This window comes from Ceratotherium simum, chromosome 2 (genome assembly GCF_057802395.1).
Source record: "Ceratotherium simum simum isolate JZ-2026a chromosome 2, ASM5780239v1, whole genome shotgun sequence".
In the NCBI taxonomy this organism is placed as follows: Eukaryota; Metazoa; Chordata; class Mammalia; order Perissodactyla; family Rhinocerotidae; genus Ceratotherium; species Ceratotherium simum.
Genome location: NC_141901.1, coordinates 68,167,100 through 68,311,278, shown reverse-complemented (window position 1 = coordinate 68,311,278; position 144,179 = coordinate 68,167,100). Strand labels below are relative to the sequence as shown.

The 144,179-nt window shown below is 35.0% G+C and overlaps 1 protein-coding gene across 5 annotated transcripts; it reads left to right on the top strand.

The window, feature by feature from the left end:
• The first annotated feature begins 62,659 nt into the window (after nucleotides 1-62,659).
• Nucleotides 62,660-134,044, top strand: PTBP2 (polypyrimidine tract binding protein 2). Of its 5 annotated transcripts, none has more exons than XM_004420803.3 (14): nucleotides 62,660-62,794; nucleotides 64,464-64,494; nucleotides 90,792-90,867; nucleotides 95,040-95,212; nucleotides 96,185-96,328; nucleotides 101,567-101,731; nucleotides 101,823-101,933; nucleotides 106,110-106,305; nucleotides 123,198-123,337; nucleotides 124,787-124,820; nucleotides 125,237-125,329; nucleotides 131,967-132,183; nucleotides 132,284-132,361; nucleotides 132,554-134,044. In XM_004420803.3, the coding sequence occupies exons 1-14, from the start codon at nucleotides 62,787-62,789 to the stop codon at nucleotides 132,681-132,683; spliced, it is 1,596 nt and encodes a 531-aa protein (XP_004420860.1). In that variant the 5' UTR covers nucleotides 62,660-62,786; the 3' UTR covers nucleotides 132,684-134,044. The 5 variants fall into 5 exon arrangements, with proteins under 5 accessions (XP_004420860.1, XP_014635613.1, XP_014635612.1 ...); XM_014780127.2 differs by having other exon boundaries at nucleotides 132,551-134,044; XM_014780126.2 differs by having other exon boundaries at nucleotides 123,183-123,337.
• The last annotated feature ends 10,135 nt before the right edge of the window (nucleotides 134,045-144,179 follow it).

The following is a 144,179-nucleotide window of genomic DNA, read 5'->3' as shown; positions in this document are numbered from 1 at the left end:
TCACCTCCTGGGGTGTATAGGCTAGACAGAAGAAGTACAGCTCTGGACTGGTTAACTCGTATATCAAAGGCATGTACCTGGCTGAGCCCTCTGCCATCTCGAAGAATTGGCTAGCCCCAGGAGACTCAGTCTCTCCCTAGCCAGCAAGATTTGTTTTTTTAAGATGTCAAAACATCATAATATACAGAAATTATGTATATATAATTATATATATATACACAATACAATAGGTATCTTTTTAGTTACATATTTATACATCAAACTATTTTTTCGTATACAATCTGAGAAAGATATTTTGAAACATAGTTATCTATAAACGAGACTGATTTAACTAACTACCCATACAGTAGTCTGAAATTGAATGATTTGGGTATATTTCTCTGACAAAAAGTTATGAGAACTCTTCTATTACTAGTCCTTTTATATATGCCTTGTCCTATAAATGTCTGTATTTCTTTTATTCTTGGTATTGCTACTGTATGAATATTGGGGAGGAGTGGGCAAGACTTTCGCTTTGTAAAGGCTCAGGGAAATGAGAGCATCGTTTCTCCCTGTGGGATGGGAGTGGGATGGGATGGGGGCGATCCAGGGCCCCGAGCCTCGGGATCGAGCTGCCGATCATATCTGGCTGACTGCTCCACCCATTCCTTATGGAGACAGATTCCGTTAAAGCTGCCGCCGTTCAAGGATGACAGAACGTGACCTCCACGGAACGCAGGAGAATTCAAGACAAATTGAAATTGCAGGTAATTTATTTCAAGTTAGAAACGTAACAAAAGCTTTGTGCTGATAAAGAGGCTCTCACACAGGATCAGAGCCGTTAATCTCTAAGACGCAACTGAACGAAAAGTATTATTCACCAAAAGTGCAATAACACATTAGTGATGGAGAAACCCTTTACATTTGTGAAAATGGTAGATACGGAAATTATCTGAAGCTCAGTTAGTGAAGATATACCCATTTATTGAACAACTACTAGATCTAATGCCCTGGACTAAATATGGTAAAGGATAGAATGATGCTTAAATTATCATCTTTGCCCTCAAAATACTTACAATCTAAAGCGGGAAAGAACAAGTATACAGGGTAGAATTATTTGTATTTTCCTTTGTCTGGAAAGACCTCTAGACCCCCCAACTCCACCACCATTTATCCCCACTTCTCTGACACACAAGCTCCAACCTATTTTCCAAAATTCTCTTCTTTGAAATCCTCCCCAGATCTCCCAACCATCGAGTTACTGTCTGCTTGATGCTTCTCTAGCAATTTGTACTCACTACTCCCAGAGCATTTATGTTTTAGCAGTGTCTGTCTCCCCTTCTACTCTCCCCTAATTAGAACATGAGCTCTTCAAGTCATATTCATCCTTTGAATAATGCTCCCCCCCAAACCCCGCCTGCAACCCCATAGAAACCTTACAGCACACGGCCTGGTATAGGCTCATAATAACCATTGAAGAGATGAATGTAGAGATGAATGGATGAATTGGAGCCACACAGAACTATATGTGTACAGATTATTCTGCTCAGTGGGATGGATCTCAGTCTCAGTTGTATTCTGTTTATATCTCAGTGGCATTTTGCTTGCACCTCAGTTTTCTCAATTTCTGAGCATAACAAATTGCCCCTGGCTGGATTGCCTTAGCTGGCCAAGTGAAGAAAAGATATGCCAGCTGCCCTCCAAAATTTTATCCAAGAACAGAGTTGAAGCAAAACCAACTTCCCAGAACTGGAAGGGGTTTGTACTAGAGGGGACAATTTTTTGATACTTAAGCATTTAAATCATTCACATTGGCTAGAATAGCCAAAAAAATGGAGGACTCCACCAAGGTACTTGTGCTGAAGGCTTGGATTTCAAGCCAAGAGAATTAAAGTGGTCCGATTTCAACCTTGGTTGGCTTGACATCCCGTCTTCCTAAATGTTTTGGCTATTCATTGAACAGCTTGCATAGCCCGTATGGTTACCATGGAGCCCATGTTAGACTGAATGCCACTTAAATCTTCTAAATCCCTCCGTTAAAGGATTTCATCCCATTCTTTCTGCTTCCTCCAACAAAATAAAATTTGAACGGTGGCAGTCAGTAGGTAACTCAGAACAAGCTATTGATTTTTCAATTTCTCGATTTGTAAAACAGAAATGTGATTTCTTTTTACATAAGATTTTGCTAAGAATATTAACAGTAACTAGGTTTTGATGTCTATAAAATATACTGAATTCCTTAGAATTAAATCTATCTGGCATTTCTCTCTAATTTGAAAAAAGTTTAATTAATTAAAAATATCAATAATGAAACACAACAATAATTCCTGGTAACTTTGCTAAATATGTACATTTTTAAACCTTTTTAATTTAACAAGAAAATAAATTAGCAAATGAAACCTTGATGTCTTTCCCTCTGGATTAGAAAGGACAGTTTTCTGTTGTTATTGCAATTCTTTCTTTTGCCTTAATCATTGATTCATCTTTAATTTATCAGGTGGCATTTTCCCAAGGGATCTAAGCAACTGCTATTTTTGGTGTGAGAGATTTGTAATTTTTCCTCTATATTTTTAAAAATATGCAATTATTCACACATAAGCTAGTAAGAAATGTCGTATTGGTACACATCTCAGCATTACTGGCTGGAGAATTCTGTCCTAAAAACAGTATAAACAAATGGTTTGTAGGAGGGCATGTTTGCCCTTCATTATGTTAACAGCAGAATGCCAAGATATTTTCCTTGAAGACTCATCAGAAATCTATCATCCATGTATGCATCTAAGTCTTTTTAAATACATTCTTATTTAAACCTATTCTGAATCTTGAAGTAATACATTTCCATAATTTCAATATCCATTATGTAAAGTTCTAGTACCACTTACTTGTTTTACATTTTTCTTCTTTTAAATCCCAAAGGATGCCCCCATTCTGGTTCTACAAGAGTCAGTGAACAAGTCCATGTGAGTTACCCTTTTTAGGTCTTTCATATTATAAATTTTGATTAAAACCCCTCTCACCTTTGGACTGAAATGTTCTACTTATTTAATATATTTCATAGTCACTACCACTGATGACTTGATAAATATCAAGACATTAGCCCTTTTCAGTTATCATTCTTTTTATTTCTCTGCCACATATGACCTTGTTGATCGTATTCTTTTCTTTATATTCTTTCCTACCTTGGCTCCTCTGTCACACCATGTTACCTTAATGTTTGTACTGCTATTCATTCTTCATTCTGTAAATATTCTCTTTTTCTTTTCTTGGCTCCAGCTCTTCCTCTGTGTGATCTAAATTTAGAACTTGACCACCATTCTTCTCAGCCACCTTTATTCCCTCTAATATATTTTTTAAAAATTCATTTCAGGAGTCAATCTAGAATGACTTTTTTTCTAGAATTCAGAAAAATCCTGAAACAGAAATGAAGGATTTGAGATTAAAACTAATGTAAGTATATTATTTTATAATATCCTTTCTCTGTTTGTACTGCAAAATGAAACACTTTATAGCCCAAATAGCCTCAATAAGTCTTTCCAAAGTTTATGTGCAAGTTTATCTTTCCATATTTAGTTAAGCTGAGTGCTCACTGCAGAATGTTACCCTCTTTTTCTGGGTCATTTACAAATGTGTTAAATAAAATAAATTCCAGCCCCAGTCTTTAGGAAGCTTCACAGCTGGTACGTCTCCACATTACAGTTGCTTTCTAAAAAGCAGAGATGCACAACTCAGCAAGCTTCATTTGTTATTTAATAGATTTCCTTGATCATGTGAAGACTAAAATGCAGATCTCTCCTAAGATGGTCCATTTTCTCTCTAGGGATGCCAACTTTCCTGCAATGTTCTAATTTTACTTTATCATTACACTATAGGTGATTTACATGGAAATTTTTCTAAAAAGTACAACCTCTTGTTTACTTCTTCTGTGTATACTTGAAGCCTATTACAAAAAGAAATACAATGACAATATGAATAAGAATGACAAAACTTCTAAGGAATTTAGTGGCTACCACAATATCATTATGCATAACAATAAATAAAATTCATTTTATTTATATTCATTTTAATTATATTAAAGTGGAAATGACCGATCTACATTAACTGATCAAACCACCCCTTTTTTTTTTTTTTTTGTGAGGAAGACCATCCCTGAGGTAACATCCGATGCCAATCCTCCTCTTTTTTACGGAGGAAGGTTGGCCCTGGGCTAACATCCGTGCCCATCTTCCTCTACTTTATATGGGATGCCACCACAGCATGGCTTGACAAACAGTGCATCGGTGCATGCTCAGGATCTGAACCTGCGAACCCCAGGCAATCCCTGCTAACCCCAGGCTGCTGAACTTGGCCTGCAGAAGTGGAGTACGCACACCTAACTGCTGCGCCACTGGGCCGGCCGCTCAAACCACCCTTATTGAGGTAAATGACCAAATGTATAAGGAATGGGGTGTGCGGGGAGGTTTGAACAATCATGAATTTTAAAGAATATCAAACCTCTCTCCAAAACTACTTACATAATTTTGCATTCCCACTAGAAAGGAAAGACTAACTGTTAACATTTGATGCAATGATCCTTAACATATCTGGAAAAATAGTTTTATATTTGTGCCATCTCTCTTTCTCCTGTGTTCCAAATCCTAATTACAACTTAAATTGCTTGGGAGTATACCAAGAAATAAAATATTGTTACTTAGTTTTTCTATTATGACCATTAAGAAACAATTGTGCACTCTCAATATAAACTCCAGTAGTTGTGTGCATGTATTGACAAACTGATCCTAAAACTTAACTTGAAATGCAAATGGTCAATAGCAATAATAATTATGAAAAAGAACAAAGTTAATTGACTTACACTACTAGATATGAAGATTTATTATAACTTTACAGTAATTAAAACTGTGTGGAATTGGTGCAAAAATATAAAGATGAAATAGAATGAAGAATTCAGAAAAAGACCCACCTGTAAATAGCCACCTTATTTATCTATGACAAAGGTGCCACTACAATACTCTGAGGAAAGGATGATCATTTCAATAAATGATGGTGGGTTAATTTATATTCATATGGGTAAAAATGAACCTTGACCTCGATCTCACCATATATAAAAGTCAATTTCAGCGGGTCATAGACTTAAATTTGAAGAGTAAGACAAAGCTTATAGAAGAAAATATAAAAGAATATCTTCATGCCTTCAGAGTAGGCAATGATTTTTGAGAAATCACAAAAAGTAAAAAAATCACAAAATATGAAAAGCACTAATTATAAAAACGAGATTGGCAAAAAGGACTGTACTATCATTAAGAACTGATGTTTACTGAGACGCCATTAAGAGATGAGAAACGCAGATACGTGGTATAAGATATTTGCAACACATATATCCGACAAAGAATTCATATTCAGAATATATAAAGAATTCTCAAAAATGAATTAATAAAATATGAAAAACCCAATTTTAAAACATGGTCAACACACTAGAACAAGCACTTTACCAAACAGTGTATACAAATGGCCGATAAGTATGTGCGTATGTCACTAGTTATCAGGGAAATGCCAATTGGAAGCACAATAGATACCATTTCACACCCACTAAAACAGCTAAAATTAAGAAGACTCGTGACACCAAGTGTTGGTGTGACTCTAGAGCAATCGGACCTCTCAGACTGTGCTGACGGAAATGTAAATCAGTACCACTGCTTTGTAAAACTCTTTGGCAATATCTACTAAAGCTAAACGTATACGTACCATATAACCTAGAAATTCTATTCCCAGGTATATACCCAGTAGAAGGGAGTACATACATCCACCAAAAGACATGTCAAGAATATTCGTATCAGTTTCATTCATAGTGGCCAATATGGGAAAAATCTAAATGTCCCTTGATAGTAGACTGGGTAAGTAACTTGTGGTAAATTCACGTAACAAAACACTATGAAGCAATAAAAAAGAATACACTATAGCTACATGCCACAACATGGATTAATTTTGTAGACATAATGATGAACCAAAAAGCCAGACATAAAAAATTTTCTATGAAATTCAAGATCAGATAAAACTACCCTGCAGAGATTGGACTTAAAATAGTGATTGTTCTTTGGCAGGAGGATATTGATTGGGAGAGAATACAAGGGAACTTTCTGGGGTACTAGAAATGGTCTACATTTTGATCTGGGTGATGGTTACCTGAGTGTACACATATTTAAAAATTCATTGAGTTACAACACACTTAACATTTGAGTACTTTATTGCATGTGTATTGGACTCAAAAATAGGAGGGGGAGAAAAAGGAGGAGTTAGAGGGAGAGAGAGGAGAGGGAGAGGAGGAAGAGAAGCAGGAGCGGAAATAATCTTGAGAACTCATGAATTCAATCTGCTCCAAAATAGTTATATTTATGAGAATATAGATATTTGCTTCATAGAACTATCTCCGATGGCCATATTTAGATTGGATTTAATAACATAAAAGAAAATTTAATATGGAAAAAAATCCTTTTCATTCTTTGATTTAAAAAAAGATAGTTACAGAGTATACCCAAACTTTCCATAATAATTTAATTTGCTATTATCTGTAGTTATATTGAAAGGATTTTATGATTTTTCTTATTATTATACCATCACCCCATATATCAAGCTGTTTAAATTTTTTCCTGTAATTACCAAACTTAGAAAAACCTCATAGCTCTGAAGATCGTAGGGTATATTTACCCATATAGAAAGCACATTATTAGAGAAAACAACACGTAAATTTTAAATGGCTAATCTTTTTATTTATTAAATTACACTATTTTCTAGAAGTGAATGTTTATCAGTATTTTTATTCAGATTTATTTGTATTACCACAGACATATTAAATCACAGATAAAATAAACTAATTAATACCTTTCTGGAATATTAGTTATAATATTAAAACAGTGCACCCTTAATGTAGCATGCTATCAGTGAGTGTGCATTAGAGAATATATAAATCAACTGAATGGCATTGTTTAATATGATACCTAATTTGACATATACTTTTAATGCACTCTAAATGCATTCATTTTTCCAGATGTTTAAGATTATTTACTTTTAGAATCAAATCTATGTAGCCACATCTGCCTGAGTATTTCATGTAATAATTTGCTGGCTGTTACATTAAATATTTGCACTGGGATATTTGAAAATAAACAGTAGCAATTTCTTCATAAGGGGTGAATATCATATACTAGTTTTTAAATAAGTAGTGTGAACCTAAAGTGGTGAGAGTAGTCAATTAAATCTAGTCCCTATCTTTTAAATTTTTTAAAAATTTCTTAGGAAGAACAACATGGCCAATGAGTATAATAGTATAAACATTGAATGTCTTTGTTCTGGACTATCTTTTTAGGTCTGTTTGTATGGTAAACAGCCTTAGAAAAGATAGCGTCTCCCTACAAGGCAGAGGGCAGGTTTGTTTACTGTCCAGTGTAATAAAGATAATGTCTCCCTCCAGGGTGAAGGTCTGTCAGGCTTGCTTTCATTTTATTATGAATGATTCGGGTCCCTTGAGCTCAAGGTTCTTCATCTGTGACACAATCCCACTGCATGCACAGCATCTACCTGGGTCTCTCATATCACAGGGGGAACCAAGGCGAACATAAATCTCATGTTAATTTCTGTGCTGTGAGTAACAAAGTCCTTTGTCTCTGACCCAGGAGTTTCATGTCTCTATCTATGAATCTGTAGCAGGCTTACTTGCAAGTAGGGTCTTGACAATCTATAGCTTGTTGCTTGAACAGGCATGACACAGTCAAGGATAAGCTCTTGCTTTACTAAACTTTTCACTATTCCTTGGATGTCATCAATGTTCTATCTACTAGGAGCTTCTGCACATGCTTTTCTTTCCCCTAGAATGCCCTGCTCCATGCAGTTGGTTGGAAATATATATTGAGAGACTGCCAGGTGACAGTTGGTGTGCTACATGTGGAAAAGACACTTTCTACCCTGACAGAGAATACAGTCTAGAGGATCCTCTGGTTTAGCAAACTCTGCTTTGCCCTTTAAGATCTAACTCAAATTTTATGTCTTCGGAGAATTCTTTTCATTCTTTTCTAGGTGTACTTGGTTGTTCTTTCTTCCATGCTTCCACATGGTATTTGACCCATACCATGGCTTGACTCTCTGTCTCAAGGCAGGAACCACGTCTCACTTATTTTTCATCCTCATTACCTACCACAGTGCATGGCACATTGGTACTTAACAAATGTTTAAGATAAAAAAGAGGAAGGGACGATCAGAAAAAAAAAGCATATAGACACTGTACACCATTTAGTCTGCTCACACACTAAGGAAAAGATTAGGATGAGGCTTTGACTCATATTTTGTTTCATTCGTTTGTATCCTTTATCCTAAATGGACCAGAGGCAAGGTTCCATCTCAGTACAAGTCTTTACTTTTTACCCAGAGAGTTACAGATAACCTTCGATTCGGAGACACAGCCTTGTATAATGGAAAGGACATGTGCTTTAACAGAAGCTGATTAAAGGCTGGGCCAGCTGTACAGGTGCCCTGGGACTCCAGAGTAAGGGACACTAAGACATCAATAAAAATGTAAAGAGAAGGAGAAAATTGTTTTTCCCAGGATTTCTCTCTGGAAAAATACTATAACAGGTTGGGAAGAAGTCTTTAATACGTCGAGGGGATGAGGGAGTAGCAAAGTAGCTGATAACAATTGCCAGCTTTCTCAGAAAATGGAACATATAAACTGCAGGGTTCTGATTTCCACAAGGCGTATGTAGATTTGAAGCCAAAAGAGGAAAAGCTGGACACTGCTATTAGGGGTCTTTCTTTTTCATCTCCCTTCCCCCAAATCTCTCAGCATCTCCGCCAAATAAACATTGAAGAAACAGTTAAAATTTTTCAGTTTGGTGGTGTAGGTGAAGAGGCACAGAGTAGCCTTGTGCTTTGGAGTGACACACACCTGGGTTCAAATCTTAATTTCGGAAGAGGCTTAACTTCTCCAGGCAGGACCAGCTACATAATATGCGGGGTCCAGTGCAAGATAAAAATATGGAGCCCCTTGTTCAAAAATTATTAAGAATTTCAAGATGGTGAGAGTAAAGGATTAAACCAAGCACAGGATGCTTCTAAGTGTGTCTCTCTGCCCGCTGCAGAGTTCTCATGCTCTGTCTCTAGGTTTCAGATTCCTTATGTAAAGATTGCTGATAAAAATTATTCCCACTCAGAGTTCTTGTAAGGGTTACATGTGTTACCAGGTGAAAAGTGCCTAGCCTATTGTAAACATTCAGTAATTATTGGTCCTCGTCTTTCCCCTCCCTTCCCCTCTCCTCCTCTCTCTTTTCCCCACACCCTTCGTTATAGTAGGGCTAATATGTTAAATATACCTAAGCTATTGGTTAAATTAACTGTCGAAGAAACAAATATAATGCACATGTAGATAATGTTAGAGATAATTTTCTATAATAACAAAGATAGTACAGGAAGATTGAAATCCATGAATTATCTCAAATTACCTCCTAAGCCATAACGTAAAATTTCTCTCCATCAATTACTTTTTAATGAGAATTAATAGTAATCAATTTTTCTAGTGCCATATTTCACAATTACACAATATAGTGCTGGAATTAGAATAAAGATCTTTCCTTAGTTCAATTCTGTATACATTAGAGCACTCTGCTTTAGTTATCTTAAAATTCACTGCACATTCACAAAAGAATTATATCTCATGTGTATATTTTTAACAAAGTATAAATCAGAAGAATTGGTTTTATTTTGTTTATTTTTTTTATAGTCAGTCTGGACAAGAGCAGAGATACATTGCATGCCAAGTGTTCTGAATATGAAACTCAAGTATTTTAGATGAAATTCCCTCTTGAAAATATTGAGAAAATGCCAAAGCGTCTGTTATGTAAATTAAATATCAGCCTTGGGCAGCTATGAGTTATGGGTCATTCACATTATACAGTAAAATGTTTTCCTTTCTCTTAACTAGCACAAATTCCCTCTAGACCCAAAGTAAAAGTCACTCACAATCACATATTTAAACGTAGAAAATGCAAATGACAGTGTTTCTGAAACCCAGTCGTGACACCAAAGAATACATATTTTACAATCGTTGAAAATTATATTTTCACATAAATTTTCTAACATTTTTGTTTTAATTGTCAAAAGAATTGATGCTTTTCTTTTAAAATGCTTATGCCTAGAAAAGATGTGTAAAACTGAATTAAATTTTAACAGAATAAGAAAATATCTAATGTATCTTATAAGCAATCTTATAAGCATGTCCACCATTTCAGTTTATAACATGGTTCATATACCAAAAGATTCACTCTCTTATCCTCATAAAACTTAACAAAAGCATTATATATACACACACATACACACACACACTCACACACGTATATATTCAAATAATGTGTGTGTATCTAGGAAGAAGAAAAGATCCTGATCTTTTTCTATTTATTGTTTATTGAAATTTAAATAGCCCCAAAACACAGGTAATCTTTTGTTTTCCTCTGGTGTAATTATATAATGAGCCTTCTTTGCTTCCTTCATCACAAGCAGGAGTTGAGAGGTGTAAGAGTTTCCCTAAACCCTACAAATATAAATGCAATTGCATCAGTCTGTGTAATTTAAAGTGAGAATAATAATTTCTATTCTGCCTATCTCTGAGGGTTGTGATGAGGATCAATGGAGATAAAATGTAAGAAAGCTTTCTTCAAGCTCTAAAGCTTTTTATAAGTGCATGAGAATACAGTAAAAGGGTGACATTGTCATTTCTAAGTATTGTCAAACACCACCTATTAAATGCATGATTGCTTGTAACACTGTGTTAGGTGTAAAGCGCTAAACTAAACCAGTGACACCCACATTGTGTTTGCAAGTTATGATGATACATTTTACTTCAGAAAGTGTGAATTTCCCATGGAATGTAATGGTCCCTTCCCCTCATACCCAGAGGAAAGTTTGTTACTAATATTAATGGCTGAAAAAAATTATTTATTTTTTTTGGTAAGGAAGATTGGCCCTGAGCTAACATCTGTGCCAATCTTCCTCTGTTTTGTCGGTGGGTTGCCACCACAGCGTGGCTTGACGAGTGGTGTAGGTCTGCACCTGAGATCCAAACCCGCAAACCCAGGCCACGGAAGTGGAGCACACTAGACTTAGCCACTATGCCACAGGGCTGGCCTCTTTTTTGTTTTCCTTAGAGTATGGAGCTAGTACTGTAGCTTTTGTCACGGACTAGTTAATTTAATATTTTTTTATTTGAAAAAATTCACTGCTGTGCAACAAATATCATAGTGATTTTTCCCAAATGATTCTAAATGCCTGTTGTTCTTTTACAAAAATAATTTACAGATATATTCTCATAAGCTTTGTATTTGGTTTTAAACTCTTGAACTAGAAATATTAGAAATTTAAGAATTCTTAGCTATGTCCTAGGCCTGCACCAAAGTTTTAAGTCATATATGTTCAATGTTAAATACTGTAATGAAAGTGCTTTAGGAAATATATTTATAGTTACTATCTTGCTACTTAAATGTGTTTCCCATCTAATTTGTTTTATTACTTAAAACAGTAAAAACATTGCATTTTAGAATATTTTCAGTTTTCTTCTCTACCAGACTGAGTGTCTTTGCTACTTCTGACTTTCATATTTTGCTTAGCATTTTTCATATAAATTTATATAGATCAGGAAACATATTTTCAAAAATTTCACCCTTAAATAGGGATATAACTCCAATGACTAATTAGAAGGTATAGATGTTTTATAGTGAAATTCACTGTGGTATAATCTTATATACATAGATAATTATCTCTGAGTTTGGTAACAAATAAATAGGGATATTCAGGAGAATAAAACTACATTCTGAAGTTAAGGTATTTGAAACAGCAAAAAAAAGACACTGAGAACTTCTCCTCCTGAGTCTTCCTCTCTACTTCTCAAGAGTGAGAGGATTTCTGAAGGATATTCCAGTCTTGACATTCCCTAGTGGGATGACTCTGCTCAGGCTTTGCCAGTGGATTTTGACAACTCAAATAGAAAATTCTGCTTCAGAAGATCACATCTAGAGTTTCTGCTTTAAAGCCTCAAGTCTCTGAATTGGTCATCTGCTGACCACAATACTAATCACCATGAAACATTTTAATTTTTGAATGACAAGCAAATGATATAGGGGAAGGAGAAATAGAAGAAGGCTTAGTGTGTATGAAGTGTCAGCTATATATTAAGTATCATATTAAGTGACTTATATTGAGTATTTTATTTAATGAGAATGAGCCCCCAAAATATCTGAGAGACACACACTACCAAGGACTTACTTCAAAACTAAGTATGAATAGATATATGTGACAGTACTACCTAGTGAGTTCTTACCTAAGACATTACAAATAACAAAGAATTACGTCTATAGTAATCAAGACAATGTGGTATTGGAGGTAGAATAAACACATACATCAATGGAACAGAATAGAGAAACTGGAAATAGATCCATATAAGTGTGTTCAACTGATTTTTGATAAAAGTGCAAAAGCAATTCGATGGAGAAAGGAATATCTTTTCAGTAAATGTTGTTGGAATAATTGGACATAAATAGGAAGAAAAGAAAAAGAACTTTAACCTAAACTTCACCTTTTATAAAATTAGTAACTCAAAATGGATCATAGATCTAAATGTAAAATGAAAAATTATGAAACTTCTAGAAGAACATAGGAGGACACATTTACAACCTAGGATTAGACCAAGAGTTCTGACCCATGACACCAAAAGCAAGGAAAAAAATCAGTAAACTAGACTTCATAAAAATTTAAAACTTTTTCTCTGGGAAAGACCCTGTTGAGAAGATGCAAAAACAAACCAGTGACTGAGCAAAAATGTTTGCAAATTACATATCTGATGAAGGGCTTGTAAACTGAATACATAAAGAACTCTCTCAACTCACAGTAAAAAAAACAAACAATCCAATTATGAAATGGGCAAAAGACTTGAACAGACAATTCACCAAAGAGGATATGCAGACGGAAAATAAACACATGAAAAGATATTCAGTATAACCAGCCATGAGGGAAACATGAATTAAAGCCACAATGAGCTACCATTACACACCTGTCAGAATGACCCAGATGAAAAACACTGACAATATCAAGTGCTAGCAAAGATGCAGAGTGACTAGATTTCTCACAGATTGCTGGAGGGAAGGTAAAGTGGTACAACTCCTCTGGAAAACAGTTGGGCAGCTTCTTATAAAGTTAAGCATTCACATACAACCCAGCAATTGCACTTTAAGTATTTATCATAGAGAAATAAAAACTTATGTCCACACAAGAACTTGTATGCAAATATTCATAGCAGCTTTACTTGTAATAGCCAAACTGGAAACAACCCAAATATCCTTCTGTGGGTAAAGAGATAAACTCTCCATTCAATGGAATAAAAAGAAACAAACTGCTGATATATGCAACAACATAGATGGATCTCAAGGGCATTATGCTGAGTGAAAGAAGCCCGTCTCAAAAGGTTACATACTGTAGGATTCCATTTATGTAACACTCAATGACAAAATGATAATGATGAAGAACAGATGAGTGTTGGTCACGGGTTAAGACTGGGAAGAGGATGCGATGGTAAAGGGTTAGCATGAAGGACTTTGTGGTGACAGAACAGTTCTGTATCCTTATTGTGGAGGTGGTTATATAAATCTATACATGTGATAAAATTTCATAGAGCTATACACACACACACAAACATAAAGAAGAGAATGTATGTAAAAGCTGGTGAAATCTGAGCACGTTCTGTAATTTAGTTTCCAGTATTATAGCACTGACGATTTCCTTATTTGATAGTTTAGTATGGTTACTAAGATGTTACCAGAGAAAGCTGCGTAAAGGATGCACAGGAAATCATTGAACTATTTTTGCAACTTCCTGTGAGTCTTAAATTATTTCAAAATAAAAAGTTTTTTGAAAAGTAATGTATGATGCAACTAGAATGCAAATTTACTTCCACCAGCAACTTCAAGTCTGTATGAAGATCTAATACAGGTTAAAAAAAAAAAAAAGAGGGGCCGGCCGGGTGGCGCAAGAAGTTAAGTGTGCCAGCTCCGCTGCGGCGGCCCGGGGTTTGCCGGTTCGGATCCCGGGCGTGCACCAACGCACCGCTTGTCAAGCCATGCTGTGGTGGCGTCCCATATAAAATGGAGGAAGATGGGCAGGGATGTTAGCCCAGGGCCAGTCTTCCTCAAGCAAAAGGAGGAAGATTGGCAGATGTTAGCTGAGGGCTGATCTTCCTCACAAAACAAAAAAAAAAGAAAGAAAGAAAAAGAAAAACCTTGACACATCTAAAATATTCAAATTCATACTACAACAGATATGCAAAGAACCTCGATTTCTGAGTGATTTCTCTAGTAATAGAGTCTTCTAGAAATAATGTTTACAAAAATGGGGAAAAAATCATGATTTATGTGCCTGGTAAGGGCTTTGGAAGTGAAAGAAGGAGGGAGTGGGGAGATTTGAAGCTAATTCCAGAGGCTACCACTGGAGATAAATCCAGGGGAAATAGAGACAAGAAAATTAGAGTTACCAGGAAAAATTCAGAGATAAGCTGGATTAAACACTGAGTTTCACTTAGTGAGGTTAAAGCCAAAGATCACAGTTTTGACTTCAAATTACTGTTTCTGTTATTTGCTGTCTTTTTAAGTTAATAATTGAACTCTTTTAGAATTTAAAGTTCTGGTCTTTTTGGAAATAAAAAAAGCATGGAGATTCTTCTCTATTTCATAGGGTGACAAAGTTTATAAGTTATCCTATCATTCTTCTCTAAAAATTTCTCTTAAAATTTCAAGAGTCTTGGCAACTGGAAGTATTCTGTGATGATTGCAGTCTTCATTCATGTGAAGCTGCTTACAAATTGTCTTAGCATCTTGGAAATATAACTGGCCTCGGCTCATGATTTCAAATGATTCTCCTACCTAAAGAGAGTTAACTTCTCTGAAGTTACAATAGGGAAGAAGGTTACGTCTCTAGGTAACTTTTTTCTGAAGAGGATTTGCTAACATTTTATATGCTTCCTCTAAATTAAAGATTATAAGGCAATGACATCAGAAAATTGGGTATAGGGGATACGGAAGACAAGGATCAGTTCTTGGCTGAATATTCAATGCACCAGATTATAGACACTGATGCAGCCACCATTGCAGCAAATGGACTGCAACTACATATTTTGAATTATTGAAGCAGTGGCTTGAAACTATTCAGTAGATCAGATGTATTGCCTTCCTTCATAAGATTGATGAGAATTCAGCTCTGCTCGCCACACTCCAGTGCAGAGGACTGGAGGGCATTTAGCATGCTGAGAAAGGTCAAAGTAAGACTGTATCAGTTTCTTTTTTTTTTTTTTTTTTTTTTAAAGATTTTATTTATTTATTTTTCCCCAAAGCCCCAGTAGATAGTTGTGTGTCATAGCTGCACATCCTTCTAGTTGCTGTATGTGGGACGCGGCCTCAGCATGGCCGGAGAAGCAGTGCGTCGGTGCGAGCCCGGGATCCGAACCCGGGTCGCCAGCAGTGGAGCGCGCTCACTTAACCACCAAGCCACGGGGCCGGCCCTGTATCAGTTTCTGAACCTAAAAATTCCAAGCTCCTTGCTACCCATTAAAATGAATGAAGAAAAGCTATGTTTTGATGTGTAGCATCCCAAAGACCTGCTTGAGGCATAAAGGAAAAAAACTACTGTGGCTTAGACCAGGAAATGCTCATTTGCCACCTTCCAGAGCATATAAAGGAGCATAGTGCTGTACGCTGTCTCGTTCCCGAAACATTATCGTCTCAAAAGTTATATGCAGCTTAAATAATAGAGATTCCAACATAGAAAATACATCACTATATTTGGCCCTTCTTTTTGACAGATATTCCAGAAACAGAACAGCAAAGTAATTTTGCTATTCAAATTGATTGAGAAATGGATTTTTCATACAAAAAGCTGGAGTCAGATTTTACTGTAGGCAAAAGTCTAAAAGTTCAGGAAAAGCACTAAATTATGCAGAATATTAAGTTTCTGAGAAAACATTTGCACAAGTGACCAAATATACTTACCTCTTAAGTTGAGCTTAACTCTCTGGTTAAACCACAACAGCTCCAAATTTTATGACATGGTTTAGTATGTGAGGAATACACTTAGTCAAGTATGTTAAATGATTGTTCTTCAAGCTGACATAGTGGGAATTTGACAAGATGGAGGTTTTTTCCTTGCGTATGTGCTTCTTATTAGGATGTCAGATTGATCAGGACTAGAATTTTACCACTCTCTTTCTCACAATTTTTTTTTGCCTTCTCTGACTTGCTCTAGCATCAGAGATCACCAAGAGCTTGACACATTTATTGAATAATTTGGCTTCTGGAAGAAGGAAATAGGATACGTAACGTGCTTGCACATACGTGCGCACACATGCACAATTTCTTCCCTTTGAGTTTATATCTGAAATTTTTTCTACTATCCTCACCAAATCAAATAATAAGGATCAAAATAAAATCTTCCTTTGAGACCCCATGATTGGCAATCTCCTGGAAAAAGGAAAAGCAATATTTATTATCAGTAATTTAGAATATCCATGGTAACAAAAAGGGCTAAGTTAGTTAATTAGGTTTCTGTTCCATCCTTTTTATTCATTAATGTTTGATACATATGTAAGAATATATGTAACATGAATTATTTATGAGACACAGTGAATTGAACAGTTACTAACCTGCCCCCAACTTAAGAACATTGCCAATAATGTCGCATCTACCTGTGTGTCTCTTCCCTCTACCCCTTCTTTGCCTCCTTATGCCCCAAGAGAACCACTATTCTGAAACTTGTGTTCATCCTTCCCTTGCTTCTCCCTCCCACATAGCTTTATCACAAATGTATTTAGGTCTAAACAATATACTGTTTGATTTCTTGGCTTGGAGATTGTAAAAATGGTAACCTACAGTACACATTCTTCTATGATTTCCTTTGTTTAAGTAACATTTTGTTTCAAGGATCCACGCATGTTGTTACATATAATTGTAGATCATTCACTTTCATGGCTGCATGAAATCAGATTACATAAATATTCTGTAATTTAATGATCCATGATCCTGTCAACAGACATTTGGGATATTCTAACTGCCACCCAGTTATCCAACCCTTTATCATTGCCCATTTAAGGTGGGTAATCCTGACTACCAATAGGCTAAAAAGTTTCTTCAGTTAGAATAAGATTAGCATCATGATAAATAATAGCCCTTTGTAAGGAATAACCCAAGAAGGCTCTTTAGGTCCTCATGATCACGGGGTGCTCAACCCCTTAGAAAACCCTATTACTGGTTCTAATATTTATTCCTTCCCTTTTTTGTGCACAGGTTTTGTAACACTATATTCTGACTCATGTATAATTTGAATGAACATGGTCTGAGTTTTGAAATCTTGAACGGAGAAATCGTTTCCATAATGGAAAGAGTTTGCGCTTTGATTTCAGTCACATCTCTATTTAAATCCTGATTCTGCCACTTTCTAGCTATGAGATCTTGGATAATTTATTTAACTTCCCCAAGTCTCAGTTTCTTCTTCAATAAAATGGAAACAATAATACGTATTCATAAGATCAATATCGTTATTAAATAAGATATAATATATATTAATGCCTAGCATAATGTCTAGCACATAGAAGCCATTTAATAAACATTTAGGGAATAAAGGATTGAAGAATGAATAGGCAAAGGGGTGAGCAAGGAGGCCACATAAATACCTATAGAGCAAAGAAGGTGACATAAATGTGTGAATCAGGTATAAGAAAATACTCAGTGGTGGGTCCTGTTGGAATGAGGGCACACACACCCCTGATTTGCAGGGCTGCCCCGTTACACACAAGTGGTGTTCTCTGCAGCTGTGCAACATGGCAACCTTGTTTTAACACATTTGTATTCTTTTTTAAAAAATATAATATGCTGGTCAAACAAAACATATCTGCAAGTGATTGGCCTGGATAACTATTTTTCAATCGCTGGTTTGTAGAATTCTCATCTAAGGATGTAGGAATTATCTAATATGTGACAATAACAAAGCTAATATCTTTGTGTGCCTACTACACGGCATATGCCCTTCTGGGATGAGAAAAGAGGAAAGTGCTGTTGAAAAACCTCACGCCTTTTCCTAAGGACCTAAAATTCGTACCTTCTCTCTTGTGACATAGTTTCCTGACATTGTCAACTTGCTTGAGGAGTTCCTCCTTGGCTCAGAGATGCTTTGTGGAGTCAGCCCAGGCCAAAGGGCTTTGAACACCTAAGATACTCTTCAAAACTACAAAGCACATACACTTATAAAACAAAATAAGTTTGCTGGCTTCTCTGTAGCAGGCATATACTTGAGGTTCATTTCTACTTCGTTCATTCTTCCTATCTTCCAGCCCTTTCCTAGTAGTTCCTATTTCTTTCATTTTTTTTGTTTGTTTGTTTCAAAGCCCTACTCCCTAAAACAAAGATGTTCTGGGCAGCCCATCTCTAATCCTCTTTCTTCGTGTCTTCCTGGGAACAACTATAAGGAAACAATCATTTTGCTTGACTAATTGATATAGTTCAAGTTCTTGGTTTGTCTTAGACATATTATCTGTAGCATTAGTACAACGAAACCTTTCTCTCCCATCCCAGTATTAATTCAAGTAAGTAATGGTCTACCATATAGAATTTATAACATAGTTGAGCTCATTTCAAAGGCCAAAATTTACTGAAAAAATATTGGCTACGTTCTAGCAAATTCTGACTTGTACAGTACATATTGAACTTGAAAAGTAGTGGCCATTCTGGTTTCTTTTCAGCCTTTTTAAAAACTTGATCTTATATGCATTGTCCACTATTGCTGCTAGGTGGTTATCCTAAGCTTGTATTCAGTCTGACTTGGTTCTATTGCATGCCTTAATGATTTCATTTTATTTTGCCTTAATAATCTCCATGCGGGAAACCCTACCATCTATTGCCTGGGAATTTCACATAAAATTCCTGGCAATTTTCTCTTCTCTTCAGTATACTATGGCTATCTGAAACACAGAACAGGCACAGTCTGACCTGCCCATTTTGTAGCATTCTTATGAGCAGATTAATAAGAAAAAAATAATTAATACATAAATATTATATGATAGATGACATATAAAAGTTGCAAAATTCCAACCTTTGGGACATGCTGTGCTCCAGTCATAATAGCTGAAGAAATGAAGAGTTCTAATCCAGTTTTTCTGCTTACCTCTGTTTCATGCCTTCTGATGAAGTATGCCCGATTCTTCACTCTCTGGCTCCTTGTATGTGAGCATCACTTTCAGTCTTTCCAGAACCATAAGCTACCTTTCTGGTCTGTCTCTCTCTCTCTCTCTCTCTCTCTTTTTTTTTTTTTTTTGCTGAGGAAGATTTGCCCTGAGCTAACATCTGTTGCCAATCTTCCTCCACTTGCTTGAGGAAGATTCACCCTGAGCTAACATCTGTGCCAATCTTCCTCTATTTTACACATGGGTCATCACCAGAGCATGGCCACCAACAAGTGGTATAGGTCCACACCTGGGAACCAAACCCAGGCCGCTGAAGCAGAGCGCACTGAACTTAACCACTAGGCCACAGGGCCAGCCCCTCTGGTCTATCATTTATTCTCAGGTCTGTGCTTCTTTCTCTGGACTGTTATGCTATCCACAAGGACTAATTCCTCTAAGGAGGGGCTGAAGTAAAACTCATTTCCTTTCTAAGAACAGTGTGTTAGTGTCATTTCTCTGTGTTGCTAGTATTTTGGCTGCTGACTAGAGCAGCATACTTCAACAGGAAGAGCTCAGCTTCTAGTCTTTATGTCCTTGGGAGACCCTCTCCTCCATCTGAGAGCAGCAGAGCAAAAGCCTCCACTGGCTGTTTAATTCTGGACCAAAATGCATTCAGCTAACATTAAAAGGAAATATTACCGATAGTGGCTTAAGCAAACAGGAATTTATTTTTCTTACATATTCATAAATTTAGAGGCAGAAAGTCTGATGCAACTATTCTACAATGCCATAAAAAATCTAAGGCTTGTCTAAGCTATCTTTCTGTTCTGTGTACTAAGCATGTAGTTTTTTGTCCTCATATTTACAAAATGGGTACTGTACCTCCATACATCACATCTGTGTTCCAGGCAGGAAGAAAGCAGAGAATTCATATACAGTCTTCTCACAGGGTTTCTCCTCTGGGCTTCCCTTCCCAAAAAGTCTCTGTTTGCATTATCACTGACCAAAACTGTGTCTTATGGCCAATCCAGCCTACAACCATGGCTGGGAAATCAAGTGTTTTGACTTTCCAGCCCCTAGAGTAGAAGACACGAATTTTACAAACTTATCACCCTTTCCATTGAAGGTTAAAACAGAGAATTTTTCTTCAAGTTTAAGGAAATTATATTCCTAAAGTGTATATATTGCAATGTATATCTGTTACATTTTATTATGGTTTTGACTAGGGTGCTTAAGGCACTGCATAAGTAACTCTCAAATGATAAACATTTTGCAAAATAATTTCCTACAGACTATACTCCAGGGCCAAAGTAGGGGAAATAAATAGGGGAAGATGACAGGAAGGGGACAATACAAAAAGAAGCACATTAAGAAATGGAAGATAGAGGAGAGAAAATTGAATTAAATGTGACGACAGTAGGTTAGCAACCATCCTAGGTGCTTGTTTCTCAAAATGAAAGTCAACTTGCACTCAATCTTGTCTTCCCAGGGTGTTGATGAGGGTGCTGTAGGAGAGAAAATATTCAAATGCTTCAGTGCCTCCACGAAAACATTTATGTAATAATTTTCAAATAAAAAAAATTATTGATTTTGTTATGCTACATAAGAATATTAGACCACAGGCTAAAAAAAAATGTTTTCTCTGAGAAATTCAAAACAGCTAATAGACTTTAAAATGTGTTCAGAAGAAATTTGCAAATAATATACTATATATAGAAATTAGAGCAAATCAAAGATTCTTTGTTCCTTCTCTCTTTTTTCATCTCTATCCCTTTTTTTATATTTTCTCTCTTTCCCTTGCACTCCTTTTCCCTACACACATACATAAACACACACGCACAAATTAATCCAAACAATATTGTATTTCTCTATAGTGTTTTAATAAAAACATATACATTTTAACAACAAATACGTGTATTTGTAAATAAAAGTTATTAGAATATTAGAGCATATGGTTTAAGGGAACAAATGTTTACAAATTACTCTCTTTAGTTCTTACATTTGGTTTTAATGAGACAAGATAGGATGGCAATAACATGTTCCATTGTCTAGTCTTCTCCTTTATCTTAGCTTATACCCTTATGCATAAAAATGGAGACACAATTTGGCACTCTCATTATACAGCTTTCACATAGTTGCAAAGATGTTATTTCCATTTAAGATTTGTGTCTCCAACATCTCAGTACTATAACAGTAGTTTTCATTTTCAATAACACTTCAAAATCCACTTCTAATGTTTGTACATATACCGTGATTCTACAATTGTGAATCTGTTTGTAACAATACATTGTAATTAATACATTTAATAGAAATCTCATGAATAGTATCTAATGTTTTATCACAGTAGGGTAAATAGTCACATTTTAAATTCCTTAATTCATTTGATGTAATTTTTTGAGCACCTGCTATGTGCAGATATTATGATTGTCTCTTCTCTTCTCTGTAGCCCATGGTGTAAAAACTGGAGACCAAGCATGGGGTCTTTCTTCTTCTCTGTTTAATTGCTGGAGTCTAACTTAGTGTCTGGTACATAGTAAGTGCTGAGTAAACATCTGTTGAATGTATGGATTGACGTTCATCTTAAAAGCCTGTTTCTGTTTTCTGGTCCATTTCCTAGTCGTTGTGAATCTAAATCTTTCTTTCCAAAAGAGTGATCCTTTTCCTTGTAGCAGAATCTCAGGCTGGAATGGCGGCTCCATTTGTTTCCCAGCCATCCACACATGTGCCAAACTGCTCGAGGCGGCACCTGAGCGAATTCTTAAGGCATCTCGCTTGCTCTCCCCTTTCACCGTTACTTGAATTCAGATCCCTAGCCAGAAAGTTCTTGTGTATCTTCTCAGAGGCATTCTGTTGTGAAAATCAAGCACTTTTAAATACAGGCATCACTGAATCACCCCAAAGATTGCTCAACCAAAATTACCCTCCCCACAGAGGGCAATTCTTCCTTTTTAGGCTCATTTTCTTAAAAAGTATAAATACCACTGCTGAGTGTAACATTAAATTTTAATAATTTTAAAATAAATAAATCGATCAGATTGCTTTCCTCTCTGAGAGAAAATATCCAGGACACATGTGACTCCTGGGAGTTTCCACGTATTTCTCAGGTGTTCTAGATCCATCTTGCCCATTTAACAGTAAGCCACAATATTTTATGTAAACTGTTTTGTAGGCTAGCGATTGTTTTCTTTCTATGAAAAAAATTTGTGTGTGTGAAAACACATTTACTGGATTATTAAGGTTACAATTATGACGTATCAAGACGTGAGTTTCTGCTGCATATTATACATATTTTATTAATGACTTTGTGAATCATTTCAGAGACGTATCACAGAGCAAAAAATTTAAAATATATTAGAAATGTCTAATTCTATATTTAGAACCAACTGCCAATCCACCATGACCTAGAGCCTAATTTTATGCCTAATTATGAAGCAGCTAGAGTATGCATTATCTCTCATAAAAAACATTCCAGGTCAATGAACTTCTAAATAGTTCCCGGAGCTTCCTGCTTCCTCATGCAATTTGTGGGAACCCATATTTTTAAATACCTATAAATTTTCTCAGAAGCCTGAATTCTAATCCTGTTCTATCACTAAATTGCTTTGTGATTCTATGGTGCTTTTCTTCCCCAAGTTTTCCTCCTGCTATGAAAATGAATATTAACATAATATTTTTCTCATGAGGAAATTGTGAGATTTAATTAATTAATGTATGTAGAACATTCTAGGAAACTCAGAGGAGAGATATTGTATAAGTATAGAGTATTATACTAAAGTTTCTAAACTGACAATTAAACAACAATGTACATTTTCAATATGGATATTTTGGCACTATATTCTCTATGCCAATATTATAATCTAAAATAATTATAGTGGCTTTACTTTTCAAAAAAAGACGTCTTTTTCTTTAGAATACCAAATGCCACTGGTCTTTTAGCTATAGTTAAAACGATAGCCTTAGTAATTTTCTATTAGGAACCAAAAGTCGTATATAACAAATTCAATGAGAGCTAGGACACCGACTGCCACAGTTGGTCTGGGCTGTGGGTGTTTATAATGACATGCTGACACTATTAGTGATGTATTAGTTCTAAGGGTGGGTTTACCAGGGTTCTACATAGAGGGCCAAATTTGAATTTAAAGCAAAACTTGATGAAATAGAGTCTTTGTAGCAAAAGGCAACAATTTTAAGGGGTGGGAAAAACTCTGAACGTCACAATGACAACCCTAAATTTTCTTTTGTTTGTTCTACTGAATTGAAAGCAATAACAACCCATCATCCGCCTATTATGCGTTAAGTCCCATAACTTGTCAGCTGCGAAAATAATTGTCCAACCACTTAAATATTTCCAATATATGCCAGCAAGCGATGACAGTGTCAAATTCCCCCAAAGTAGAGAATTTATGACTTAGAATCCACTTCATTTTCCTACTGAATCCTTTGTGCATATATATTTAAAACCCTACTTCTAATAACAGAATTACTTAAACTCATAGTGCCTGTCATCTGTTCTTCTCAAAGCACTTTACTAATAATAAATAATCTGGGAAATTTGTCTCTGCTCTAGGTATTACTACTTCTGTTTCAGCAGCATGTCCCTGACGTTGGTCCCCTCTGTTACTGCCAAGATGTCTGATTAGAGGAATTAGGGGAGGAACTGGAGACCAGAGCCAGATTGCAAGGTGGGTGGCTGGTGGTTCTGCTGCTTTTTTGTGCTGTGCAGATCAAAAAATTTCCAGCTGTGCTTCCACACAGGGATCAATTTCAAAGTCTGACGCCCTAGCAAAACAGCATTGTAATGAAGCCCAGGACAGCAGTGGCAGGTCCAGGACAAGAATCCTACCCTAATCCACGCCTGTTCATCGCTCCTCAGATGTGCTCTTGATTCACTGCTCCTTGTTCCAGTGTTTTCTACTCACCCAAGAAGCCAACAGAAGACCAGAATGACCACTCAATTTTTCTGACATGGTCAAGTGGAAATCATAATGATCTTTGAGCCTTGGCATTAGGAACAGTGTGTCTTCCTTGTCTGTTTTCTACTTTTTTGTGATAGGAACATTATGTAAAAATAAAGCTTAAAGGATAATAAATGTATAAGGAGAAGCATAGGATGGTCAAATGATGCCCATAAAACAACTTAATAAAGAGTTTGAAAAATGTTATATAATACACTTCCTCTTGAGTTTTTTGTTCTTGTTAAACCTCTGATCCTGAGCACCTAAAAATTATGAGTTCATTGTTACCATCTATTCATTAGTATTTGTGCATAATGTCTGAGTAACTCTATCAGCATTAAATTTGTTTTAATTAATTTCTGAGCTGCTTGGCCGTTTCTTGCAAACTTTCATTAACCATTTATGCAGATAAACTTGAATCTTGTATGGAGATGGAAATTCTTGGATTTGTGAAGATATCAAGTGTCATAAGCATATTCAGAGGCTCCAGAATTAATGTTAGTCCTGGAGTTCAGTCTTTCTTTCTTTAATCAAAATGTGAAAGATCCTGGAGTAATTGATGTGGTTCAAATTATCAAATAAATCTTCTGAGCTCACACTTTTATATCTTTTCTTTCCCAAATTCCACATAGTAAACATTTAAAGTAAAAAGATTCACATCAGCACTAAAAGTGGTTAAGAATGCTGTTTGCAGACTGAGCATTTTGATAAATTTCAGAAAGACAAAACACGGGTGAGATCAAATTCAGGATTCCTGACCACATAGCACCTTTGTGAAAATTCAGATAGAACGTCTTCTGAGGAGATAAAGCCCTGAAAGCACATTCATATCTCTCTAAACATTGAAGAGCCCCAAGATTCAGTTCTTGATCTCTCCTCTATCTACCCCTCCTCTTTAGAAAGTTTTCACACTGACAGCCAAATTTACATTTCCAGCTCCATCTGCCTGCCTTAGCTCTTGATTCATGTATCTATTGTCCGCTCAGCATATCTACCTCTATATCTAATTGGCCTATCAAAATTTACATGGCCAAAAAATAACTCTTGATTCCCCTACTCTCACCCAAACCTGATCTTTCCTGTCTTTCCCCTTTCAATTAATGGCACTACCCTTGATGCATATATTTAGCCCCAGATCCTAGAAATCATCCTCAATTCTTTTTCCATCTCCTACTGCAACCCTAAAGCATGTTCTGTCGGCTCTACATTTACAATAAATCTTGATTCAAACCATTCTCACAACCTCTGTTGTGACTAGCTTGTACAAGCCACCATCACCTCTCATCATGACTCTTACCATAGCCTCCTAACACTTCTCTTGGCCTCTACTCTTGCTCCCTATACAGTTCATTCTTCACAGGGCAGAGTGATCTTATTACGTTATAAATCAGACCATGGCGTTGTACAGTCCAGACAGCCCCAACAATTCCCCATCACAGTTGAAATAAAATCCAAACTTACTATCACGGTAAACAAGGCCCTACATACCTGGTCACTCTCCAGTTCTCAGACCTCATCTAGAACACTCGACCTCTCGTTCTCTGCCCTCCTAACATTGGTCTTTTGGTTCTTTCTCAAAAATACCAGGCTTGTTTCTGTCTTAGGGTCATTATACTGCTCTGGTCATCCATGCACTCATGCTACACATGTTTATTGAGCACCTATTATATGATTGTTGTTGTTTTATGCAAAGAGGAAACAGCAGTGACTATAGAAACTTCTCTCAAGGAGTTTACATTCTAGTGCCTAAAAGAACGTCCTGTCATCTCTCATCGGGACTCCTGAAATAGCCTCCTAACCTTTCGCTCTGTTTCTATTCTTGCTCCCTTTAAATTCCATTTTTCGCACAGCAGTCAGAGTGTGGCATGCTCCATAGAGAGGCTTTTTCTGAAAATTCTATATAAAACAGTGCTCTTGTCTCCACCCCTGGTACCTATCACTTCGTATTCTTCTTTATTTTCTTCATGGCCCTTACAGCTATCTAAAATGGTATTATGGACTTGCTTGCTTACTTTTTTATTACCTGTCTCCCTCAATAGATATAAACTTCATAATGGCGGGGATTTTGTTTTTCATCCCTGTATGCCCAACTTAAAGAGCACCTGACACATGGTATAGATTCAATAAATACTTGTAGAGTGACTACATTAAGAAGGATGTCACAATATACAACGTGCTCAAGAAAGAGCTTAAACTGTGTGGTGGTCATTCCTCCTGGAAGTGTCTATGAAAGGTTCCAAACTTGGAGTTATCAAGTATGTGGAGTGGAAGGAGCCATGGGAGGAAGCAAGGTTATTTACTAAAGGACTGTCTACACCTGGGACAGCGGACCCTCACCCTTTAAATGCCTCATACAGAATGATTTGTATAACGTTTGTCCAAAAACTAAAATCAGAGTTATCTTTTAAAGAAAGTAGAGGATATTTCTCTTAGAAGTGTGCGGAACTGTTGATGTAGCTGTTAATACTGTAGACAGATGACAGCAGAGACTAGAGTAAATGCAGACCTTAAGGACAAAGAGGGAAAAGAGACAGGGAAGGCAACTCTGCCTGAGGAAAATACCCTAAGTGAACCCTGTCTGTTCATTCTTGCACACACGTCTCCAGCCTGCCTGCTTCTCCACCCTCGTTCCCCTAAATTGAAGTTTGTTCACCTGCAGGCCATGATTGCTTACAAAGGACCAGAAATCAGTGATCCCAGTTGAGGGAAGAAAATGTTTACACATTGTAATTAGAGTTAACATGCGCGTAGCACTTGCCGCGTGCCAGGCACTGTTATATGTGCTTTAAATGTGTTAATTTATTTAGTTCGTACAACTATTCCATGCTGTAGGTATAATTATTAGTCTTCCCGTTTTACTTATGATGTACAGAAATGGTGAGTGACCAGCTGAAAGCCTCACAGCTTTTAAGTGGCTTAATAGAAACTCTAAACAAGAAAGTCTTGCTCCATCGTCAACGTGCTTAACCTCTACTGTCTTTGTGGAAGAAACCTATGTCATTGCCCTATGTTAATCAACTCTGTTCTCCATTCACTAATAGAAATGCAAACTAAGGAAAACAAGACACCTGAGCTAAGTATACAACACCAAAAAGAAGAACCAAAAGAGCAAGCAGAAGAATTAACGCTATGGGAAACAAAATTAATTCAGGATGCTAGTAAAAGTCTAATAGTATCCTTAAAATGATTCAAGGAGCTCTTCTATCCATAAAATACGCTAAGAATGTTTTGAAAGAAGAGCAATCAGAAAAAAAGCTCTTGGAAATGTAAAATAACATTGCTGAAATTTTTTTAAAAAATAATGGATCTAAAGAACAAAATGAACATCATATGAGACCAACCAACAATATAGAAGATAAAGGTAAGGAAATTTCAAGAAACGTAGTACAAAAAGATAAGTAGGTTAAAAATATGATAAAAATAGTTAATAAACATGAAAAATTGATCCAGGAGGTGCAACGTCCAACTATTACAAACTCACGAAAATAAGAGAGCAAGAGTGAGAGTGCGAGTGAGAGCGAGAGAGAGAAGGAGAGAGGAAGGAAGGGAGGGAGGGAAAAATGGAAATGGAAGAAAGAATGAAGGAAAATGGAAGAAAAGATATGTGTGTGTGTGTGTGTGTGTGTGTGTGTGTGCACGTGTGTGGTAAGGAAGATTCGCCCTGAGCTAACATCTGTGCCAGTCTTCCTCTGTTTTGTATGTGGGTCACAGCCACAGCATAGCCGACAAGTGGTCTAAGTCCACGCCTGGGATCGCGACCTGTGAACCCAGGCCGCTGAAGCGGAACGCACCAAACTTAACCGCTACGCCATGGGGCGGGTCCCAAGATATATTTTTAATGGAAGAAATGGCATAATTAAGTAATAATAGAATAAATAGAGACATGAGTCTATATTGAAAGGGCTTGAGTTTTAGTCAGAGAAAATTTTTTAAAAGACATGTTGAGGAAAACTCATGAAATATAAAAACTCCTAAAATTAAGAGAAAATTCTAAAATCTTAAAGACAGAAAAAGTAGGTGCCCTGCAAAGAAGTGGGAATCAGAATTGCATCAGTAACTCTGGGTATTAGAAGACAATAGAGGAAAGCCTGACAAAGTCTAATAGGAACTAGAATTCTAAATCTAACCAAGGACTGGATGCATGCAAGAACTCAAAGGTTTACATCTCCCATGTGTTTTTGTAAAACTACTGAAAAATATATTCCACAAAACAAAACAAAAAATCTTATAAAGAGTTAGAAATGTGTCTTGAGGAAGTACGGAATTAATACAGAATATAAAGGTAAGAAAATTACAGGGGCCGGCCTGGTGGCGCAAGCTGTTAGGTGTGCGGGCTCCGCTGCGGCGGCCCGGCGGGGTTCGCCGGTTCGGATCCTGGGCGCGCAGCAACGCACTGCTTGGTGGGCTATGCTGTGGCTGCGTCCCATATAAAGTGGAGGAAGATGGGCACGGATGTTAGCCCAGGGCCAGTCTTCCTCAGCAAAAAAAGAGGAGGATTGGCAGATGTTAGCACAGGGCTGATCTCTTCACAAAAAAAAAAAAAGAAAAGAAAATTACAGGATGACATCTATGCAGTAAGACTAGAAACTACTGATCCAAATTAATACAGAAGTCAAGAGAGCTTTGTGAAGCATCACTTCAAGAAGCTAGTAGCTTCCTTTCAACAAAAATATGACTACAAAATATGAATATCTTCCGTCAATAAGTAAAAAGAAAAGAAATGAGAAACGCAGGAAAAGAAAAAAAGCTGTGCAAGAAAGCCATGGTTCTGGAATGAGCATAAAAAATGTGACATGATTTTCAGTAATTTATGTTCTATAAGAAAAAAACCCATTTGACTTAATCTTAAAATGTTCAGTTTTGAGCAGCACAATTTTAATCACCTATGATTATATTTTCCTCTCTACAGGTAAATCACACAATTTGGATATCAGTGAATGATGTTTTATCATTATTATAGATAAGGTTTTTAGTTTATAATTTTTAGATTCAACTTATTGTCAGAGATTACAAAAGCTTTGATTATAGTCATAGAATGATTTAAGTTAAATAACTCCTTAGAAGGCAAAAGAAAATATCAAAGTGAAAGAAATAAGAAGATAGCATGAGGAGAGGTGGAGGGACACGTAAAGGAGCTAACTTCTCATAATATATAAAGGGAACTCAATAGATTCTGCCTAAAGTTGATAAAGTAAGATATAGAAATTAAAATATTTAAAGTTATAATAATAACCACTAGAGTAATTGAAATCATAAATGGAATGTGGAGGAAAAGATAGGAGGAATTAGAGGACAGTGTGACCATGGTCGCTTTCTACTTGCAACACTGATTCAGTCAATACTGTCTAAATCAAAAAACACTGGTACATATCACTTAGAGATATAATGGAAACCTCTAGAAAAACCAATTTTTATCATTTTTTATAATAAGTAAATAAGCAAATGAAAATCATGAAATTCTTGGTATCAAGGTGACCCTGGTTAAAATATTGCCCAGAGAAGCATATTAGTTTTCACATCACCTCGTTGAAAAATAATAAAGTGTTATTACAAAATAAAGGTATATATTTTTAAAAGAATGAAGTATGTGAGCTGTGTAAATTAATTTTTAATGTGAATTATGACCATTCTTTAGTTCAACTAAAGGACAAGGAATTTAAGGTAAACAAAGATAAATAAATAAAATGTAAAATATATTTAAACAAACACATTAGTTTCTGCTGTTTAACAAACAACCAAAATATCTCAGTGGCATTCAACAATAAGCTTATATTGTTATTATTATTACTATCATTATTATTATTATTTTGCTTACAGGTCTGCAGGTTACCTAGGATACCTCCTTCAGCTTTTAGGTTGCTGCAGTGGCTCAGCTCCATAGTTCTATTCAGGGGCCCAGGCTGATTGGGGCAGCAGCTATCTGAAAAATGCTTTTCTTGTGGTAAAGGCTGGAAGTTTCTGCAGGGATGAGTGAAAACACATACTGCCTGTTAAGGCCGCGGTTCAAATTTTACACATTCACTTCTGCCTTCATTCCATTGGGCAAAGCATATCACATGCCCAATCTCAACATCAATGGGGCAGAGAATATACTTCCCATGGAGGTAGGGAAGAGGAATAAATATTTGCTGAACAATAAGCTACCACTTACACATAGACAAAGGAATTTCTTTCTGTTGAGCACTGCTGATTTCATTCAGAAATACCATTTAGGAAATTATTATTCCAACCACAGACTTTACCTACATTTGTTTCTCAAATATAAAAAGTCCAGTAAAAGGCTTATATGTCAAGCTGCCAATAACGTTAAGTTAATAGAGTCATATATAACCAAGCCATTATTTATCATCTCACTATAAGCAGACATTAAAGCAAACTGCATGGTAACTTATTCTCAAAAAGGAAACGAATCATTTGCTTATTGTCTCAGCCTATGCATTTATGTGTATATTATATTCATTCTCGAAACATAACATTCATCATTTGTGTGAATGAGAATATGTATAGCATTTGATGGGAAATGCTCACTTGGTTCTGCTAAATAGCAGTATCATTTGGAATATTAAAAATAAATTAGCACATTGGACGCAATACAGTCTGGTGAAGGTTGACTAAGAGTTACAACAGTTCTCAACACAAATTTCTTAGTATATATTGAAAGCTCTTTAAACATAGGAAATGTTACTTTTGACCAAAAGAAAAAAATTACCGTACAACAACCTATTTTCTTTGATCTCTACTAAAAGGAGAAAAGTTAGTCTTTTAAGATAAAAATTGATTTGAATTTCACAAATCAAGCGTGGCTAATCACTAAGATTTTTTTATATTATTTAGACATTGCTAAAAAGAACATTAATTTCGGGATTTAGAGACATATGGCAATATCTCTTGGATTTGGTTGATGGACCATCACGTCTAACAATCTGAATTCACTTTAGAAGCACTTCAAATGAATTAGCAAGTAAAACTCCAAGCAGAGACAACAGGCTAAAGGAGAGTAGGCCGTCTTTCTCTGAGTGTTTCTGTTTCTCTTTTTCATCTCTTTTCTCCATTTCCAGCCCAGGAAATAGAATCCTCATGCAAAACTGGTTGAATAGCTATTGCAGTTTTGCTTTGCTTTCCTGGCCCTTCCAGCCTCCCAGAATTTCCAAAGTGTTAAGTTGAGATCTGTACATATATTAATGACGAATACTAGTATACATATCTATACCAGATAGAATAAGAGTCCTACAAAGGCTTGCATGATCCTCAACCTTTAGAGAATCTGTTAAAGAAAAAGTCAAAAAAATTTCAACTGAATTGAATAATTCAGCAAAGCCCTTTCCATGGGGGATATATATATATGCATATATATATAAAATATTGTATGACATATATATGATATATATAAATATAAACTATAAATATATATTTATATTTTAATATATATTTAATATATATACACACACATATATACATATGTATATCCCAATAAACTTATGCAGTGTATTAATTTCAAGATGTTCCTGTGTAAAAACATCTCACTAAACCTACCTTAAATATATTCCTGACTTATATGTTAATAATAAATCAATAATTTAGAGCAATAATGTTGATGGGACAAAAAGAATTGTCCATGAGATATATCCAAGAGTGATTAGCTTTATAAATTTGTATTTAATTTTTTGAATGTGGGATTAAATACAGACATCTACTTTCTCTTTCGCTAAGTGATTTTTCCAGTGTTTCTGAGTTAAACTTTTGTCTGTAATGTTCTTTCAGGTCTCTACCAATCAAATCTCTCATTCTTATAATTGTAATCTTTTAAATAAGTAATTTGAACTCTTCACTAATTCAAATTGGCCCATGTCTTCCACAACCAGGCCAAATTGGTGATATTTCCTGGTATGTAAATAGGGAAAGTGGAATGCTTAGAAACGACGATGACACGTAGTAGGTACTCACTAAACCCTTGTTGAATGATTCAATGAATGAATTCTATGAACTAGGAAATACAAGTGTGGTTCATTTTTTTTTATTTCACAAGATTTCAAATCAAAAACATTGAAAAACTCAGTGAAAGAGAAAGTGGTATCTGTATTTAATTCCTTCTGCCTGAATGCTCAAAAGATTTAAATAGATTTATAAGATGAATTTGTCCTGGATGTATTTCTTGAACAACTTTTTTTTTCTGCTGTCATTGCTGCTTTAAATTACTGATTTGTCATTAAAGTATAAGTCCGGAGTACATTTAATGTAGGCTTAGTGAAAGACGTTTGTGCGGGAACACCATGAAACAGTGTTCTCTCTAAGGTTATGGGTGTGTAAATGAATACATTTATTTTTTAAATAGTCTGTGAAGGAGTTTGGCTGATGTGGTCATGGAAATGTGCTGCTCAGGTCTCCTGCTAGGGAGAGCAAAAATCACTGTGAAGGCTCTGATTGCTGATGCCCCTCTAAATCGACCCCAATGCTGGGCTGATCACACTAAAGCCATGCTTCCAGAGAAAGACTGAAGATGTGAAGGGGACAAGCTTAGTCTTGTAAGACATGGCACTCCTTTCATGAGTGGCTTTGGCTTAAGGACTCTCTATCGGCCAGACCAAAACTTCCTTCGAACTGAGCTTGAGGCTGAGACCCTTCCAGCTGATTCTTCCTTCCCTCCTCCTCTCTTTTGCAGGTGCCAGACCTACATTGCAATCTGATGCCCCATCCCCTTTATCTTTTACAGATATTTCCCCCAATAAATCTCTTGTACTTCCAATCCCACTGTAGCAACTGTTTCTCAGTCCACTGTAACAAACATAGCGGAAAAATTCAATTTAGTTGAAATCTTACTGATTTTTTTCCTCTTTAAAATCTTCTCTGGGGTTTGAGAATCCTGCAGGCCTTTGTAGAACCCTTCCTCTATCCAGTACCAGTACCTATATTAGAATTAACCATTAAAATATGTATAGGTCTCAGGAATTTGGAGCTTTTATTTACAACGGGAAGGGCAGCAGGGCAAGGCAAGCCCAAAATAGCTATTCAACTAAGTTTGCAGGAGTATCTGAGACCCCTGGATTGGAAATGCAGAAAGGAGATGAAAAAGAGAAACATGGCCTGCTTCTCATGTGGCCTGTTGTCCCTGCTTAGAGTTTCACTTGCTACTTTCTTTGAAATGCTTCCAAAGCAAATTCAGGTAGTTGAACACAATAGCCAATCAACCAAATCCAAGAGATGTTGCCATTATGTCTCTGAGCCCACCCATTATTATTTTTTTAGCAGAGTTTAAATGTAGTTTAAGAAAATCTGAGCAGTTAGCCACGCTTGATTCGTGAAATTCAAAGCAAAGTTTATCTCAAAGGATCTTACAAAACGACTCTATTTTAGTAGAGGTCAAAGAAAATTAGACTAGTCCAGGTATGACTATTTTTAGTCAAAGAAGTAGTATTTCTTATGTCTAAGGAGCTCTCAAATATATGCTAATATGTTAATTAATTTTAAGAACTGCAGTTTGCTTCAATATAACCTTCACTAGGTTGCCAGCGACACTTTGAACATGCTTTGTCTATTCAATGTAACAATTCATTTCTTTTTCATAATTTTACATCAAACATGTTTCATTAAATTGTTTTATTGTTATTTTCTTATTACAAACATGAAAACAATTTCGAAAGAATGCCTGGAAGAGGAGAGTAATAAGTTGTATAACCCGTAAAAACATTAAAACATAACATAAAAACTACAATATATGAATACTTGAATTGGTTGACAAAACAGAGAAAACATTATTTGAAGTCGATACAATTGTATACCTGCAAAAAAGCAGGACCATCAAAGAAAAATTGTCTAGTATGAACTGTCAAGGGACACTACTGAGACATCTGCATTATATTTAAAAAAAGAATAAGAAGGTATTAAGAATTTTGAAAGAAGATGTGAACAAATGGAGAGGGCACCTAGTGTTGATTGGAGTGGATAAGGGGTTTGCCGACCTGTAGAGGAAGCCACTACAAAAACCCTCCAAGTTACAAATTCCTAGGTCCCAGCCACATCACAATTTCTGCTTCATAAGTACAAGGCTGGGTTCCCTTGTCCCAAAAAGAGTGTCCTTTGGGCATGTGTAATCATGACTATATCATATTGTGCCTACTCAGTGCCTCTGCTTGGTCATGCATGAGTGGAGACGAGACATAATGGAACCATAGCAGGTGAGGGAGAATTATCCCACAGACCAGCCACACCCCGCTCCAAAGCATACTGGCAAAGACAAACCCTGGGTTTGAATCAGAAGGTCCATCATTTACTAGTATATTTTCCTGATTCTAAATTGGCTGTCTCCCACAAAACCACTGCTGGAGAATTTAAACTCCTCAAGGAAGATGTCTTTGCAGATTTTGTTCACTTGTTGTATCCCAAGCACCAAGAATAGTGCCTGGCACAGAGTAGCCACTCAGAAATAATGTGGGGAGCCAGCCCCGTGGCTTAACGGTTGAGCGGCGCGCTCCGCTACTGGCAGCCCGGGTTCGGATCCCGGGCACGCACCCACACACCACTTCTCTGGCCATGCTGAGGCGGCCTCCCACATACAGCAACTAGAAAGATGTGCAACCATGACATACAACTATCTACTGGGGCTTTGGGGAGAAAAAGGGAAAAAAAAAAGGAGGAGGATTGGCAATAGATGTTAGCTCAGGGCCGGTCTTCCTCAGCAAAAAGAGGAGGATTGGCATGGATGTTAGCTCAGGGCTGATCTTCCTCACAAAAAAAGAAAAGAAAAGAAATAACTGTGTATTGAATGAATAGGTCTCCCTACCCAGGAGACTGTAAGACCCTTGGAAGCAAGAACCGTGTTTAACTGGACTTTGTACATCCAGCATCGTATTCACTGACTGCGACCTCTTTGACATCAGTGAATACTTGTTGAATTAATTAATTGATTATTCGGAAGAAGAACGAATAGAAAAAAATATTTTCCTTCCAATCCAGAGATAGTACATTGGAAGCTCTCTTTGGGCCACATGTATATGTGGCTTTTCTTTATCAGGTGTCCTGCAAACTCTTCTAGTCAGTTGTGAGGTTTAAGGACAAGAATGAGAATGCAACTCATTTTCTATGGAATCCGCACAGAAGCTGATGCATTTTCAGGACAGAGCATGACCTAGAGGGGCATTTCCCAGACCTCAAGCATTCATATGTCACTGTTAGAATTGCTGCTTCCCCTGCACTTCAGCTGCGCTGTATATTTTTCAACTATTTATTATGAAAGAATTTTAGATTTACAGAAGAATTGTAAAGCTAGTGCACAGTTCCCATGTACCCTTCACCCAGTTTCCCCTAATGTTGACCTCTTACATAAGCATCCCACATTTGTCAACACCACAAAATTAACAAGGGCACAACACGATTAACTGAGCTACACACTGTGTTTGTATTTCACTGGTTTTTCCACTAATGTCCTTTTTCTGTTCCAGGATCCAATCCAGAATACCATGTGGCATTTAATCAAAACGTCTGCTTAATCTCCTCTAACCTGTGACAGTTTCTCAATCTTTCCTTGTTTTTCATGATCTCGACTGACAGACACTTTTGAAAATTTGTGGTCAGGTATTCTATAGAACATCCCTTAATTTAGGTATGTCTATTGTGTCACGATTAGACTAAGGTTATAGACTTTGGAGAAGAACATCACAGAGGTGAAGTGTATTTGTCCATTAATTTTTAATATTCCAAATGGTATTGCTATTTTACAAAGCAGTGTGAGCATTTTGTATCACATGCAACACATGTCAAAATGGATGCCAGTTTTTGATTGTTCTAAGCCTAGAAATCCTGGTAGATAGTTCTTTTGTTTACCAAAACAATTTAATACATATTCTACATATACAAAGGTGGACTGGAAGCCTGTTCTGAAGTGTGGGTCAAGGCCTAAATTAAATGGTTTGGAAAACCTCCTGTTTTGGTCTTTCTAGTTACTAATCCCAGTGCTGAGAATAGGAAATATGAAAGAGACTACCTGGTGAGCTTTGATGTCATGGGGGATGAGACATGGGGTAATACTAAGCACATAGTAACTGTAATAAATATTTGTTGAATAAATAAATAAATGACTAAATGGCCAGGCCACAAAAGCACGTCTGATACCAATGACAGAATATTGGCCTTTGAGGACAATGGATCTGACCCAATATGTCTGGTAATTTTTCTCTTCAGATGTCATAGTAACCTGCAAAATTACTCTATAACAGAAACTGCTGGTGAGATCTCATCAAAGCTTACATTAAGTATAAGAGCTAGAAATTAAGTGGAGTCACATATAATAAGTTTCTTCTTGCTTTCTTTTTGAACCAAAGGAAAGATTCTAGAAAATAATATATTTCTTTTATTTTAATTAGACCTATGTCTCTAACAACCGTAAGTCAAGCATTTACGTTTTTTACAATATTAAAATGAAGTGTATTGTGGACTGTGCTGACAAGAATTTTCTTTCTCTTGCCAAATTTAACTTTAACATATATTATTGCCAGTATTTTATTTTCATTATTTTTAAGAGTTTTACTTGGGGGAATCTGAAAATGCACATATCACTGAAAAGGCAATTTTTCTATTTCTGAAATAATTCTTCCTTAAAGAATGTCCCTGGCTTAAAGGAAATTTGGAAAAGGTTTTTTTTTTGAAAAAACTCATACGATTGAAGAGATTTCACCTTCAAACAGCTTTTCTCCAGAGGGAGCCCCCTTTGAGAATTTTAAGCATTGCATGGGAAATGTATTCTTTGAAGATTTTCATGTTAAAAAACAGTTGCATGACTTGGGTATCCTCTTTGAAGTTTTTTTAAAAACAATATTTAAAGGATTTCCCCCTTTGAATGTATTCATGTTACTGAGTACTGCTTTTCTGAAAAATGTTACTCTCTATTCAAGTGGTTTGCTTTTCTTTTCATTTTTCCCCATTACTACCATACCTTTAATTATTTTGTTCTAATAAGAGGAATTAAAGATGCTACTATACCAGGGCTCCTCCTACATACTGTAAAACTGGGATTGGACTTCCCAATTCTTGCTGTTGCCCATCTACAGCCCAGTAGCTTTCCATTCCCCGCAAGAAGCATAAGGGGGGGTCAGATGACACCACCACCTGCAATAGCATCATTCAACAAACTCCTTCCTTTCTTCTGTCCCTGAGTGCTGTGCCTCCAGCAATCACAGTTGCCCAATTTCTGGGCTCTGGAGCTTATCAACCCAGTCCTTCCAGAGCCAGCCACCTGTGTCTTCTAGCTTGGCTGAATTTCCTGAACTCCTGACACATTGTCTGACCATAGATCCCTACCAAAGCCGTCTTCCCAACTGCTGCATGTGCTGGAATGAGAGCTCCTGACAATATGCTCGGTAAGCAATTACAGTAAATATTTCCTAGCACGAGGTGAATTCCTTTTTATTATTTTGAAAAATTCACCATCGCTGACACATCACTGACCATTTTGAAAGGATGTTTGGTGACTTATACATTTAATTGCATTGTAAAACTTTTAAAATTCTTTTAAAATATGTTTACATAATAATATTTTGATATAGCTGAGATTTGTTTAATTCTAAGCTCTATTAAAGCAATTTTGTACCATTCTCCATATACATGAGATGGTTGCTAAGGAACCATTCAATGTAAATATCAAGCAATTCAGGTTTGGGCTTCAAAGGGCAAAGAGCTAAATTTGAGAGATCAGAGAAGATAATAGCGGTTTTCTTTCTTTACTTTTTTTTTTTTTTTTCCCACTTGAAAATGCAGAGAGATATCCTAAAGTCTCCTTTTATTCCTGTGCAAGATGAATCGACCATGGCACCCCTTGCCTTGTCTATCAGGACACTCACTGCATCTTGTGGTGATTAACAGCAGTCCTCTGGCCTAGGCTATGTGCTCCATGAGGACTGCCTTGGGTTCCCTCTCGTTCCCCCTCAATTCCCTGGGCCTAACACAAATTCAGGCCTATTGTAGGCTCTCAATAAATACTCGTTGTTGAAGTAAATGAAGGGATAAACTGGCTATACAAATGTAGTAGCTTCTTTGCTTTTCCTCAACTTTGCGTATATTTCTCTTTCTTCTAGAAGCAACAACCAGGTGTGCAGGCAATCTAGTGACCAATGGTTGTGACCCATCCTCCTGATCCTCCCCCTGACAGTGATTAGCTCAGGAGTGAGAATGTGATCCAAATCATAATCAATTTTGGATTTTTGTTGGAACTTCCAGAAAAAGAGAAGCCCTCTTTCCTCTGGGGTTGTTAAGCTAAGAGACTGTAACCCTAGGGCTTCAAGGGGCCTCCCTATGAATAAAGATGATAAAGAGGAGTGCAGACCTGACAAAGAGAAAGTCTGAGGGCCCCTGACAAATTTTGAATCCGGAATCCCATTCCGCCTGGGCTTTTCCGCCTCCATACTTTTCAGTTTCATGAGCCAATGCCATCCCTCTCACCACGAGTTTGAGATTTCTGTCACTTGCAAGCAAGAGTCTTACCTGAAGTAGCAACTTTTAAAGTAGATGTCCCATTTGAAAAACCATGATAATTATGAGCAGGATTTCTCATTGTTGAGGTAATTTTAACTAACTCTCATATTTGCCTGTTTCTTTTTGTTAAGCGTATAGTAGACATTGTTGATCTCCTCTCCAGCAAATATTCCACAGCTTCACACTGTGACTTAGCCATGCATTTTGAGTAGAATCCATCTCACTTCCTGCTCCTATTAATCCAAGCACGTGGAATCCCCTGGCTCACAGTGATTAGTTAAGGATAGGCCTCAGTTGATCCGATCAGAGTGAAAACCAGAACTTTCATTCAATGGTAGTGGAAAGAAAATCTCTCTCCTTTCTGAATGATGTGGTGTGCAAATATATGACCTGGAAAAATTGTTACAGCCATTTTGCTACCATGAGGAAAACCAGTCTGAGGACAGAGTCAACACATAGGGGAAGATGAAGCTGTGAAAATCAGGATGGAATCTGATCTCTAATCAATTTTACTCCACCTTTGGGCTTTTTAGTTCATGAATCAGTATGGTCTCTTTATTGTTGTAGCCAATTGAGTTAGGTTTTCTGCTACTTGGGTTTGAAGTATTCTGTTACAATGTCTTAATTAATCAGTCAACTGATAAGATAAGAAAACTTACTGCAAAATGCCTTATTTTGCTAAAATACTTCTTAGGAGGAGCCAAAAGCACCATGTGTGAAAGCACTTCGTACACATCATGGCATAGTAGGAGTACAAGAAATGTCGATTGAATTGATGAGTATTATTTTTAACAATAGCTGTCATTTTAATAAGTTATGCCAGGCTATGCTAAGGATTTGACATGTACTTTTTCATTTAAGTCTCACAATTACAGTCTATTATTAATCCTCATTTTACAGAGGAGAAAACTAAGGATTCAAGAAGTAATTAGCACAAGAGATTCTCATTCCCAAGCACTTGTGTTTAATTTTTAAGCTATGACATGCCATTTATCAAAGGTTTTCATGTTCTGTGCCTTGGCTAAGTAATACTAACTCATAGTTTAACTATAAGAACTTTGAAGTCAGAGAGAGCACATTAGTTGACCAAGGTCATACAGCATGTTTGACAAAGGGCCCAGATATTTTCATAAGTAGGAGTTACTTCCATTTCCCCAAAGTCTTGAGATTACTGAGGAGAAGGAAGTAAAGGGAAGGAGTGAACTGTCAAGAAGTCACGGAGTAGGGTGGTAGGGAAATATGATTTAAGTCCCTGTTGCTTTCTTTTTGCTTCTCCCCACTGAAAATCCTGGCAAATCACAGAGAAGTGGCTGTGGGTGATTGAGTGAGAGGAAAAAAGAGCTGAAAAGTGGAATGAAGAGATGTATGGGCCAGTGTTAATAAAACAATAAATAATTAAGAGGCCTCTATCCTAACGTACACTTGGGAACACCTTCAGTTAGCTCTTGTGGTTATAGTGTGCTTTCTGTCCACTTGAGCATGGTGGACATTGGGTTTTGCTCCCATTCTAATTTCATCTAGCATTAATTATTGATTTTCTTTTATGATTTTACCAACCTTCCTAACACTCATTCAATTGGGTAGGAAAGTGATAGTCAATGCATTAAACATCACTAGAGCACAGAAATAGATGTCCAAACTGTGGTAGACAAAATAATGTCCCCCACCCAAAGATGTCCACATCCTAATCCCTGGAACCTGTGAATATGTTACTTTATACAACTAAAAGGAATTTACACATTTGATTATGTTAAGGATCTTGAGATAAGAAGATTACCCTAGATTAAGAAGGTGGGCCCGGTGTAATCACCAAGGTCCATATAAGAGGAAAACAGGAAAGTCAGAGAGATAAAGAGATGTGTACGGAAGTAGAGGTTGAAGTGATGTGCGTTGAAGATGGAAGAAGAGGTCACAAGCCATGGAAAGTAGGCAGCCTAGAGAAGCTGGAAATAGCAAGGAAGTGGATTCTCCCCTGAAGGCTACAGAAGGAACACAGCCCTGCCAAAATCTTGATTTTAGCTCCACAAGACTCATTTCGGACTTCTGGCCTCCAGAACTGTAAGATAATAAATTTCTGTTGTTTTAAGCCACTCAGTTTGTGGTAATTTGTGTAGCAGCAATAGAAAACTAATACACCAACTAATCATAACAGACATTGGCTATAAACAACTGGCACAGAAGTAATAATATATACCAGCTGAATAAAGTATTGTCTAGGGGGTAACCATCCCTGCTCCAGTAATATGATTTAGGCCTGAGCCAATGAATACATCAAATTCCAGTAACCATAATGATTGGTTCAGGGATGGACACATGACCCAAACCATGCAATCAGAGTGAATCTCAAAACATCTGTATCAACTACTGAAAAAGAGACTTACTTTTTTTCCATTGGACATGAAGTTGGAAGAATATAGGCCAGAATCATCTTCACATACTTAATAAAATTCCTGTCTGAGAATGGGACCAACACAGAAGAATCAGAGCTAAGAGTTAAAGAAAGAAAAAGCAGATCTTAATGTAATCATTTAAAGTTCCCGTGCTCAAAGTTGTCAACTATGTTATGTCCACTATCAGTTGCTGTGTAAAAACAACCCCAAAACTCAGTGGCTTAAAACAATAAGCATTTATTATTGCTCATGAGTCTATGGATCAGCTGCTTAGTTCTGCTGCTCTGATCAGGCCAGCTCATTTTGACTAGGCTTCCTTATATGTATGTGATCATCTGGTGACTAACTGGTCTAGGATGACTTCATTTACATACCTGGTGGTTAGTTGGCTATAGGCTAGGACAAAAAGAACTATAACTGGTCTTTCATTATCCAGCAGGCTAGCCCACACTTGTTCAAGTGGCAATGACAGTGTTTCAAGAGAGGGAGCAGAAGTACACAAAGACCCTTTGCTTTTGTATAAGGACCATCACTTCTGCCAAATTTTATTAGCCAAAGTAAGTCACAAGGGAAGCCCAGATTCAAGTGGGAGGGAATAAATTCTGTGTCTTGATGGAAAGATCTGCCAAGTCATATTGGAAAGGGTGTAGAAAGAGGGAAGGAGGAAGACTTGGGGACAGTCTTTAAATCAACCTAACACATGGGCCTAAACTGAGTTACTCTTAGATGTCTCAGTTATATGAACTAATAAATTCACTTTCTTAATCAAGCTTATCTGAGTCTAGTTTCCTGTCTCTCATATCTACCAGAGTTCTAACTGATGCAATAGTTACCTGACCTTTGCAGCCAGATTTTGTGCTCCAAAAGGGTGAGGGTCACATACATATTTATGTCCCTCAAAGTTTCTCTTGTTAGGTGCTTGAAAATTTTGCTGTTTTAGCCCACTGTAATTGAGGAAGTTGACATGCCAGGACTGTCCAATAGTAGCCATTAATTATATGTGACTATCGACCACTGAACTGTGGCTAATATGTACAACAAATTGACTTTTAATAGCATTTAATTTTAATTAATTTATATTTAAATAGCCACATGTGGCTAATGGGTAGCCTAAGAGATAGCATAGCTCTAGACTTATAATCTCGCCTATGCCCCAGGCTAGTTGAATGACTATGGGCAAGTCATATGAGCCTTCTAGTCTCAGGGTCTTTATATCTTTGGTGAAGTGATTAGACAAAATGTTTTCTAAAACTCCTCTTAACTTTAATATTCTATGATTCTAAGTAATTTTTGTTGGAAGTATGAAAAGTTCTTTAGGAAGTTTGATGTTTTGTGAGGATGTACAAATGATACGAAAGATTTTTTTTTCTTTTTTAAAGTAGCAGTTATAACACTTTTTCCTGCGTTAAAAGTAGTATGTGAGCACTAAGGGAAAATTGACAATACAGGAAAGAGGAAAGTAAAAGCTATCTATAACTAGGATGACCATATAATTTATTGCTCAAACTGCAACACTTTTGAGAGTGAGAAGGGCACTAATGATAATTACAGTGGGACAACTGGAATCCAGAACCGTCCCAGACAAACGAGGGTATATGGTCGCTCTGTATATGATCCACAATGTGTCTTAATATAAGCTGACAGCATAACATGAGGCAAACATGGTAAGGTCCAGGCGTATATGCTTTCTGATGTCTGTCATACTACAGGGACAGATTTTATAGTGCATAAAGAAACAGAATGATGACGTAGCTTTCAGTTGGTTCTTCAAAAATAGTTGTTTCCTCTGGCCAGATCTTTGAAAGGTACTGAACAACAGTGATTTAAAGATCAAGATATTGGGAGAGCACCTCTACTGAATATGACAGATTAAAAACAGATCCATGTGTTTTAACAGCCAGTCAAAGAGAGGATAGGATTTGCATCTTCTATTACTAGAATTAGCAGTCTCTTATGAAAATATTTATTATCACTGTAGTTCTAGATAAATAGAAAAAAGTAATCTCTCATTTATGTGAATGATAACTTGCTTACAAAATGAAAAAGTAGTTTAACTGTGACTTAATAATGGTGCTTTATACATTTTGTTACAACAGTGGAAAACAATTTTACTTTGAAAATAGAATAGACCTTAAAAAGATCAAGTATCACCATTTTTATGTAGCACTTCAACCAATACTAACTACTTTCTTTTCTTTTCCTTCTGAACCTATCTGTGTCTTTATATGTGAAGAGTGTTTCTGGTGGACAGTATACAGTTGGTTCTGCTTTTTATCCAGACTGATAATATATGCCTTTTAATTGGACTGTTTAGACCATTAATATTTAATGTAACTATTGATACAATTGGGTTTAAATCTACCACCTTACTTTTTGTTTCCTGTTTATCCCATGCCCTTCTTCATTTCCTTTTTCTTTTCTTGCCTTCTTCTGGATTAATTGAATATTTTTATGATACCATTATATATTCTCTACTTTTTGGCTGTAACTCTTTGTTATATCTTTATAGTGGTGGCTGTAGCTTTTACAATATGTATCTTTGACTGATCACGATCTTCCTTAAAATAATATTATGCCACTTCACATATAATATAAAAACCTTACATCATCCTTCTGTTTATCCCCTTCCATCCCACATGTTATTATTGTCATACATTTTCTTCTACATGTGCTATTTATATTTTTTTCATTACATTGGAAAACAATTTTACTGTGAAAATAAAAGAGACATGAGAAGATCAGGTTTTATCATTTTTATACAGCATTTCAACCAATATTAACTACTTGCTTTTCTTTTAACCCACAATAAATTGTTATGAATATTTGCTTTAAGGTCAATTATCTTTTGAAGAAATTAAAAAATGAAAGAAGATATTTAAATATACATACATATTTAGCTTTCCCAGAACTCTTCATTCCTTTATTAAGATTCAATTTCCCACATAGTATAATTTTCCTTTTATCTGAAGAACATATTTCTTGTAGTATAGATCTGCTGATAAATTTTCTCGACCTTTGTTTCTCTGAAAAAAGAATTTCTTTTTCCTTAATTTTTGAAAGATATTTTCTCTGGATATAGAATTCTACTTTGACAGGAATGATTTTTAACACTTAAAAGATGTTATTTCATGTCTTCTGGATTGCAATTTTTTCTGGCAAGAAGTCTGTGATTATTCTTCATTTCTACTGGCTGCTTTTAAGATTTTCTCTATCATCAATTTTCAGCAACTTGACTATGATGTGGCTTCATGTGGTTTTCTTATGTGTTTATCATGCTTGATGTTTGTTGAATTCTTGGATCTGTGAGTTTATAGCTTTTATCAAATTTGGAAAACATTTCACTTGTTTTTTTCAAATATTTCCAGCCCTCTCCTCCAACTCCAGAATTTCAATTACATATGTTTTAGACCATTTAATATTGTACCATGGGTCCTTGAGGCTCTGTTCATTTTTCTCAGGCTTTTTTTTTCTTCTTATGTATCAGTTGGGATAATCTAATGATTTCTGTGTCTTCAAGTTCTTTGATCTGTTATTCTGCAGTGTCTACAAGTTCTATTAAGTCCATCCACCAAATTTTTCATTTCAAATATTCTTTTTCAGCTCTAAAAGTTCCATCTGATTTTTAAATTTCTTGGTTATATATATTATATAATAATAATTTTATATATAATAGTATTTTTATATCATTTATTTCTGTCTTCATTATACTTGCTTTTCTTGAAATCTTCAAGCATATTTATAATAGCTGTTTTACAGTATCTGCTAAAACCCATCCTCTCTATAACTTCTGAGTATATTTCTATTGATTGATATCTTTCTTGAATATGAGTCTAATTTTTCTGCTTGTTTGCATGTGCTGTAATTCTGTATTGAGTTCTGAACGTTGCAAATTTTATGTCTTTGTGTGTCTGTATTTTGTTATCTTTTAAAAAGTATTGAATTCTGTTTGGTAGGCATTTAAGTTACTTTTGGATCAGTTTGACTCTTTCATGATTTGTTCTGTAGCTTGGTTGGGGATAGTCAAGAACAATCTTAACATTAAGGCTAGTTTATCCCTACCATTAAGGCGTGACCTTTCTGGGATCTCTGTTGAGTGTCTAGGGAGTTCAAGGAGAACTCTCTACTATGGCTCTGTAAAGCCCTGTATGAGCGATGGGCATTGTTCAGCTTATAGCTCCTCAATCATTCTTTGGCCAGCCTTATGGAGTTTCACCCTATGCATGTGCAGCTCAGTATTCACCAACAGACTCTAGGGTAACTCTTGCAGATTTCTGAAGCTCTTTCTCTGCCCTCTTTCTTCTCCAGTTCTCAGCACTTCAAATTTCAGGTGATTTAGCCTCTCCGAAATCTGATATATGTCAGCTCAACTTAGTGAGACTGTCATATTCTGCTTTGCTTAACTCTCCCCTCGCCGTATTCCAGAAAGTGGGTCAGGCACAAAGCTAGAGAGATCAGGGCTCACTCACCTCATTTTTTCTGTTTTCTCAGTCCTGCACTGCTTGTTGTCCAATGTATGAAAACATTTGTTTCTTCATATTTTTTCAAGTTTTCTGGTATTTTTTATTTTCACGGAGGGCAAGTCAGGCAAGTTACCCTTTAATGGCTAAGGACTCTAATAAGCCTAGCTCAGATTCTTATCTGTGGTTGACTTATCTTGACTATTTACTAGGAAGGTTTCTATTTTCCTTTCCATGCACTGCTGCTGTATTAGCTGAGAGCCCTGATTTCACCATATAGAAGTATGTTCGGTTTTATTTACTCCTGAGAGCTGGAGATAGAACATAGCAATCTTAGAAGAAAAAAAAAAAAGAGAGAGCAGCCTACTCCCTGTGGCCATTATTTCTGCTGTAGGTCAAGGAACTGGTCCTCACTACAACTGGGCCAGGGGCCCAGACTGGTGAAACTTATTGCTACCAAGGACTCACTTAGGATCTTACTTCATTAACTATTATTTCTTAACCCAGGTGATATTTATTTCCTTAATATTCTTTAAACTGTTTATGAACATTTGTGTATTGTCTGTATGAAATATTTCACAATAGAAATTGAGTTTTATTTACATTAAGGTTAAAACTTTGGAATTATGAAGTTCACATTTTGTATTTTAGCCGTGCTGAAGTAAACATATTCCTGTGGGCCCATTGTTACCATAGCAAACGAGCAAGTACACAAACAAAACAAGAAATAAAATCCCATTTGCCAATGAACCACCAGCTCTAAAGTCAAGGTAGGAAGGCCCCCACTATAGCTTTTCAAGGACGAGATTCAAATTGATCCCTCTATATCTCCTGACTGCCTAGCATATGCCTTACACATAGGAAGTATTCAATACACAAACTCTATTCTGAGTCATCCCTCTCAAGGATGCATGTTACCTAGTTAAGATGTCCATGCTTCCTAAAGCAATCTGTAGATTCAATGCAATCCCTATTAAAGTTCCAACAACATTTTTCACAGAAATAGAATGAAGAATCCTAAAATTTATATGGAACAACAAAAGACTCTGAAAGCCAAAAGAATCCTGAGAAAAAAGAACAAAGCTGGGGGTATCACAATCCCTGATTTCAAAATATGCTACAAAGCTATAGTAACCAAAACAGCATAGTACTGGCACAGAAACAGACACACAGATCAATGGAATCGAATCGAGAGCCCAGAAATAAACCCACACATCTATAGACAGCTAATCTTTGACAAAGGAGCCAAGAACATACAATGGAGAAAAGAAAGTCTCTTCAACAAATGGTGTTGGGAAAACTGGATAGCCATATGCAAAAAAATGAAAGTAGACCCTTACCTTACACCATACACAAAAATTTACACAAAATGGATTAAAGACTTGAATGTAAGACCTGAAACCATGAAAATTCTAGAAGAAAACACAGGCAGTACACTCTTCAACATCGATCTTAGCAACAGACTTTCAAGCACCATGTCTGACCGGGCAAGAGAAACAATAGAAAAAATGAACAAATGGGACTACATCGAACTAAAAAGTTTCTGCACAGCAAAGGAAACCATCAACAAAATGAAAAGACAACCTAACAATTGGGAGAAGATATTTGCAAACCATGTATCTGATAAGGGTTAATCTCCGAAATATATAAAGAACTCGTACATCTCAACAACAAACAAACTAACAACCCAATTAAAAAATGGGCAAAAGACCTGAACAGACATTTCTCCAAAGAAGATATACAGATGGCCAACAGACACATGAAAAGATGTTCAACATCATTAACTATCAGCGAAATACAAATCAAAACTACAATGAGATATCACCTCACGCCCGTCAGAATGGCTATAATTAACAAGACAGGAAACAACAAGTGTTGGAGAGGATGTGGAGAGAAGGGAACTCTCATACACTGCTGGTGGGAGTGCAAACTGGTGCAGCCACTATGGAAAACAGTATGGAGATTCCTCAAAAAATTAAGGATAGAACTACCATACAATCCAGCTATTCCACTGCTGGATATTAATCCAAAGAATGTGAAAACACCAATGCTTAAAAATACATGCACCCCTGTGTTCATTGCAGCATTATTCACAATAGCCAAGACTTGGAAGCAACCTAAGTGCCCATCAAGGGACATATGGATGAAGAAGATGTGGTATATATACACAATGGAATACTACTCAGCCATAAAAAATGATGAAATGCAGCCATTTGTGACAACATGGATGGACATTGAGGGTATTATGCAAAGTGAGATAAGTCAGAGGGAGAAGGTCAAATACCATATGATCTCACTCATAAGTAGCAGATAAAAACAACAACAAACAAACACATAGAGACAGAGATTGTATTGGTGGTTACCAGAGGGGAAGGGGGGAAGGAGGAGGGCGAAAGGGATAATTTGGCACATGTGTGTGGTGATGGATTGTAATTAGTATTTGGGTGGTGAACGTGATGTAATCTATGCAGAAATAGAAGTGTAATGATGTACACTTGAAATTTATACAATGTTATAAACCAATGTTACTGCAATAAAAATAAAATAAAAAATATGCAAAAGCACCTTCTAATAGAATTAAAAAAAACAAAAGATGCATGTTACCTTTTATAAGAGGAGCAGGAGAAAAAAGAGTGACTGGATCTCTGACCTTTCACTGTCTTCAAATAAACAACTCAAAGCACAGCTCAGCACTGTCGTTTTCATATAACAAGGGCATGACATTTTCAAACATCAGAGTACTATGATAGCACATGTAAATTTTCTAGGAGAGACTGGATAACCAGAAACACATGCACATTCAGCATCTATTGTAAATTTCTGTGGCTGGGCTACAAGTAAAGCCACATTATACCAACCCTGTACCAAAAGCCATAAGCATCTGTTCCTAGAGGTAAGTGCTGACTCTCAGTTCTCCTCTGGCTGGTTCAGGACATTGTCTAGAAAAAGCTTGTCAGATTGGTCACTATAGTGGCTAATGCTGGATTAACGAATAATCAGGCTAATTTTGTGCTCAGGATGTCATCAAAGCTGGGGCAACATTTTTTTTTTCAATGAAAAGCTTCCAAATGGTTACTATAAAAAATATGTTGGGCAAGATTTAGTATTTTTTGATTTTGGATTATATTGGGAGCTGGAGAGATTGGGTAGGGAAGGAAAAAAGTTTTCCTCGACCTTCTTAGGGTCCCTGGCTGGGTCTGAAAATTAAACTGACAAAGACAGATTAACAGGAGAAAAGCGTTAACAAATGTTATTGAGTTTTTACATGCACATGGGAGCCTTCACAAGACAATGAAGACCTGAAGTCACCAGAACAGGAAGCTGTTAAATTTGTCTAAATTTTTTGAAAAATTGACAAAGAGGGGTTTGGGTTAGGGGTAGTAAGTGATGAAGAAGTAACTAGTAATATAAGGGTAAGTTTAACAAGTTTTGTTTGTATAGATTTCTTAACCCCAAATTTTCTGTCTCTGGTGATAAGATTGTCATCCTTCCTCCTGGTACAGGGAGAGTATCTTTCACATGAGTTTTATGATCTGTTTCAGGGACGAAGGGTGAGTAGGATGGAGGGAAGTCAGAGTGAACTTCTTGCTTCTGCCTTTTCTTAAACTCCTTCAGTTTAAGATATTCAATACACCAAGGTCCCATGTTTTGTGGTAGTGTGTCCTGAAACCCATAAGATGAAAACCATACTTTTGTTGGTAATTATGTCTTCAAAAATTACTATATGGCCTATGTAGGTAGATATTTTCAACACACACAATGGTGTTGGATCCTAAAAAAAGAGGTACCAAACAAATTGGGATAGTCTTTGAGGAAAGGGGAAATGTCCAACTTTATTTGAAAAAGATAAAGGGCAGAAAATATTTCACAATTTCGCCTTACTCATTCGACCATCAAGTCTTAAGCAACTCAAACTCTTACAGCTAACAATATGCTGACTAATAAAAATCCTTAGGGGACTGATTTAATGAATAGATAAGAATTATTCATAAATTAATCATAACTAGCATATCAATTGTATGTAAATTAACTACTTCTGAAGTACTTGAGGGTGTTGAAGGTGCTTAGAAACAGTTTATAGTCTGTTACTCTAAACATTCTGCTTACACTTAATTAAATTGTACTGTTTGTAAGCAAGAAAGTCTTTTGCCAAAGATGAACTTTATTAATGTCTGGCTCAGAAGTTCTAAATTACACAAAATCTGAATATTGCGGAGTTTTTAAAAAGGTTTCATTGTGGCTTTTTTCTCTCTCTTCTCTCTCTTTTTTCTTTTTTTTCCTTTTTTAGCAATATTGAAAAGGAGATCTAGAGATGTGCCTACACTTGACATGAGTAAAAAAGATCCAAAGATATATTTTATAAATCATTAAAACCTTATCTTAAAATACACCCTAATTAGTCACTTGCATTCCAGAGTACATATAACATCACAGTGGACAGGCTGGTATCTTCTATTTAACTATATCCACGTGTCCAGTTGGATGTAGGGGAGGAAAAATCTCTTCCTCTGCCTATCTTAGGTTCTTCAACAGGGGCCCTGTAAATTAGACTGACAAAAGACAGATGATAAATAAATGGCAAGGAATAGGATATATTGGCGTATGTGAGGAAGCCATTTGGTGCAAAACTAATTCGGCCTGAGCTTGTTTTTCCAAAAGGGCCTATGGCCTTTGAACATGAATTGTACATCTGCTTTAAGCAATTAACATGTCCCAAAGACAAGAACAAATGCCCTTAAGATAAGGATGCAACTTCCCCCACACTGGCATTTCCTTATGGATAAGCATTTCTCTCTAGGCTAGAATTTCATGGCTGTGCTCATCCTGTGACCACCCAACTTGAGACAACAGACCTGCTACTTGCTGTGTCCATCAATTGCTGTGCCGACAGGGCAATCTTGTGACTATTGTAAAAGGGACATTGCAATCATATGTGATACATGCTCTTTGATGGTATATAACTGCTCTGTACACCCCACTTCTTTGGTGCTCTTCCTTCCTTGGGGAAGAAAGGCTCCGGACTATATGGTTCTCAAATTTGGCTCATAATAAACTCACCCCAATTTTGATTTATAGATTGATTATGGATTATTTGGGTCACCAAGGATGATGTTCAAACTCATTAGCATGGCATATATAGACATTTCAGAATCAGTTTTCCTCTCCACTCTCCATTCCTTACACCAAAATCCTCAACACCATTGTTATCTCTCTGTGTGTAGGTTCTAAGCACTTCATTCTCTCTCTTGACTCCCTGTTTTGCATATGCTGTTCCTCTATCTGTAATGCCCTTCCCTGACTCATCTACTGGCAACCTAACAGTTGAAGCTTCAATCGCTCAGAAAACCTAATCATGTATCCCCAACTCATATTCCAAAAAAAGTCCCTCTTCAACTCATATTCAAAAAAAAATTGTGTGGAGGACCTCCTTTGTGTTTCTCATGGTTATACTGGTGCTACACTGAATTATAATCATTGATTTTCTCATCTTTTCTCTCTACCAGATGTTGAATTATTTGAGGTTGAAGACAGTTGGGGTTTTTTGTTTTTGTTTTGTTTTCGTGTTTATGACTCCATTGCTTCACACAGAGATTGAGACATGGCAGATTTTCAACAAATATGTGTTAAATAACTTAATTCTCAAAAATTTTGAACAGCCACAGTCCATATAGTTCTATATCTTTACCATCCTGATTATTACATCTGTAGCCTCGTACTGTTTTCTTTATCTTCTCTTAAATCACAAGCTCACACACATATATTTTTTTTTTCCTGTCTTGTTTCTGGAATATAAGTTCCCTGACAGCACAGTCTTTATTTTGTTCTCTACTGTATTCCTCTGTATTCCTCTTCCCTAAAATAGTGTCTGAAACACAGCAAGTGTAAAATTCGTTCACTTAACAAAGATTTATTGAGTGCCAGGTACTGTTTTAAGTGCTTGGGATACATTGGTGAACAAAGTAAGCTCTTTCCCTTGTGAGTGGCTGAGGTGAGGGAGTGGTGAGGGAGGAAGAAAGACAACAAAAAGTAAATATAATAAATAAGGAAATTATTTACTACATTGGAAGATGTTAGGAAAAAATGAAAGTAAGGTGAAGAAGATCAGATGTGGTAAGGGGAACAGCTTACCCTGTTACTAGTGTGGAGGATCAGAATTTGCCATCCCAAAATGTGTCTCTTTGGCTTGATTTCTCTCTTTGTTGTTTTTTTTTTTTTGCTGAGGAAGATTTGCCCTGAGCTAACATCTGTTGCCAATCTTCCTCTTTTTGCTTGAGGAAGATTCACCCTGAGCTAACATCTGTGCCAATCTTCTTCTATTTTGTATGTGGGTTGCCGCCATAGCGTGGCCTCTGACAAGTGGTGTAGGTCTGTGCCCGGGAACCAAACCCAGGCCGCTGAAGTGGAGCATGCTGAACTTAACCACTAGGCCACAGGGAAAGCCCCTGGCTTGATTTCTTTTTAGGAACAAAAGACTCAGGAACAAACTTTGACATTCCCCCTAACTGCCTAAAAGAATTTAAGATAGAAGGCCTGTTCCAGGAAGGAGCTAATACAGTAAGATAACTATAGTGTAATACAAACTAGGTGGGGTAGACAGGGAGGAATCTAGCAAGGGCCATTTAATCAAAGTCTTCTCCATGTCTCATCGTCTTTGCAAGGCATTGTCAACATTTGTTTACCAAACATTCGCTTTTCCATCTCCATGTGAATTGCCTTCCTCTCCTTTGAAGTCCCAAACCACTACCCCCAACGTCCTCCTTTGCCTTTAGCTAAAGATGGCATTTAAGGTGGTGGCTTCTGCTATTTTGAAGAGTTACTCAGTTTTCTTGGGTTTCTCCCGTGCATATGTTATCGAATTTCTTTGATTTTCTCCTATTATTCTGTCTCATGTCAATTTAACTCTTAGACCAGCCAGAAGAGCCTAGAGGCTAGTGGAATAGTTCTTCTTCCCCTATAATAGGGTGGTCAAATAAATATTTATGAATAAATAAATGTTTGTTGAATAAACAAATATGTATTATCTGAATACATATTTGTTTCATGAAGAAATGAATATCTCCTATTCCATATGATCAGCTAATTTATATATATTTAAACTTGGATTAGTTAAATAACTTCAGCTCATTAACAACAATATGAATGGAAACTTTTCAAATGGAAACTTACTTTTATTTCAACTGGATATTTCATCTAAGGTATAAATGATCTGTAAGTCTATATTCTTAAATAAGATAACCTGATCCTAGAATCTTTGAGTTGGAAGTAAATCTATACATCTCCTAGTCAGGTCATTTTTTGGTGAAAAGAAGCCTAGTGACACATCCCACTCCGTTTATGCATCTGGAGGAAGAACAACTCTCCTGGACTACCAGTCCAGTGCTCTTTCCATTCTATCAGACTAGTTTAAATCTAAACTTTCATTTCTGAGTTGACCGACTAGCCTTATATAAATGCAACATTTTATGTCTGTAGGTAAAATGTTTTGTTGTTCAGTATTTTCAGTCGTCCAAGCTATGAAACGGGATAAGGAAGAAAAGATTTGCCATCTGCTATACAGGCATTTCACTGGAAATAATAGTGTTTCTAACTGAACTTTCTTCTAACTTCCCAGTTTAGCTCATTTGTCTTAGATATCTAATTACTTATTCATATATTCAAACATTTTTATTGAGTGCCAATTCTGGTCCAGGCACTGTGCTAAGCACTTAGAATATAGAGATGATTACCACTTGATTTAATGAAGTCTATCCATTAATTAATTCCATAATTATTTATTGACTATTTATTTTGTTCCAGGCATCATTTTAGGTGTTGGGAGAGCAGCAAAGAACAAAAATGCAAATTCATTGCTCCCCTGTAGCTTGCATTTTGGAACATGAGAAAAATAATAATCAACTAAGCATATAGATATGTATAATGTTAGGCCATTAATTCCCAAGAAGAAAAATTAAGTGAGGAAGAGAACAGAGTTATTATTTTAAATAGAACTGTCCAAGAAGGCCTTTCTGAGGGGATCACTTCTGAGCAAAACTTGAATGAAGTAGGAGAGAAAACCACACAAAGATGTGGAAGGGCATTCAAGGCAGAAAGCCCAGACCTGAGGTGGCTGGTTCTAGAAATAGCAAGGTGGCCTATCTCAGTGGTGTGCTGGAGCCGGCTTGTACTCACCCTCAAGAGTCAACTGTGCTCACCTCTTCCCAAGTCCATGTTTAGTCATGTTTGTAGCTTGAAATCGGCCATGGCAGGAGTATTTATGTCATGCAAATCAGCAAACACAACAAAGCAGAGCTTTTCTCTGAAAGAGCCAGTTGTTACCAGCACATCACTGCCTCTGTTCCCATGCACTGAGAGAGGGGAGAGCTGTAGAGGGGAAATCACCTCCTCAGGGGCCAGATCTGACTTCTAGGAGACCCGTTCTCATGGTGGAGACCTGGCCAAAAGGTTATGCTTATTTCCTTATATATCCTTCCCCCAACCCCAACACTTGAAGTGGGGCTAGTAACCTTAGTAGTTACAACTCCTTGTAATTAGCAAAGGGCGTCAATGAAAAGGCCCTTCTTCCCCCACTTTGTACTTATGTGCCATGCCTGCTTTTTAAAAATGTTTACTCTGTAACACCTGTGTTAACATGTTCACAATACCACCAACAACTAAACCTGAAAGAACAAAAAAGTTAAGAAGAGGACAGGAACAGAAAATACTAATACCCGCCAAAGTGAGTAGGACATAATAAAAGGCTTTTAATGTACCCAAATAAAAAAATATAGTACATTTGTAAAGTCCCAAAATACTCAACATTTTAGAACTGTTATCACAGTTTTTTTTAGAACGTTATGTCAAGTATTAATATGATGGTGATGATGGTAAAGCAACTAATGCATTACAAGAAATGTCATATGACTCATTTTTTCAATTAATTGACAGTGTATGCCATCCCAATTAATGTGTAGAAAGAATCCTATTTTTACCGTTTTTATATAAATGATAGAAGATTTTATCTATTAATCCAGATCCTATAAATACAGTGGTTAAAAGCAAAATAAAGTGTTTATTGGTTGTGACTTTTCCATTGCAAGTTACAGAAATAACTTGACCAGCTTAAAGTAAAGAGAGAAAGCAAGAGAGAGACGCTCGAGGGTAAGAATACCAATGGGCCTTAGGTAGGACGGGAACTAGGAGCTAGTTCTTTCTCACTTAGTTTTGCTCCCTCTTCGCATCAGCTTCATTCTTTTATCCCTTCTGAAGACCAGTTATCTCCTCTCCTTAGCTCACACAGAGAATATGGTTGTCCCTTACTCGCGAGTTAAGATGTTACCTTTCTAATCACATGAGAAGACCAACTGAGAATCTTTTCTCCTGTCTCTAAATTTCTAGGTGCTAAGCTGCCCATTCTGTCTAATAAACTATGGCCAAGGGGACTGAGCTGTCACAATACAAATATGGCTGCTGAAAGCCCATCCATGCAAAGAGAGTCAAGGAATGAGGAAAGCAATAGTTCACAGAGAGAGGATTTGTTTATAGGCCAAGCAAATATCCTCTAACTGCCCAAATCAAAATACTTTATACTGGATTCTAGAATAGAAAGGGACTCAAAAAATCACCAAATTCAATCCCCTGCCCAGTGCAGTGATCTTGTCTATCCTCTCTCTAATGGATGCATTCAGCCTTTGCTTGAACACTCGTAATAATAGAGCTGACTAAAGCACGAGGCAGCTCATTCCAATGTGACGCAGTTTTATTGTTAGGTTCATTCTTATGCTGAGCTGAAATTTGCCTCTCTATAACTCTAATCCGTTCTACTTTGTGGAACAATATATAATATGCCTAATTCCTCTTTTTATATGACAGCCCTTTATTTATCTGAAGATGACTAACATGTTCTTCACTGGTTTTCCCCACGGTAAACATCTTCAAATCTTTCAGAGATTCTTTCTCTGATATAGATCGCTCATCCTTCACTATTTTAATGATTAGTTTGCTTTCAATAGTCTAAAAAAGATATTTTTACTCCAAATGTATAAAGCAGTAAGGGAATCACCTTGGTTTACATCATTGGCAAGTCTAGAATCAGTCTTCAGAAAGTGGGTGATTCAGCAACTCAGTTACTCATTCATCCTTCAACAAATGCTTGGGAAACATCTATGATGTGCCAGGCATTTGTACTAGGCACTTGAGATATACAGGACAAAGCAACTGCCATTCAGGAGCTTATATTTCAATGGATGGTAAACAATTATAAAAAAATAAACAAATTATATGGTATGTTAGAAATGTGGTAAGTGCTTTTAATAAAAAGAGTAGAACAAGAAAGGGATTGAGATTGATGGGGAGGGGGAGCAGACGGCTATATTTAATAGTGTGATCAGGGTACCTCTCATTGAGAAGGAGAGATTTCAATAAAGACTTAAAGATGAGGGAGTTATCTGGTAGAGTGGGGAGAGCAGGATGGGGCTTTGAGGGGACATGAGAGAAGGGCAGGGGATACTTGAGGGAAGAGCAGAAAAACAGCTTAGGTGAAGGCCCTAAGGTGAGACAGTGCCTGGAATGTTCTAGAAACAGCAAAGAAGGCCAATACATTGGCAAAGAATGAGTGAAGGGATGCGGGCAGAGAGATGACAGAGGACCAGATCATGTAGGACTTCTAAGCCTTTGTAAGGACCTGGGCTTTTACTCAGAATGAAATCAGGTTCCATTTCAGGGTTCTGGGCAGAGGAGTGACATGATCTTACTTACACTTTAAAAGAATCTCCCTAGCTCCTATTAAAAATACATTGTTGGAAGGCAAGTGTTTCTTTACATCTTTCTGTAGGCTTTATGTTTTGGTAGGCTCCTTTTGTGATTTTAGTGTGGCCTCCAGCATTGATAAGAGCTACGTGCTTCCACATTTGTGTCCATCAAGAGGGAGATGATGATTACTACCATCAAATTTCACGCTGATTGACCCACCCCAAACCAACCCCTGGGTTTAAGAGAATGCCATGCTCTGCCTGGCCTTAGGTCTGGATTACCCAAAACTATCACTATGGAAGGGAGATGATTACTTTGACTGGCTTACCGCTGGAGCTCAGTAGGAGGGTCTAACTCCTCCAAATTGCATGGCTACTCACAGGGGAGAATAGAATGAACCGTTGAGCTGCGAACTGTTGAGCTGCCAACTGTAATGCCCTCCACAATTATCCTGGTATAACTATTGTTTTCTTTAACATTTATTTTACTCAAGTTAATCTGTGGGCAAAAGTTGAGCAGAACACAATGGGACTATTACATCCTTAATTGACTATTTTCATTTAATTAACACATTCTAAGATTGTAATTGCTTTGGGTCAATGCTTCATGATTTCTTTATAGGATCTATCATCAAACTATGTATCCCCCAATATGTAGAGTATTTATGCAGCTGATTTTTTTTAAACCTAATGACTGTACATTCATATTCCTATTGCATTTCTTTCAATATCAATTTGAATGCTGATTTTATCTTCTTAATATAACTTATCTGTCATTTATAAATTTGGTAAACATACTATATTGTAAATATGAAATGAGAAAAAAATCATATTCCCTTTCCCTTTCTTAAAATGATACTTTATTTCTATAATAGAAAATGGTTGTAAGGGTGAAGTGATCATAGACTGAGGTGACAATGGTCCACAGAAACATCTAGTGCAAAATAATTAAGAAACAACAAAATCTGAGCTATTTTCAGCTCTCATTTCTCAGTTTCTCATTGCCAGTGTTAAGAAGCAAATGCATTCAAACTACTTTGACAACTTTAGAAATATTGAAAGATTTTTAAAAGACTGATGGTTTCCATTTTTTATTTGGTTCCTTTGTGAAGTTATCAAAGAATAATTTAGTTTAGAAGAGTTACTCATTCCAGGAATGAGCTTAAAACCTGTATTTTTATTTGCAAATCAGTTGTCATCAGTTATCATTTATGTAGCTTTTTGCATAAAGCCACATAAATTATGATGTGGTTTTTATAATATATTTATAATATTTCATAGTTTATAACATTATAAAGCAAAATGATGTTGTTCCCTTTGTATTTGGCATTTTTTCCATCTTTTATTTTTCTGTGTATTTCTCTTTACTATTCTCATTCTCCCCCCTAGTTTATTCTTTATGCATGATCCTTCTAAAAACTTGCTGATCCACTCAAACCATTGTGTTCTCTTCCAAGAATAATCTTTATTATCTGCACAATATAGGAAGGACAGCCAGCTATGCTGAGCTTTCTTCAGTGAACATGTAGATAAGCCGTCACTTTTGCTGAATACAAAAGAGGCAATGTTTGTGCTAAGACAGTCCTTTGCTCACTGCCATCTAATCCTTTCTTTTTTAAATGTAAAATTTATTTTTATCAAAGTAACACATGCACATAGCATAAAAAGGAAATCGTTCTGGAAGATTTATCGTGAAATAAACAAAACACAAAACTATTCTCTTCTGTCTCACCCTTTTCTAATCCCTAAGTACCATGCCCCAGAAACAACCACTTTCAACTCTTCCCCCTAATTCTCCTGGTATTTACCTCCATGCTTCTGAATAATACGCTCATGTTGTATTTTCTCAATGTCTAGAATTGATAAATTCTAGACATTAACTATTGACTTCCTACTTTGTAATATGAGAATTTATACTCCCACCACACACACACATATGTACACATCCATACTTCTCTTCCATCCTCCCATGAAATTGTTTCACAATCTTAATTTTATTGTAGTCAGTGCTTACATTATTACGAAGATGTAACTATTATTACAACTGATCCACAGAGTGTACGATGATTATATTTCCTGACAACTTTTTATTTGTCTTGGAGTTAATTTTTAAAAAAATTTTCCATATATCTTTCATTAATTTTTTTCCCTGAGCTTGCCAACAGCCCTGTAAAACTCTGCTCAATATATTCAAACATTTTTGGTCTATAAGTTCCATGTTTCTACCTGGAGCCCTCTGGTCTCACATTGCGTTGGAACACAAGAACTGCTGTATAGCTGTATAGAATTGCTCTACGCCTTCTTTCATCAACATCTAATTTATTCTCCTCTCTTATATGCTGGATCTCTGGTTTCCTGGATCCCTTATCTTCTTTACTGATGTATTCTCTCACTGGGAAATACATCTTCCAGAAGATATCAAAGAAAAAATGCACAGGAAACAAACTTTTTGACATTTAGTGTATCTAGAAGTATCTTTATCCTATTTTCACATATTATTGATCGTTTGGAAAGAAATCCTTTTTCTCAGTACTCAGGAAGCTTTGTGTTATGTCTGCCTGGGATGGGGTGGTGAGGTGGGCATTGACAGGTGAAAAAGAGTACAGTTTTACCTTGAATTTATATTATTATTCACTTATTATACTTATACACTTATTATAAGTGAGACAGGATATTTGTTTTTACATTCTATAATGTTTGTTCATATTCTATTTGTATGCTTTACTCGTTTATCTATTTGGTTGCTGGCGTTTGACTTTTTGTTTGTAGGAACTCCTTATATATTAAAGAAATCAGTCCTTTTTTTATTATAGGAATTGCAAATATTTTCCCACAAGGACTCAAAAATCTGGAGGGCAATTTGATGGCATCTTTTAAAATTAAAAATGCATTTTACCTAGGAATTTAATTTGTAGTATTTATCCAACAAATATATTCTTACATGTGGCAAATGACTTAGAAACAAGGATATTCATTGCAGAATTGTTTGTAAATAGTGAGATTGGAGGCAACCCAAATGCCCTTCAATGAGATCTAGTTTATTGATTTACTTATTTGGTAGAATATTATGCAGTCCTATATAAAGAATGAGGCAGTTCTAAATGTACTGATAAGGAAATATCTCTAAGATATATTTTTTAAGCAAAAAAATAAGTTGCAGAACAGTGTGTGCTGTAGTAACTACTTTGAAAAAAAGAAAACCTGTATGTCATCAATTCATGCATTAGAACATGTCAGGAAGGATATGCAATAAATTGGTAGGATGGGTTACCTCTGGAAGACAGGACTCAGTAGCCAGCGAGCAGGAGTAGAAAGTATATGCTTTTTCTTTTTCTAATAGCTTTATTGATATATAATTTACATACTGTGAAATTTGCCAGTATTAAGTGTATAATTCAATGAATTTTAGTGTATTTAGTATAATGTACAACCATCACCACAATCTACTTTTAGAACATTTCCATCATCCTAAAAAGAAACCTTGTGTCCATTTACAGTTATTTTCTACTCTCACTCTCAGCCCTAGGCAACCACTTATCTACTTTCTGTCTCTCTATATTTGTCCTTTTGGGCTTTTTGTATATGCTTTTATATCTCTTGAATTTGTTTTTTCTATTTTGAATTTAAATCACCTGTCCAAAAATACATACCCAAAAAAATATCTAATTGATCGTATTATGATTCCCTCTTCTCATAGGAAGAAACTGCAGCATGAAGAAGTTAAAACAAAGTCCTTAGTACTATAAGCAGATGAGAGGTGGGGCTCAGAATAAAATCAGAACATTATGAAAAAGATCCTATTTCCTATTTTTATCGCATCAATATTAGACCTCATTTTGGCTTAGCATACACTGAAATTTAGATTTAATCATTGTTCACATAATGTAAATCTCCGTAAAAGGTCAAAACATTTACCATTCAGAAAGGAAAGAACAAATCATTATACTGAAAAAAAATATGGGTACGAAAATAATACTGTACAGCCACTTCACTTTTTATTGCCTTACTTTGTTAGGAATCCATAAACACTAGTGTAGTCTTGTCATATATTACAAAGGTTGGCCATCTGCTAATGTTGAGATGAATAATCTACCCCATGATTAACTCATAAAATCATACAAATTTAGATTTGGATGGGGTTTTAGAAATTTATCTATGACATTTTCCCAGATTTATTCCACTAGATACTAGTCAATCTAATTACTTTAGTGACATGTTTAACCTTTGTGAAAATCTCTATATAGATTTATTTATATGAATATTGCTGGCTATTAAAAATCTGAGAGCCAAATTTGTGACCAGTTTCTTTCCAAATGAATAATAATAATTAATAACAAAATAATAAGGATGATGATAGCACCCTTTATTAGGTATTTATTGTAGCCCGTCATCGAGCTAGGGAGGTGCTTCACATACATTAAGGCATTAGACCTCACAACATTCTAGGATGAAGTCCCTATTTTTTATTCCATTTTCATTTTCGGTAAAGGAAATCCTATTATTTTCAGTAAAGGAAACTTTTTCCTTGGGAGGTTAATGAACACGCCTAACGTCACCCAGCTACTAAATGAAAGAGCCCAAACTTGGACCCAGTCTTCAATCATGTTTTTGCGATATACATTGTTACACTAGCCTCATTCCCAACTCCATGTTCGAGTTGGTCCTTTTGTTTTAGTCTTTCTTATTTCACTTTATTTCTTTCTCCTAGTACTTTATATGTCTTGTAAACAATCTTAAATCTTTTCTAGAAAGAGATGGGTTTAAATAAGCAAGCATATTGACTATTGTTTGTTCGTAGTCTTGTACTTTATTAGGAGAAAAAAATAAAGAAAATTTATTTATAAAGAAAATGTTTTTGTGAATACTATAATTTCTTTTGCCACCTAAGAACAGGCTTCCCTCATGGAACAATTTGTCTTTGTCAAGATAAAGCAAGAGCAAATCAATCAACATTGATTGAGTTGATGTGCGGAATACAGGAAGTTATGCTAGAGTTCCTGCCCTTTGGGAGCTTACATATTTAATTGTTGAGTGAAAACACATGTACAAAACCACAAATATGTGAAAAGTGCTTATTAATGGCACTGGTACTGGGTCCTTTACGTATCATAAGTCAATGGTTAAGGCGAAGGGAAGGCATTGTAGGAAATGGCTTTTTTTTTTAAGGATTGCCAATCTCTGAGGCAAATCAAGATTTTTTAACGTTTGAGTGCTTTGAAGAGTCCTATAACAAAATATTTGGACAAGATGCTCTTTAAGGTTCTGTCCAACTTCAAAAATTATATAATTTTATGAATTATACCAAAGGTACCATTTAGTACATTGAAATTCCCATTAGTAAAGGGGTAAGAGGTTTGCCTGAAGGACATATAGGAAAACCCAGAGAGGGCATTGAGAGTAACTGGATAGATATAGGTAATTTTTTTCATTTCTCAGGGTTAGCAGCGCATTTGTGTGTTGTGGTTGGGGGTGAAGGGTGGAGGAGAGGAAAAGTTACTGGCAAAGCAGTCACTCATGGAGCAAATTTTCCAAAAATGGGTGCCTTCTGAAACTTTGTCGAGCCTCTGATAAAAACACTTTAAAGATGTCCAATATGCTATTAAAATTAAAATGGAGACCATGAGACATAGAAAAGGGAGTCAATTTGTGTAACCCATTTTAATGTTTCTTCCATCTCTAATCAATGGTGAAGACTGAGCCACCACTCCCATCTCCACCTCCGCTTTCAAGCCCGTAAACAGTAGATCATAACTACTGGTAGCATTTTTTCGTACCAACTCTTTAACACATGGCTCAACCTGTGTCCTTTCCCATCCAGGGTAGCGTGAATATTCCCTACAGGTGCTCACTAAGCATCAACTGAGGCGAGAATCAGTTTCCTCCATTTGGTATGGAATGACAAATATCTGGAAGCAAAAGCCTGTTTCAGTCTGATGAGATCTACTTGCTTTGGAAAGTATTGTTTTTACTAACTAATGGTCTTATTTCACCGGGTAAAGTTTTTTGATCTTTGTTTTAGAGGATGAAGAGGGTTTGCAAATAACAGATGGCATAGGAGGAAAGGTATAAAACAGTTTTTCCTTGGCCCCCATAGGTCGAGAGTAGCCAAGTTGGGACTTGGTTTGGAGGGAAAAGCGGAAGCTGCCCGGGGGCAGTCCTGCAGTCCAGGGGCCACCCTCCTGAGGTCCGAGGCACTGGGTATGGAGCGCTGGGAGGTGTCCCACCCACACCACCCAGGGAGGACAACAGGGACTTCTTAGAGGAGCATCCAGAAGGAACTCAGGACGCCATGCTTCACAGCAGCAGGCCTGGGCCCGGAGGGTGGAGGACGGAGGGCCCCAGGCGCGCGGCGGCGCGGAGGAGGCGACGGCGGCGGCACCCACTCCCCCTCGTCCCCGCGCCCAGCCGCTCGCCTCCCGCCGCCGGGCGCCGGCGCGCTCGGCTCTTTCCGGCGCCGCCGCTGCCGCGCGCTGCCCCGTGCGCTCCGGCACCTTCGGCAATTTCCGTCGGGCCCTGGCCGCCATTTTCTCGCCGCTTGTGTGTCTCGCTGGCTGCGTGGCTCGGTTCTTGTGAGCGAAGCTTTGTCCGGTTCGGCAATGGACGGGTATGTAATGGGGCCGGCGAGGAGGTGTGTGAGAGGGGAGTTGGGCCCTCCTTCGGCCGGGTCCGGGGTCGGGCAGAAACCCTCCGGCGGCCCCTCCCGGGGCTGGGCTGCCGTTACCCAACCCCCGCCCCATCGCACACACCCCTCGTTTGCTTCCCCCGGCGGGCTCTGGTCGAGAAAATGAGAAGAAAGCAGGCTCGTAGGCAGGGCAGGCGTTGGGGCGATGGCGGGGGCGACGACCCCGCCGGGGGAGCGGGCACCGGCTCGGCGGCGGGGGATGGGGAGGGAACCCCAGAACGTCTGGCCCGTCCCTGCCCCCTCAAGGAGCCATTTCGCTCTGTACCCTGGGACCCGAACCCTGGGGTAGCGCGCCTGTGCGAACGGGTGTCGTGGCGGGAGGGGGAGGCCTGTGTGGGGCTCCTGGGGAGAGGAGAGGCCCCCCTGTGCACGCCGGCCGTCCCAGACCTCCCCGGCCTCGCCCGGCCCGCCCCGGCGGGGGGATGCCCTGGCGGGAGCTTGGGGAGAGCGAAGTGGGCGCCGCGGGCAAGGGGGGCGCGGAGGCGCGCGGCGGCGGGAGGAAGGGGGAGGGCAGATGTCATACTCCTTTGTTTTCACTTGCGTCTGGGAGTGGGGGCGGGAGGCGGAAAAAATGCCTTTTTGTGGGGCCTAAGAACAGTGAAGGCTTGGCAAAAGGGCCCAGAAATTAAATCATCTCAAAACCGAAGTGTTTGTGGTCGACATCAGTCACATGAGCGAAGGCCAACAGCCATGGCAGAAACAAGAGCAGATAGTCAACACAGGGCCATCTTTTTAGCTACTTTGACCAGTTTCTGGAAAAACAAAACAACTACAAAAAGCCAGAACCGTGCTGCATCTTTGAGAGCCCGAGTGGACATAGAATGCTGAGTGAGGTGAGACAAGGGCTTTGGAAAAGGGTATGCACCAGGGTCTCCCTGGTACTTAACGCTCCACATCTGAAAAGTCCCTCAGTGGTTTAACTCATTGTTCGGAAGGAGCACCCTTTAGGGCGAAAGTATAGCAGTATTCAGCCCATTTGGCGGGGTATAAAAACAGTATCATTTAAAAAGTACATGTATTAGAATCAATAACAGTGTTTGAAGAGTCAGAAGTAAAATAAGAGTTTGATTCAGTGTCTGGAGTTTGGTGTTTTTAAAAGATATCAAGACCATATAAAAGTTAACAGTAACAAAACTCAAATCATGCTAGAGTTTATCTAGATATTATTTTCCAGATGAAACATAGATCTAGAGAAGTTCAGTATTCCCCTATATCAACATGGAAATTGATGGCAAAACTTGCACTGGAATTCATGTACCCTGATTCTCTCAAGATGACTAAAGAGTTGATTCACATTTTAAATTACTAATCTAAGTGTACTAGCTTTGTAAAAATGGCATTATACTGTTTGGGGTTTTATTTTTTTTGCTATTTAAAGTGTTAAAAAATACCATAAGTTTAGTGAATTTCGTCTCACATTTGAAAGTCATTTCTAGAAACCCAAGTTGATAATAGTACAAGAAGTGTTACTGACGATCTGCATTTTGAGTGGAAGATTTGTGAATGATGAACTACCCTAAAAAGTTTCCTATCAAAGAATGAGCATTAGAAGAATAACAAGAGGTTGAAACTAATTTTTTTTTCTTTACAGAATTGTCACTGAGGTTGCAGTTGGCGTGAAGGTAGGAAAAGATTGTTTGAAACTAATGAAAACTGGATTAAATTTCAGTTAGCTTTTGAAAACTGATATAGCTAACAAAACCTGAGTGTAAAATATTTCATTTAATTTTTAAAGTTGGATTATAAAAATGGTTTATAATCTAGACAACAACCATAAGTTTTTCTGGAAAGGCAGTCTGTGAGAACATTTTAAAGTAGGTATGAATGGTGCTCAGGGAATTAGAAATGCTTTCAGACATGGCTTCTTGTGAATATAACATGATATCCCAGTTTTCTGAGGGGAAATTATGGTTTTAAGTGGACAGATAAGTGATTTGACTTAAATCATATAATTTTATTGACCTAAGAATATTTTTACTCTTCTTCTGTCTTATGAAGACTAAAATGTTTTTGTCAATGGTAAGCCACATTAGAAATCAGTTACCCTGATTCTTAAAAAGAAAAGAAACTTGTTTACGCAATTAGCTTCGAATTAGAGTCAGAAGTTTAGAGCTCCGTTAAAGGAAAATAGGCTTTATGGTAGTCTTTCCTCACACACTTTTTGGCCAGGAAGACTACTCATTCTTTAAACCTTAGTTCTAATGCTTATGCCTTTCGGTTCCTTGAATCCTTGCGCATTTTAACATCATCATGTGTTATAATTTTTGTTTGCAAGCCTGTCTACCCTATTAGGGCATGGTCCTTGTCTTTTATCTTGTTAATTTTCCAAGCCTGGTGAGACACCTTCCAAAGTCTAGTACTCAGATACTTGTTGGATGCAGTGATGTTTTCCCCCTTCAAGTGTGAGTAGTCTTGAGAGGCTGTGTGCTTAGTCCAGTGATGCTTACTGTTCAGAATATTTTTTGGAATTCTTAAAATTTCATCCATAACAGTGAGATATTCTTCAGAATACTTTTGTGTTTTCTTGTTTATTTTCTGTCCTTTACCCTACAGTGAATTAGATACTTGTCGATCCTTAATATTTAGGCTTATTTGTTGAGTTCATATTATGTAGATTTAGGGGAGAAATAATGAGCATTTTTAGGGAAGGCATATTTTTTATTTGGCAATGATATTTTCTGAGTTCAGATAGTTGTAGGATTTGAAATCAGGAATAGCTCAAGAGTGCAAGATGTAGATGTTGTAGTTACCATCCGAACAGATATCCTCTGGAAGTGAATTTTGTAAGAGAGTAAATGATAGAAGTCTGAATTGTTTACTATTAGTGGATGATGGGAGAAGAAACTCAGACAAGACCAAGAATGAGTAGGCAGAGAGAAGTGAGGAGACTTGGAATCAGATGTCTAGGTATGGTTTATTGATTACACTAGTTTTCTGTATTAGTACTAGTTTGAGGAGAAAACATTAGAAAATGATATGAAAATAATTGCTAACCATTTTTTATCTGTTTAATATAAAAGTTTGAATAACTCAAGCTATGTTCTTGGATAGTGGTTAAGAGTTTTTACTTGGGAGTCAGACCTATGTATAAGTAATTAAACTTTCATAAATATATTTTCTTTTTAGTTAAAGTAATACATGTACATGGTAAAAAACTTTGAAGTTGAAAGTATTTCTCCCTGATTCCCAGTCCTATTTCTTAGGTGTAAGTAATGATGTTAAAATTTTTCTGGTGCATTTTTTCCTGAAATTATTGGTTTAGATATTACCACACATATAAACATCCTTATTTATTTACACAAATGGATTCATACCATGTGTATTGGCCCACATCTTGCCTTTTTTTTAAAAAAAAAGTTTTATCGAGATATAATTTGACAAAGTAAACTGCACATATTTAAAGTGTACAATGTTTTGACATATGTATATCCCTGTGAAATCATCATCACAATCAAGATAATGAACATCCATCACCTCCAAAAGTATTATTTTTGCTCTTTTGTAATCCCTCCCATCTGCCTTTCTTTCCCCAAGCAACCACTGTTTTGCTTTCTGTCACTATAGATTAGTTTGCAGTTTTTTAGATTTTTAAATAAATGGAATCAAACAACATGTACCCTTTTTTTGTCTGGCTTATTCCACTCAGTATAATTATTTTGAGATTCACCCATGTTGTGTATCAGTAGTCTATTCCTTTTTATTTGCTTAGTAATATTACATTGTCTGGATATACAGTAATTTGTTTATCCATTCAACTCTTGATGGACATTGGGGTTGTTTCCAGTTTTGGGCTATTATAAATAAAGCTGCTGTGAACTTTCCTGTACAAGTCTTAGTATGAACATATGCTTTCATTTCTCTTGGGGGAATACCTATGATTGGAATGGCTGGCTCATATGGTAGGCATGTGTTTAGCTTTTTAAGAAATGACAAACTATTTTCCAAAGTGGTCGTACTATATTTTACATTGCCACCAGTAGTATCTGAAATTTCCAGTCCTTCCATATCCTCTCCAATGCCTGTTACTGTCTGTCTTTGATTATAGACATTCTAGTGGGTATGAAGTGGTAATCTTAGGGTTTTAATTTGCATTTCTCTAATGTCTATAATGTTGAACATCTTTTCATGTGCTTTTTACCAGCTGTATGTCATCTTTGGTGAAGTGTCTATTTCTATCTCTTGCCCACTTTTTAAAATTGGGTTATTTCTTTATTATTGACTTTTGAGAAGTCTTCATTCTGGTTACAAGTCTTTTATCAGATACATGGTTTACAAATATTATTTGCTGCCACTTAATGTTTTCATTCTCTCAACAGTGTCTTAGAAGAACAGCAGTTTTTAATTCTGATGAACTTCAGTTTACCAATTTTTATCCTGTATGGATCATGCTTTTAGTGTCATATCTAAGCCATCTTTGCCTAACCCAGGGTCACAAAGATTTCTCCTTTGTTTTCTCTTATAAGTTTTATAGTTTTGGGTTTTGCATTTAAGTCTTCTTGAGTAAATTTTTTGAATGTGGTGCAAAGTATGAATCAACGTTTTAGTTTTGGATATGGACATCCACTTTTTCCAGCACCATTTGTTGAAAGACTATCCTTTCTCCCTTGAATTGGCTTTGCACCTTTGTCAAAAATCAATTATCTATGTATGTATGACTCTATCTGTACTGTAGTCTTTTCCATTGACCCGTTTTTGTCTATTAGATGCCAAAAACATACTGTCTTAATTACTGTGACTTTATATTAAGTCTTAAAATCAAGCAGTCATGGTCCTCGATCTTTGTTCTTTTTCAGAGTTGTTTTGGCTCGTCTGCGTCCTTTACATTTTCATATGAGCCAGTTTCTACAAAAATGCCTGCTGAGATTTTATTTTAATTAACTTGAATCTATAAAACAGTTTGGAGAAGATTGACATTTTAAGTGTTGAGTTTTTCCATCCATGAACACAACTTATTTCTTCATTAGATCTTTAATTTCTTTTAGCAGTGTTTTTAGTTTTCACTCTACAAGTTTTGTGCATTTTTTGTCAGATTTATCCTTATTTTGTGTTTTTTGATGCTATTGTAAATGATATTTAAAAAAATTCAATTTCCAGTTATTAGTGTATAGAAATACAAATGATTTTTGCGTATAGCTCTTGTATTCTGCACCCTAGCCAAACTTGCTTATTAGATCTAATAGCTTTTTTTGTAGACGCCATTAGATTTTCTACATAGACGGTTTCTCTTACTTCTTCCTTTTCTATCTGGATGCCATTTTTTTCTTTTTCTTGCCGATGGCATCTAGTACAATAATGAATAGAAGTGATGATCTTTATTTTGTTCCTGAAATTAGAGTGAACAACCTAAATGATATTATTCCTGTCTTAATGTTTGATACAATTTACCAGTAAAGCTCTGTGGACTGGTGTTTGTTTTCTTTGTGGGAAGGTTTTAAACCTCATATTCAATTTATTTAATTAATTAATTAAAGCTTCTTGAGTGAGCTTTGGTAATTTGTGTCTTCCATAGAATTAGTCCATTTCATCCAAGTTATTGAACTTATTTGCCATGGAGTTCTTCATGATAATACCTTTTTATGCTTTTGATATCTATAGAATCGGTAGTGATTTCACCTATCTCATTCCAGATGTTGGTAATTTGTGTCTTCTTTTTTTCCTTGTTGGTCTGGTGGAAGGTTTATTGATTTTATTAATATTCTCCAAAACTCAGCTTTTGGTTTCATTGAGTTTTCTCTGTTGTTTTCTGTTTCCTATTTTATTGATTTCTGCTGTTTTAATTTTCTTCTGCTTTCTATTTAGTTTGCTCATCTTTTTCTACTTAGTTACATTGAGGCTGATGTCATTGACATGATGCCTTGTCTAATTATAGAGGTTTAATGCTATATATTTCTCTTTAAGTACTGCTTTCATGGCATCTCTCAAATTTTGACGTGTTTACTTCTTTTCATTCAAGTCAAAATACATTCTGATATTTTTTATTTCTTTGACCCATGGGCTTTTGAGAAGTATGTTATTTAATTGCCGAATATTTGGAGTTTTCCATATATCTTCTGTTATTCTAATTTAATTCCAGTGTAGCTAGAGAAGACGTTTTGTAAGACTGATCTTTGTAAATTTGTTCAAGTCGTATCTGTCCTTCTTGATTTTCTGTCTGTTCTGTCACTTATTGAGAGAAGGATATTGAAATCTCCTGCTGTACGTGTGCATTTGTCTGTTTCTCCTTGAAGTTCTACCAGTTTTGCTTTATGTTTTTTGAAGTTTTATGATTAGTACGTAGGATTACTGTGTCCTCTTGATTATTATGTCCTCTTTATTATGCAATGACCATTTTTATCCCTGGTAATGTTGTTTGCTTTAAAACCTATTTTTCTGGGCCGGCCCCGTGGCTTAGCGGTTGAGTGCGCGCGCTCCGCTGCTGGCGGCCCGGGTTCGGATCCTGGGCGCGCACCGGCACACCGCTTCTCCGGCCATGCTGAGGCCGTGTCCCACATACAGCAACTGGAGGGATGTGCAGCTATGACATGCAACTATCTACTCGGGCTTTGGGGGAAAAAAATAAATAAATAAAAATTAAAAAAAAAAACAAAAACCTATTTTTCTGTTATTAATACAGCCATCTCAGCTTTCTTTTGAATAGATTTCACATGGTATATCTTTTTCCATTCTTGCACTTTCAACCTATTTATGTCCTTAGATTTAAAGTGTTTCTTGTAGACATAATGAAGTTGGAACTTGATTTTTAAATCCAAACTATACCCTCTTCTTTTGGTTAAAGACCGTATACATTTAATGTTATTATTAATATGGTTAGTTTTAAAACTACGACTTTGGTGTTTGTTTTCTATTTATTTCTTGTGTTCGTCCCTTTTTTCTCTTTTCTGCTTTCTTTTGGATTATGTTTTTTTTCTTCCATTTTATCTATTGTTAGCTTATTAGCTTATAACTGTTTTGTTATGCTGGTGGCTGTTTTAGGAATTATAGCATACATCTCTAACTTATCACAGTCTTCTCTCAAGGAATATTTATGCCACTTCACATATACTATGTGAATATTATAATAGGATATTTATCTTCCTTGGCCTTTGTACTATTGTTATCATACATTTTACTTCCACATATGTAATAAATTCTGTTCTGCATTCTTTTTGTTTAAACAGCCAGTTATCTTTTTAAAAGATTTAAATAATAAGAAAAATAACTTGTGCATCACCCATAACATTGTTAGGTGTGTGCATTGAATACTGGGGTGGGGGAATTCTCTGCAGATTTCTGAAGTTCTCTCTTTGCAACTCTCTTCTCTGGTACTGTGCCATACAAACTGTAGTTGCTTTGGTCTCCTTGGACTCTTGGCTTTCTCAACTAAGGGCATTTTCAAAGTTCAGCCTGGTTTCCCCATCTGAGCTATGTGATGGCCTGAAATTTCTCTCAAGGGAGCAAGCTGGGGCAATCATGGACTCACCTCATTTGTTTTCTGACTCTCAGTGTTCATTGTCCATCGTTGTCTGGTGTCCAGTGGTCTTGAAAACAATTGTTTTGTATATTTTGTGTGATTTTTTTTTCTTTTTTTTTTTTTTTAGTTATTTCAACAGGGCAAACGTACATTATCTTGGCTGAAAGTAGAAATCCACCTTTTTTTTCTTTTTGTAAAAATTACGTAATATGGTTTCTGTGGTGATAGAGCTCATTCTTTGTTGTATGGATACACCACAATGTAGTTCCTACACTGATGGACGTTTTGGTTTGATTCCGGTTTGCAAGTAAAAAGTGTGGAAATATTTAAAATAGAAGTAAAAATGCTGTGTCAAATGAATTTTACAGCTAAAAAGTTTATGAAAACTGCAGTGCCAAAAGGATTCTTCACTAATTTGTTTTTCATAGCTGTGTATGGGAGTGCCTGTTTTTCTGCACCCTTACCAATTCTGGGTTTTATAAAAATTTAGAATATTAGCTAATTTTAGGCTTAAAAAACTGTTTTATGATTTATATTTTGAAATGGATGAGATTTAAAATATTTGACTTTATATTTCTTTTCCTGTGGACTGCCTCTTTGTATCTGTGACCTCTATTTTAATGATCATCTTTATCTTGTTTATTACAACTCTATAAAAATTGATTTCAGATGCATCGTAGGTACTTTTTCTTTGATTTTCTTTGTATAGTTTTGGGCATAAAGATATATTTGAATTGTTTAGTAGTATAATCTCATTTTATTTTTTTTGTCTATTTGCTACTTAAGACTTTTTTTGTCTCAGTTTCTTTATCTTTAAAATTGGGCTTATAATAGTTTTGAAGAATAAATGTGATATTATGCATAAAAAGTATTTTACACAAACTAAGTCCTCAGTTAATGTTAACGGATTTACACTATATGTAGAATGTCCACATTTTATAACTTTAGGATAGGTTGAAATTTCATTTTTCATTACCCTAATAAATTTGCTGTATTCAGTTCTCGTTTTAGACTCCTTTCTTTTTGGTTAGCTTAGTGAGATTATAAAACAAGAAAGGAAATTTGTGCATTTTTTAGTAAGAGGTTTGTTGGATTTCTGTAAAATGGTTTCTACATTCTTTGTAATTTATAATTTCACTGGTTTTATTTCTACTCTCTTAACCATTTGCCACTGTGAAATCTTTGATTGCAAAATAATGGACCTATTATTTGGGAAGACAGAAAGCATGCAATGATTGCAGAATAATACAAGATGATACGCAATATGGTAAAATGTTAACTTTTCAGATGCAGATTTTAAGTATGGTGAAATTTGTAGCAGTTCTATTTTTAGTAAACTAAATGAAGCCTTTATAACTGAACAATTGATAAAGGACCTGTTTATTAAAATAAGTTGTTGGCTTTTTCCAAGTTGGATTTTACTAGTATTTTGAAAGCACTGTTTATAAGTTGCTCAACACACAGTTTGTTATGATACAGCTATTGAATTCACCATCATTGGCTTTCTTAGATAATTGTAATGAAATAATGCTAACCATTACCTTTTTTTGTAATAGTTGAACATAACTGATTGTTTATAATAGGTATGCTATTAAAAACTTTGGGCTTTTAGGTTTTGCTTTTTCTTAAAATGCCATGTATATTTGTTAGGGTATTTATATTGGTATTTATATTAGAATTTCAAATTACAGATAACGTTTATAGTGTATCTACTAAATGACAGCACTGTGTTAGAAACTGGTGATTCAGAGACACTGAGACACTGGTGTTCAAAGACACTGAGACAGTATATGCTCCTTGAGGGCAGAGACTTGTTTTATTGCTCCTCCATCATCAATAGTACATGTTAAATAGTACATACTCAGTAAATATTTAATGCCTCTTGAAGGGTCTCTGGCTTCAGTATGCTCATTGTCTCATGAGCCACTCATCAAAAGTAAACATCAGTTTTATTGCACCACATTCTCCCTTTTTGCTGGAGATCCAAAAGAGTTATGTCTTCTAGGACCTTGTCTAGTTGAAGAGAAAAGTAACAATGTTTAAGTGAGTTCAACATGGCCGTAGTAGGAGAGATTAGTTTTGGTTGGTAGGATCAGAGTAGATTTCATGCAAGTAGTGGGTTGTGACCTGTGCTTTGTAAATAAATTGGGACAGGAGATGAGCAGTGTATGTTGAGGGAATGACATGGCCAAAGTTGTGTTGATAGCAGGCACAAATTCACAGCCATTGAACAGTAAGCTGAATAATTTGGCTTTCATGGTATATGGTTTGTATATGGGTATGAGAGGAAGAGATGCCGGTAGGTTGTAGAAGATTTCAGAACTGGTGGGCACTATTCTATACACCTGTATGTCTCCATGCATAAGTAGCTCATTGTTCTGCTGTCTTTGGAATGTGGAGACTGAGTTCCAAAAAGATTGGCTTTGGAACTACACGGAGCACTGTGAATTAGAATCATGAGTCTCTATAATCGTTAACTATTTTAGTCTCTTATTTGGTCTCTGTTGCTAAACTGTAATAGCTTTCTTAATTTTAGACATACTGCATTAGGAGCTAAGGTGGTTAAGTAATATTTTTACTTTAGAAGTAATAAAGTATCAGAAAAAGTTATCATGAAAGGTATGTGTTTTGGAGCAATGATTCTTTTTATAACTATTGTGGTGAATTTTGAACATAGAAAAAAGACACCCCCCCCCCCAAAGCCCCAGTAGATAGCTGTATGTCATAGCTGCACGTTCTTCTAGTTGCTTTATGTGGGACGCGGCCTCAGCATGGCCGGAGAAGCGGTGCGTCGGTGCATGCCTGGGATCTGAACGCGGGCCGCCAGTAGCGGAGCGCGCGCACTTAACCGCTAAGCCACGGGGCCGGCCCAAGACATTATTTTTATTGTGAACCATTATTTATTTGTCACTCAGTCCCAACAGTCATCAACAAACAACCCATTGCTAAAACTTAGTGATATCCACACTCTACTTTTCTTCTCCTGTATTATTTTGAGACAAATTCCAGATATCTCATTTCATCTGTAACTGTTTTGGTGTGTCTCTTTAAAAGATCAGAACTCTCTTTCTGTCTCTTTTTTTTCCTTAAAGAACTATAACCACAATACTGTTAGGATGCCAAAAAAATAAACAATTGCTTAATGTTATCAAGTGCCAACTTTGTGTTAAAATTTCTGATTGTCTCATAAAATTCAGTATTTTTACAGGGTTTTTTTTTTAGTGGAGGATGGGTCAGGATCAACTAAGATCAACACATTCTATAGACTGATAATGCCTTTTAAATTTCTTTTAATCTACACGTTCTCCTTTTAGCTCTGTGGTTTTTTTTTTTTAATTACATCTTATTTTTAAAGAAAACTGGTTGTTGGTTATACAGAGTTGCCCACAGTTTGCATTTACTGATTGTATTCTGTTGTAATTTAATATGTTCCCCATATATCTGTCAATTGGTAGTTGGACCTAGAGACTATCAGCTTCTCTTTTTTTTTGTTTTTGGTTATAGTTTATATATGAGTGGTGTGATGTTACGCACAAGAATATTTCTTGTAATAACTTTTCCTTCACTTTGTCTCAGCATAGTCTGTGCTCAGTAAACATCTGTTCATCAGTATTCTTAAAGGATACCTGCAAAGAAGTATTTTTTAAAGTTTACTTAAAATTAATATAATAGAAATACAATAGTAAAAATTTGTGTTTTTTTGGTGAGGAAGATTAGCCCTGAGCTAACATCTGTGCCCATCTTCCTCTATTTTGGTTGTGGAATGCCATGATAGCATGCCTCGATTGAGTGGTGTATAGGTCCAAGTCTGGGATCCGAACCCATGAACCCCGGGCCGCCAAAGCAGAGTGTGTGAACTTGTGGGCTGGCCTCTACAATATTAAAATTTAATGTAAATTGGGAATATTGATGGTGGACAAGAATGTTTCATATAATAGAAATACAATATTAAAATTTAATGTAAATAGGAATTTTTGATGGTGGATGAGAATGTGTTTTCATTGATGATCTTGTTGAGTTAAGAAGAACATGTGATTTAGAATTAACACACTAGCGTTTGGCCTCTATAACACTGAACAAAGTAACCTCTGAGCTTCAGTTTTTACAGATTTTTAAATGGGCTTAATAAGACCTATGTCAAAAGTTATTTTGAAGATAGATATCTAAAAGACTTAGCACAGACTGGCACATAAGTGCTCAAGTGATGGTGCTGGTTGTTACTGTAGTTCTTTGATCTGTAAATCTGATTTGGAAGGAACAGTTTAATGGAAGTAAAATGTTACAGATTAATTTTTACAAGCAGTGGAGTCTAGGTTAAAAATAGCTGGTCAGATAGCACAAAAGAGAATTAGTGAACTGTAAAATAAAATTTACTCAATTTAACACAGAGCAACAAAGGGCTTAAAAGATATGGAGGAAAGGAAGCGAATTCTAGCAAACATCTAATTAGAGTTTCAGGAAGAGAAATTAAAGATTGCAGAGAAGCAAAATTCAAAGAGCTAAAAACCAATAATTTTTCAAAATTGATGAGCTACATGAATTCTTAGATTTGGGAGGCACAAGAAAACTTAGAAATGTCGACATGAAAGAGCAGAACACCAAAGACAGAGAAGATCTTTAAAGCAGCTGGAGAAAAATTAGATTCCCTAAGAAGACATAAGAACTAGAAAGACACAGTATGCTTCTTCAGCAGCTTGGGAATCCAGAAGATAGTGGAATAGTATCTGCAAAGTGTTGAGTGAAAACAGCTATCCACTTATTATTGCATAGTCAGCTAAATTATCACATAAGGAGAAAAACAAAATAATGATATTTTCAGAAACACTCCCTTTTTCCTCCAAAAAGGCAATTGAGGAAATTTATCAACAGACCCACTGAAGGAATTTCTAGAGGTTGTGCTTCAAGAAGAAGGCCAGTGACTCCAGAAAGGAGGTCTGAGGTAGGAGAACTAAGGTTACCCAAAAATTGGAAAGCCTGTGGGTAAATTTAATTGCTAACTAGATAAGAAAATAATAGCAGTGATTGTTTGATTTGGGGTTTAAAAAATAAAACTAAAAATATTAAATCATAACAACATGTAAGAGAGTAGTAGAGTAAATGGAGTTTAAGTTCTGATGATCTAGTATTGTTTTGAGCTGTGTTCATTATGGAGCTACTAGTCGTATGTGGTTATTGAGCACTTGACATGTGGCTAGTCTAAGTTGATCTGCTCCAATTGTAAAATACATACAGATTTCTAAGACTTGATGGAAAAAAAAGAATGTAATTTTTATACTTACTACATGTTGAAATGATAATATTTTGGGTTAAATAAAATATATCATTTGTATTACCTTTTCTTTTTACTTTTTAGAATATGGCTACTAGAAAACTCATGAGATTGCATGTGTTGCTCACATTCCGTTTGTTTTGGACAGTTTCAGTCTTGAGGGTGGAAACTTAAAGTCCAAAATGAATCAGATAAGTTTATATTTTAAAATTGTAAGGGTGAGGGTGAGCACAGTAAAAACAGAGATAGCCTGTGTAACTTCTAAAATAATTGGAGGTGGGAAGTGACTGAAATTAAAGATGTATAATCCAAAAGAAGTCAGGAAAAAAAATAGGATACAAAATGAGCTCATTTTAGTGATGTTAATAGAGGCTTTATGGAGGATTCCTTTGAGCCTTTAAAATTTAGTAGAATTTTTGAGGGTAGGGAGTTGGCCCTTATCTAACCCTAATTACCTCCTAAAGTCTCCATCTCCAAATACCATCAAGTTGTGGCTTAGGGCTTCAACATATGATTTTGGGGGGTGGGGGTCATAAACATTTAGTCCATAACACCCTGCGTATACTTCCCGCGACTTCCACCCCAGGTAACCACTATCCTGAATTTGGTGGTTGCCATTCCTGTGCATTTCTTTATACTTTTGCTACATGTATTGTTGATATACTTTTTCTTAAGCAATATATGGTTTTGTTTTACATGTTTAAATTATATGTGCTGTCATGCTGTGTGTATTCTGTAACTTAGTCTTTTTGTTCAATATTATTTTTGGTGTTTTTACCCTAAGTTTATATGTAGCTCTAATTCATTTATTTTCATTGCCACATAGTATATGATTATATGAATATACTATTGCCCCTTTGACAAATATTTAGGTTATTTCTAATTTTTTCCTGTTACAAATTGCTGCTCTGAGCATTCTTGTGCATATATCAATATACATCAATATTTGAGCTTCTCTAGAAGTGGAATTGCTGGATTATAAGGTGTGTCTGTTTTCAAGTTGATTGGATATTGATTTGTTGCCTTCCTAAGTGGTTGGGCTAATTTATGCTCCATTAGCAGTTTATGAGAATTCCTGTTTCTACACATCCTCTCTGATAATTGGCATTGTTGAACTTTTTAGTTGTTGTCATTCTCATGTACATGTGAATGGTACATTAGATTGTTTTAATTTGAATTCCCTAAGTATTAGTATTTTCTTAGTTTATTGCCCAGTCGTGTTTTTTCTCCGTTAAATGCCGGTTCATATAGCCTATCCATTTTCTTTTTAATGTAGTTTTTATCTTTTTCTTATTGGTTCCTAGGAGTTTTTATATATTGTGAATACTAAAACTTTGTTAGTTACACGTGCTACAGATAACTCCTTCCTATCTGTGGCTTACTTTTTTACATTGATGAATAGAAGTTGGAAATTTTATATCACATTTATTTTTCAGTTTTAAGAAATCTTTCTTTAACTCAGGATCTTACATATAATCTTGGGGATTTTATTTTGAAAGTTTAAAAATTTTGATTTTCACATTTAGGGCTTCAGTCTACCTGGAATTTAATTTTTGTGTAGTATGGTAAAGGTTTAATGATTTTTCCCTTATGGTTAACAAATTCAGTACCAACTCAGTTGAGTAGCTCATGTATTTTTCCACTGATGTGCAGTGTCAGCTGTCAAGTTTCTATTATATGCATGGAACTCTTTCTAGGCTATCTCTTCTGTTTCATTGTTTATCTTTTCCTATACCAGTACCACAGTGTCTTAGTTTAGTGTAGCATCACAGTAAGTCTTGGAATCTCATAGAGTAATTTCACAACTTTGTTCTTCACAATTGTCTTGGCATTTTCTCTAACATATATATTTTAAGATCAGTTGGGTAAGTTCTATGAAAACTTTTTGGGTTTAAATTGCAGTGTTTTTGTAAGTTAATTGGGGGAGCATTGTGTTTGCATTATCAATAAAATAAGATGGCAATGCTTGAGCTCAAAGGCAGAGAACTATAACATTTTTTTGAAGAATTTTCCCCTTCTTCATAATGTTCTCTCTAATTATGAAAGACATGCCTAATGCAGAAAACTTAATGCTTGAGGCAAAGAGAGGAAAAGAAAATAAATCACCAGTAATTTTACCAAAGTAAATCAACATTGTATGTACTTCCCATCATTTTCTCTATATTACAAGGATTTTAAACAGCTTATGTGTTAAGGACTGAGAGAGGGATACTTCTTTGACAAATAGGTCAATTTCTTCCCAAGTTGTTGGTTTATTCAGTTATTCAGTACTTTCCTAGAAAATTATCTGTTTACTGAGTTTCACATTTCTCCGAATTGTATAGCATTTTTGAATTCTCTCCTTGGTTTCCTCCTTTACTAATATTGAACATTTGTATTTTCTTGTTTTTCTTTATTTCTCTTGTCAGAGACCTTATTTTATTGGTCTTTTCAGAGAACCAACTTTTGTAGTTTTGTTTCATAATTCACTAATTTCTGTTTTTATTTTTCTTTCTCTGCTTCATACTAGATTTATTTTGTTATTTTTTGTCCACATTACAGTGGATCTTGAACTTGTTTATTTTCCTGTTTAGAAATGCATTCAAGATTAAGAAAGATCAGTTGATATCTTTGGCAATAAGTTTTGACTTGTAGAGTTCTCTTATTCTTTTTTTATTGAAATATAATTGATATATAAAATTGTAGTTTCAGGTGTAAAACATAATATTTGGTATATGTATGTATTGTGAAATGATTACCAGAATAAGTTTAATTAACATCCGTCACCACACACAGCTACAATTTTTTTTTTTTTTTTTTTTGTGATGAGAACTTTTAAGATTTACACTCTTAGCAACTTTCATATGTACAGTATTGGTAACTGTAGTCACCATCCTGTACATTACATCCCTGGGACTCATTTATCTTATAACTTCAAGTTTGTACCTTTTGATCACCTTCACCCATTTTGCCTATCCTCCACCCCCACCTCTGGCAGCCACCAATCAGTTCTCTATCTATGAATTCAGGGTTCTTTTTCTTTGATTCAACATGCAAGTGACATCATACAATATTTGTCATTCTCCGTCTGACTTATTGTGCTTAGCATAATGCCCTCAAGGCCCATTTGTTTTGTTGCAAGTGGCAGGATTTTATGGCTGAATAATATTCCACTGTGTGTATATACCACAATTTCTTTATCCATTCACCTGTTGACGAACATTTAGATTGTTTCCATGTCTTGGTTGTTGTAAATAATACTGCATTGAACATGGAGGTGCAAATATCTTTTCAAGTTAGTGATTTTATTTTCTTCAGATAAATACTCAGAAGTGGGATTGCTGCATAATATAATAGTACTTTCTGAAATTTTTGAGGAACCTCTATACTGTTTTCCGTAGTGGCGGCATCAGTTTATAGTCCCACCAACGGTGCACTAGGGCTCTCTTTTCTCCACATCCTTGTTAATGCTTGTTACCTCTTGTCTTTTTGATAATAGCCATTCTAACAGGTTCAAGGTGGTAACTCATTGTGATTTTGATTTGCATTACCCTGATGATTAGTGATGTTGGGCACCTTTTTATGTACCTGTTGGCCAATTGTATGTCTTCTTTGGAAAGATATTTATTCAGATATGCTCATTTTTTAATTGGATTGTTTCTTTTTTTCTGAGTTGTATGAGTTCTTTCTTTATTTTGGATATTAACCTCTTATCACATACATGATTTGCAGTTATTTTCTCCTGGTCTGTAGTTCTGTAGATTGCCTTTGCTTTTAGTGTCACACTCGAGAAATCATTGCCAAGACCAATGTCCAAGTGCTTTTTTCCTCTGTTTTCTTGAGGAGTTTTATGGTTTCAGGTCTTAACATTCAAGTCTTTAATCTATTTTGAGTTATTTTTTGTGTGTGGTGTAGGATAGGGGTCTAGTCTCATTTTGCATGTAGCTGTGCACTTTTCCTAACACCATTTATGGAAGAGAGTATCTTTCCCCATATTCTTGGCTCTTTTGTTGTAAATTAATTGACCAAATATACTTGAGTTTATTTCTGGGCTCTCTATGCTGTTCTGTTGACCTGTGTGGGTTTTTATGCCAATACTGTATTGTTTTGCTTTACTAAGGTTTTGTAGTATAGTTTGAAATCAGGAAGTGTGATACCTCCAGCTTTGTTCTTTCTCGAGATTGCTTTGGCTGCTTGGGGCCCTTTGCGGGTTCCATACAAATCTTAGCATTTTTTTTTTTCTATTTCTGTGAAAAATGCCATTGGAATTTTGATAGGAATTGCATTGAATCTATAGATTGCATTGAGTAGTATGGACTTTGGACAATATTAGTTCTTCTAATCCATGAGCGTGGAATATTTTTCTATTTATGTGGATTGTCCTCAGTTTCTTTTATCAGTGTCTTGTATCTTTTTATTTTTTTAAATTTCCTTGTAAAAGTTTCAAGCTATGCAAAAGTAGTGTGAATGGTATATATGTGAATGGTATAATACACTTCTTTTTCCTTCCTGTTGAAGCAAATCTCAGAGATCATTTCATATCACCAAATACTTCAGTGAGTATTTCTAACAGATATACTCTCTTAAAGATGACATTGATACCATTATGACACCTAATAAAATTTAAAATAATTTCTTAATATCCTTTGATCACCCAATAGTAGTCAAAATTTCACAGGTCCCTCAAAAATGTCTCACTTTTTTTTTCTTTCAAACCAGGAGCTAGGGAAAATCAGAATGTTGAGTTGGTAAATACCTTTAAAGTCTTTTTTATCTATAAATCAATTTACCTTCTCCGTCACCTTTTCTTGCTTTTTCTTTGTTAGGGAAACTGGGTCATCTATTCTGTACAATTTTCCACTTTCTTAATTTGCTGATTATACCTCCATGTTGTCATTTTGTATGTTCCTCATATCCTATTTCCTGTAAACTTAAAGTTAGATGAGACTTGATCAGATTCAGGTTTAATTTAAATTTTAGCAAGGATATTCTCTAGATGTACTCTGTGTAATTCCTATTGTGTCACATCAGGTGGAACATGTTTAGTTACCTCTTTGTGATGTTAACATTTATCAGTAGGTTTAGGTGTTGTCAGCTGGATGCATCCAGTTTAGAGTGCTCTATTGTCCTTTCATCTGTTGGGTTTTAGTAGCTAATGATTGCGTAATTACGTTAAGTATTGCAAAAACGGTGATATTCTTCACCCCCTGCATATATTAGTTAGACTTCTATGAAGAACTTTTTCCATGTTTGGTCATACTGGAATACCCATTTTATAAGAAAAGCAGGATAAGATTTTGACTATAAAAATTTTTCCTGATGAGTTGCTACTCTAGCAACCTCCAGTGTAACCATTGTGAGATCTTCATTCTTGTTATTAGTATCATTGTGAAGGCAAGGATTTTTACATTTATTTTACAGTCTTACTGCAAAGATCGTTCTTTTTAAATTTCTTCAATTGTTTCATCTTGGGCAAGGGGGAGCCCATAACACCAGTAGCTTTGATATTGACTTGCTTGAAGTATTATTTCTTGCTTCAGACTTTTAATTAGCCATTTCTTTAAAAAAATCCTGGTTTCTTTGGGTGGGAAGAGGTCCCTAGAGACCACAATAATGTGAGTGCAGAGGTGCTAATTGCTGTTAGGTTGTTTTTGCTTCAAGGCCCGTTCGGTGGATTGAGCTAGCAAAATTTTTTAAGACAGAAATACATTGTAAGCTCGTGTGTTATTTCCAATTCATATTTAATTTTATGGCTTTTACTTTTCTGATTTTATATTTGTGTCTCTTGTACATTGAAAAAATCTTGCTCACTAAGGTTAACATTATTACATATATGTACTAGGTTTTTAAAAAGCAACGTTAAGTAATACACTAATGTTCTAATTATTGAATATAGTTTAAGATTTTTTTGCAGTTACGTTTGTCCTTAAAATGTATTCCACAAAGATTGTATAGTATAATTACAGAATTTTAAAGTTTATTGAGAGAATTCTATGTGTGGTTCTACCACTAAGCTCATAGGTTTGTTTGTTTCATTTTGCTTTTGCTTTTCACTTTTGGCTAAGTTTTCCAAAGTCAAAACTGTAGAACAAGCTACATTGATAGAAGTCTAGTTGGCCACTCTACTTTGCATTTTCTCTCCCTTTGTAGTTGTCTATATTCATTAATTTTTGGTTTCTTCTTCTTTTATTTAATATAAGCAAATGTGAATTTCTTCCTACTTCCTCCCTCCTACCAGACCTTAGAGAAAAAGTGGCACAGTAAGCATAGGGTTTTATATCTTGCCTTTTTTACTTAATGATAACTATATCATGGAGATCATCCTGGAGGTCACTCTGTGGCTGTATATGGAAATTTTTCTCATTTGTTTGTGATGCTGAATAGAAAGTATATGAGTGCCTCTGTTCCCCATAGCCTCCCCAGTAGAGTATATTGTTAAATGATTGGAGTTTTGCCAGTCTGATGAGTGAGATGGCATCTAAATGTAGTATTAATTTGAATTTATTTTTAATGTGAGCAAGATTAAACAGCTTTTCAGTTTAAGAATAATTTCCATTTCATGTACTGAGAACTAATCTTTTGCCTATTTTTTATAGAGTGGTCTTTCTAAATTTTTATAATAGTCTGTATTTGAAGTTTTGATTCTCTTTTTGACCCCAGTTATTTAGGAACTATTTCAAAATTTCATCTAATCAAACTAAAACAATTGATTTTTGTTCTATTTTTCTTTTCTCTATTCTTTTCATTAAAATGTCTGTTTGACCAAATATTATGGTCTGTACAGTTTCTTCTTCATGGAATTTATTGAGGTATTCGTTACATAGTATGGGATCTACTTTTGTGACTTTCATGGATATTTAAATACAATGAGTAAATTGCATATAACTGGAATATACATCAAGTGGGGCATTTAGCAAAACATGGGACACCAGTGTACTAGGATGCTATGAAGCTGTTGGTAAATGAAATGGATTAGTATGTGCTGAATTAAAATCTCTCAGCTGTGTTATTAAGTGAAAAGGGGACAATGCTAAGCAGCACATATGGTGTGATCCTGTTTTGTATGAATATTAAAAACATGTAGATGTATATAAATTTGGGGGAAGAAATTATATTAAATTTAAGGATAATTAATTTTGGACTGAGGGAGAACTTGCTCTGTATATTTTCTGTCTTTTTGGATTTGAATTTTCTAAATTAATATTTGGAATTGATAATTATTATTGAATGTTACTAATACTGTTGCATATGTTTATATGCTCCTGTTCATCCCCCTCCTGCCTTGCCATGAGTAGTGACTGCCATGAATTATTTATGTCTCATTTTTTCATATATGATTTTGTCCTGTCAATCTGCTCCATGAGGTTATTCACTGGGCCAGGTTTCTTTGATCTTGTTGCTTCATTATTCCCCAAGCTTTTGTTCTTGTGTGTGTGGTCTGATGATGTATAATGGTGCTTTTTTTTCCCCTCTTGATTATTCTCTCCTGAAGTTTGTCTATTTTATTGTCTTGTTTAAAAGAAATGAATGATAAACTTAGTTTATCATTGTTATCTGTATTCTGTATTTTTATTGGTTGTATGAATTAGTGCTTTCACAGCTTCTAGTAAGTAGTTACCATTCAGTCCACCTCTTCGGCTCCTTGGCAGCACCTCTGTGTTCAAGGAGACCAGAAATACTCACATGAGTGAGCATCTTCTTCCTCTCCAAGAATCTGATTTTCCTCAGGAACTTGCATCCTTGTCCCATGACTTTTTGTCATGGTTCTCTCTTCTCCAGAGGAGAAAGTCTTTGGGCTGCTCTCAGTCCTGAAACTTCGCAGAATCAGGGACTCTTGTCAAGCTTAGCCTTCAGTTCTTTCTTGTCTTCCTGGTAGTTTCAGCAGCTCTTCCTTCTGGGAGTGATAGATGGTAGTTGCATTGGATTATTATGATGAACAGAATGTCCAATAACCAAGAGCAGTGAAAAACAAGAAATTTCTACCCCTGGGATGAATGCAAAATGTCATTTAAACTGTACTTATCCTATTTTTTTTACACTTATTTCTTTCTCTACTTGGTATATAGATTGTATCTTCCTATATTAGCATTTTCCTAATTGTTTTTGTGGGCTGCTAGTTTCTCATGACGTGGTCATTGTTACCGTACAGGAGGAAAAGTTTTCTGTGGTCAAATTTAACAAGGGACATCAGTGCACATCTTAACGCTTAATTTCTTTTTTTAATTGAATGTAAGATCAATTGACATCTATCTTAGATGAATTAAATTTAAAAAATACATATTCTTAGTAGAGATTGTGATTCTGAGTTTAAGTACCACTAATTTGTTTCATCAGCCACTCCTGTGGAACAGCCTTCAATCACTATACTGTTGAGTCATTCAATTTTATATCTCTTCAGGTTAAGCACCTGTGCCATGGTATTTCAAATAAAATGTTCTATCAGTTAACATGGAAATGTTTAAACATTATCAATACTGTAGAATCACTTCTTTTGGGTATAATCACTATTATATACCACTGTAAGCTTTTTATTCAGTGGAAAAGCATAGTTGATTTTTTTATAAAAAATAATGCAATACATTTACAAAAATATATTCAATAATTTTTGTAAAAATATCTCAAAATTGCAAATAATTTGATATTAATTCTTCTGACTCAGTTATGAAAGCTGTTAAACCTATTCTCTTAATAGGTGTAAAATCATTCTGAGGGAGAAGAAAGACCACAGATAGAAAATTTAAAAAAAAAAACTAAAATAGAAATACTTTGTCATTCATGAGGATGCATCGCAGGAAGGAGAAAGAGAGTGCCCTGACACCACATGTCAAAATTACAGGCTTTCTTTTTTACTTTAGTAGACCTAAGATTCCACACACCTCATCTCCATAAGTAATACACTTATGAATCCACTGGTTTGGAAGGATTTTGACTCACAAGTAAGCAAATATCTAAAGAGTAAACTGGTAACATGTATTTGAAAATGGGTCAAATATACTTTTGAAAACTAGGGGAGTCAGAGTGTTTTTTGAGAACTAAGGCAGTTAATAATAATCAGCATTCATTCATTTATTTGTTCAGCAATTTTGAGTGGACCCTGTGCTTGGTTGACACCTGGGAATATTATAGCAAACACTACTGATGTGGGCCAGGTACTTTGCCTGGTAATCACTATCCGTATATTATCACATTTAATCTCTAGGACTGTGATGTAGATGTTATCTCTATTGTATAAATGAGGAAGTTAAAGCTTAGAATAGTTAATTTACCAGTTACATAGGTAGGAGGTGGAAACCCTTTTTTTTTTTTACTTTTTAAAATTATTTTATCGAGGTCATATTGGTTTATAACATTGTGTAATTTCAAGTGTAATATCAGTTTCTCTATATACAGCATCATGCTCACCGCCAATAGTCTAGTTTTTATGCATCACCATACATATGTGCCCCTTTACGTCTTTTGCCCACCCCTCTCCCCCTTCTCCTCTGGTAACCACTAATCTCTTCTCTTTATCCATGTGTTTGTTAATCTTCCACATATGAGTGAAATTGTACAGTGTTTGTCTTTCTCTGTATGGCTTATTTCGCTTAACATAATACTCTCAAGGTCCATCCATGTTGTTGCATGATTTTGTCTTTTTTAATGGCTGAATAGTATTCCACTGTACACACACCCCCCAAATCTTCTTTATCTGTTCATCAGTTGATGTGCCCTTGGGTTGCTTCCATGTCTTGGATATTGTGAATAATGCTGCAGTGAACATAGGGTTGCATAAATCTCTTTGTATTGTTGATTTCATGTTCTTTGGATAAGTACCCAGTGGTGAGATAGCTGGATCATATGGTATTTCTATTTTTAATTTTTTGAGAAATCTCCGTACTGTTTTTCATAGTGGCTGCATCAGTTTGCATTCCCACTGGCAGTGTTTGAGGGTTCCCTCTTCTCTACATCCTCTCCAACATTTGGGTTTTTTTTTATCTTGTTAATTATAGTCATTCTAACAGGTGTAAGGTAATATCTCATTGTAGTTTTGATTTGCATTTCCCTAATAATTAGTGATGTTGAACGTCTTTTAGTGTGCCTGTTGGCTATCTGTATATCTTTGGAAAAATGTCTGTTCATATCTTCTGCCCACTTTTTGATTGGATTGTTTGGTTTTTGTTGATGAGGTATATGAGTTTTTTAATATATTTTGGAAATTAACCTCTTGTTGGATATGTAATTTGCAAATATATTCTCCCAGTTGGTGGGTTGTCTTTTCACTGTTTCCTTTGCCTTGTAGAAGCTTTATAGCCTGATGTAGTCCCATTTGTTTATTTTTTCTCTTTTCCTGTGCCTGAGTAGACATGGAATTTGGAAAGATACTGCTAAGACTGATGTCAAAGAGTGTATATTTTCTTCTAGGAGTGTTATGGTTTCAGCTCGTAGAGTCAAGTCTTGAACCCATTTTGAGTTAATTTTTGTGTGTGGTATAAGATAATGGTCTACTTTCATTCTTTTGCATGTGGCTGTCCAGTTTTCCCAGCACCATTTATTGTAGAGACTTTCCTTTCTCCATTGTATGTTGTTGGCTACTTTGTCGAAGATTAGCTGTCCATAGATGTGTGGTTTTATTTCTGGGTTTTCATTTCTGTTCCATTGATGTGTGTGTCTTTGTTTGTGCCAGTACCATGCTGTTTTGATTACTATAGCTTTGTAGTATATTTTGAAATCGGGGATTGTGATACCTCCAGCTTTGTTCTTTTTTCTCAAGATTGGCTATTCAGGGTCTTTTGTTGTTCCATATAAATTTTAGAATTCTTTATTCTATTTTCATGAAGATAGTCATTGAGATTCTGATTGGAATTGCATTGAATCTGTAGATTGCTTTAGGTAATACGGATATTTTAACTGTTTATTCTTCCAATCCATGAATTGAAATAGCTTTCCATTTCTTTATGTCTTGTTTGATTTCTTTCAATAATGTCCTACAGTTTTCAGTGTATAGGTCTTTCACCTTCTTGGTTAAATTTATTCCTGGATATTTTATTCTTTTTGTTGAGATTGTAAATGAGATTATATTCTTGACTTCCCCTTCTCCCAGTTTGTTATTAGTATATAGAAATGCAACTGACTTTTGTAAGTTGATGTTGTACCCTGCAACTTTGCTGTAGTTGTTGATTATTTCTAATAGTTTTCTGATGGATTCTTTAGGGTTTTCTATATTATAGAATTATGTCCTCCGCAAACAGCCGGAGTTTTTTACTTCTTACTTTCCAATTTGGATACCTTTTATTTCTTTTTCTTGCCTAATTGCTCTGCAGAACCCTTTTCCGTTATGCCACCTTGCATACTTGTCATACAAACAAAGAAAACTGGGTTAATTTGTTATATGAACAGACTTAAAAAAAAGAAAAATCACATGATCATATCAATAGATGCAGAAAAAGCATTTGACAGAATCCAACACCCATTCATGATAAAAACTCTTGTCAGTATACTAGGAATGGAGGGGAATTTCCTCAACTTGATAAAGAACATCTACAAAAAAACTACAGCTAACATCATACTTAATGGTGAGAAACTCAGTGCTTTCTCACTAAGATCAGGTACAAGACAAGTAGGTCCCCTCTCACCAGTTCTCTTCAGCATCCTACTGAAAGTCCTTGCTAATGCAGTAAGGCAAGAAAAGAAAATAAAAGGTACACGGATGGTGAGGGAAGACCTAAAACTGTTATTGTTTGCAGATGACATGATAGTCTATGTTTAAAATTCAAAACAATCAACAAAAAATCTCCTGGACCTGATAAGTGATTATTGCAGGTTGCAGGATACAAGGTTAATATATAAATCAATTGCTTTTGTATATACAGATGATGAACAAGTGGAATTTCAAATTAAAAACACAGTACCATTTACATTAGCACCCAAAAATATGAAATACTTTGGTATAAATCTAACAAAATATATACAAGATCTGTGTGAGGAAAACTACAAAACTCTGATGAACGAAACCAAAGAACTAAATAAATTGAGAGATATTCCATGTTTGTGGATAGGAAGACTCAATCTTTTCAAGATGTTAGTTCTTCCTGGCTTGATATATAGATTCAGTGCAATCCCAATCAAAATTCCAGCAAGTTATTTTATGACTATTAACAAACATTCCAAAGTTTATATGGAGAGGCAAAAGCCTCAGAATATCCAGCACAATATTGAAGGAGAACAAAATTGGAGGATTGACACTACCCGACTTCAAGACTTACTGTGAAGCTACAGTTTTCAAGACAGTGTGGTTTTGGTGAAAGGATAGACAAATAGATCAATGAAACATAGAGAGCCCAGAAATAGGGAGCCCGGAATAGAGCCCCCCAGAAGTATAGTAAACTTATCTTTGACAAAGGAACAAAGGCAATACAATGGAAGAAAGATAGTCTCTTGAACAAATACTGCTGGAACAACTGGACATCTACTTGAACAACTGGAATTGAGACACAGATGTCACACCCTTCACAAAAATTAACTCAAAATGGATCATAGACCTAAATGTAAAATGCAAAAATGGATACAACTCTTAGAAGATAACAGAGGAGAAAACCTAGATGACCTTGGGTATGATGATACCTTTTTAGATACGACACTAAAGACACAATCCATGAATGAAATAATTGATAAGCTGGAGTTCATTAAAATTAAAACTTTCTGCTCTGTGAAAGACTATCAGGAAAATTAGAAAACAAGCCAAGGACTGGGAAAAAATATTTGCAAAAGATACATCTGATAAAGGACTGTTATCCAAAATATACAAAGAACTCTTAAAACTCGACAATAAGAAAACAACCTGATTAAAAAATGGGCCAAAAACCTTAACAGACACCTAACCAAAGAAGATATACAGATGGCAAATAAGCATATGAAAGATGCTCCACATCATTTGTCATCAGGGAAATAAATGCAGATTAAAACAACAATGAGATAACCACTATACACCTATCAGAATAGCCAAAATCTGGAACACTGATAACCATAAATGCTGATGAGGTTATGGAGTAACAGAAACCCTCATACATTGCTGGTGGGAATACAAAATGGTGTAGCAACTTTGGAAAAACAGTTTGGCCGTTCTTACAAAACTAAATATACACTTACCAAATGATCCAGCAATCGCACTCCTTGGTATTTGCCCAAAGGAGTTGAAAATTTATGTTCGTACAAAAACCTGCACACAGATGTTTATAGCAGCTTTATGCATAATTGCCAAAACTTGGAAGCAACCAAGAGTTCTTCAGTAGGTGAGTGGATAATTAAACTGTGATACATCCAGACAATGGAATATTCTTCAGCAATAAAACAAAATGAGTTATCAAGCCATGAAAGGACCTTACATCCATATTATTAAGTGAAAGAAGCCACTCTGAGAAGGCTACATACTGTATGATTCCAACTATATGACGTTCTAGAAAAGGCAAAACTATGGAGACAATAAGAAGAGGGGGACGGATGAATAGGCAGAGCACAGAGGATTTATAGGGTAGTGAAGATACTCTATATGATATTATAATGATGGATATATGTCATTATACAGTTGTCTAAACCAATTGAATGTACATCAAGAGTGAACTTCTTAGGTTTACTATGGACTTTGGGTGATTATGATGTGTCAGTGTAGCTTCATCCTTGGTAGTAAATGTACCCTCTGGTGGGCAGTGTGATAATGAGCGAGGTTGCGCATGTGTCCAGGGTGGGAGTGTATGGGAAGTGTCTGTTCCTTCCTCTCAATTTTATTGTAATCCTAAAACTGCTCTGAAAAAATAAGAAAACGGAAACATTTTTATTGATAGTGAACCAGTAATACATATCAGTTGTACTTAAAGTTTAGCATGCATCAGAAGCACCTGGAGGGTTTGTTAAAACTCAGGTCACTGGACTCGACCCTCAGTTTTTTATTCAGCAGGTCTGAGGTGAATCCAAGAACATGTATTACTAACAAGTTTCCAAGTCTAATGGTCTAGGGACCACACTTCGAGAATCTCTGGTGTATCTAATTCTGTTTATCATGTCCTTATAAAACTATGCCATACTGAATCTTCCATACCTTGATAAATTAGATATGATGCAAATATGGTATTAATGTGGCTTGATACTGTGTTTTTATTTTTCCCGTGCTTGTATTTCTGTTGAACATTCAATGTTAATGAGTAGAAAGCTTTTAAAACAATTAGGGAGATGACCTGTGAATATTTGTTTACCATTTTGGTGTTTGTTATAATACAGCTTATTAATTATGAGTTTAAACAAATTAGCCTAAGGTTTATAGTTAATTTGGATTGTTTTGGACTTTTTGAAATGCTTTGATAAATTATCTCCTTTATACATTTTTTTCATTTTGATAGTTGCCTTCAACTTCTTTGTTCTGATTGGTTGTTTAAATCGGCTGGTATTGACTTAGCTATTTTAAATATTAATACCCATGTATATAAATATACACATACTTAAAACAGGCAAAACAGTTGATTTAGCTATTTTAAATATTAGTCTTTTCACACATATTCTTGTAAATACACACTTTTTTAAAATAGATAAAACAGCACTGGCTGGTTTGAACAATTGTGCGGTTCTCAGAAAGTATGAATTTATAACCCTTTCTCTAAAGGATTTAAAGACATGATTTAATCTCTTTTTATATTGGCAGAAAGAAATTTCTCGTTCCATACGTTTTGCTTTTGCTTTCAGTGTTCTAGCCACTGAAGTATATACCTAATTGTTAATTTTAATGATGATGATGATTAGTTATCCAATTCGCTAATATATAAAGTTCTAATTTTATGGAGTTTCTGATTTTCTGAGTTATCTGGATGAGTGAAGGGCTATAGGGTTGGAAGATTCACAGAATGTTTGTTAAAAAGTCCAGCTGGTGTGGCGTTAGTTTGTTTATGAAGAAATTGTGGTAGTTCTCCAAAGCTTTTGATTATGGAATCTAATCGTTTTTCCTATTTATTGTCTTCTAGACTGGATGAAAGGAAGAAAGGAAAATCTGTTGGCTTTGTGGAATAGGGAGAGAGAGTGACAGAGTGGAATTAATTTTTTATTTTAGAGATTGAATTTTTTAACTTATTTCCAATAGTGTAATACCTGACATTTGTTTTTCAGTGACTATTTGAAAAGTTACAGATAAGTGACAAGCTTTCAGATTAATATTTTTAAATTTAAAGTTGTCTTGTGCTAATGTGTTTTTGTTTTTATAGAGAGGATCTGACGAACTACTCTCAGGCAGTGTTCTCAGTAGTCCAAACTCTAATATGAGCAGCATGGTGGTTACAGGTAAGTGTTACTCTCTTAACAGTCTGTCATTATTTGCCATTTTATGGGGCAGAATGTTAAAAATAAAATGTAGTCTGTTTTACCAGAATAGCTTTTATTTTTAAATGCTTTCTGTTGAAGCATTTTAGAGGAAATTTTACTAGAGTATGTATGTGTCAAGTGAAAAAACCTGAAGATGATGATTTCTGTGGGCAAGTGACTAAGTCTGATTGCTTTTTTTATCACAAGAATATAACTCTTTTTCTTTCATGTTATCAAGTCCCCTCGTTCTTACCACTTTTGTATTTTTGTTTTTAGTTTTTGTGTTTGCGTGTCTTAGAATAATTTTAAGTATTCTGTATCCCGTGAGCCGTAAAGCCCAAACTGTAAATAAAAACCAAAAGATTCAACTACATAGTTGTCTTTTTTGTGTGCTTACAACCTTTCTTCTTTGCTGTAACAATATTTTAATTCTTTGAATTGAGTTCCTTTATTTATCTACTTGGAAATCTACTTTATCTACTTGTATGATTTATTTAATCTTCATAGTTAGGGTTTTTTGCCTTACATTGTATATGTCTGAAGTAACGTTGGTTGTTTGTAATGTCTGTTTGTAAACAAATATAGACTAATTTTTAGGCCTTAGTTTTATGGCTGATGGACCAAAATTTGAATCTGATGATGATGATGATGATTGAATTAGTTTGCCTTAGGACCTTACATTTTACATTTTTTACTTAAAATCAAAGTTCGTTTATTCTAAACCCTCTCCTGAATTACTTGGTTGCAGAATTAATTGTATTTGGCAATAAAGAGATTGTAAAAGACTGGAAGCATTTTAATTTCCTTCAGATAGCCATTGCTTGTGTATACACACACCTTGGCACACACGTACACATTCCTGATAGTTCAGTTAAGTAAAAATTGAAATGAAGTACTTACCTAATATAGTCATAATGATGTGAAGATAAATTTGTCCACACATCATTATTACTGACTTTTCCATGTCATGATTACAAAGCAAAATTACTAGGCCATGATTTTGATATTCAAAGTACCATGTACAAATAATTGAACAAATAGGCTCAAATGTCTGTAACTCTGCTGGTTTATTTTTTAAAACAATACATAATAGTGATTGATAATGGAAATGTTTTAAAAATTAATATGTAGGGTTATGACAGAGTAACTGGTAGCAGCCTTTCCTTCTCTCCTCATCCTCCCCCAATCAAAAACTATAAAACTGAATAAAATATATGGGACAGCTGTTGTCTGGAATTGATGAGCAGACACTACAAGGTATAATGATCTGTGAGAGAAGGGAAACAAGTGAGGTGAGTCTCATGATCATTTTGGCTTTCTGCCTTGGGGTACCCCCTACTGTTGTAGTACAGGGAGGTTGGAGCCTAAGCAGAGCATGGAGGTCTGACTGAGCTGAAGAGACTAAGATTGGAATTCAAAGCTGCTTAGACCTCTGGGATTTGTGGAGAAGGGTCCTGAAAAAAGAAGTTGTCCAGGCCTTAGGGCAGGGGACAGAATTGGGTGTGGGAATTCACTTCGTTTAGAATTTTGAATAATGGCTGGGCTGCATGTGTTCAGGTTGAGACTCTGCATGGTCTATCAGAAATGACCTGCACTGGGGCTGAGAGCTAGAATGGTGATTCCAAAAGTTGTTTAGTGCTCTGCGACACTGGAGTTCTGGGAAGTCAGAATGTGGACGTCTTGCCAAGTACCTCAAACGTTCAGTTTAGACTACAGAAAGCTCAGGCTTTAAGAGAAAGGATCACACGCTATACTAAGTGTCAACAACAATAAGACCAAGTTAAGAAACTGAGATAGTGTAGCTTGACAAGACATGCAGGATTCACAAGTAATTTAATTGCCTGCGTAAACAAAACACCACCCCCTAAGGAAGAGACCATGATTCAGTCTTCCTACAACTGTCATCCACGGTATCCTGCATACCATCAAAAATTATAAATCATGTGAAGAAGCATGAAAACATTCCCTAAACTAGAGAAGAAGCATTAAATAGTAACAGACCCCAAAATGACCTAGGTATTGGAATTAGCAGACAAGGACTATAAATATTTTTAAAGCTATAAGGGAACATATTGAAATAATGAGTGAATACATGGAGGAATATGTTAAGAGAGAAAGGAGAGCTATAAAGAAAGCATATAGAAAACGTTCTAACTGAAAAATACAGTATGTGAAATGAAAATTTCACTGATTGGGACTAATATCAGATTGGAGACAACCGAAGAAATGTTCGTGAACTTGAGTACAGATGAACAGAAATTATTCAGTTTACCAGAGAGGGCAGAGTATATCTTTGGGACAATTAAGCAGTCCAACATATGTGTAATTGGAGTTCCAGAGAGTGAGTAAAGAGAATAGGGCCAAATATGTATGTAATTGAGGCAGTAATGGCTGAAAACTTAAAATATTTGAAGGAAAATATCAAGTAGGATAAATAAAAAGAAAATATGTTTTAAGGTATATATGTATTTTTTGATTCCTTGCTTAACTTACATTTTCAATTAACAGACCCAATGATGATTTTGTTAGATAAGATGCTACAAAACAGAAAATGTACCCTGTTTCTTCTTTCTGATAAGTTCGGATGCCTGTGTGTGCGCAAATCTTCCTTAGTTATGAAAGGAGGTGTGGTGGAGAGCTTCCTGTAGTGTTTTATATTTCTGGAGCGATGAGGAGCTAGCCAGCAAGATTTTCATGGTAATATATTCAGAAGCCAAAGCCAGCAAAGGGGATTTTTAAGTGCATTGGCTGGTCATTCATATATATAAACTTGAGTGAAACTCTTAGAGTAAAATATGACTTAAGTATAACTCAACAAGTAAATTATCAGGTAAATTCACGTATAATCTTCTAGAGATACCTTCTCTGATTCATCCAGTCAAGTCACTATCACACCATCCTCTTCCAGTCCTCAGCTAAATCACCTTTAATCACATCACTCTCCTTTCTTCGTAGCTCTTAATCACTGTGAGAAATTATCCGGTTCATGTGCTATTTAGTCCACCTCTCCCAGTATCCTGGATCTTACTGATCTTGTTCACTGCTATACTCTCAGAGCCCAAAACAGTGCCAGACACATTCTTGATTCTCAGTAACTGTTTAGAGAATCAATGTGTGAATGAATTTTGAAGACACTTAGAGATCAAGATGATCTTAGAGTTTTATAGGTATTGTTGGATATTTATATATTTTATATATATAATATTGTTTATAGATAGTGTGGAATGTTTTGGGGAGTACCATAAAGTACCCAAAATGATATACAAAATGGAGTATACAGGTTTATTTTTCAGTGTATCGGGATTCTTCATTTTAGAGTCTCAGAAATATCCTTGAGTCCTTAGAAGATAACCACCAATCTGGAATAGTGAATAGACTGCAAGTTCTTCAAACAGTTTTCCGTAAAACGTCACCTATTTTATTGCCCCTTTAGTAAGATTTTTATTTTTGTTGAAGCTCTGGAATAAAGGCAGGTAACTTTAATTTGTTAAGTAAAATATATCAGTTTACTTTAAAGCTCAAAGTAACAGAATAAGTTAATCAAGTCCATGAATAATTTATAGTATATAGATGTTGATAGACAAAATATTTAGGTAGATTGGGTAGTAATATCAGCAAGTTAGGAGAGGCTCATTGTAGGTAAGCCATAATGTGGATTGACTGCATAATCATTTTTACAGCATTGCTTTCTTTGATCTCATTTTTGGGTAGAATATTTTCAAATTGAGCAATGTATAATTTCTCAGGTGAAATTATAATCTCCCTAATTTTTACTAAGTCAAATTTTTCCCATTTTTTTGTGTTTTTGTTATTTTGCAATTAATCATCTTATTACAGACTAATTGTGTTCTTTAGCCATTGGACAATTTCTTTATGAAATTGTATTTTAATGTATTTGCATATTGCTTGTTACTCTTTACACATACTGTTCATAAACATACTGACCCAATAGTAGTCTTAATTAATTGATAATTTCATTTAATAATAATTGGTGGATATGATTTTCTTCATTTCTTTGAAAGCCCAGTTTTTGAATTTTTAGGAATTATTCAAGTATACTCAGCTATGTTTTTTTTTTTTAACTTTGTTTTGTGTTTTTTATGCAAATAAGGAAAAGTAATAATAAAGACTTCTTTTTTAATGTCTTTCAGCCAATGGTAATGATAGTAAAAAATTTAAAGGAGAAGATAAAATGGATGGTGCTCCTTCACGTGTACTTCATATTAGAAAGTTACCTGGTGAAGTGACAGAAACTGAAGTTATTGCTTTAGGCTTACCTTTTGGTAAGGTGACCAACATCCTTATGCTGAAAGGAAAAAATCAGGTATACTTCTTTCAGGACTTATAAAATACTAAGCCCCAAACTACCCAGCAGATGTGAATTAGCTATTGCCTGATACAGGGGTAGAATATGGTAGGTTACTTTTCTAAAAGAACTTGAGAAGTCTTATTCTGACTTTTCCTGGTAGCTGTGTGGGGAAAACTAGTGCTAGGGAGCCATAATGAATCTCACCATAGTTTTCAAATTTTGCCTTTTGAATTCACTTTAGGACTCTAACTGAACAATTATTATAATGAGATTGTGGAAAATACAAATGAAGTATTTCTTTTATTGCGGCTCTGCTCTTTGTAATATCAGAAATCAGTAGGGGCACTAACTAGCATCTTTTCCATTAAGTTTATCCCATAGAAATATTTCTGATAGCATTAGCAGAAAATACTCATTAATCCTGGATATTTTTCATTGCATAGATGTACCTATAGCAGTAGGGCCCAGGTATATTAAAAATCAAATATTGTTATAAAATTTCTAATGGTACTGTTTAGAAGAATCTATGAAATTTAGCATTCTCTTAAATGTTGTTAATGTTACTAATAATCTGACATTTAATTTTTAATTTTTTTCTTTGTTAAATTATACTGCTTTAAAAATGACTGGGATCTCTTATGTTCTCTGGGTTAGGAGTGGTAAAATTCTAAAGCTAGAAAAAATGTTTAGATTTTATTTTCTTTAGCTTTTGTTGAGGGAAGTACATTTGTGGTGTATGGAAAATCAGAGGTAGAAGGCAGAAGCACCGTGTACTCAAAGAACTTTCTTCTGAGGTTAGCTTTAGTTGTATATCTAAACTTCAATAAAGGATTTCTAATTTTACTTATTAGAGCATCTAAATGTAACTTGAAAAGTTATATTCTAGATACTGATTTTTCTAATTAGCTGAATAGATTACACAGGTATTGAAGTTCATTTGAATTTAGTTCATAGTATTATTAACGTTTTTGCTATTTAAATTTTCAGGCATTTTTGGAACTAGCAACAGAGGAAGCAGCTATTACTATGGTTAATTACTATTCTGCTGTGACACCTCATCTTCGTAACCAACCGATTTATATCCAGTACTCCAATCACAAAGAACTAAAAACAGATAATACATTAAACCAAGTGAGTATGTGTAGGTACATAAATAAAATGGCCTAGAACATATTTAGAATCTCATGAACATATTAACAGAAAATAAAATTTTTAACCATTCAGAAGATGTTTTTGTGAGCATTTTATTGTTATTTTTAAGACATTTTCTTGCAGTATTAAATATTATATTAATTTACAAAAAGTGTGTGTGGTCTGTTGTTTTCATATTTTAAATTGGTACTGGATGAATTAAATAGAATTTTATCAGTGCTTTTCAAGTCCTGGTCAAAATCTTCTTTTTTTTGTTGCAAGTTAAGATTTTTGTATAGAAAGTGTTTATGAGTTAGGACTTTTTATTAGCATAAAGTATTTATACAGCTCTGCTGCTTATAATTTAAGGTGTAAAGTTCAGTGCCTTTGGTTATTTGACTTTTTATAGATCTTAATTTCTTATGGAAAAATCCCTATTGAGATATGTTAATGGTTTTCCTGGGGAAAAAAATGCAAGAATTGAGAATATGTGAATGTATTATTGATCTTTTAAGAATGTGATGTAGAAGATATTAATTATTTAAAATTAGTATATTTTAAAAGAATAGTATAAGAATGGTTTTAGACCTAAATATATAGGACTGCAGTAATGGTCTAAAAACTTTGGCTCTTTTAATATCGTTTTTTAGCTAATTATATTTTTCTGTTTCAGTAAAATCTAAACTTACCTGACTCGGTCTCATTGAAAATTTAATGGAAAATAATTCCTCATAGATTTTAACTTTCATAAAAAGTGACTCAAGATCATTTTGATAGTTTATGAAAAATAAGCTTTTAAAACTTTTTGTCTAAAAGATAAGGCTAAAATTTTAGCTTTCTCTTTTTTTGAATTTGGCAATTTTATTCCTTTTGAACCAGAAGTTGTACTTTAAGAATTTATCGTGAAGAAATACACCGAAAGGAAACATCTATTCCGTATTCTCTTTACTTAGAATTTAAAGTGGCATTTAGTATCTCAATTTTATTTTATATGTTAGTATTTTCAGTAAAGTAATTAGAGAATACATTTTCATTTTAAAATATTCAAATGAAAGGATTGTATAAAGAATAAAGATAAGGCATCTGTAGATAGATGTATGTAGGGGAGGGGGATTTGTAATTTTAAATAGGATAACCCGTGAAAGCCCTATTAAGAAGTGACATTTGAGTAACAAACTTCAAAATGGTTATGGAATAAGGCACTTTTTCTAGTCTGGGTTATTCCAGTCACAGGGAACAATCAATGTAAAGTTCTTTCTATTGAAAAAGTTTTATGCAGCCATGTTTTTAATTTTCAGAACGCTTTAATCTTCTTTGATCATCCTTTTTACTTTGCAACTTGTCATGTTTTACAACTTCACAATTTTTTAAGGATACTAATTAACAGTATTTTTTAAATATTTCACTATACTCAAATTATCTCATATTTTCTTCAATGTTAGCTGTTACGTTTTTCTTGTTTTCTCTCTCCTTCTCTTCCCCTTTCTCCCCTTCCTTGTCTGTATTTCAGAACAAACAATTAGGTTTTATTGGACTTAGATGCTTTCCTGTAGAGTAAAGTAACAAGGAGTTGGATACTAAGCTGAGAACCCCCCACATGCCAAAGAGATCTTTATTCTGGTCCAGCAAAACTCCGTATAGAATTTCTGGTTCCTTTAAGGGAGGATTTTGTTGTTGTTTTTGTTTTTAATTATAAGCTGGGGAGATGCTTGGGGGAGGGGAGGAAGAGGAGTTTTGCTGTTTGTTCATTAGCCAGACTTTGTATTAACCCTTTTATTTTTACCCTCATTCCTCCTGTGAACCTGCCAGTTTCTAATCTGATTCCTGTGGTTGTTACCAGTGCAAACCATGTTTGTTATATGTTCACTGTGTCTTCTGTTCGTTTTGTTCCATTCATTTTCTGTGTTCTGGGAATTTGATAAAATTATTCTCAGGTAATGATGACCTTCTCTCTCTCCAGTGTTTGCATTTATTTCATTTTGTATTTATTTATTTATCGGCATTCTATTAGTGTTTTACAATAGAAGAAAGGCAGATGAATATGTTTGTCAACATGAATTTTTCCGTAACCCTTCATCAAATCACCAAGTCCAGTCAGTTCATTCTCCTTAATATCTGCATTGTTTTCTTCATCTTTGTTGCTACTCTATACCTCAGACACAGTCACCTCTTGGCTGTATTACTGTAATAGCTGTCTTATTAATCTACTTTCTTTTCCCTCTTGAATTCTCTCTCCCTAGTACAGCCAAGTAGATATCTTTGTAAAATGCACAAATCTAAGTTACTCCCCTGTAGCAGATCCTTTTCACACTTGGGTTAAAGGCCCTTTCTGAGATGGCTACTGTTTCTCCCACCCTATTTGCCTAAGCTTCTATCCCAAAGTAGTTGTAGATCTTCTAACCTGGCATGCCTTCTCTTATTTTCAGTCTTTTGAGGCCACTGTGTCTCTGTGATGTCACTTTTGCCTGGAATATCATGGCCTGTTTGCCTTTGTGCCACTTTTCTACCCCACACTTCACATGGCCAGTTGCTAGACATCTTCAGGTCTCCCCTTAGCTAGTTTCCTCCAGAAAGCCATCCTCTGATCCACAAAGAGTGGATTGGGTTTGGTTTAAGAACCTTTAATACAAATTAAAATCACAGTGAGATACTACCGTGTACTACCAGATTGGCTAAAATTAAGATGGGTAATACCAAGTGTCAGTAATAATGTAGAGAAGCTTGAACTCTCATATGTAAGTGATGGGAATGTAAATTGGTAGAATCATTTTTAAAAACTTGAAATATATATTAAAGCTGAGCATATACATATTCTTTGACTTTGTAAATCTACTTCTAGTTACATACCTGAGAAAACACATGCATATATGCATCAAAAGATATGTATGAGAAAGTTCATGGCATGGTGTATGTAATAGCCCAGAGCTGGAAACAGTCCACATGTTCAGCAGCAGTAGAATATGTTGTGGTATATTCATTTGTTGAAATTCATTGGAATACAAAAAGAATGAGCAAGCTATTGGTATCTGCAACACATGAATGTACATCTTTAAAAAAGCCAGACTAAAGTAGAACACATACTCTATGATTCCCTTTACATATCTGGGGAGAAACATGAGTGTGGCTTCTGGCATGTTGGTAAGGTTCTTTTACCTAGATAATCACTTCACAGATATGTCCAATTTGTGAAATTTTATTGAGCTGTATACATGTGATTTGTGTCCTTTGTGTATATGTAGTGTTTCAATAAGAAGTTTAATTACAATCTAGGTTGGCAAGCCAACTCTGCTTTTTGAATTTAAAAAAAATGTGTGCAGTTATTTGTTAATGATAATGGAGAATATAATTGTTAAGCTAAAAAAGGAAGATGGAGAACAGTGAATAGTATTGGGGAAAAAAGTATGGAATAGGTAGATACTTAAAGGCTTGTATGGAGTAGATATATACAGATATGCTTGTATATGTAGATGGTTTCTCTGGAAGGATACCCAAGATAATATTGGTGAGGAGTGGGTTGGGGAAAGCAGACAATATTGCAGAGGAAACTTTTAACCTTTTGTACCATTTGGGTAGTATACCATGATCTTGTGGTTCCTGTTTTAAAAAGGTGTTCCATTATTTGAAATGGCAGATGTTAGTGTTTACCTAAGTTGTGATATTTCCATACTTGTAGTAATAGACAAATACATGTAAGGACATGTTCAGTAATGAAGAAAGTAATATTGCAATGAACTACTTAAAAAACTATTTAAATATGTATTAGGTTAAATATATTCAAACATTTAAATTAATAAACATTGCTCTAGAAATCTTTTTATCCCTATTTTCTTTATAACTATATTCTCCATAGTAGTGTAAATGTTTATCAAATGTTTCAAAATGTTGAGTTTGAATTAATGAGTAATTTTAGTTAACATAAATGTATAGGTCAAATTATTATTTAATTAGCATTTAAATAATGAGTTTTGACTACATGAGGACGTACATGGTCGCTTTGAATCCCAAGCTGTGTGATCCCCTGGTTATATGATATTTCAGTGAAGTGACAGTTTCTTTTTTTCCCTCAGCTTTATTGAGATGTAAGTGACATATAACAGTGTGTAAGTTTAAGGTACACAACGTGTTTATTTCATACACTTACATGTTGTGAAATGATTACCACCATAGTATATGTGCTGTCGAAGAATAAACAAGAATAATTTATTCTCATAAGTGTCCTAATTCTTTTGTGTTCTGCTTCCTTTTTTTCATCACTGTGCTCTGTTTATATTCCTATTCATCTACCAATACAGCTTTTTCAAACTGTAAAGCAATGTAGAGGTATTTGTCATTGTTATAGTTAACAGTTATCTGCCTTTATATAGATTTTCTGACCCCAGATAAGGTAGAACGAAATTATTTCCTTATCAGTGAATCTGTCATAGTAATAGTAGGAAAGGCATAAGAGTAATAAAGGCAGTGTTTTTGAAGCATTTAACATGATTTAGTTGACAGATTTCCTAAAAATACTGTATTTCTTCAATTCTGTATGTATATTTTTTCATATTTTAAAATCTCAGAAATCAAGGTGTGTCTCAGAATAATCATCTGTCATGGTTTAATTAGCAATATCTTATTAGTCATACATAAAATCATAGTGTATTTTATAATTTATGGTGTATTCCTGAAAATTTTATGGCTTTGTACCAAAGTATACATCAATTTCTGTTCTAAAAATTTTGTTGTCAGAAGTCACAGTATTGTGAAAAACCATGTATCCTGAATATTCCTCTTTTAAGATTGTATTAGAAGTGATAAGCTTTATGGGAGTTCTTTTGGATAATCTAGTAATTCCATTGTTAAGATTTACCATGTGCCTTTTTTATGAAGTGAATAATGTTAGATTGAAGTTCTATTGTTCTCTAAAAGTTTCTGTTCAAAACATTTTCTCATTATATGAATCTACCAAACTACATGTTGTTCTTTCAAGAATAAATTACATTGCCTATCTTTGCTTGTTCAGCATTGGTCTCAAACCCTAGATAATAGTTTTGAAGTAAACACTAGTAGAATACTTGAATTATAAACAGACAATACCTGGCTTGTGGCAGGTGCTCAAAAGTATTTATTGAGTGACTGTTAAATTTTGTTTAATCTATATGTGTTCTAGAAAAGAAATGAACTTATAGTGTAACATTTAGCAAAGTATAAGTGAAAATACTAGGTGTGTTTCTAAAGTGCTTATCTTTTGATTTTCAGCGTGCTCAAGCAGTTCTTCAGGCAGTGACAGCTGTCCAGACAGCAAATACTCCTCTTAGTGGCACCACAGTTAGTGAGAGTGCAGTGACTCCAGCCCAGAGTCCAGTGCTTAGAATAATTATTGACAATATGTACTACCCTGTAACACTTGATGTTCTTCACCAAGTAAGTTTAATTTAATTGTTATGTTTGCCTATAAATTGGAGAAATAATAATACAGTAGATAAATTATGTTTTGATTTTAATGTTTTAACAGATATTTTCTAAGTTTGGTGCTGTGTTGAAGATAATCACATTTACAAAAAATAACCAGTTTCAAGCTCTTCTCCAGTATGGTGATCCAGTAAATGCTCAACAGGCAAAACTAGTAAGTCTAGAGCTTTTTTTTGAAGTAGTGAAATTTTTCAATGGCGGATATATACATACACACACACACATATACACACATGTATATATAGCTAATGTTATTAATACTGACATAACTTAGCAGTATCATGTAGCATTATAGATGGCACAAATTGGTATCATTAACATAATGTTAGAAAAGCTTAGTATTTGTGATAAATGTTTATTTTTAAGGATAGTCATATCTGTAGTTATCTATTATATAGGCTTATTTTATTTTGCATTTTTGTTTGCTTTAGGTCCAGAAGTTTTGTGCTCTTGAGGCTATAGCAGGATTGTATTGTGCATGTACATTTGTATAAGGTTTTAAGTGTTTTCCAGTAGCGGTTTCAAAGTAATTAATTTAGCTATCAAGATAATTTAGCTGAAATACATCAATACACATGTGGCTCAAATGCTGTGACAGGTCTTGGTATATTTAAGACTATATCCAATGTTCTTTTTAAAGACTTTTTTGAAAGACAGGTTTTCTGAATAGGTTCCTTATCTACTTTTTAGTCACATCATTTACATTTTTTATTATTGTTATGTAGGGAGGGTAAGAAACGATTAAAAGAAGTAGAATCTTCCCATATCATGGCTGCCATTGAAAACTGCATCCCCCATCTTTGCTTCTAAATTCCATACTCTTCTGTTTGTATATCTTATTTAAATCTACCTTTGCTCTGTCTCTTTAACTTCTTGTGCCATGTTATTTCATTCCATTATTATACCAGTAAATATTCATTATTAAACCATTAAATCAATTGTCTTTACTTTGTCTCACCTCTCTTTCTTTCCACTCAAACTAATTATGGTCTGTAATACTTAAGTGCTTCCTCCAAATCAAGGTAGCTTGTATGGACCCTGGACCATTTTTGATTTTTGTTTCATTGCGTTTCCATCCTCAGAGTCTCATTTGGGGAGCAAAAATAGCTTCAGGTAGCAGAAAGGCTATACTAGTAATCATAGCATAATTGGAATGGTTTGTCGAGTGTTATCTCATTTTTTCTGACTGCTGCTCTATGTTGTAAACAGAACAGGAATTTTTCCTGTGTTACAAGTAGATGCTACGAGTTAAAGATCTAAATTACTTATCATAATGCACATTATCTGTAAGATAACAAGCCAGAAAATATGGAGTCATGCTTTATTCCTCTTCCTTTCAGCCTATCACCAAATCTTATTGATTCCAGATCCTAAATTTCTATTGAATCTATCCTTTTGTCTTCCACTCTCTTGCCACCACCCTAGTCTAAGCCAGTGTTATTCAAAGTGCTGGTCTCTGATGCTACAAGAGCTTTTGCCAAAATACAGATCAACATACTTCTAGCCACAGTATGTTTAGAGTTGGTGTTAACATAAATTCTGACACAGACTCTTTTTTTTTTTTTATTTTATTTATTTATTTATTTTTTCCCCCAAATCCCTGGTAGATAGTTGTATGTCATAGCTGCACATCCTTCTAGTTGCTGTTTATGGGACGCGGCCTCAGCATGGCCGGAGAAGCAGTGCGTCGGTGCGCGCCCGGGATCCGAACCCCGGGCCGCCAGCAGCGGAGTGCGCGCACTTAACCGCTAAGCCATGGGGCCGGCCCCTGACACAAACTCTTGTTGATCTTCATGCAGAGTGACCTGGGCTGCTAGTCTGTGAATCACAGTTTGAGTAGCACCGATCTAAGCCAGCATCATCTCTTAAATCCCTGTTTCATTGGCATTCTGACTAAACTCACCACTTTGACTTCTTCCCTCACACCTGTTATTTTTCCACAGAGTACTGAGAATGATCTCAACTAAAAGTCATATTACTTCCATTCTCAGTGCCCTTCAGTGACTGACTCTTTTCTGTAGTGTAAAGTCCTCATTCCTTAACAGTGGCATACAGAACTCTAAATCGATCCTCAGTTAGCCTCTGCAGTCTCATCTCCTACATTTTAATTATATTGAACTTCTTTAAATAGTTTGCGTATGCTGTATTTTTTCTCTGATCTCTGTCTTGCAACTTGCTATTCCATTTGCTAATACTGCTTTCTCTTCATCTCTTTATGCCCAGTGCCTTCTTGTCTTCGTCTTTGAAGTTTCAGTTTAGAAGTCTCTTATCAGAAAGGTGTCTTTCATAACCTTTCAACTAGATTAGATCCCATCCATTCTTCGTTCTCACCACCATACATCAAATTTATGATTATTTGTTAAATGTCTATATTTTCTTTTGGACCATTAGTTATATAAGAGTGAGTACCATGTCTGCTTTGTTCTCTGCTGTTTTCCTGGAACTTAGCATAAGGTATGACACATTGTAGGTACTAGGACTTTTTCGTCCCATGTCATAGCTTTCCCGGCACCTGGTGTGGTGCAGATCTCTTTCTATCTTTCAGCTAGCCGTGTACATCTCAGTATATTATAAAATGAGTTGGTTCTAAACTTTGTAATTCAGTGGCTACATTTTTATGCTTATTAAAACAATGGTGGTCATGTAAAATTAAAAGCAAGCAATAAGAGTTTGAGAAGAGGATCTCAGGCCTACCTCTCCACTTCTAGTGATAGTTGTTCAAATGAATGAGAGATTTAAAAAAGTATCAAGCACTGGGAATTAAATCTAGCAGGCAAAGTGTACCTTCAGGTTTTGGGGAACAGAATTTATAGTGTTCTTCAAAGTGTGGTCCAGAGCCCGCCTATGTTCTTGTTATATAGATTGCTTATAAAAAATGAGAGTCTTAGGCCATCCTGAACTAACAAATCATAATTCTTGGGATTGGGAGCCCAATACTCTGTTGTTTTTTTGTTTTGAAAGTTCTGGGAAGTACTGCTATATAAAAGCTGCTTGAGTGACAGAGCCGACCAAACTCTTCCCATATACTAGTTATGATCTTTGACAATTACTTTCAGATAAGTGGAATTTTTTTCCCCTAGCATTTTGCTTTATAAGAAAATAGCAACTCAGGAAAAAACAGATTAACATTGGAGATTTATTAGTGAGGGTTGGAGGAAAAAATACAACAATCTCTTGAATTTGTCCTGAGGTTGGTATATATTGTAGTCCAGTCTCTTAAAAATCTCCTGAAAAAAATATTGGTCTACTATTAATAAGTTTTAGATTTACACACCTAATGGGTCTTGGTCTATGTACATAAGGCTTGATCTATTTGTATATTATTACAAGAACTATTGTTTCATTTATACAGTGATTTATAGATCTAAATATGTTCATTTCTGAACTATTGTATACAGTAAATGTTTATTCTAATGAAAAATTAACAGTATATTCCCCTGTTCTCTAGTTTGTTCCAGGCTTATATCCAGTTGGAGTAGAAATTATGATTATATAGGATCAGAAAAAAAATGTAATAATCATAACAGCAGCATAGTCCTTTATAATTCATGATGAACTGTTACATGTGTGATCTTTTGTTTAATCCTCATAATAACCCTGTGAGGATCGTGGCAGTCGTTATCATCTCTGTTTTCCAGATTAAGAAAGATTCTGAAATTCAGAGAAGTTAAGTAACTTGTTCAACATGACCTAATTGAGTGTAGGCTTTCATCTCTAGAGCTGGCACTCTTCTCTTGTGGGATGATGTTGGCTTTGCTAATTCAGCAAGTTATTCTGATTCATGTTGAACCTCAGGTTAAGGAAGATAATTTTTTCCCCATTTCATGGGAATTGCTATTATGCGTCATAGTGATATTTATTTGGCTTGCAGCGCGTCATACAATGTGGCCTCAGACAGAAGTTACCTAATAAAACTATACCAATTCTTATAAGTACTGCCATCCATCAAAAAATACGTGTATGATAAAATTAAATTTAAAGTATCATGCAGACTGTTATGGTACTGCTTTGGCAGAACTGACTATATTTGTGATCCTCATTAGTTTTTTTAAATTAAATTGCAGATTTTTTGAATTGAAAGTATTAGCACATGTGTTTAACTGGTTATATTTTTAAGTAGCACTTTCTATTTAAAAAAGATAATATTTGTGGAGACTAACACCTGTACAGCTGGGTTAGCAAAGAATGATGTGTGAAATTTGATTCCTTTCCTGGTGGCTTGTATGTTCAGGTTTTCATTGTTGAGTTTTATTGTCAAAGTCATACCTTTTGTCAAAAGTCATAATTTTCTTTCCTTAAGATTGCTGATGTACTTCATTCACTTTTACAGGCCCTAGATGGTCAGAATATTTATAATGCTTGCTGTACTCTAAGGATTGATTTTTCTAAACTTGTGAATTTGAATGTAAAATACAACAATGATAAAAGTAGGGATTATACTCGACCTGATCTTCCATCTGGGGATGGACAACCTGCATTGGACCCAGCTATTGCTGCAGCATTTGCCAAGGAGACTTCCCTCTTAGGTATGATTTCTATTGTCTATACCACTTTTCTCCCATTTTTCCAAATGGGAAAGTGCCTGTTAAACTCCAGTAAGTATAATGAATCCCCCATTCTGGAATTTAAGAAATTGTATAAGGTTTTATTTTTCTCAGGTGAGAAGGCATGTGAATGCTATTGGGAGAAAAACCTAAAGTGTTCTTCATATGTGTAATTAAAATTATATCTGTTATATTCCTTTCAGTACCCTCACCTTCTCTCCCCCTCTTCCGAAATAGAAGAAGAAAAGCTCTAATGAAGAAATACTGTTGAATTCTCAATAAAAAATTTACACTTTAAACTTGATGTCACACTGTCTAGGTCTAAGTCAGGGCCCTTGTGCCTATTCTTTAGGGTTAATCTGATTGTTTTAATTTAACACTGCCTAGAAACAGAGAAAAGTTAACAGACAAAACACGTGATGGGAGTAGGCACATGGGTTTTTCTGAAGCGTATCATAGCCTCTCTTTTAAAAAACAATTTAAACTAGAAAGAATTTTCTATAAAATTTATTTTATTTGCCTTTTGTCTTAATCATTTATATTTCACTTAATTCTACAATGGATTTGACCCACTTAAAAAAACAATGCAAAAATTTGCAACTAAGATTCGTAGAGTCAAGATGAAGAAAAAATAAGGGAAAATGCTATTTCATAAGTAAAATGAGTGAAGTGATTTATAGCTTAAGATGAAATTTTATAGTTTCCTTTTATTTGATGTGTTTGGGAATTCTAGATTTCTGACATTTGTAAGATTATCTTTAAATCAGAGTTTCTGTCCATATGGAACCCAAGTTTGATGAGTCACAAAGTAGCTCTTCCAGTTTAGTTTATGTCCATCAATAAAAAAAGAAAAAACATTATAATGAAGTAATTCTTGGAAGTAGATATTTGTTTACTGTGGATATGTAACAATTGTGCTATCCATTTGTAAATATGTTATAAGTGATAAACATCTACGAACACAGACACACTAATGCACAACAAGAGAAGCAATTGATACTTGAAATTAATTCTGGTGACTTTAGGCAAAACTGACCCTGTGTTCTAATTTTCTAATACATCTAGCACAAGCCATAGCTGTTTATCACAACTATAGTAGATGCTTTAGGTTGATACCATTCTTTCCTGGCAGAATCTCTATCACTGTGTGGGTCTAGTTTAAGCCTTTATTCCCTCAACTCGGCTTGTACGTTGGTTGACTATTTAATAGTGTACCATTTTTAAAGGTAAAAGTCAAAAGTGAGACAATAATGAATATATAACCTTTGCTTATAATTGTTATAGATTCTTAAATTCTTTACTGATAAAAAAATTCATTATTTTATAGGAGAGAAAAGAATCAGCCTTTATTGATTAGCTTCTAGGTCCTAGACGTTCTGCTAGGCACTTGACAGATACATTATTTAATCCCTAAAATAGCTAAGTAAAGTAAAAGACAACATCAAGATTTTACATGTAGTTTCTGAGTTTAAAAATTCACATGCAACTCATTAAAGAAACAATGTAAGAGTAAAATACCAAGAAACTCCAGGTAGCATCAAACATAGGACCATAATAATAATCACTCCCTTGGACCCTAAGGAGCTTTGTGTGTTTGCCCATTTGGGTATAGTTAGATGTGTTTGTGTTTGGGTTCTGAATGGAGTCCTGGTTAGAAGTCACCTGGACTTTTCTCCTAGGGAATTCATCACCATTTTGCTTGTAATCTCATGGCCTTGCTGAAATTTTTTAAAAACCAATGATAAATGAAAAGTCTTTCTCATGAAAGGTTATGAAGCCCTGGTATAACTAACTTCTATCTTACTCTATGCTTTTGTTATCCATTTTTCAGGTGGTCTACATTTTGCATTGAAAGCATATGAGTAAAGTTGCTCAGTTCTTAATTTGTGTAGTGTCTTCTTCCAGCTCTGTATTAATATTTTAATATAATATATTTTTGTTTCTGCACTCTGCCTGATAAGAAAAAGGAAAGCGTTTTGTGGTGAAAATATGTAAATTCACCTTTCTTTACTAAATGACTTCATCATTTACTTGTTTTAATGGTTTTGCATCTTGTTATAACTGGGTTTTTTAAGTATCCTCAAATAGTTTTTGAAATTAGGGGAGTTACAGGTTATAAAAGTCAAATAATGGACTCTGTAGTAGTTTTGATACTTTACAAGAGTTAACCACTATTATATCTTGATATATGTCTTTTTCCTATGTAAATACATATTTTTTTGCAAATTAAAATCACACTGTATTTTGCAGTTTTGTGTTTTATTGGAATTGTCAATTTATTAAGAATTTTTTTGGAAAATGATCATTTTAATCACTCTATAGCATGTTAGTGGGTATATACTTTCGAAAGTACCTTTGTTGGGCATTTAGTCTCCTTCCATACTTTTTATTAATGTAAATGGCATTGTGACAAACACCCTGTATGTAACTTTTTTGTCTGTCAAATTATTTCCTTAGACTAGATTCCTAGAACTAGAATTATTTGGTCAAACAAAATGTTAAAGGTTTCTGATTCTTACTGCAAATTTCTTTTTAGAAAAGTGATTTTGGTTTCAACTAACATGAATGGTGTATGAGGCTGGCTAGCTATTACTACTTATTCCCGTACCAGCCTTGAATTTTATATTTTTGATTTGCTAGGATATTAATTAGATAGGAATATGTGTCAGATTATTATTTTAATTTTTATTATTTTATGAGCTAGTTTGTAATTTTTAAATGCTTATTAGATATTTACAGGTCTCTGAACTTGTTGTCTGGATTCTTTCTGTCGGGGTGTACAATACTTGTAAAATGCACATTAAGGATATTCATATTTGATATAAGCTGAGCTTTCAGCTTTATTCACATATTTAAGACTGGCCAGTGTATGGAAGAAGTATTTTTAAATAATTCATCTCAATCCAAAGGTATTTATTTACAGAACATTAAAGTAACTTTTTTTTTTCACACATTTAATGGATATTGTGATCTTTATGAGGAACCTCTTTTTACAAACACTCTTTATAGTGAATCCAATATTGCTTTAGTGAGGTCGTGCTGTCTGGAATGGTGACTAAATCTTTTCTATGTTTATTTGCCTTCAATGATATTTAATAAGTCAGGTGACTTCAAAGTACAACCAACTAGTATTGATTGAATCCATTTCCTGCTGAGTCTTCCTCAAACAATACTTGTTCAAAATGAAGTAATTGATGGATATCCATTTATTTCAAAGATTCTATAAGAACACAAGTACAAGGTGATAATTCTTTTCTGCTAAGTATTTATGGGGATTCACTTTACCTTGGTAATTTTTATATTATATCTAAGCAGTTGACTGAATTTAAATACTTTGAGATTAATATTATAAATTTTGATTTATTTTACGCAGTAATTTTTTAAGCTTCTCTGCTTATTTCTTTTAGTGCTAGGGATCACAGTTTCTCAGAAAATGTAATTTATTCAGGAAGGGAGACTGCTTTGTAATTAGTTAGAAATCGGACATCTAAATACATAACCACAAATGTGGCAGACTATTAGTTATTCACATATTCTACTTCAAAGAACAAGGTGATCAAAAATCCTTGAGATTATAAATTGAGACATTGTTATAATCATTTTATCATGTTTAAAAAGTGTAGTTAATTTATTAAGGGGTGGATCACTTTTAGAAAAATTGCCAAAAGTAATTTTTCATGATCATGTTGTCTACATTTAAAAAATTAGGGCAGGTAATATATACAAAGAATACTTATTTTAGAGCTTTCTGTGTATTTTGAGTTGAATAAAGTAGCAGTCAGCCATTCTCATATGATCTTAGCAGAAAAGCAAAGCAAACTTTTTATAGGAAATCTGTTGGTATTAAAATATTTGGTAATTTAGAACAGATATAACAGGCATTTATTCATAAAAGTAAATATGTAGTCCTTATTGAGCATGTTTTCTCAAACTTTGTTGCACACCGAAATCACCAGGCCCTTTCCTAGACTGAGAACCTGGAGGAGTGGGTCCTACACATTGGGATTTTTTTAAGATCCCAAGATGGTTCTACTAGGTAGTGGGAATTGAGAATTACTGCTGTAGAGAAAAGTTTGTAGTTTTTTAGATGCTAAATTTTATCTTTTAGCGGAAGTTATTAGTGTTCACATAGAAACATTCCTTATAGCTATTGAGCAGTATTTTAATACTTTCTTTATTCATGCCGTATAAACCTATCTTGGTACAGTTCTTCTCACAGAATATTATTTAGCTGTTAAATAGAGTTTAGTTTGTTTTTCTTTTATATGTGTTTGTGGTGCTTAAAATTAACAAGTAAACTTATTTTTTAAACATTTTTTTAAAACTTATTTAAGCTTAATTTTAAAACTTATTTTTAAAAGATTTCTGAAAGCTTTTGTTTTTCTTTGTTACTTTTGAATGGGTTATTCACATGGTAATTTTGAAAAACCTTTTCTCGTCAAAGATTTCCGTCATTATATATAATGAATCCACATACCCATCTTCTCAGTTCAATAGTTCCCACACTTGTTTTATCTGTTCATTTTTCCTATTGTATTTTGAAGCAAGTTCTTGACATCATGTCGTGTCAACTCAAACATCATCGTAATATCTCTAAAATAATGACATTTTCTTACCAAACCATAATGTGATTATCACACCTGTCAGATTTGATGATGATTTTTTAATGTCATTGAATATGTAGTCCATCTTCAAATTTCCCCAGTTGCCTCAAGAAGTGTTTTTTAAGGGTTTATTTGTTCAAAATAGGAACCTCTCAAGGGCCACACATGTGATTTGGTTGTTATGTCTCCTGTCTCTCTTAATCTGTAACAGTCCTCCCTGCACCCTCACCCTCAGATACATTTGACTTATTGTAAGAAACCTAGTTATCCTTTAAGAAAGTTCCACAGTCTGGATTGATCTGGCTATTTCCTTGTAGTGTCATCTTAACTTGTACCACCATCCACTGCATTTTTTATGTAAACTAGAAGTTAGCTCCAAAGCTTGATTAAATTTATGTTCTGTTATTTATTTTTTTATATTTTTAAAGTAAGAATACTTTATAGGTGTTCCTTGTGCTTTGTATTGTATCTCGGTTGAAAACAGAACATCTGGTTATCCCATTTTTAGTGATTTTAGTGGTGCTTTAAGATTGATTGTGATTTCAGGTGGTGACATGCTGATCCTTCCATTATCTTTTTCTAGTCATGGTTTTAGTAGCCACTAATGTGGATACCATTAGTGGATACTAATCCGCTAAATGCCTTAATTTATTTAATTTGGGGGTTGCAAATGTTGCTTTTGTTCCCCCCAGTTCACACATTCCTTCTATATTAATTAGTTGAAAATCTTTATAAAGTAGAATTTTCCTTCTTCAGCTAGGGCTGTTAACCTTGTAATATAGTTTTTGCAGGACAGTTGGTTAGATTCTTGCATTTATTTGCTGATTTTTAGTGGAAAAAGTTGATTCCTAGCTTTTGTTTTTAATTATTTAAGCCGGTTTATGAAAGGGTAAAGCCTAGATTCTTCCCAACTTCTGCTTTAAACTTTAGAAACTCGTGGTTACTTCCAGGTTCTGATAGCCCCAGAGTGGTGTGAGATAGTACCCTTAGCCTAAAGGTGATCAGTTTGATTTATGTAATTTTTTTTTTTTTTGGTCTTGCCCAATGGCCCAAAACAGAAAGGGGGCTGGATAAAGGAGTAAATAGAGCTAATTAAAATTTAGATATGCTTTTCTCAAAAAAATATTTATCCCCATAAGTTAAAGAACAAGGAAGGATTAATATTTTCTCAGTAAATACCAGTAGACTATCAATCGCTTGTTATAGCTAATTGCAAGAAAAAAAAAACCTCCAGAGATGAGTGAGTTATTTACTCAATTAAAGGATTAACATCCCTCAGGTGTTCTTTTTCTTTACCCATGTGTATGTGCAGTCTGTGCCTGTTTATTTTTGAATAGGATTCTATAAGATATGCAGTAAAAACGATCATCTTTTGTGAAACATTGCTATCTTATGTATGCAATTACAGTATAGTGATGAGCGGGGAAAAAACAACAAAGGCAGACTAATTGAAAATTAATTAGTATTTTAGATTGTAGCATCGAGCTAGTAGAGTAGTACTCCATTTTCTTACAATAAGTGATGCCTATGTTTCCTTGTGTGTGTGTGTGGTTGTTTTTTTTAGAAGAGAGATATTTATTCATTGACTTTCAGATATTATTTAATAAATTTAGGCTGTTCAAGGTTTTAGAATCCTCCAAAGATGAATGCTATTTGGAAAAATTTTTTTTTTTCTACTGAACCATTCAATAGCCTCGGAGCTTAGGAAGAACAAAATTATCACTTGGGAGTTTCATGAGTTTGTAAGGCTACTTTCAGTTAATTATTGTGCTGTAGACCATTAAATAGACTTTTCTAAAAAGAAATGTTGATAAAAAAGAGTCTTAAAGATATACACATACCAGTTTCTAAGGAGTGGGATCTTTTTGGATGATTGGTATTGATAGAAGGGATTAGCTGTTTTTCCTACCACCATTTGCTCTCCCTATAAAAATTTGGCTCCACATCAAAATGCCTGCATAGATCCCTTTGGGTTAGTTCCTCTCGTAGGAATAACTGTTTAGAAAATTATTAATTTAAAAGTAGTTACTTAGATGCCACCTCTGTTGCTGACAGTTCTTCATTTCATATATTTTATGGCAAAAACATTTGAACTACTACAGCTTAGAATGGAATTCTAAGGAACCAGTTCCGGAAACCAAAAGTTTGATGCATATGGATACAAATAATAGCTAACCATTTATCGAATATATATAATGTGCCAGGCGTTGTTCTTAGCCTTTTATTTGTGAGTTAATCCTCACATCATCCCTAAGTGAAGTTACCTTTATTGCCCCCATTTTACAGATTTAGAAACTGGGATACAAAGAGATTAGCAGTTTGCTCAGATTCCCATGGTTAGAGAGTAGCTGAGACAGGCAGCCTGGCTCCAAAGTCCATATTCTTAACTAATAAAAACAGTAAAATAAAATGTACTATAGATTAGCTGGGCCCTTTAGCCTGCCTTTTCACCTATGGAGTTAATATAGGTTAATGTCATACCTGTAGTAAATATGTAAGTCCTGTTATTTTAATTTCCTTCTTGTTTTATATAATAAGATGTTTTCTGTTGACATGACATTATTTTTTGTGGCAAAGTTTATTCAGTGTTTAACCTGGCTATCATATGATTATAAAACCAAAGGGAGTATTGTTCATATATCCATTTAAAATTGGATCCAAAGTAGGGATATATATAACATGCAAACCAAAATATAGTAAACTGAATTTATATTTTTATCTTTTCACAAAATATACATTACAACTTACACACCATATCTTAATTTTAGCAAAACCCTAATCTTATAATATTCCATTGTAAGACTGCTTATAGCAAAGGAAATTATGGCCATAAAAATCAAACCAAATAACCCATCTACTGCAGACACATTTGAAAACTATGCTCCAAGAAAAACCAAAATAATTATACACAAACATCCTAGAAATATTCCCCAGAAATATTAAACTACGTAGATTTTTTAAGTGTATCCCTGAATGCCATAACACCAAAATTTTTTTAAAAATCGTATAATTAAAAAGGCAATATTTTATCATGTTCAACATAAACAAATCAGAAATTTTTGGTCAGAAGTCACATGTAATTACCTGTACTAATTCATTGTCCTGTAACTGGTTTTCTCATTTCATTTCTGTTCTAACATCTAAGAAGTAAGAAGCTATAGCTGAGCATGCCTACTTCTCCATGTGTGCGTTGTTGGAAAATGATGTTGAGCTCTTTGAATTATTGAACTGCCTCTATTTTGCTTGGCTGAACTTTAAAAATATTAATTTTTTTGTCTTTAAAATGTCTCTTAGAAAAGAAGTTGTAAGAGCCGAGATGCAATTGTTCATGTTAAAATTTCTGTCAGTGGATAAAATTTAACTTCTGAATCTCAAATTAACTTGAAACAGTAACCTGTAGGAAGTTTATTTAACTCTTTGTGTCCATTTTGAATAATATTTAAACAAATGTGTTTTAAGTCTGGAATTATTTTTATCTTCCTAGGAAAGGAAATGTGTTTGGTGGTAATTGCGTACTTTGGTGGTATAATGGGCCACAGATGTGATATAAACGTTAGAAGAAATATGTTATTATGTCAGTTCATATTTACTTAGCAGCATTTTTAAATGGAATAAGCTTATTACGATAGCACTAAAATGTTACTCATAGGCTGCCTTTTAACTATCCAGGGCAAAATTTTTTTATATAAAATTCTTAGTGGATGATGACGTAGTCTTTACTTAAACTGATGTGTTAGAGTCACCCATTATATTATTCTCAGCTGTAGTTTTAAGAAATTTCTTCCTTTTATTAATCCCATATTTACTTTTTCCTTTTCCGTGATGATCTGTCAGATAGTTGAAAACCTCTCTCGTATTCATCCTAGTGTTGGTATTTTTTAAAGCTAAATAGCCTGAATTCAGTTGTAATCAACTACTGCCTCCGGATACAGAAGACAGGTTTAGATTAGATTAGGCTGTAGATTTTATTTTGAAAAAATTTTGTGTTTTTAAGAGTTGACAGTTATATATATATGGTATGGTTAAAACAAAGAAAAGCCTTCCTGAGTATATTATTGCTGCTTCTGCAATTAGTAGAAGAAAAACTATATATGTTTGTGACCATAATATAAAATGTGCCTATATCTAAAGGAGGTAAAAATTACATGGAAGATTTTCACTAGCTCCTCTAAAGATACACCAAGAAAGCAATAGATTCATATAGGAAATTTTATTCAGATTTTTTTCTTGACCTTTTTTTCTGAGTTCTTCCTAACTTCATATCTATTCCTTTTTAGTTTCTATATTTTCTTGTTTTCATGTTGATCTTGATTTTAATTTAAAAGTGATATCCTCTGTCTCCGAATCTACCTTTCTATTTGCCCCACTTTCTAGATTTTTCTGATACCCTTCTTAAGTAATTGCCATGAGCATTTCGCATCTCTAGAAGGATTCTGCCTCCCCTCAATGGCATCCTGGTTTATTCATTCATTGTATTATTCAACAGTCATTTTAGCACTGTGCTAGCTACTATAAAGGGATTCAGAAGCATTACAAGATTTCTGTTCTTATAATCTGGTGGAGGCAGCAAACGTCTGAGTAGCTTTGATTTGAGGCAAATTGAAATATAGTGTTAGTGTGGTATCAGAACATAATGAAATGAGTAATTCATCATCCAAAGGAGAAATTGGGAGGGTTTTATGGGCCAAAGGCCATTGGATTTGGATAAGAATAAAGAGGATTAAAAAAACGCAGCATGAGCAAATGTGATAAAATATATGTCACGTTTAGGGAGTGACAAGCATTCAGTTATGAATGAGGAATAGGGTCATTAGGAAAATATGAAAGGCGGTGATGCCAGAAAGAGCTGGTTTGGGATAAGATCTTAGATGCTATCTCAAGGAGTATACTGGAACTATATTAGTCTAAGTAAGATATAATTGTGAATATTAACTAGGAACATGAAAAGAAACAAATAAGGGTAAAATTAAACAGAAGAGGACTTAGCATCTGATTGATATGTTACTTATTAAGAATTAACCTTGTAGATGAGTCCACTATATAGTGGAAAATTCAGTCTAGGACTTGGGCAAAAGTTCTGTGGGATTGTGGATTTAAAGGCTAGAGATGTGATATTTAAAACTTTGGTTTAAGATTCCCCAGTTATAAAAGAGCAGGAGGGTTAAAGGTTTGAAAGTAAAACTTTAAGCAGTGCACATTTATATTGTGGGAAAAATAAAGAAGCAAGAAATTGTGGGATGAAATAAATAGGATTGAAATTAGAAGTGCCTGTTCAGTTTAATAGTTACTGTAAGGTTATTCATGAGAGTGGGTATAAATCAAATTTTAATGGATTAAGGATGTAAATATGGTAAAGTATTCACTACTCTGAAGAAGTGTGCTATAGAAAAAAAGGAAAAATAGGATGGCAATTGAGGAGTAAAACAGGGCCCAAGGGGAAATGTTTGCAGTGAGGAAGTATGCATAATTGTTAAGAGTATAGGCTCCAAATCTAGGCGTCCTGATATCAAAATCTAGCTCACTTCACTGTCTAAATTCCAAATTTGTAATGGATATAGTGACATTAATCCCTGTGTTCCAAGGCTATTGTGAGGATTAAATGTGTTAACGTGTAAGAAATTTGCAGTGCCTGGAATATAATGAATGTTCATTTCATATTAGGTAGTATTTGTTTTTAAGGCTAGCTTAAGTCCTAAAGTTGATAGTAGTGGATTGGATCAAGAGAATAGTAGAAATGTTGGGGTTTAGAAAATGTAGAGATACTTTTTAGGACCATTGTAAGAACTAGAAAGGATTTTTATTAAGCTCATGTAGAAATTTAGGGGCAGAGCTGGGGCCAGAACTGAAGTTATCAGCTTTTATAGTCCATATTCTTTCTTCTTACCACTCTATTTTTTGAAGAAAGAGAGAAAGGGGAAGCGATGAAAGAAAGGAGCACTTTTGAAGTTGGTTAAAAAATTTAAGGGAATTCTGATCTCAATCTTGCTGACCACAATGAGATTGAGAGTAGGATACAGGATTTAAGTCTAGTGGATTTTTAGGGAATTCTTGAAAATAGACTAGGAAATCAGCTGATGTTGAATAACAAAACGTTTGTGGAATCAGTTTTGAGGTCTGTGTGTGTGTGTTTTCACACTCATACTTTACAAACCAAGATGAAAGCATAGCCAAAATATAAAATTGAATTTATCCAAATCTGGCATTGTAGAGCATTAAAAGATTAGTAGCAAGCGAGCCAGAATGCTTAGTCTACATTGTAAAGTCAAGCCAAGGGAGAATAGGAAAGAAACTGGTCAGGATGAAGGCCTGAAGTGGGTTCAGTGGTTACCCAGTATGGGAGTGGGAGGATCAAGAAGATGGAAGAATGAAGTCAGGAAGGGGATTTAAATGTGAGAAATGAATGGCCAAAAAAAGAGAGAAAAGAAAAATCAAAGATGTAACAAGAAAAGTTGCTAAAAAGGATTGATGTAGTAAAAATCGTCAACGTAGAAGTTTTTAAGTGTATTGGACAGATCACAGGATAATGACAGGCTGAGAGAGAGAGAAATAAAGCCAAGTGCCAAAGTCTTTATATAACTCGAGAGAATGTCCCAGTGACCTGATGGCTATTTTGATGAGAAATGATTACATGGCATTGACATCAAATGCCGTTGTAATTGGTGGTGGTAGAACAGAGGTCTGAAAGTAACATGAGGTGGGGTAGGGTGATGAATAATGCATCTTATTTCTTCCCTTTGGGGAAGGGTTTAGGGAGATAAAAATGACTTTTTGAGAGGATTATAAGAGAAGTTTCATTAGGACAAAGCAAGCTTTTAATTAAAAAGTTTCTCTAAGGAACATATTGAATAAAAATGCAATTGTTAATGATAGAAAAGAGAATGGATTCCAGAGGGCAAAATAGGAATTGAAGGGAAGGCTGGTGGAAGAGGAGGAATGGATTGTTTAAGGAAAGATTAGCAGTTGTCATTCTTGTTAAAAGTAAAATTTTTATTTTCACATCACGAAGTAAAATGTAGAAACTGCCCTCCGCACCCAGGACCCTATAATTTATGAATTAGAAGGGGCCTCTAAGTCCCACCACCAATCCTCTGTTCAGTAGTATGTGAGACTAATAACTACTAGATGTCTTCAACAAGGGAAAAGAAGATCAAAAGAAATCATGTAATTGCCTTTGGATAGAAGCTTTGGATAGAAGTTTTAGAATGAGAAATGAAGGGATAAAACGAATTCTGCATCCTTAAAAATGATGGATAAAACTGTCATAGTCAAGAGGAGCCTAAAGAGACATGACTAAATGTAATATGGGGTCCTGGAGCAAAAAAAGGACATTAGATGCAAACTAAGGAAATCTGAATAAAGTATGGACTTAGTTAATAATAATGTATCAATATTGGCTGATGAATTGCAACAACTGTACCATACTAATGTAAGATGTTAATAATAGGGAAATGGAATGCCTGGGTTATATAGGAACTCTGCAGAACTTTCTATTTTTCTGTAAATCTAAAACTGTTCTAAAATAAAAGTTTGTTAAAAATCAAAGATAAAATTTGTAAATGATTTAAAATAAGTTAAAAACAGTTTAATTGTTCAATTGAAGTGGGCAAGGTTAGAGATGCCTATGCACATCAGCAAAATATGACTTCAAAGGAAGAGGGGATAGATATCCCATTACTTCATCCCACTGGACTTTGAATCTTTATCAGATACAAGGTTGTGTGTCCATCAGTTTTGGTGGAGGAAGGGTTAGTAATAATATGTCAAAACAGAAATTTATAAAATTACTGAATCACTGAAAATGTCTGGGTGGCCCTGCTGATGAAGATCATATCACATGGAAAGGATCCCTGCGACATCTTTCTTTTCTTTAGTATATGGCAGTTTATGATGCTCTTTGACATTATTTTGTCCTTATAACTATCCTGGAAGTAGAATAGGCATCTTGATCCTCTATTATCAATATGCCTAGTGTTTTTTCTCAAATACCTGCTTCCTTAACTAAAGATTTAAATCATTAAAATTAAAATTATTTCTACAGCTAAAAATAATCCATCAGAGCCAATGTATGTAACTTGTTTTATATAATTTTTACAAAAGTAAGATGGTAAATTTGTCTTCCCTTATAGCTAGGAGTTAACATTAATATGAAAAATACAATACAGAATTTTCTTTTTCAGGATTTATCATTATGGTATAAATGGTGCATCATGAAATCTTTTGTAGGTTTTTATATTTTTATAGTAGCAGACAACATTAAGATTAAACCTGAAAAAATTTTTACCTCATTTCTAAGAGTATACTGAGGGAAATTGTAGAATCCGTCCTTAGAGGCTTTAAAAGTCCGGTAAAAACTCAGACTATTCTAGTGATTTAGAACTACATAAAGATGGCTTAAGCAGTTTTTCTAAATTATCAGCCCTAGGGGAGGAAGTACATATTAGTGACGTTAAGGACAGTGACTGCCTTCATCTCTTAAAGCACTCTTGTACCATACTCCAGGCTGCCTAAAATGAAGAAAGATCATTTGGCAGAAGACTAGATCACCTGACTTACTAGCATAGTGGCTCAGAATGGTGATAATAAATGGAAAAGTTGGGAGACTGGGAAATAGCATTTAAACAGTAGTAACAACAGTGGGGACGTCATGGCTTACATTCTACTTTTTGCTAAGTCTTCCATTACTTGCTTACTAGAAGGAGGTAAATTGCGTCTAGTTTGAACCTAAATTTTTCTCACTAGAAAATTAGCAGTCTTATTTTTTCTGAAACGCAGTGTTGTTTATTAAAATATGGCATTCTCTGGCATTTTTTTAAGGTCTCTTGGGTCTATCACACTAAAAAAAGGGGTTTAACCTAGACTTTCAATTCTCAGCTACCGTTTAAAATTAATTTTAATTGTTCTTTTAATTTTCAGTGATCATTTTTCCATGATGAGTCTTGATGTTTTAAATAATATGGTGCCACCAAGTTATCTCCATTATAAAACCCAGATTTCAAGAAGAAATGTATTTTTAAAACAATTATGTCTTGAATATCTAAAGTTTCTTGGAACAAATTTTCCATCACCTTTGAATATTTTGGTAAACTTTTCATTAGATTGTTTAGTTGTTCATTGGCATGGTAGAGATGTATTTTAGAAGAAACTTTTTCTGCAGACATGAAGTGTTAACCTTAGACTGTTGTGTTGAGATTGATATATCGAATTGAGAGAGATTGATATTTTATATGTTCATGAATTAGTAATTTTTCTTGAAATGTCAGTATGGAAAGAGGAGTAATAAGTGACTTTAGAACCATAAATTTTGGAAGTGACAGTAATGTGTAATCTAAGTACGTGTCTCACATTCTTTTTTATATATTACAGCATTTTTTTTCCTTTGAAGTAAAATAGATGCATCTTTTTAATTCCTTAGTATTTTTTGAGCACCCTATGTGTATAAAGCATCATACCAAATATACATGCAGTGGTTCACAAAATGTTGTCTAGAGATCTTTGGGAGCCCCTGAGACCCTTTCTGGGGGTCCACAACATCAAAACTATTTTCATGATAATACTAAAATGTTATTTGCCTTTTGACTCATTTTCTCAATAAAATATGTTGGAGTTTTCTTCATCACTCTGAAAACTAACAGGATGTGTGATCATGTGTTCCTGTGCTTTAAAGTTCTTGGTTTTAATTTCTGATATCAATTGATAGAACCCAGGTAACTTTTTGGTCCTCAGTAATTTTTAAGAGTGTAAAGGGATCCTGAGACTGGAAAGTTTGAGAACTTCAATGTGGGATACAAAGTTTAATACAATTCTAGTAGATAAGTAGGAGATAACAGGGTTTTTAATAAACAAGAGATGGTGGTTAAAAGTCAAGAGATACACGGAGAAAATGCTAGGGATTAGGAGACTTTCGAGATGATTTTAATTTTGGTAACTAATTATAATTAGTTCAGTTAAATTTTTCTAGTTTAGTGGGCCCTGAGAATCACTTGTTGCCTATTAGAATTGAAAATAAAACCAGAAATTAAACTGATTTAATTTTTTGTTGTGGGAAAGAGCTGGTCAAATTTCTTTGATGGCTTTTTTAAGTCTTTTTTTATTGTTAAAAGGGAATTTGAGGATTGATGCTAAACTTTTTTCTTCTGCATGCCAGGAATTTGCAGTTGGTGTGTGTGTGTGTGTGTGTTTGTTTTGGGCCATCAACTGGATTCGGTTAAGACCAAGGAACTTAACAGAATTTTACGTTACTTTTTCTACTAAGAGGTAGCCAATTAAAGGCAGAAAGAAACAAGTGAATGATTTGACAATATAATGCCTACATCTGGAGTTTCTGCCACTTAAATAATTGTGTTGTTGTCAACTTCAGTTGAATGCTATATGCATTCAGCCAAAGCTGTTTGAGAAAACTGAAGAACAATGTTTAAAGAAAGGAGAAGGGGTCACTTTCTAAGAGTATGAAGAACAAAATTACTGTGAGTGCATGCCTAGGAATTAGGAATATATCTTTATACTTGACATTGGCAGCAGATTAAGATATCCACTGAATGTTAAATGAAACAACCTATAAAACGTAATGAGAGCTATGGCATTTAATATGGAGAAGTTAGTAATGCTATAGAATAGTCGGGTAAAAAGATCCATGCTGATAGATCCAAAAACACTGAAGACTACTATGCATTTAGTAAATACTAAACATGAGAAGTTTCTGTTTTAAAATTAGATCCTTATGTATGGGATTTACTTTAAAAATAAAATGGGCGACTAGATGAAACAAGATTGGCCGTTAGTTGTTTAATAACCAGTCTGATGAGTACATGGGGCTTCATTATTCAAGTCTCTCTATCTTTATATATGTTGCAAGTTTTCCAAAACAAAAAGTAAATTTTAAGAAAGAAAAATGGAGAAATAAGAAAAAAGGGGGATCTCCAAAAATGGTGTTGGCAAAAATCTGTAAAATAAACTTGTTTAGAGCAAGATTGTAATGAGAAACATATCATTCCACTGATGCATGCTCAGAGAGAAGGGATAAAAGGAGATTGGAGGGAGACTGTAAGTCAAAAACTGAAGAGGTTAAGAATCAGGACTCTTAAAGAACCCTTCAGGCTGCCAATAAAAGCCATTTATAGTTCCGATAAAGTAGAAAGAGTAAAAACTTGGCTAAAAGAATAGGGTATCTGAAACAAAGGTAACAGCACATCCTTATGACATACACAAGAAGGCTGGAAAGAAAAAAAGAAGAAATAAACGTGAACTTATGGGACGACAGTGCTAAGGGTCAGTTCTACCCAGGTATGTCATGAATTAACTTCATTTAGATTGGATATTTGTTTCCTTTATTGTGGGAAGGAGAAAAAGAACATGTAATTCATTTCTTTAGTAAACTAATATTTATTGAGAAATAAGTTGGTATGTGAGAATTTAAGGAATGAAAGGATTCTGATTGGTTAATTGAAAAGTGGATAAAAAATGCTGAGACAAAAGAGAATTCTTTGTAGAATAAATGGCTGAAGTATCTTAAAGATGATAGGACAACCGCAGGACTGGAAAGTAGACTAGAGATAAGAGGGAAATGTTAAAATTGGTAGGCAAAGGATAGGAAAATAGTGAAAGAGAAAGTATGTGATACAGTGACGTTTTCTCATTCTTTCTGCTGGGGAAGTATCGTGTTTGAGAAATTTGTGTTCGTTATAACTACTTGAGTGTGGAATTCAGACAGACCAATTTTGGTAAGATTTTCTTTAGGTCATTTGAATGAATTAAATAATGATGTTCAGAGTGATTTGTCTCAAACTGAAGGCTTACTGTATTTGTTTCATAAGCTGTAATTATTTGTCTGATTTCAAATGAGTTTGTGAAGCTAGCGCTTGTATAAAAAAGTGAGTTAATGTTATGTTGAAGATGATATTTTTCAGATTTGGCTTCTCAGTATAAACCACATAAGTGAATTTTTCAGGTCTCTGACTTGGAAATATTATATTCTTTGTGCTTTGTTTGCTTTTCCATAGGAAATGGAATGTTGTATATTTAATTTTTTAACATAATACAGGTATGTACCTTAGTTCTAGTAGTTAATGATTTCATTGAAACCAGTTACTTTTCTCTAACTACTACATATCACCAAGTCTTTTTTCTAAATGTTATAAAAATTAACTTTCAGGAACCAGTTGGAATGGGCAGCCCTAAGCCATGCACCCATCGTGCTTAAATTGGTTTTTGTAAACGACTTGTGTGTGTTTCGTAAAATATGCTTTATTTTAAAATTAGGGCTTCCTGTTGCAGCTGTTCCAGGAGCTCTGAGTCCTTTGGCTATTCCAAATGCTGCTGCAGCAGCTGCTGCGGCTGCTGCTGGCCGAGTGGGTATGCCTGGAGTCTCAGCTGGTGGCAATACAGTCCTGTTGGTTAGCAATTTAAATGAAGAGGTTAGTAAAATAATTTTCTAATGTTTCTTCTTTAACTCCATTTCATTCGTGAAAGTTTTTCATGTTTATTTCATTTTGCACTTGCCTTTCTTTTTATGTACATTCATTAGTCAAAGTATTTTCTGTATGTTTCTACTTCTGAATAAAATCTATGTACTTGTTTAAGTAATATTTTATTTCTTTAGATAGTCATATCTCTTTATATATATATATATATATATTTTTAACCTAACTACCTATTTTTCCTAAGAAAAATATGGTGAAGTACCATAGTTTGGCTTTTTATCTTTTTGTTACTCTCAAAGGCAAATATGATCTAATTTGCAGATTTAACTGTAAAACAATTTTGCTCGTTGCCTTTTCTAATTATTTGCTTGTTCATTTCATGCTTATGTGTCATTGCATTTTTTTAAATCTTATTTTGTGTGAACTACTCTAATACATTTTTCTTTGAAGGTTCTTCCAAAGATCTTGACGAGGCACTCTTCCAGTCTTTCTTAGTAATTTTTTCTTTGCAGTTATTAGTCATTGTCATCTAAAAATATTTTTCAACTTTATCCCCCCATTCTTGTTAAATAAAATTTATTGCTGAGTTATTTTCTTTTGTTGTACATTTTATGTCTGGTATATTTTATTTTGATTGCTATGAAAGCTGGTATGAAATGTGGGAAGCTAAATGTATCAGTTTACAATGTCTAATTTGTTTCATTTTTAATTGGCCTCTGTTAATATGAACATTAAGCTTATTTTATCATTTAATACTGTTGTCATTCATAGTTCTGCATGCTAAAATGTTTGAATCAGAGTGCCTTTGTTTTTCTTTTAAGAATTTTGCCTGCATTTCATAACCAGCCATGCTTATGCAGTTAAAGTTCAAAGTTTAAAAATTCCTATGCATGCTTTCCTTCCCTATGTTGAAATGAAATGCTGTAATTTACTCTTTGATATAGATGTACTTTACCCATATTTGTCTTGGATGACTACATTTTACTCAGTTTTTCTTGTACAGTACATAAACCAACCATTTTCTGACCAAATTCCTGCATTTCCTATGTACTGACCTATATTTTATTTTTTTTTTTGTTCCCCAATTCCTTATTTTTTTCTTCTGCATTGCTGTTTCCCTTCCCCATTTCATCCTTTTCCCTGTGTGTTCACCTTCCCTTTCCTTGTCTTTTCCCAAATGCCCATTCCCTTCCCTGTCTTATCCTTTATTTTCCTTGTCCTTGTCTTCATTCCCTGTCTCCATTCCCTATGTTCATGCTTCTGTGCTTGAACAAATGTTCCTCGGACCAACTTGCCCCAATTAACCGCCTTGAACCATGATCCATGACCACCTCACCATTCTGCGGGAACCACCCTTCGTTATGGATGATCTGTTCATCTCCGCTCTTCCTCGACTCTTCTCTCTTCTTGTCTTACGCTGCTTGCTCTTCTCTCCTTCTAAAGATGGTTACGCCCCAAAGTCTGTTTACCCTCTTCGGTATGTTATTGTTAGCACTATACTTTTATTATTGATTTGATTTTTGTTTCACCTTAATTCTTATTTGTAGCTAGCACTTTGGCTTAAAGTTGAATAGTAAATCTTTTGCTATTTTTCTTTGCTATTTAAAACTCTCCATAGACACAAAATTTGTTTTAATGCATGCTGATTTATTTTGCATGGTCTTTAATTTAATATCATTCACATAGCTTTGAGGGTTTATCAAAATTATTCTTTTCAAAATTCACTGTTCAAAATCTTGATCTTCTTTATTCATTTGTGAGAATGATGAGTTTGAATGAGTGATCATGTTGATGTCTGAATGTTTCATTAATATGTCAGAAAAATAATCTTTAGCTGACTTGCACATAAAATTAATTCCATTTTTGGATTACCTCTCTGTGGCTCCAAAAAAGGTGTTTATGGAGATGTGCAGCGTGTGAAGATTTTGTACAATAAGAAAGACAGTGCTCTAATACAGATGGCTGACGGAAACCAGTCACAACTTGGTAAGATTAAACTGTGTTATCTATACATCTTCAAATCTGATTTCTAATATATAATGCAAATCTGTGAATAGTAAGAAACCATTAATTTTTTTAATAGGGCTCAAAATGTCATGTTAATTTTCATGTTTTAATGTGAATAGTTGTACGTGATGAACATATTTATTTTTTTTGCTATCCTTTGACCATTTCTCAGGTGCAGTCTCATGGAGAAAGGTTTTGGCCCGAAAGTTGCAATAACAATTTCACATAAGAATTATGGCATTTACGTTAAACATCCTTGGTGTTTTTCATTCCTGGTTGCTCCCTGTAATAGAAGTTAACTGTGTATATAGTCCACGGAATCCTGATTAATGCCATGTTATTTTAATTCTTCTAAATCATTTATAAGCAGTTGGTTAAACTTAGTAATGGAAGGAGTCAAATGGAAAATGTATTTTAGAGATACCATGTTCTCACGAAATGAAAAACTTAACACGATACACCATTGTTAATTCCATTTGGGATCTTAAAATGTACTTCAGTCAAGGTACACTTAAATTATTATTTAGATAAGTAATTGATGATTTTAATTATCTCATCTGATTTCATACACAAAGTCAGATCACGTAAATCTAGACTACAATTGCAAACTCATAATGTGATTGACTGTAAATATCAGTAGGTTCTTAGTTTATGGTTCTGTTCATTGGGATTCAGGGATTATGGTGCCTCAGACTAGTATTCACAATGTTAATTTTGAAATTTGCCATTTTTGATGTAAGGACTAGTGTATTTTTGCTATTATATCCAGTGAGACTCACAGATTAACAACATGATATGCTTGACCTTTTGGCCTTTGGAATTAGAAGTAAGTTTAAATTTCAGGGTTTCTTAACGAGCTATCATGGTAGCCTTAGACAGTGTCTAAAGCTTTATACATCTGGTTGTCTGTTTTTTAAAATGGAGATATCTTATCTTTAATGAAAGGTATATAAAGTGCTGATCATGTCGTGCTTAATGCTTAGTAAATCTATGCATAAATCTTTTCTTTCTCTGCTTGTGTGCACTTCTGTCCTCTGGTGGGGATAGTCATTGCCATTGTTTTTATATACATTGTAAGTAGCATTTTACAGTGCTTCATTTTACAGTGCTTCATAGTTAACAAAACATTCTCAAATATTTCTTTTTTTTTTTTCACTCATCACTTCATGAGCGGAGTGTGGCATTTCCTTAAATAAGGGATCATTATGATTGAGAAGTACCTGAGGTAGAATTTAACCAAGTTCTTCTAGGTATTTTTTGGTTTTGGTTTATGTAAGGCCTATTTTAAATAGGTGATATTTTAATTTGTACTATACTTGTATTTGTCTGCTTGGGCTGCCATAACAAAATACCACAGACTGAGTGGCTTAAACAACAGAAATTTATTTTCTCATAGTTCTGGAGACTAGTAGTCCCAGATCAAAGTCCGAATAGATTTGTTTCTGGTGAGGACTTTCTTCCTGGTTTATAGGCGGCTACCTTCTCCCTGTGTCCTCACATGGCCTTTCCTCTGAGCTTCTGGTATTTCTTAGTCTTCGTATAAGGACACCAGTCTTTTTGGATTAGGGCCTCACCCTGATGACCTCATTTAACCTTAAGTACTTCCTTAAAGGCCCTGTCTCTAAATAGTCAGGTTGAGGGGTTAGAGATTTACCATCTGAGTTTTGGGAGAATTCAGTTCAGTGCATAACAGTACTTAACATTTGTAAGTCTTTTACACCTAATTTTTTTATAAGATCTTTTCACTAAAGCTTTGACTTACTAATGTCATGATTTATAATTTTTGGACTATGTGTAGTGGCAAATAATTTATTATTTCTCATCGCTGCTGGGGTACATTTTGCTTTCTTGAAGTATATGACCATAAAAATATGTATTTACACCATCAGTGCCTTTCACATACACTCATGCTCAAATCTCACACAAAACTAGGGTGTACTATTGAAGAAAATGAGACTTAAAATAAATTTAAGATGCTTTGTTTCTGGGCTGGTCTCTGTTCTCATTCATTTTGATTTTCATGGAACTCTGTTTGGAAATACTCATTGTTTTATAATATAAGCAGATGTTTTTATGCTTAGGAAGTAGTATGGGAGAAATAAACAGTAAGGAAAATTAAGAGAGACAGTAATGTTTGAATGTGAATGGAATTGTTGCAGTTCTCTGAGAGGCCATGTTAAATCATTTCAGACCAGAGTTTAAAGGTTTGTAAACAGTAAGATGTTTCTTTAGTAAACTTTTTACCATAGCCTATTTAATTGATATAGTATTTTCTCTTAGGAATAATGTAATTTGTAAATTATCTTTAAAAATAGTATACTGGTCCTTAAAATGTCAATTAAATTCTAGCAAAATGCCAAAGAGTAGTTCCTTCATGTTAAAATAATTATCTAGCTTCTCCAATTAATATTTTTAAGAAGTACTTACAAAAATGCCCCTGTTTTTATGTAATATATATTTGCATCTCAAAAGTATATTTACTTAGTTCTTCATAACAGACCTTTACCTACTAAATTATGTCTATCAAAGTGTGCTGTGAGTGGAAATCATGTAACTCTGGTGTTATGATATTTGAGCAATTTTTAAGTATATATTGGCTTTCACTTTCACTATCATGAATAATAAAGAACTGTAAGTCATACTTTGAGGCTTTCCTGGTCTCACAAAAGAGAAATTTCAAGAGACCTTTCTTCCCAAAACCAAGGAGAGGAAAATAGCAAGTGAAATGGTGAAAAATAGGGGAAAATATAAGTTAAATTATGATAGAATGAAGTCCAGATGCATTAATGATAAAAACAAATGTAAAGGAGTAAATTCATCAATTAAAAGATTGTCAGATTTGATTTTTAGAATGCTACCTATTTGCTATTTACAAGAGACATATGAAGTGCAAGGATGTGGAAGGGTTGAAAGTAAAGGGATATAAAAAAGATATATTGGGTAAATAGACTAAATCAAAGGAAAACATATACCCATATTAATTTAAGATAAAGGTTGTTGATTAACAGATTTAGTTCATAAGGAAGTTACAGCAGCTCTGTATATGTATATGCCTCGTGAAATAGCTTGAAAAGATATACATCCTAAATGGATAGAACTACAGGGAGAATTCAGCAAATCCACCATCATAGTGGGGGATTTCAATCAACGTTTCTGAATTATGTCAAGCAGACCAAAAAAAAATCAAGAAAGATACAAATGATACAATACAATTATCTTAACAGAATTACACGTGTATAGAATTATGCATCTAACATTATGCATCCAACACATTCCTTTTTAAGTACATATGGAGCATTTATAGAAACTGGTCACATACTAAACTATAAAGCAAGCTTCAGTAAGTTTCAAAGAGTAGACCAAATTCTCTGACTAGTGCACAGTTAAGTTAGAGTTAATAATAAAAAGATACATTTGAAATTTCCATATACCTGGAAATTTAAAAATAAGTTCTAATATCTCATGGATCAGAGAAGCTATTTTAATGAGAACTTAAAAATATTTAAAACTAAATGATAATGAAGGTACTATACAAATTTAGATATGTGTGGTACAGTGAAAGTGGTGTTTTGACAGAAAGTTTTAACTTGAAGAATAACAGTATAACCCAAGGAAAGGAGATGATAAAGACAAGACTTAGAAATCAATAGTATAGTGACAGTGGAGAGAAAAAAACAAAGCTAAAAGTTGGGTCCTTTGAAAAGACTAATAAAATAGACAAGTGGATGTTGAGTTTCATTTTAAAAAAATGAGAGAGGCAACACAATATTTTGAATTATAAAGGAGATAGCTATTGATATAGCTCCAGTTCCACATTATATAAACTCCTCTTGTATCTGTAAATTTTTTACTTTTAACTTTTCATTATTCATTAATATTTTCTTCACAAATGGATTAAGGGAAAGGTAAAAAATTATATTTAACCAAAAATAGCATTCCACTGTGCAACATTGACTTTCCCCTCCTTTATCATTGCTTTGTGCATTCATGCCATATTTTTTGGAATGGATTTTAAGATATGAGTCCCTTTTTTTAAACTTGATGTCCTTTTAAATTAGTAATTCAAATAATCTCCTGCTTTATTTTGTTTAATCATTACATATGTACTTAACTTTTTGACAAGCATTCTTTTTTAACTTAAAAATCCTGATATTCTAATTACCCCTCCTCCTCCAACCCCATCCACTTTAGATCACTTTTGTCAAAAATCAGCTGACTAGAATCACTCTCCTTACCTGGCTACTTCCTCAGGTAGCTGTTTGGTTATTTTGCTTTATTTTAATCCCATTTCTCTATTATCCATCTCCTCCTTGTACAGTTATTATGCCTAGAACTTACAGTTTTGTTATTCTTGCCCTTCAATATTTCAAAGCTCAGGTTTTTGTGCAGTCTTTTCATAACTTTCCAAAGCTACACTGACAGCTTTCTTATCACAGCCTCAGTCTGATTTATACCGCTTCATTCCCAAGATTCATTCCTTACAACACATGTTGTGGGAGGTAATAGCACTTTATCATTAGCAAAGTTCTGTTCACTTAAAACAATAGAATTACAGAACTTTAAAAATATTTTATAATTCAAGTAAATTTTATTAAAAAGGAGTTTATGTACCATCGCTATGAATAATTGAGTTGATTTTCTAAGTGTAAGTTTACATTTATCAGTATATGTGAAATGCAGAGTAAGAAACTACTGAGAGGAAATTCAGGCCTGAGAGAGAATTTTTTTCTGTTAGCCTCAGTTGAAAATTTAAGGAAAAACTATTACAAATATATAGCACTGCGGTAAAACAATCAGAAAGAGTAAACTTTTTACAAATGAGGGAAGCTGTAAGTGAAAAAATTGACTTTTGAATCTTTTCTGAATGGTGTCTTATACTTTTACAGCATTTTCCTTTTCCAGCCTGTTTTATATTTAACTAGTTTATTCTATACAAGTAAGTATGACAAGAGGCACGATTTTAATTCTGGGTATCTCCTGGGTCAGACTGTGGACGATGGTGTACTAATCAAATTGAAAACATTCTGAGAGTGGGGATTCTGTTCACAGTTCCCTGCCCTTCCACATGCCTCTACCTCTCTGCTCTTAACACTCTGATTTGAGTAGTCAAATCACACCTTCACTTTAGCTCAAGCATATGACTTATAAAATAGTCTTTTTTAGTTGTTGTGACTACTGAATAAGACGTACAACGTATAACTGTTCTCCAGTCTCAGACCAGTTTATTTAGGTTAAAAATAACCCAACTGCTACCTCAAGAAGTAGCCTCATAATGTTCTTAGGCACTGTGCTGTGTGCTGGGGTAGGGACAATGGTCTGTAGGAGGATAATTAAAATAAATTGTGGTGAATTTAAAAGGAAGTAAAGGATACCGTATGGGGGATATCTAGTGAGGTTCTTAACTTTTCCAGAGAATGAAGAAAGGTCTTCCTGAGGAAGTAACATCAAAGGATGTGTAGACCAGGAGGGACAGTGAAGGAGATAGGAAATTGTTAGAGATAGAACACCAGGAAATTGTTACAGATAGAACACCATGCACACAGGACTAAAGGGAAGAAAAACTAGCACTTAAAGAAATAATGTTTTGTATAGCTGGAGCATTCAAGTGCAAGAAGTGTAGTACTAAGCTACTGTAAGTTCCATGAGGGCTGGAATGGTTCTTGTCTTACCACTTGATTCTCAGCACTAACAAAATGGTTGGTATTATACATCATCAATAAATATCTGTTCAGAGGGGCTGGAGAGAGAAATTAGGATCAGACTAGGAAAGGTACAAGCCATGTTAAAAAATGAATTTAGACTTAATCTCTGAGGGTTTTAAGCAGATAATGACATGATCAGATTTGCAATTTACAGAGGTTATCCAGCTGCTGTGTTTAGAATGGATTGGAGAAAACTAGAGAATAATCCAACAGGAAGACAAATTAGGAGACTGAGTGATTCAGATCAAAAATAAAGGCAGTGAAGGGGGCTGGCCCCGTGGCATAGTGGTTAAGTGCGAGTGCTCCATTGTGACGGCCCAGGGTTCAGATCCTGGGCACGCACCAATGTACTGCTTCTCAGGCTGTGCTGTGGCAGCGTCCCATATAAAGTGGAGGAGCATGGGCACAGATGTTAGCCCAGGGCCAGTCTTCCTCAGCAAAAAGAGGAGGATTGGCAGATGTTAGCTCAGGGCTGATCTTCCTCACAAAAAAAATAAATAAATAATGGCAGTGAAAGTGGGGAAATGGAGAGAATATGAATTTGAGACAAGATACTTATGGGAGGAAGAATATCGTAGGACTTGGCAATTAGGATGTGGAGCAGAAGGGGGAAGAAGTTATAGATGAGTACTGAGTTTCTTTCTTGGGCCTCTAAGTATATGATTTATCAGCAGGATTGTCAAGGAAGAGAGATATTTATAATCTGGATTTTCATTCTATGAAAGAAGCTGGCTTTTTTGCCAAAATGCCTTGTCTAGTGCAAATTAAGTCTTGTCACCAATGGCTATAGTAAACTCATGATTGATTTTAAAATCATAAGAGAATTCAGATTTTGAACTGTTTTAAAATACAAACTAATTTTGCTTTGAACTCTGTTAATGTTGTTTTTTAATAGGCATTCTTTGTTCTTATAGCCATGAACCATCTTAATGGACAGAAAATGTATGGAAAAATTATACGTGTTACTTTGTCTAAGCATCAGACTGTACAGCTACCTCGAGAGGGACTTGATGATCAAGGGCTAACGAAAGATTTTGGTAATTCTCCATTGCATCGTTTTAAGAAACCTGGATCCAAAAATTTTCAGAACATTTTTCCTCCTTCTGCAACCCTTCACCTATCCAATATCCCGTAAGTATTAAAACTGGAGTTTATTAAGGATCTATGTTTTAAGGATAAAATATAAAATCTGTTATTAATATTTACTTTTTTTTGCATCCAATTTTTCTAGTCCTTCAGTAGCAGAAGAGGATCTACGAACACTGTTTGCTAACACTGGGGGCACTGTGAAAGCATTTAAGTTTTTTCAGTAAGCAAGCTTTCTTGTCTTTAAATTAGTGACTTGGTAGAAGTAAAAATTTTCTTCAAGTAAATATTTTTATTTTATTCTACTTTTTCTTTTGGTTATAGAAATTTTTGATTCTGGAGTGGGCAAAATTCAAGTATTTAAGCCCTTTCTAATATTTATGAAGTATCTAATTTCATAATTTTGTTTCAGAAGAGATCACAAAATGGCTCTTCTTCAGATGGCAACAGTGGAAGAAGCTATCCAGGCTTTGATTGATCTTCATAATTATAACCTTGGTGAAAACCATCATCTGAGAGTATCTTTCTCCAAGTCAACAATTTAAAAAAGGAGAGATGAAGATTGTGGGTGAATCACGTTGTTTGGTGTCATCACCTATTGACTGTTCAGAAAAGTGGGGACCAGAGTTTGATTATTTTGTTGTTTCCTTTTTTTTTTTCATGCTGTTATCATTCCTTGGTTATAAAATGAAATGGCGTATGTAAAGGCAGAGTTGTTAACTGCTATATTTCATCTGTTCTATAGGGAAGCCATTTTTATTGTCTGTTTAAAATTTCAGTTTAATTTTACTTTCCTTTTTCAACTTAGTTGACATACGTGCCTTAAAAAGGAAAACTAGTGTTGCTATTGTGCATTTACTAGAAAAAAGGAATTGGTTTTCTAGGGCACATTGTTATATGGGAATTATAATATGTTTAGGCAGGGGTGTGTAAAAAGGTTAAGTTTTTGTTTCTCCTGCTTGGAACTTATTTTGAATTATTGGCTTGTCACATTTCTTTCTATTTAATCAAAGAAGATACATGATATTGAAAGAATAAAGCAGCATTTTTTAGTTTTTACTACCTTAGGCTTTATTGCTTTAAAAAAACATTGGCCTTTTGTATCTCACAATTCTGGTCTAGATTCAGTTATGAATGTCGGCATTAGTTAAAATTAACAAGAGGCAGAGTATTAATTTCTTAAGACAACAAAGTGATTTCTGTAAGTTTGAGCCCTATGTGGAAAGCATTGTGGAATCTTAACCTTTTTGTACACACTCTTGTGGGACGTATCATATAAATGTCAGCACTAAGTAATGTCTTGTTTGTGGCTGAATATTTTTCGTAGATGTTTTTGAAGTTGACATGACTTACGTGCATTTAAATATATATTGCCATCCTTAGTTTGTAATTAAGATTTGGAATATGGTTGTGGATTTCTGAGCATGTGCAGACTGGTCTAGCTAGTTCAGGAACTGGTGCATGTATTTTTCAAAGATAAAGAAAGTGTACTGCGAAAATTTGCAGGAAGATTAATTTCGTGGCAGTTTTCTAAAACTGACAACCAGGTGGGACCAAAGTTTATGTGCCTTTAGTCTTAATTTACCTTGCATTGTAATATTCAGTTTTAATAAATCTTCAAAATATTTTGTATTTAGGAATAGATCTGACTTTAATAAAAACATGGCTCAGAATCTACAGGTCAAATTAATTTGAACAGTTCTTGTCAATCTGAATTGTTGATTCTGTTTAAATGACCAATACTTTTTGAAATTGATGTACTTAGTTTCAAGATTCATAGATTCTGTTATCTATGTAGACAGAATGGTCATGTATATTTTCTATTAGTTGAGTTTTTACATCTTTAGAAATGTAAAATTCAGTATAGTTTGAAAGCGGCACAATTAAAAATTAATTTTCTAACAAAGTTGGGAGGTTTGATGGTTGTTTAATTTCCTTTTGTGTGTACTCTGCTTACCTCTGTAGCATGCTCAATAAACACTTCTGTAGCTCTGTATTCACCTTTTCTGTCTTTCTCTGCTGCCTTTTCTCTCTCCTCTTCTTTGTTTTCACTCCACTGTGCTTCTGAATTCATGTTTATTCTCTGCCAGGGTGGGAAAGGAGTAATACTATTACAATTCTATGGCTTTATACCATAAATAAATCTAGATGCTGTGAAATATACCAGCTGTTTTTTTTTTTTTTAATTTAAAAGATGGTAACTGCTTTTCAGGAGGACACATATTAAACATTTCCCACCCTGTTATAATCTGCTTTAAAGACATAACTTTTATTGTAGCTTGTTAATTCTTTCTATCTCTTTTGTTGTTGTTGTTGTTTATTTTCCAGTAGATTTATGCACTAATAGATCTTTTGGATTTGCCATGCTCTCTTGCTGCAGTTTCATCTTTCATCTTTTGTGTCTGCTAAAGATTTCCTACTAATCTTAGACTGCCTAGTGAATTTTAACAAAGGGACCTAGATGTTATTGGAAAGAAACAGTAACCTGTCGTCTGTTTTTGCCTTGGGTGGGAAGGAAGGTGTACATTCAGGTACTTAAAAACGTAAGGGTAACTTGCAAGGTTGCTACTTTCAGTTTTTAAAGGATTCTGATTAGGGTGCTATTTGTATTACTCAAAATATTTTTGGTGACCTTTTTTAAAGGTGTCAGATAACTTTGGAGTTATACATGTTCCTTAGGTTGATTCTGTTATAAAATAACTGATAATTATGCAGAATTCGTGTTAGGAGAATAAAAAGCAAATGAAGGCATATAAGATACATTTAAATGTGCTATATTAATATAATAATTCAGTCACCTCCAAAAAGGAAGAATATAATAAAAATAATTGTTTACGTTTGAGTCAACAACATGGGAGTGATTTGAAAGCTAGGTGACCTTTCATATTTTTTCTTCATAAAATAGCATTGTAGTACAGAGGCAGTCTGGCAACAGCAGATGTGCCTCAAGTCTGTAAAAAACCAATACCGTGGTTAATGGATAGTAATTGAACCAAGTTTCTTCAAGTTTTCCTCAGTATAGGGTGGTGGTTGAAATACCTGAAAGTAGGTACAACCCCCCTTTTCAGGTAGTTCCTTGTGGCTGGGATTGGCCTGGAAGAAGAAACAGAAGTCCTGGGCTATGCATGGCAACGGGGTTGCTCAGGTTGCCGAGCTGGGGAGAGTTCCCAATATTTCCGGTAGAGGATGACCAGAAACCAAAGTTCTTCGTGCCTAGGGAGTGGCAGATTCTACAGTCTCTTAACAGTACACTCCATTACAGCCAGGCTTCCAAAGCACCAAGTCAGTAAAGTGGGAATTTTGACACTCTAGAGTATTTTAAATTTGGTACATTAAATTAACCCAGTCCTTGGCATATAGTAAATTGCTTAAGTGTTAGGTGAAAATAACATCAGCTTTGTCATCATGATTAGTACACCTGTATGCTTCAGAGTCTTCTCTCTTACCATGAACTAGCTAACGGTGAAGTGTTCTTAAGACTGAGCTGCTTGAGTAGGTAACTTCATGTTTTTTTTCTCTTAAGAGAAAAACTGTTTTGTTTTGTTTTGTTTTTTTTACATTAAAGAGGATTTTGGAAATGAGTTGCAAAGTATCTACTTAAGGAATGAATTCATACAGTTTATATTTAATGTTAGAAATCTAATTTAGCATTTGAAAGCAGCTATGAAAACCCTGGCTTAACCAGGAAGGGTAATGAATCATTCTATTAGTTATATTAGGAATATACTAACACTTTTGAGGCATTTTAACTTAAAGATTTAAGGTTAGCATAATCAGATTATGGTAATTAACTTAATTTGTTCATGTAGGTCTATTTGGATTAGCATATAATTTCCAGGAAAAGGCTGAGTCACTTTCTAAGCCTCAGTTTCCCTTATCTGTAAAATGGAGGCAATAAATTCTGCTCTGCCCACCTCACAGGGTTGTTCTGAAGCTCAAGTAGGATAAGTGCAGAAATGCTCTGCAATTGGTAAACTGCTGTGTAGGAGAAGTTACAATGCCAGAGGTCCCTGACTGCCAGATTTGCTTATAGTAAACTTAGTTATCCACAATAAGTGTTATCCTGTCTCTCTTTGCTACAAAGAAATACTTTTTAATGTTTTAATACTTTAAAGTTAGTCTGGTAAAGTTAACATAGATACATATTTAGTTATAGACTCCACTTAAAAATGAGATTTTATATGTATATACCTTTAAATGTTGCTGTGCAACTTGGAGGTTATTCTAATAAAGACTTAAGGCTATGAAAGGAAGAAAAGACATTCTCGTGAGTACCTCAGGACTTGAACAGGATTGCCTCACTGCCTTAATATTTTAAAATGGAGCATAAATCTGAAAACATGTTTTTTCATTCAGGAGAAGTGAGTACAGAATTGTTTAGTGAAATTGAGTGTACGTAGGTTTCTATTTTAGCTAAATATTTGTTTCTAGAAAATCTGGTGGTAAGAATTCGGTAGGAAAATCTTAATTTTAAGCCACAGTATTAGAATATGTACACCAGTCATCAAAAATCTTAATTTTTGGTTATTCTTTATTCTCCTGAATATGTTTATTCCCTTTAAGTTATCTTTTTGTTTCAGATTTTGCAAATAAATGTATAAATGTTGAAGTTAAAGAGTATCAGATTACCCCCACATTAAGTGCGAAATGAAGTGTTCAAGTATGCAGAAAAATACAAAGAAAACATAATGAATACTTATGCACTGACCGCTCAACTCTTTCACCACCTAACACTTTCCATACTTAATATGTAATTTTTATGTATGACTTAAAAAAATAAAACATTACAGATTGAACTGACATCCCTTATGTACCTCTTCTGATCTTAGTCCCTACCTCATCCTTTACCCAAAGGTAATCGTGACCTTGGATTTAGTGTTTTAATTCAGTGCTTTTTCAAAGGGAGTTCGGTCTGTATTCTATAGCTTAAATTTCTCTTTCTACCTAGTTACAAAAATACTGCAAATACTGTAATATTCCTGGTGATTAAATGGTACAATATTTTGTCATCCAACACACTTTATAATTTTTTAAGATTAGGATATTTGGAGATTGATACTCTTCTTATCAAATCATGGCATTTAACCAATTTTAAGGAGGTTTTATTTATTTTTGTGTGTAAGGAAGACCAGCCCTGAGCTAACATCTATTGCCAATCCTCCTCCTTTTTTTTTTCCCCCTTTTTCTCCCAAAGCCCAAGTAGATAGTTGTATGTCATAGTTGCACATCCTTCTAGTTGGTGTATGTGGGACGCCGCCTCAGCATGGCCGGACAAGCGGTGCGTTGGTGCACACCTGGGATCTGAACCAGGGCTGCCAGTAAGTGGAGCGTGCGCGCTTAACCGCTAAGCCACGGGGCCGGCCCCTTAAGGAGGTTTTTAAAGCAATTCCTTTTCAATAAATATTGAATAAGTTTGTCTCACATTTCTCCTAAGGTAGAAATGTAAAAAGTAAACAAGGAACTATTAGTATTTTGAAAGCTGAAATTGTTTGTGAGATCCTTAAATACAAACGTAGCCTTTCTAACTTCACATCATAGCCACCCTTCTTGCAACTTTCTCCTGCCCCCTGCCCTCCCTCCCCTATCAATGGACAGAAACAGTATTTGGCATTTTGGTTTTCATCCCCTTACTTGGGCTATTGTTGGGTAGGATTTTTGAGTCAAAGAATTTGAACTTTTTATTATGAAAGATGTCAAACATCCAAAAAACTATAACAAACCCCCATCATTCAGCTTCAGTTACCAACTTATAACCTTGTTTCTTCCACCCACTTTTCACCTCCCATATTTATGCAAATCCCAGACATATTCATCATCAGACTTTCTGGCAAATTTTTCATACAGTGTTGTATTCCTGGTCATAGTTGCTGTAATAATAAGTGGGCTAGCCTAGCTTGTCAACATTACAATTTTTTTGGGTCCTAGAACCTTTCTACTCAGTGCAGTCCCAAGACCAGCAGCAATTAGTATCACGTGGGAGCTTATTAGAAACTCAGAATCTCTGGCCCCGTCTCGGACCTGCTGACTCTACATTTTGACAAGCTAGCCAGGTAAAATCGATTTGGACATTAAAGTTTGAGAAGCACTCTAGTAAGACATTTTTTTTCAGTTCTATGAAAATTAGCTTAAAAGGTTTTCTTTCCCATTTTTTTTCCTGAGTGTGAAAATTGTTATATTTTATTGGTAATTTTAAGTTATTCAACTAAGAAGTAATTGTAGAACTGAAAAAGGACCTTACACATACATATAGTTTCTAACCTCTTGTTTTAAAGATAAATAGTTCTAGAGAGGTCGAATAGTTTAGCAACATATTTATGACTGACTGGTTATTAGAATACAGGTCCCTGGGTTTCCAGTTCAGTTCTCCCATGTATTATACCGATTAAAGGAAATAGAGGCCTATTGTTAGGTATTCGTAAATTAAAACTTAATGTATAAGTTAATAGATAAGTAGCTAGTAATGAAAATCAGTATGATTTTTTATTTAGTACCAAACATCAAATTTAGCCTGACAGGGAACTTCCATGTGAATTGATTTTTTTAAATGACTGTAAATTAACACTCTTAAGCCCTGACTCTATCATATGGTATAATAAAATGATGCCCTTGGGTCTTTTAGTAAATTGAAGGCTTTCCTATTCACTGAATGCTTCAATTTCTTTCTCCACCCCAGTCGGACAGCACAGTTTTATAGTATAAATGCCTAAGCCTTACTGAGTGATGACTGATAGTCTGTTTCAGAGTAAGAGCTGTGATATAAATATAGTTTAGCTGTGCCATAGTATGCCTTCAGGGGCTGTTACCCATACCCTTAGCATATAGTTTTTTTAATGTTCTTGTAGCTAGCAGTTTTCTCTATTGTCCTGTCTTGCTGAGTATTTCCTGCTGACCACCCCCATTGCTGTCTCCAAACCTTGTTGCTGCTTTAGCTGTCTATCACTTGTGCTGTTTATTTCTCTCTTCATTTTTTCATCTTCTCTTTTCTCCTTTGCAATTAAGTTTCTTGCTCCTGTGACTTACATTTTTATCACCGTAACAACCAATTAGATTATTCCTTTTTACTGCTGGTTAATGAACTGACAAATGATAGTGTATTGTATGTAATATTTATTTATTTTTCTTATTTTTATTTTTTTCCCCAAAGGATTGTTGGAATATTTATTTATTTATTTTTTTGTGAGGAAGATCAGCCCTGAGCTAACATCCATGCTAATCCTCCTCTTTTTGCTGAGGAAGACTGGCTCTGAGGTAACATCTATTGCCAATCCTCCTCCTTTTTTTCCCCAAAGCCCCAGTAGATAGTTGTATGTCATCGTTGCACATCCTTCTAGTTGCTGTATGTGGAACACGGCCTCAGCATGGCCGGAGTAGTGGAGCTCGCACACTTAACCACTACGCCACGGGGCCGGCCCGTATGTAATATTTAGATCTTTTGCTATTTTTGTCTGTTTCAGCTTAAAATCCTCTTCCCTTTTTTTCCTTTTTGTTTTGTTTTTTAACTTCTGGGATTGTAACAATTCCAGATGATTGGAATCACTAGGAGAAACCTGAAATATTCATGTATTTATCACTAGTGTACTCAACTCTAAGGGAGAGGAATTTGTCAAAGAATCGTGCTTAAAGAGCTCCTTTAAGGAGACTTGTAAAATTCTATAAGGTGATTCCTAGAAATTTAAGTGCGTATGTTCAAAGGGATAATTACTGATTATTTTAAAGGTATAAGTAAAAGCTCTCGAGAGAGCATAATAACATTGCTGTTGTCATCTCTTCCCTAGGTTTGAAATTTTATCATATAAAATATATAATAAATTATATTTTTATTCTGGAAAAAGCATAGGCGTTGACATTAGACTGTATTCAAACCTTATTCTGCTACCCGGTAGCTCTGAGACCTTTGCAAGCTTTAATTTTCTCATCTGTAAAATGGAGCTATCTACCTCATAATGTTCACTATGAGGATTATATGAAACACAGTTCCATTTCATTGGTAATTTTTCTTTTCCATTGCTTGGGGAAGATTTTTGATATTCTGTTTGTGGAAGTTTTTTCCCCTAAATATTAATTTAGATCTCTTTTATTTAAAAGACATTTATTGGGGGCCGGCCCGGTGGCGCAAGCGGTTAAGTGCGCGCGCTTTGCTACGGCAGCCCGGGGTTCGCTGGTTCGGATCCCAGGCATGCACCGACGCACCGCTTGGCAAGCTGTGCTGTGGTGGCATCTCATAAAAAGTGGAGGAAGATGGGCATGGATGTTAGCCCAAGGCCAGTCTTCCTCAGCAAAAAGAGGAGGGTTGGCAGATGTCAGCTCAGGGCCGATCTTCCTTACACAGCAATAAAAGACACTTATTGGACACCTGCTTTGTGCATTGTAGGGAATACAAAGATAAATAGAACTACACAAACGTTCTATAATGCTTATTGTGAAAACGCTAATTGTTCCAACATATTTGATATTAAACATTACGTGAATTACACATTTACTTATGTGTGATTTCGTCATGAGAAACATGAAAGCAGAAAACTGCACCCAGTTAAACTGGCCTGTGTAGAAATACACAAAATGCACACATGTACACACCTCAAACATCTCTCAGCTACCTCAGTCCTCCACGCGTTAGGAGCCACACTTAGCCACATCTGGTGTCAACAACTTTCCATCCAATTTCAGAAAACCCTCCTTCCAACACTTCCCAGTAACTGACAAGCTGCAACGCTTCTGAAACCCACTTCCACAAGCAAACTTCAGATCTTTTGCAAGATAAGTGTCATATCTATAGAAGTGTTTATGTATTTCTTAACCGTTTAACATATGTAAAGTTGTGCTGCCAGTTGTTTCTGTCTTTGTGTCACTGATGAAGTTTTTGAGTGTTGTGCCCTAACTCCGTTTTTTTCCATAAGCCTTGTGATTTTTATTACATTATTTTTGCATAGTGTGGCAGTTTCTGGAAATGCTTATGTTGTGTTATAGTGGAACTGACTGTCTACTTTCAAAGAACTTCTAGTCTGATTAACATTATGACAGATAGGTAGCAAAATAATGTGACATTGGAGTTCAGAAAACAGGATCTGAGGTTGGGCGTCACCATTTCTGATCATGGCAGCTTGAGCAGGGCATGTTAGTTTTGTGAGCCTATTTTCTCTCTTATGTTCTTTCTGTATTACAGGGTTATTTTTAGTTTCAAACAGGATAATTTATGCACTCTATAAAATATCAACTGCTGTAGAAATACAGCTTTGGGAATGTCTAGTGACACAAAAATCACTTTTTGGACCAACTTTAAGGTGAGATGATACAAGATATTTTCTAAGCAAATGGAGACACTTTTCGACTTCAAAGCCCATGCTCTCTTTAAACCGCAATGAATAACACAATGTACATAAGTTATTTGTAATTTATCCTCTTGACTTTCCATTTTTTAAAAAATCATAATTGAATTTAAGTATTTGTATATATATATAAAATTACAGGAGAGCACTAGAAGAGGTAGATTTCAGTTTTAAAGATTGTCAGCATAAAATATGCAGTATTATGCTTTCAAATGAAATACAAGTCCCTAAAACTATGGATTTCTACCAACTAGAAACATAAATCATAATTTTTAAAAGATTTTGTACTTTATTTGCTAACATCTACTTTTAGCATATAAACCTCTTGAGAATTCATTCATTTTTTTTCATTCAACAGTTATTTCACACTATGTGCCAGCTTAGATGCTGTGAAACAGCAAATAAAACACAGTTCCTTCCTATCATGGGGCTTTCAGTCTGGTGTGAGATAAGTCAACAAGCAATTATATAGTTTGATAAGTTTTATGGAGAAACTGCTGAGTGCTATTATAGTATACTCAGCCTTTACCAGTTAGGACAGGATTCTTGGAGGTAGTTACACTTGGGAGTTAGCTGGGTTGGAGGGAGGGATGACGGAGGGAAGTGTTGCAGACAGAATAGTTTGTTAGAACTGAATCAGATTATGGCACCCTGGAGGAGCTAAAAGTTCAGTGTGGCTAGGTTGTCAGTTATGAGACAGGGAAGGAGTAGAGAAATGTATTTGAATAGGAAGAGGTCAGATTATGGGCCATGCTAAAGCATTTGGACTCTATTCTAATTCAGATCAGTTGTTTTTAAACACAACTATTGGAAAATGGATTTAAAAGAGGGAATAGGGTTGACATGACAGACTGGTAAATTTACCATGTTCATTAAAATATCTTTTTATATAAAGTGTTTTCCTAACTCTAAAAAATCACACAAATAAATATTGTTTAAATAAAACAATTTAAATAGGTTTAAATAAAACCTCTCCGTCTAAGAACCTGAAACAGAACTTGACATTAAATTCTTCTAAAGAATACAAAATTGAGACTTCCAAAAGTATCTTTTGTTGAATGCCATTAAAAGGAAGACCCTTACTCTAAGGCTGCATTATCCTCTGACGGATTAAACCCCATGACCATGCTTCTCTAAACATATGATAAGAGTCAGACAAAGCCACGGAACAAACATCCTGCATGTTTTTGAATTGTCTTTTTTTACGGTAATTAAAAATATTAAAAATATTTTCTCATTAAAACAAACAGTCATATCATTAGAAGAATGCAAAACATAAAGCTAGGAATTGTAACTTCATAAAATTTAAAATGAAATTTTAAAGCCATTTTAGCCTTTTAGGACCATTTTATGCTGTGCTTCAAGACCCCGCAGGAATATTGATTCACTCCCCTATGCTGTTCAGGCTGCCGTTTTGGCTTGAGAATTCTGAGAGTCGCTACTCTTAAGTAATATAGAAATTTTAAATCTGAAATGTCAGTTATTTTGTTGAGTCAAAAGAATTGATGTAAATGAGCAGAGACCTTGTTGTAAAAATGTTTTAATCATTTAAAAAACATTGAGATCTCAGTAAGTTTAAATATTACTTGCTAGTAAGATAAGAGTATGTTAACCATAATTTATTTTTTAGCTAATTCAAGTAGAATTATACATGCAGTATATTCTTGAGTTTACAATCACACTCAAAACCAGTTTAATGATTGAAAATTCAGCATACTTTACCACTTGTGCCTCTAAATTTGCTATCTACCCTAGCTTATCATTTTGTATACAAAAGTTATATGTCATACGTACTTGAGTTTAATGAGAATTATTTGAAATCAAGTGGACAAATAAGATGTCTGGAAATATTGAGCTTTATAATAGATAAATAGAATTTCCAAAAATATTTGTTAGCATTTGCTCTTTTTCTGATCACTGAATCACTATATTTAGCCTAGAACTCCCGAGGTTCCTTACCAATATATTCTCTCTCCCTCAAGTATATTCTCTTTCTTTGTCTCTCTTCTTTGTTTTTATTAATCATTCTTAACCAGGATGATGTATGGAGTTCATATCCAGGTCAAATCCCAGTTGAGAAACTCCAAAAGACTGTCAAATTTTTGACACGTACTTTAAATGAATTGTTATTGAGCAGATGTAATTTGTTTATAATCAGTTTAATAGTGTTTGACCTAAGGAGATCTAAAAACTTGCGTCTTATTCATTCTATATTGAGTATATTTACTGCATAAATTTCAGAGCATCTTGGTCTAACACATGGCCTAAGAAATGCAAAATAATTGGCAAAATTAATGCAAATTTTGTTTTCATTTGCCATCTCACTGTTTTTTCTAAATTCTAGATCTGAACATGATATAGACAGGTACTAATATACTAATACACAAGAGTTTTTTTATTTGTCTTTTCAAGACTAGTTAGAATGTATCTTCTTTTGGAGTTGGAGAGCTGAAGTATTTGGCTCCTTATAGGTTCGTTGAAGCAAATAATAGAAAACGATTCAGATTATAAAAGAGGACAGAAGGAAACAGCAAAGTTGTATAGCATGTAACAAGATTTCTGAAAGAGTACAAACATGGTTAGGCATGTCCTTTTCCTGTTATGTAGCTGTACTCAACAATCAACCTTTCATGGGTAGGGATGTGGAATCATGGTGAACCCTCTTCTTTCCCTGTCTTCCTTCAGGGAAAAAAAAAGTATTATGTATTCTCTAAG

What these genes read in the sequence shown, in the direction of transcription:
- PTBP2 (XM_004420802.3), top strand. An exon ending in ATGCTCAACAGGCAAAACTA is followed by an intron (nt 101,934 to 106,109) that starts GTAAGTCTAGAG and finishes TCACTTTTACAG; the next exon opens with GCCCTAGATGGTCAGAATAT. An exon ending in AAGTCTGTTTACCCTCTTCG is followed by an intron (nt 124,821 to 125,236) that starts GTATGTTATTGT and finishes GCTCCAAAAAAG; the next exon opens with GTGTTTATGGAGATGTGCAG.